The 144,179-nt window shown below is 40.5% G+C and overlaps 1 protein-coding gene across 3 annotated transcripts; it reads left to right on the forward strand.

The window, feature by feature from the left end:
* Positions 1 to 4,852: 4,852 nt before the first annotated feature.
* LOC121517381 (paired box protein Pax-7-like) lies at positions 4,853 to 111,921 on the forward strand. Of its 3 annotated transcripts, XM_041799089.1 has the most exons (10): positions 4,853 to 4,891; positions 9,213 to 9,281; positions 10,573 to 10,808; positions 11,052 to 11,196; positions 13,423 to 13,551; positions 62,749 to 62,948; positions 73,673 to 73,838; positions 76,830 to 77,029; positions 105,584 to 105,851; positions 110,929 to 111,921. In XM_041799089.1, the coding sequence occupies exons 2-10, from the start codon at positions 9,227 to 9,229 to the stop codon at positions 111,042 to 111,044; spliced, it is 1,515 nt and encodes a 504-aa protein (XP_041655023.1). In that variant the 5' UTR covers positions 4,853 to 4,891; positions 9,213 to 9,226; the 3' UTR covers positions 111,045 to 111,921. The 3 variants fall into 3 exon arrangements, with proteins under 3 accessions (XP_041655023.1, XP_041655021.1, XP_041655022.1); XM_041799087.1 differs by lacking the exon at positions 4,853 to 4,891 and having other exon boundaries at positions 9,102 to 9,281; XM_041799088.1 differs by lacking the exon at positions 4,853 to 4,891 and having other exon boundaries at positions 9,102 to 9,281; positions 11,052 to 11,181.
* Positions 111,922 to 144,179: the final 32,258 nt, after the last annotated feature.

Genomic DNA, 144,179 nt, shown 5'->3' on the forward strand with positions numbered 1-144,179 from the left:
TTTAAACTGATTCGAAGAAAAAACTTTCACTGTTATGAAATGTTAATCTTGATGCTCCTGAAGCATTTGAAAGGAGGTTAAAGTGATTTTGTTTGGAAAAGTCCTGCCTGGGACTTTCGCTCTCTGCTGAACTGGGGCGTTCACGGCTCGGTCACCAGCATCGATTAAGTGAAACCAATCGACACACTCCGTGGTAAATGGGGGACGCTACTTTCATGTGCCTCACACTGACTCTTTTCTCTTTTGGCATTTGTAAAGGCAAGCCTAATCCAACTGATTAAGAGAAAAAACAAGCAGGCAGCCCATCACATGATACGCAGGCTGCAGGACACAGCATGTCAGCGGAGGACATGTCGGACAGACGGGACTCTGCTGTCGCCACGAACCCATCAGCTGCTGTCCTGAGTATCTGAGATGATCAGCTGACGCCTTTTAAACCTGAGAGTCACACTGAGGAACATCTGAGGATGGTTTTACATCTGATTGCAGACAAAAACACTTTGATAGAGCTTTTATATCAGCAGCAGTAGTAGTAGTAGTAGTAGTTGTGGTAGTAGTGGTAGTAGTGGTAGTGGCAACCATGCCTCATCAGTATCTGTCTTTATCAGTGGTTCTCCAATTTTTGGCTCCTTAATTTAAAACAAAGTCTTCTTGTGAAAACACTTTGGTTCATTTAAGGAGTAAAACTACTGAGTAATTCACCAAAGAAAATCATAATTACAAGACAAATCTGATGCATAAGTAGTTCAAGGCTTAAGGTGTCTTTATAAGTGCTCAGAAAAATCAGCCTGTTGTACAGATGGGAGTTCAGCCTTGCAAATACTAACACAACAAGGAACCAATGTTAATTCACAGTTCAGGGCACATCCAGACAAAATGCATTAACAACAAACAGTATTTAGTCGATCAAGACATTATAAAGTGCTTTTAAAGAAGTCCATCCACAGAGTAAAGCATCCTGCAGATCATCATCTCCATGTAAAGTGGAGCTGCAGGAACAAAAGTGTTTCTCTAAGGCATGGGCCATCAGGTCCATTTGAAGAAGGGCCAGATTTAGTCTTGGCAGAGACTCTCGGGGCCGGACATTCAAATAAAGAAAAATTAGACAAATAATTTGGTCTGAATAACATATTATTGTATTTGTATTTGCCTTCAAAACAGGTCATTTTTAGACATTAACAGTGAAATGCAGCAGGCTGCAAAGAGCCAGGCCCGCCCACAGAACTGGCTGGGCCCCTGAAAATCCCAGAGAACGGGGCCATCCCAGTTGTGATTTAGCATCACAATTAACTCAGTTTTGACACTTTCTGCAACATTTTTTTTGCCACTCTTAACCAATTTTTGATCATTTTTGCAACTTTTTTCCCACTATGCCACCCTTTAACCCTTTTTCAATACTTTGCTGGGCTATTTTCGCTATATTTTTGCCACTTTTAACTCATTTTTGATACTTTTTCTCCTTTGTTCCTCTTTAAACCAATTTTTGCCATTCTTTAACTCCTTTAAATCACTTTTCCTGATAGAAATTGATTTGAATATATTAAACAGAGTAGAAAGTGGTCGTACAAAGAAAGAAAATAATGCTCCTAGACAAAATAAAAAAATGACAATTAAAAAATACAGTGCAATGCAAATGTCACATGTAACAATTTGATTTACATATCCTAAAAGGAGTGGGAGGATATACACACTTATTTAATCCCACCCCTTCTTCATCATTCACTAATTTACAATTATCCAAATTAGAAATTCATTACAGATTTTATTTCCTTAATCAAATATATATTTATATGAATTTATACTTATATACACATACCTATAAAAACTGAATTGCTTTTTCTAAAAATTAAATCTGAAATATTAAATATTTAATCCATACAATATTATAATCATAAACTTCATTTTTGATACTTTTTGCCCCTTTGTTTCTCTTTAAATATTTTTTTTTTTTTGCAATTTTTAACCCCTTTAAAACAACTTTTCTCTATATTTTGTCCCCCCCTTTTACCACTCTTTTATCCATTGTTGCCACCCTCTAACCCCTTTTCACCTCTTTCTCTGTACATTTTAAACCTTTCTGCCTGTCAAACCCATTTTTCAAGTATGCACTAATAATGAATGACAAGTGAATTTCTGTCAAATGTTAAAACTAAATCAATATTAACTGTTTTTGGGGTGGATTTAACAGCCACTTTAAGCCAAGAGATAAAACCACAACATCTCTTTTTCATCCTTTTCTGAATTAAATGATCTTCTGGGGGCCGGACAGGAAGCTTTGGGGGGCCTGATATGGCCCTCGGGCCGCCAGTTGATGATCAGTGCTCTAAAGTTTTTATTCTCCCATCAGCAGAAACAAACTTAAAGTTAGGACTGTCAGATGATCGAACTGGAGAAGAACTTGAGCTAGGACTAATTTCATACAGTTAATGGTTTCACCATGTGATGTAGACACCATGAAGAGAAAGTAGTTCTTGTGTTGCATGCACAAAATAAACCTTAGAATAAAATATTTGACCTGACCTGTGGCTCCACCGCCCCGTCTCTAGTATTATGAAAGTATTTCTTTCACTTAGAGTTCATTGTGGGCCTTGTTTGCACACGGCCCTGCAGTCTCATACCCTTTTATGGTCATAAGCAACTCCTGTTGTTTAGGGAACAACTTTATTAGACTGACTTCAGCTTGTGGCCGTTTATCGATGACTGATGAAGCTGAGACGCCCGGCACATCGGTCTAATAGAGTTGTTCTCTAAACTTAAAGAGTTGCTGGAACTTTCTGTTTCCTTCAGACTTTTTCATCCTCCGTGCACCTCGGATGTGAAGTTGTACCAGATGTACCCTACCTCAGCTCTCTGTGCAGCAGTCAGAGGAAATGAATGGCATCAATCCCCCCTACCCTCTTATGGGGAATTTTCCTAATCATTTCCTACTCATTTTCACATCCCATCTCTATGTGGAACAATTACAGTGGGGCTCAAACTTGCTGTAAAAATGCATATCCAGAAAAACACACCAATATAAACACAAATTCTCCTCAAATCATTGAAGAAGTTCTCTTTAAAGCTGCTTCTCTAGCAGATAGAAATAATCTAAAGGCCGTACAGACCTCCCTTTGTGCTTGGAACTGTTTACACCAGATCCTGAGGCACAGGGATGGAGCTGGTCTGATATTTAACTATGCACGAGTGCTTGGAAGTGCTGTTTAGCCCTCATTGTCTTTATTTTGTGGAAAGGATCATACCTGAACATTGCTGTATGATCTCTTTGACTGTAAACCAGGCCACAGTGAAAGTTTGAGGAACTGGAAATTTATCAGAAAGTCTTTAGATACAGGTGTGCCATCCCATCAGCACTCGTCCTGTGCAGCAGCATCAGAAATCCTCGTCTGTTGAAATGTCACACTTAGACTTGGTCGTGTGTGTTTTTCATTTTAGGTTGCACAAATATCATGCAGGACTGGTACAGGAGTGGCTTCTTCTATCGATGCACTGATGAACATGGAGACGTTCTTGTGTTGCAGACACAAACTTTGATTCAAAATCAAACATCTGAAGTTACTCCGTTGGTTATGACACTGCCAAATTAATATTAGAGCCTCTTTATGAGCGTCAAAGCAAACAGGACTATCAGCAATGAGAGCGATCATTTCTAGGCAGCGATTATTTACAGTATGTGTCAGTGAAAAGATGTTTTGCACATGCATTACTGAAACTTTTTGCAGACTTTTAGGTGGACTGAGGAGCCAGTGGCATGGTGGTGTGTTTATAGGTCCCATGTACAGACAACGCTGGCGTTGAAGTCGGTGTCCCTGGTGTGAGTCCTGACCTGGCCCTCTTATAAATGCATTTAAAAATGTATTCAAACATTATAAAAAAGACAGGAATTTCAGGTGTATAGTCCCTGAAATCTTAGGAGACCAGAAAAGCTTCAATTAATGACAAAGTCAGCTAAGTCGGGGGTTCTCAACCTTCAGGTTGGGACCCCATTGAGGGTCGTGGGACACTGAAAGGGCGTCTCTAGATGCCTTAAAAAAACTAAGAACATTTCTAAATTACACTGTAGCCACTTTACACCATTTGCCTAATGTTACCCATTTTAATCATTTTTTCCCACCAATTTTGCCATTTTTAACACATTTTTGCAACTTTAAACCCATTTTAAACCCTTTCCACTACTTTTTTCTGCCTGTTTTTGTCACTTCTAAACCAACTCTCTGCCTATTGTTGGCTCTGTTGACACATTATTGCCACTGTTAAGCCCTTTTACAACTTTGTAAGCCACATTTCAAAATTTGATATGCCAATTTTGGCCGTTTTTTGACTGTTTCTGCCTCAGCTAAGCCTTTTTTTTTACCAGTTTATATCAAAACAATGAGGGAAATAACCATTTAAGCTAATTAGTAAATCCTAGCCAATTAGAGACAGAGTGAGGTGGGTCAAACCTTCACCATCCCAGGACAAAAATGCAGCAGAGTTACTGAATGATGATCATCAGTAACAGTTGGCATTCTCTACTGCGGTGTTTCTCAACCTCTAAACTTCACATCTCTCTGACTGCCCGTGGATTTTATGCAGAAATAGATCTGGTGAGATAAATCTCTAAAGCACTCTTGTGAAACAATCTAAGTGCCATGGGTGAAATTTATTGTGTGTGCAGTCTGGAGTTCATCCTTCCTCTTAATATTTTATATTTATATACTATTTTAGCATGTTTCATTTATGATGAATTATAGGAAGACTACCCCAAAGACTAATTTGCCCACCTAAACTTTAAACTGATATTAATATCTTCCTCAAATCTTGCAGAGGCGGTAGCGGCACCCTGACTGTCTGCAGATCTTCTCGTGTCTGAACAAGAAGAGCCCAGGGGCCTCCACATTCCCCCATAATGTCTGTGAGTGTTTCATTATTACTGCTGCGATATCAGATCACAGCATCTATGGGTTTTTGATTTGTCTGACATACTTTACTTTTTCACTTTAACCCTTATTTTGTCCGAAACAATGTCCAAATGTTAGGCTGTCCACATTTGATAGATTCCTTCTGCTCTTGAGCGCACAGAGATAGGGCTGAAACCCTGAATGTTGCCCCAGAAGCCCAGAATCTCCTGGGTTAGTTAAAAAGTATATTACTGCTGAGTGTTATGATGGAGAAATGCAGGAAGAAATAGATAAGATTTCATTCTTGTAGCCAAACTGACCAAATACATTCATTATTATAATTTCTAAGACTTTATTCTCACACTGCAGTGCAGAATTGCTTTTTAACACTAAATGATATCCCCAGTTTCTGCTTTTTCACTAATGAATCTTTTTTGCACTAGATTCCTACCATACTTATGTGACTTAAAACATCAACATCAGACAGTTTCTGTCCTTTTTAGGAAGCAGAAGTGAAAGTAATTGTTTGGTTGTGTCAGGATGATTTTAACCTCAATTAGACGCTAAAAATGGTGACAGAGAGGAATTATTTTTTAAAGGTGTAACTGTTTAATTCTTGTTATAATAATAATCTCTAGATTTGTTGGTGTTCCCAGTCTAAATTTGTGTTCAAACTGTCTTGAAAACTATGATATAACTCCCTGATATAAAAAAAATCCAGCAGAGCATGACCCGGATCCCAAGTTTGGGCTAATCCTGGATAGTCCACTCTTCTGGCTCCACCCCTGCTCATACGGGGTCGTTTGCTTTGATTTGATTGGACAGCAGAGAAACAGGAAATATGGGGAGAGAGAGGGGGAATACTTGAACCAAACAGCACCAGGCAGGTCAGCCTAAAGAAACGGCAGGACCCCTGAGAGACCCAGTGATTGGTTCTGTAGTGCACTGGTTCTCAAAGGGGGAGTCACAGGATGCTTTCATGTTCTATCTATTATTGTAGAAATACAAAAAGGTTTCCAAGAATGAGTTTAATCTAAAAAGAAACAGGAGTTATGAAGTGAGAATTGTACCCTAGTGAGATGTGGATTAAAAATCTAAACACACACATATCAGACCAGCTGTTTGATGTTGCTCTTTTGGCTGAATTTGACCTTTTTGGCCTATTTTTGTTTGATTTTGCAGCCATTTTGTCCTGTTGTGGTCATGTGGTCGGATAATTGAGCCACCTGACTTTTTAAAAGCTTCTGGCGCCACAATACATGGCTAAAAATGATCCGTCTAACTGTTAAAACGTACAAAAACATGCTCATACTCGGGCTGTCAAACTATCAAAATGTTAAATCATAATTCATCTCTAAATTTCGGTCTTTTGACCAGTTCATTTTGTCACTTTTGATTCAATAATGACACTAAATGCTATGAAAAGTAAATAAAATCACAATTTCCATTGTGAGCTTCTCAAGGGACCCTTCCTACTGTGGGCCCAGGAATTAAGTACCCCCCCCCCCCCCCGTGCTACGCCCCTGGGCCCCGCTCCTTAATCAGTCAGTTTCAAATATCAGTAAAGTGTAAAAATAGAGAACTGGACAGATTCTGCCTCCAAAACAGTGAAAAAGAGAAAGTTCCATTAAAATATTTGATTGCTTGAATATTTTTGTTTTTTTGCAGGAAGTTGAAGATATAAATGGATGTGATTACTTTTGCAAAAACTTCCAAGATGTTATTAATTTTTTTTGTGAGAAATATACAAATATATGAAAATAATCCAAAGTAGCCAGTAAATAAAATATATTTTGCACTGAAAAAGTAGCCAAAACTGGCTTTAATAAACTGTTTAGCTTTTTAATGAAGCGTCCCTGTTTGTATTTGAGTTTTTAATATAAATGTTGCTTTAATAAATTCTGATGAAAGTGTTTCTTTGTCAGATTAGAAGTAATTATAAATTATTAATTGGGAGTGCCTTGAAAACTGCAAAAATGTTGCTCTCCAGCAGTGGGAATGAAATTATTTTGGCACTCTAAATCAGGGATTCTCAACCTTTTCAGCACGCAGCCCCCAAAATAAAGGTGCCAGAGACCAGGGACCCCCACTGCACCTGAAGGTGGTTCAACAGCCATCCCCTCTGTTTTATACAGTGCTTAACAAATGTATTAGACCACCTGTCATATTTGTCTCAGACCATCCAGCATCATGAAGTGCTTTAATGCGGCTCTCCATGTTTTACCATTTTGAACAGGAATGAGGAATTTCAAACTGAATTCACCCAAATTTGAGCCGGCTCACTGGGCTTCTCTGAGAAGTCAGAAATTAACCAAGCATAACATTCAACCACTAAAACTCATTTTTCTCTTTAGGAATGCAAGTCAATAACTATAATTTCACATATTAATCAAGAAATATTACTGTGCTTTACTATTTTTTAAGTTTTTTGTAAATCAGTACATTTGAAAATTCATGGATAACAATAATAATTATATTTTAGCATTAAAAATATCATTTGGGTTAAAGAGCTTCTACATATTGGTGTATTAACCATTGCAGGAACATCAAAATGATTTTGGTAATTACCACTGCTGTTAATTTAGGGCAGCTGTGGCATAAACCTTACTTTGAGTGATGGTCTAATAAATTTGTTAAGCACTGTATGTAGTAAATAGGCTTTTTAATGTAAATCCCTGTAGTAAAAAAAAATATTCAAAATGGTTTAAAATTTGAATAAATTGGTTAATAATGGGAAAAAATATTGGAAAAGTGGTGAAGTTGAATTTCATAAGTAGCAGAAATAGGTAACAAGTGGCAACAATGGGTTAAAGTGGCAAAAATGGACCTAAATAGTGGTAAAAGGGAGTTAAATATGACTGACATTCCTTTGAACTGGCAAATATGGGTGGAAATTTGGTGAAACTGGATGAAAAATTGATATAAACTGGCAAAAAAGGGTTAACTGAGAAAGAAAAAATCGGCAGATATTAGCAGAAACTGGTTAAACCACCGAATTGGGCATATTAAATGGTAAAATGTGGAAAATTGAGTGTGAAAAGGGGTTAATCATGGCAATAATGAGTCAACAGAGACATTAAGCTCAAGTGGCAAAAACAAGCAGAAAAAAGTGGTTGAAAGAGTTTAAAGCTGACTAAAATGGGTGTTCAATGGCAAAAAGGTGTTAAGGTGGTGGGAAGAAATGATGAAAAGGGGTCAAAATGTGGCAAACTTGGTGTGAAGTGGCAACAGTGTAATTTAAAAAATATTCTTAGTTTTTCAGGGCATCTGGAGACCCCCTCTTAGTGTCTCGCAACCCCAAAGGGGGTCCTGACCCCGAGGTTGAGAACCACTGCTCTAAATGACCAAAGTTGCCTTCCCTGCTCTAAAACTTCTCTTTTTTTCATCCTGCAAAGCCAAAGTTTTGTTTCATCTTCTTGTTTCCACAATTAAAGGGATACTGCAGCATTTTCCAAGAGGCGAAACTAAGGAAAAATAAATATTTTTCTCTCTTCTTAGAAATCCTATTGATGCAGGAAGCTTTTCAAACTTTATTCACATCAGTTCTTAATTCCTCCATTTGAATTTTTGACACCTTTCGGGGCTGAATGGAGGTAAAAGTGTGAAGACTGTGCTGCATTCGTGATTGGCCTTATTTAAGCGTGTTTTGTTTGTCTCCAGCTGCAGACAATAAGTGAAGAAAAAGCCGCACATTCTGGAACAAACGCCGATCTGCAGCCTGCAGCTCTCTGTTGCAGACTTATTGCATTGGATTGCATTATATTTGACAGGTGTTTTTGTTTGTGTGTCCACTCGGTGTGATGTGCAGGCGGATGTGATGTTTCTCCGTGTGCGTAATTTGTGTGTTTGTGTGTGTGTGCGCGCCTCCATCCCTTCGCTCCCATTGGCTGCTAAAACTTGTTGGAGCTTTTCCCTCTCGAATAAGAGAAAACCCCAAGAACCTATCGGTGCCTGTGACCCGTCCCCCCCCCAACTCCTCCCTCCTCCCTCCGTTCTGCTGGAGCCCGCCTGGTCCAGACTTGTCCGTGAACACAGACAGTCAGAGTAGTCCCTCACTGACACGGGTTAAATAGGCTCTCATGTCACAGACTGAGGAGTGGTGTCATTGTGAACACATTAACAGCGTGAGGAGCGGCACATCCAGCCTCTTTTGGCTCTTCTTATTCTTATTTAATCTGTTTTTTCTGCTCCGAGACCTTCACTAAAGCGTGGACCAACAACAGACCTCCTTAGACCAACAACTTCAGCTGGACAAATAGAAACGTCTCCTTCCTTTTTTGCTTTTATTTTTATTTTCTTTATTTTTTTTTAATGGTACAATGTCATCTCTGCCAGGAACGGTACCGCGGATGATGCGCCCGGCTCCAGGACAGAACTACCCGCGTACTGGATTCCCTCTGGAAGGTAGGAGCAGCCAGCCTGATGGGCCTGGAGCTTAATGAGGAGGCTGGAAATAACAGGAAAATCAAAACACTTTAATAACCAAGAGTGGCCTGGAGTAGGGGCCTACATCGGTCTACTTTAGCTGGATTTATCTCAAAGAAAGACTCGCTTTATTTTGTCAGATTGAGGCTGACTTTGTTTGCTTTTTCAAATTCTAAATGTTGCATTAATTCCCCAGCTCACCTGGCAAAATATTTGAAGTCTTAGATGCTCTTCATGTATCTATAATCAAGTGACAATTTTGCAAATTCAAATTGAGTGTAAATCCTTACAAAAGAGTCTTTAATGACACGTGTGGGATTTCTTCAAGTGTCCTGGAAGCGTCTGGAAATTCAAATCAAACACATAAAAACACACCGTGGAGAGACGGAGGATTACACCAATATTTGGACATCGTGATGGTGAATAATGAAGACGAACAGAAGGGGCTCTTCAGCCCCTCTCCAGGCGCGGATGGAGCTGTGAAGTGCCACTCGTGTCCTTAATGGAAATCTGTAAACGAAATTGTCTTTACGCGTAAATTACGCACGGGATAAAATGTGTTTTTTATGCGTTTTACGCGTAAATTACGCACGGGATAAAATGTGTTTTTTTATGCGTTTTACGCATAAATTACGCACAGAAATTGAAAGCAAGGCCAGTGTATTAGCAGTGCAACTGCTCTAAGGAGGTACAAACAGAATTTAAGAGCATTTAAAGACCAGGAGGAGTAACAAGTATGGAATGTTTTAAAATAGAAGATAATGAGATAATGAGAGTTAGTGCAGGGAAGGCCTTGAAGTAAACAAAAAACATGGCTGCCGTTGATGTGAAAAGTCTTGTTGAATTGTCAGAAAACATCTGAGCACTCTCACTTTTGAATCATTGGCTGGTGGAGCTGCTTTTTCTCTCAGCTCCACGACAGAGACACAATTAAAACACAAATGTTAAAGAAATCCGAATAAATATTTTAGTATTTGGCATCTTGACAGAAAACACATCTCTGCATGTTTCATCCATGTGGATGCTTTCAGCTTTTTCCCCTTTAAATTTTTATTTTCCAAATCTGTGCGCACCAACAGTTATGTACATTTTGTTCAGCTGGAGGCAGATGTGGAAAATAAAAAATGAACATTTCCACGGTAATGTCAGTGTTGCGGGAATTTAAGGACTATAAATAAAGTAGAATAAAAAGCGTTTAGGCCTTTCTCCTTTTGAAACAAATTTAAATCCAGGATCTTAAATCTGACCTCCCCTGTGTCTCCCCTCTCAGTGTCCACCCCTCTGGGTCAGGGGAGGGTGAACCAGCTCGGAGGGGTCTTCATTAACGGCCGGCCGCTGCCCAACCACATCCGGCACAAAATAGTGGAGATGGCCCACCACGGGATCCGTCCGTGCGTCATCTCCAGACAACTGAGGGTCTCTCACGGCTGCGTGTCCAAAATCCTGTGCCGATACCAGGAGACCGGCTCCATCCGGCCGGGAGCGATCGGAGGCAGCAAACCCAGGGTGAGACGAAAAAAAGAATCTACAGAATAATTATAAGAACTAAAGATTCAAATCTGAGTACAGAATTATTTCAACAAAAGATTCAAATCTGAGTGATGTGTTTTTATTTAGTCTGTTCCATTACTTTTACGCATAATTAGAATTATTTTACGCATGATGTGACTCATTTTACGCGTTGAGGCCTTTGATGTTAAAGCAGCGCGCGCTCACTCTCCACGTGTCCTCGCGCTGTCCCACCTGCAGCAGGTAGCCACGCCGGACGTGGAGAAGAGGATAGAGGAGTACAAGCGGGACAACCCCGGCATGTTCAGCTGGGAGATCCGGGACAAGCTGCTGAAGGACGGCGTGTGTGACAGAAGCACAGTCCCTTCAGGTGAGGCCTCCTCTGGTAAGCCACGTTTACTTCAATCCACTCATTCACTGCCGCCTTTTCATTACAATCTGAAATATGCAAGTGTGGAATACCATTTACGCCTGTAAGAAAAGAAATAAAACACAATTAAGCTGGCCAATAATTAAAAATAAACATCTTTAGTCATTATAATGAGGAAAAAGTCAAAATCATGAAACTGGAGTTGAAATTATGAGACAAAATATTATGAATATATGAACATATTAATTTATTTGATTTAAAAAATAATGATAATGAAACAACACAATAAAATTAAAACAAAAAATATTAAGTAGCCTAAATCTAAGCTTGTTAGATTATTAACCTGAATGATGAGATATAAAGTCAAAGTTTTGAGATAAAAATCCAGAATTATGAGAGAGTATTTGAAATTATGATAATTAAAAAATGTAATGATAGTGCTATGAAATGAGTCACAGTAATGAGAGGAAACATCAACATTTTTAGGTCAAAGTCAAATTAACCAAATAGTTTCTGTGAATATTTGATATGAAGTAAAATTTTTTTTAGATAAAATCTCATAATTATGAAATAAAACAAAGATTTTGAAATTAAAATGTAAAATTAAGGGATTATAATTAAAATGTATAAAATAGTTTATTATAATTATTTTAAAAAATAACATAAGACAAAGTCAGAATTGTAATATCCAAAATACGAGACTAAAAATGTCAAATTTTTGCATTTTAAGTCCAAATTTTGAGTGAAAAAAATCCCATTTATGACATACTGATTCTTAATGTAATGAAAGTGTTTGGTATTATTTAATCATTTAGATCTAAATGATAAGATACAAATTTTAAGTATTGAGATATAAAAATCAAAATTTTGGTTTATAAACAGTTTTCATGATGTCATAAAAAGTTAAAAAATATAATTGTTAAATTTTATGGAAATTTGGATTTTTTAAAATTTCAGTAGAAAGTTGAATGAACATTTCATTTCCAAAACAATTACATTTTTCTGGCTATTATTTGTGTTTTCAGGCGTTAAGGGGTTAAAAAAATCTGAGATCAAAAAAATGAAAATCAATACTTTAGAGAGGTAAAAAGATAAGATTATAAGCATTTATTATATGCATTATATTTATAAGATGAAATGCATGCAAGGATACGTGGATCATTTTTGTAATTTTTTGTAGTTTTTGTTGTTGTTGTTTGCTTGGGATCCTTTGTTCTTTTACATTGAAAATGGACACCTAACACCCCCCACCCCCATCCCCCGTACCTGACCTTCTCCTTCAGTTGCTGGTACCTGACTTGGGGTGATCCAAGGGGTCCTCAAAGAGCAAGGGTCATTGTCCTGTCTGTATGTGTCTGCCTTTTGCTGTGTTTTGTTTGTTGTTATGTCTGTGTCTAGTATTGTAATTATTTAAAAGCAAAATAAAATGTATACAATGCTTAACAAATGTATTAGACCACCCTAACCCTAACCAAAGTAAGGTTTATGCCACAGCTGCCCTAAATTAACAGCATTGGTAATTACAAAACCATTTTTGATGTTTCTGCAATGGTTAATACACCAATATGTAGAAGCTCTTTAACCCAAATGATATTTTTAATGCTAAAATATAATTCTTATTGTTATCCATGAATTTTCAAATTTACTCATTTACAAAAAAACTGAAAAAAATAGTAAAGCACGTCATTATTTCTTGATTAATATGTGAAATTATAGTTATTTACTTGCATTCCTGAAGAGAAAAATGAGTTTTAGTGGTTGAATGTTATGCTTGATTAATTTCTGACTTCTCAGAGAAGCCCAGTGAGCCGGCTCAAATTTGGGTGAATTTAGTTTGAAATTCCTCATTCCTGTTCAAAATGGTAAAACGTGGAGAGCTGACTGAAAATGAAAGAGTCCGCATTAAAGCACTTCATCATGCTGGATGGTCTCTGAGACAAATATGACAGGTGGTCTAATACATTTGTTAAGCACTGTACATTAAAAAAGAAAACAACTTTAGAGAAGTATAATCATAATTAATTTTGAATAAATATCTTATTTTAGTTTTTATCTCACATTTGCACTTTTAATCTCATTATGACAGCACAAGGCTGGTTTCCCTCATAGATGATCAGCTGTTTAATCTCTACTGGCATAAATGGGCTTCCGTAGAATCAACCTAAAACTGAAGGACACATTTTTAATTGTTATTATATTTAAATGATCATTTTCATCACTGAGGCTGCCTCTGTTCCACAGTGAGCTCCATCAGCCGCGTGCTTCGAGCTCGTTTTGGGAAAAAAGATGACGAGGATGAGTGTGACAAAAAGGATGAAGACGGAGAAAAGAAGACCAAACACAGCATCGACGGCATCCTGGGCGACAAAGGTAGGCCAACACACCCTGAGGTTTGGAGCAGTGAGCTCTGACAGCTGCTGCTCGCTTCCTTGGACTCTGCTGCCGATGATTTGTCTACAAATTGGCCCTAAACGGCCGCTCGGTCTCTCTGGGTTTCCTCGGTAAGCTGCTGTCCCTGCGGACGCGGAGCTGCTTCATTATTAATGGCAGAGAGCTGCAGAGGAGTGCGGCGCTCCTGCAGAGATGCTCAAACGGCGCTGACAGATGAGCGATGTGCCAGTCAATATCAATTACTGAGGGGGGGCTGACGGGGGCCTCACGGGGGCCACGATCACACGCTGGGGGCCAGCGGCCTCAAGTGCACCAGAGAATAGACTTCATGAGTGGAGGAAGAAGATAGCTCAACAGATTAGGAAAATAAAACAGGATAAATTATTAAAAATGCAAACAAGATGAGTAGGATTTATTTAAGTAAATTCTGCACAGAATTTATTTTTTTATGTTTGTAGGATTTTCATAAAATCTGCACAAAATTCTGAAATATTTTAAAGTTAGAAATGCTTTAATGGTGTGACTTGAATGTTAACAAAGTTTTATTTAATGCAAAAATAATCAAAATAATCACCTTATATTGTAATACCTATATTTATTAATATGCATGTAAATAAATGTTTAAATATCAGCTTAAATGAGATAAAATCAAATTCAATAATAACATCTAAAATAAAAAATGGTAGGAACTATGTGCTTATTTAAATTGCATGCTAAATTTATGGTAATGCATGATTTTTTTTTATCATTTCTTGGAAACACTTAAGGGTCTTTTCTCCCAGATCACAAATGTTATCATGGGCTTTATTATAAGAGTGGGAGGCTGCATTAAGTCAGAGTTATTCTACATAAGAGCGCTGTGATTATGGTGTGAATAAAGGCATAAAGTGAATAAAAATAAGGTTAGACATCTGCTGGATTAAACATCAAAAACACCATGCAAACACCAGCCGTTTAACTGATATTTTTAGAGGGAGAAACCTGGCTTTAATGTTTAAAAAATTAAGGAATATATTCAGAATTTTATGGCTTATAAAATAAAGAAACATATTGAATTGATTGATTCTTAAAATTAGCCAAACCACATAGGTTTTAAAAGCTGCACACACTGCTGAAAATCTTGGAATAGATGCATTAGCAAATTAAACATGAAGTGCTGCCCTGTGGTGTGTGCAGGGTATGAGGAGTATGCACGCGTATTTCTCAGTCTCTGTAGAGGACTCTTTCATCTAAATCCTCTCTTCAGAGCTGGAAAAGGCAACAGGAGTAATCTGAGTACACTAGTGCAGTGTATGGTAAAACATAGCTATTAGTCTTCTAGTCTATGTTAATGTCAGATCTGTTCTTCTATAATTGTTGATTTCATACTTGAAGTTAAGTGATAATCTCCAAGTCCTAAAGATCTATTTTCAGGTGAACTCCATGCACAATGATCTTCCATGTCTCTGTTACAGCACAGGGATGTTTTTCCTTTTCTGGATTTAAAAATCTGTAGTCAAAGAGTATAACCTTCTCTGCACAGCTAGTTCTTCAACCTTCCCTCTGAAGTTTAGCTTCTGAAATCTGCAGAAATATCCCCTTACCGGAAAACACCTCTGTTTAAATCATTCTAACATTTTTCTCTTATTATCTGAATTGAATGGCCTTAAGAGAACTAGTGAATGGTTTTATTTGTGTAATTCAAAAATGCATAGATCACAATCCTGCACAAAAGTTTCTCCAACATCATACTTTTATGGAAGGCCAAGTGTGCACCATCAAAATGCACACCTTTATTTTCTTGCCAGAGTGCATATAAGCCAGAAACATATTAAACAAAATCAAAAACAGGCCATAAGACATGTTCCAGCTGCCTCATGTCAGTTTAAAACACCTTGCATTTTTTTAAATGAAATTAAGAGCTAATCTTTTATTGAGGAAGTTTAAGTGTTGCAGCAACACTAAACAAAGCAGCAGATAGAGAAGAAAAAGATGAAATAAAGAAATAAAGATTAGAGTTCAGTGTCGGTACAAGACAGTTAAAGACTTTCTATGAGGTTAAATGGTGACATAAATGTTTTTAACAGGCTGAGCTAGAGGGAGGCTCACAGGGAACAGGGCTAAAGCACCAAGTGTTTTCCAAAAAGCCTCGATCTTTTAGGCTCCAATCAACGTTCTAACTGGGACTGTAAGAGAAATCAAAGGTGCTAAAACATAATTACAGATATTACATAGAAAGGGCGAGGACACTATGGGCTGGTGGATTTTGTTAAAATAAATGCTGAATCTCCTGACTGCACTTAAAATGTACTGATTAAATAAAAGATAAAACTTTCTGATGCAATAATACAACATCCTATCTAAGGCTGTCAGCATTAATACCCTAACTGTGATCTATTTTAACTGGTGCATTGTTTTTTAAAGTTCTCATCTTTTATTGTCCCTTTTAACACACTAAAGTTAATCCATTTCAGCGTCTCCCTGCAGCCACAGTGCTGTAGAATAAGTCCTCCACTGCTCCTTAAAGGTTCATTTCACTTTAAAAAAGCTCAGTAAATGAGTCAAAACTCATCTGCAGCTTGTGCTGTCAATCTTTTACTTTTTAATTTTTCTTATTTCCTTTTCAGTCCACAGCAAGTCATGGGGGTTTCTACCGTCTTACTCAGGCTTTTATTCTGAAATGTTTACATTTACTTCCAGGCTACGTGACCGTCCCTTTTCGCTTCATTTACTGCCTTATGATAGACAACAAAACGTAAAGACATGAAATGAAACACTACTCTTTTTTAAAAAAAAGTTTATCGTTTTATCATTTAAATTCAAAAAACAAAAAAAGGAAAATTATCGCCCTTTATTTGTTTTATGGTTTCTGGCCAAACCCCCAAAACAAGTGAAGCTGGTGGTTTTCTCGATTTCCATACGGTCAAATGCTCTTTCAAAATAAACCATACTTTAGTAGCCTGACTCTTTCTGGGGCCCGATCACATGTGGAAGTAAAAACGCAAAATTCATTCTGTTTCATAGTGTAACCCCACTTTTCTTTAAATGTCTTGATATCTTATGGAAGTATTAAAATGTGTGCTGAGCAAATAAACTGCAATGTCTTAATTCAAAGTTGCTTACCTTTAGAAAAGGGGAACAAACCGAAACTAGGCAGCTTTTTAGCCCAAAAATAGCCTGTAAAGATATTTTTCGGCACCATGAGGTGATGAAAGTTATCCAGGATGCTCGCACTAACGTGCTGATAGTCATTAATTGCATGGGACAGGCCCGCTCACTGGGACGTCCAGGGGCGCTGCAGTGTCCTTAGGCAGGCCTGCTGAAGATGAACTTTAGTTGTAAACTAGTGAGCACTATTAGAGAGTTAGCCAACAAGCATAAATCTGTATATGAAACTACACGTTCTGTTTTCTTTTCCTATTATAAAATTTGTAATGGCGACCACAACTTCACACTAATGCACTACACTTCCTGCCTTATTTATAATGCAAGAGCGGATTATTCATCTTCTATGTGTAGTTTTAGGGTTCAAGAAACAAGAAAATATTCAGAGAAGGCTTAGACATAGAGAATAGAGATCAAATTTACAGGGTAGCATGCTTACAGAGCCTCCTTGGGTTGTGCTAAGCCCCCGATTTTTGGCCCTCGTCGCTCCGCCCCTGGCTGTTAATGTCATTGGACTCTGACTTTTTTTGGCTTTTTCTCATGCTGTGTTTAATTTTGACCTGGTCGTTGTTTGAGACCTGGAGGATTTTTGCCTTTGCAGGGAAAATGAAGAAAAGTTTGGACCTTAAGAGTGAGAAATGATGATATAAGGTGACATGCATACAGCGGTGTAACGGTCTGACATTTATCATGGTGTAGTTTAGAGCATCATATGAGGGCTAAGGTAGTCTAAATATAGCAGTATAAAAAAGCATTTAGCACCTCTGAGATGCATTATTTTGAAGTAGAAAGGATTAATATGGGGGATTTTTAATGTCATTGTTGCTGTTGAAGTCAGAGTGGGCATGCTGGGTCAGATGTTTCATCGTCTTGCTCTCACAGACAACAGAAGCTGCATCAGCTCTCCTGATTGGCTGATTTCTGTTTCACCTTTTAATTAATCTAAACGACTCTAGCGTCCCGGAGCTCCCCATGCGTCCTGACCACCGCTCTCTGCTGTGACACCCCTCTCTCCGACGCTCTCGTCTGTCGTCCTTTTCATGTTGTTGAGCAGATCAGCCTCTCTGTGTGTCTCTGTCATCCCGGCCTGCCGTTTAATAATTTGAAGACTTAGCCTATTACAGCTGGTAATGAAACCGGTGTCTTGTTGAATAGGCGTCTGTGTTGGAGAGGGGTGTAATAGCCTGGAGGCATGGTAAGAAATATATTTATCCCCTATCAGCCCTCACTCTCACAGTCCCCGGCTCATGCATTCTGTTGAAGGAGCTTTAAAGCAGATTAAATTGAGCCTTTTATTTCTTTTCACTTTCATCTCTCAGAGGCTCACTTCGTGGTGTGGAGCCCGCGGCGCAAATTCATGAGATTTTAAGGTTTTTCCTTCTCGTGTTGTTTAGATTGTATTTTTAAATATTCATTTCATTTGCTTTTATGGGATTGTTTTTTTTTTTTTTTTTTAAGAGGCAGGTTGGCAGAGAGTCAGGGCGAGCCGTGCAGAGTGTTTCTGCAGCTGAATGAAGGAGGTGTGACAGAAACAAACATACGCACAAACTGTCAGTTTTATCTGATAAGAGGGTGTTTGTGCACATGATGAGCTCTCAGTGATAAACAGCAGGGGGGAGACGACACAATGCATGCAAATACACATGCAAAATCAACCTTATGTCTGCAGAGACACTCCTAAATGTGCAGAAAATAAGCTTTAGACTAACTCTGGCTCAACGCATCAAATGTTTACACTCATACTTGGTTTATTTTCTAAATAGAATAAATAAAATGGCAAAAAACAAGAACAAAAAACCCCTAAAATACTCTTTTATTTAAAAAGGGCCAAAAGCATGCTATCTCACTCTTCAATGACATTTTCTTGCATTTTTAAAAACCTAAAACCATCGCACTTTGACAGCAGAGGTTCTCAACTGGTGGGTCAAGCCCTAAAAGTGGGTCTTGCAGCTGTTTAATCCAGGAAAATGTGGGCCTCGGAGAGAAAATTCTGTCAAAAACTCTATGATGTATGGCAGCCCTAAGTGGACATACTTACATATATTTACTTCTCAATTCTGCCTCAATATCATGTCAATTTTGATTGTTTTCTCAGGATCTTGACTCTTTTTCCCTTACTATGATGGGATAACAATGCTAATTTCCTAATGATGGTTTTTCTAGATTGCAGTTTGCACAACTTTGCATTTTCATAACTAGATATGGAGTAAAATAACATGCAAACAAGTCCTCCCAGGGTTCCTGTAATGATTTTCTTCTTAAACATGTTTTTTGATCCACATTCTTGTTAACTTGAATATTTTTCCTCGTCTAAGCTTCAGGCTTCAGCATACGTCCAGTGAATAATTTTTAGTGACTGATTTACTGTATTTGTTTTATGATTTATGCCTGGTAATCAGCTAGAACACAGGTGTCAAACTAAAGGCCCGGGGGCCAAATCTGGCCTGTGGAACGATTACATCCGGCCCGGAAGATCATAACATATTTGTATTATAACTGGCCCACCAGTATGAGGTCTGCAGATTTCCTCCAGTATCATAATGTAAACTTTAACTTGATTATTTCAAATATCCTTGTTAAGGCATAAAAATCTGACTACTATGTGTTTTTATTTCATATTTTCAATTTTGCATCTCAAAATTTAGTCAAATTTGTGGTTTGACTTTTCATTTCATACTTTGACCTTTTCAAATCATAATGTGGACTTTGTATGGACTTTGTTGTCTCTTAAATTACCAATTTTAAAATTTAAGTCATATTTTGACCATTTCAACACTTGACTTTGGCTTTTTAATCCCATATTTTAAGTTTTAAAATCACAATTTCAATTTTTTTTCTCATATTCTGACATTTTAAACAAATAATTTTTACTTTTTATCATATTTTGACCTTTTACACTCCCAATTTGGGATTCAAGTCATTTTTTTTTAACTTTTTTAGTCATCATTTTAAATTCTAGCTCATATTTTGACATTTTCAGCTCCTATTTTTTTGGCTTTTTAATCCTATATTTGGACGAATCAGACTCACAATTTAAAAATTTTAAAATTTTATAAATTTATTTATGCTTTTTTACTCTCCGGTTAGTTTTTTCTTGCATATTTTTATCTAAATTTGCATGCTTTTATTGCACTAGTTCTCCACTATTATATCAGGACCCAAAAGTGAGTTGCAGAGCTATTCTCATCGGCTCATACATGCATGCCTAGAAATGAAAATGTGGTAGAAGTCCCTGATGTACGGAGGCCCTAAGTGGACGTACATGCATGCATTTTATTTCTCTCGTTTTTGGCCCTGACAGCAAGTAAAATGTGGCTGTGTTCTGAAGATTTGGACTTATTTGTCATCATCTAGGGATAACAAAGCTGTTTTTTCCATGATAATAAATTACTCCAGATCTGTAGAAAACGACCAAATTTCGATTTTACCATGGGAAACGAATAAAATAAAATGTCTGCATGTCCTCGCAGGGTTTCTGTAATGATGAGCTTTCTGGACAGGTTAGTTTTGTCTTGTCTCTTTCTTCTTGAATATTTTTGCTAATCTAAGCTTGAATTCAGTTTTTCTCCTGCTATTGGATTAATGTGGTTGATGTACTGCATCTTGTTGTATTTATGAGTTTTGCCTTGCTTTAAGCTAGAAGCTTTTGCCTCCTCTGTCGGCGTTTTCATCCACATTTTTAACCTAAATGTGCATATATTTTGTAGCAGTGGTTCTCAGTTGGTGGGTTGGTGCCCAAAAGTTGGCTGCTTTGCTGTTTTTGTTGGTCCTGGAAAATAATGTTGTGAAACATCTGTGATGTATGGCAGCCATAACGGACACGTCCATATATTCTATCTTCCTCTGGTTTGCTGAGATTGAGAGCAAATTTTTGTTGTTTTCTTGAGAGCTTGACTCTTACTGTCTGAGGACAACATGGTTAGGTTTTCCAAGATAGTGGGATAATTTCCTGAGATCTCTTTAAAAAAACTTTTCCCCATCATCATGGGAAATTGGGTGAATAAAATTTCTGCATGCATGCCCTCCTTAGGCTTCTGTTTTTCAAACATGTTTGTTTTGTCCTGTTTCTTTTTGCTCATGTGAATAATTTTTCCAATCTAGGCTCCAAACTTCAGCATCAGTGTGGGTCTTGGAGTCATTTTATTCAGGCTAATGCTGGCCTTGAAAAGAAAATTCTTTCAAACATTAATGATGTATGGCAGACCTAAGTGGACACATGCATATCTTTTATTTGACCCCATTTTGCCTCAGTGATGAGTACATTTTTTTGTTACAATCTTGACTCATTTCTCTAGTTATTCTGAAAAAAGAAAGCTGCTTTTTCCATTATTATGTGTTAATTTCTTTAAATCGCTTCATAATAACCAAATTGAATAGATTCTCATCATTAAAACCATTAATGCAATCAATAAGAAAAACAATCAGAGCTTCTAGATTCACACATTAAACCAGATAGTATTAGACTAGTTAGTCCATGTGGGATATAACACTTCATAAATAGATTTTTAGTGGCTAAATTGACCCTGAAACACCTCTCTGAGCTCGGAGGTTCAACCTGGCAGAGGAGAGGAAGAGCTACTAGGATGCTCCTCACTTTTTTTCCTTTTCCTTTCAGCACAAAGCTGAGACAGAGATTTCTGTGGTTCAACCACCATTCTACCTCCTATTGATGTAATCTCAGAGAGATTATTAGTAGATCTAGAGCTCTATGACTGTAGCAGGCAGCAAGATGAAGAGTTAAGACAAGGAAGCAACTTTAAATGAAATGTTTGACTGCATTTCCTCCTGTGGTTTCTTTCTGAACTGGATTTATGTCCTGTCTCTTTGTTTGACTGAGATCCAAACTGCAACACTTTCATCAAGAGGTTAATATTTTTGTAAATTTGGGCCCTGATTTCACATGAAGGAGGCGTGAGTGCAGGGTTTATCATGTCTTTAACAAATGTAGGCCTTTAATGCATGCAGGTATGAGACCAAAGCTTTAACAGGATCATACTGCTGAGATTACAACAATGCAAACATGTCTGATTCTGCAGAATATGCCGTGAACATATTCTGAATTGTTCGTTAGTATAAAAATCCTCCATGTGAGTAAATGACTGTCATTGCATCGTTGCTAATACAGCCCAGGTGAGCTCCCTGATAAGCCGTCAGCATCAGTACCTGACGCACGTTTTCAGAAAGCATTCAGTCCTGTTCTCTCTCCTGCTCAGAGTCAGAAACAGCTTCAGTTTGGAGTCCACAATAATCTGTTAGAAAGAGAAAAAAAGGTCGGCAGTGAGGATGGAGCGAGCACTTCAAACAAATCCAGTGGAAGTGACGGGAAGCAGCTTTGCAGAGCGGCTGTGTGGGAAGTTCTGCTGCAGCTATTAATAACACTTTTTCCCCGGGCGTCCGCACTCGCACTCGTCTCCATCTGCACTTTCTCGCAGCTATTCTGCCGGGTTGAAATTGAGGGAGACCCAAATGTTGGCTGGAGATAACACAATCATCACAGCCTCGGTCCTGGGCTGAGCATCAGTGTATTAAACTGGGATTAACCTCCCCTCTCTCCCCCGCCGCCTCGCACCCAAAACTACTCACATTTAAGGGACGTGTCGAAAAAAGAGGAGAGGAGAGGAGAGGAGAGGAGAGGGGGCTTGAAGCCAGCGTGGAACACAAGGGAACATTATCAACAGTCAGAATTATAACGCTGATAATTATTGTGTAGAAATGCACTTATCTGCTTTGGCTATCGTCTCATCATAAAAGACATTTATTAATTTTAAATCCTTTTTACACCGGAGTGTCTGACGTGTTTGTCTCCTTAAACTAAACAGATGAAGGTTTTTCTGCTAAAATATCAGCCTGAGCACGATTTATTCTTTAGAAATTAAACAAGACACATGACAAATCTATTTTTAAAAAGGCTATAATGTCTTAAAACCAGGGGTTTACTAGATTTACCACAGCAAGGACCCTCTCTTGCAGTGATTTCCAACCTTTTTTTTTACTTAAGGCACCCCTTCTCATATCTCAGAAAAGCTGGGATGCCTCCACAACCCACCTGGAAAAAATTAAACATCAATTTTAATTGTTTTCTTTGAGAAAAATCCCACAATAAAAGGCCTACATATATTTGGTCTTGCAAAAACAAACAAAAAAATCTATAAAGTATCCTTTTAAACACAGCACGTTAAGGCTTCTCTAAAAATAAATAAATACATAAATAAATAGATAAATAAATAAACAAAAAACAACAAAAAAATATAAAAAACAAGGAACTGTTTATTAAAAAAAAACACCTTGAAATTCTTAAGTTTAAAATGTTGTTATTCACAAGAAATTTTCCTTCAGATTTTGAACTTTGAAAGTCACAAATTTACATCCTGAAAACTTAGAATTTTTTGAGATTATAAAGTCAACAATAGAATTTTGCATGGAAGAAAATCCAGACAGATAAAACTGTTTATCTTGCACAAGTCCTGCAGATGAGATCCTGATCAGATTTTATTTTTTACTGGGACTGATCAATAAGGAAGTACTGCTGAGTGTAAATGGCTTGGTAACTTCTGAACCGTAATCTGTAGACTCTCACCTTCTTCCTCTCTTTCCTCTCTGTTGTGTCTGTTATGATGTTCTCCATGCGTCCATAGCTCTTACAGAAAGTTTTCTGGTGAGACTGGAACTTTCCAGCAGACTTCCTGGTGTCTTTAAAGACTAAATCTACACCAAAAACTCATATTGGACGTGTTTTTATCCATTTATAATCCATTTTACGATCGCTTAGTCCACCACTATATCCTCCTGAGACCTGAGCTTTTATTTGGAATGCATTTTCAGTTTCACCCATTTCTGATTTATCAGTCAGATCATCTGGCTAGTGTTAAGTCTTCTCTTTGAACAGGATGGTTTTAACCAAAAAATTATGTCCGCAAATGAGGGTAACAGGCTTACCTTACAGTGTAACATACACAAAAAATAGATTTTTAAAATTGTGTATACATTTTGAGTGTGATTTGGCCAGTTGGTAGGAGGTTTTTTTAGTCAGTAAGAAATGGTATCAGTCATTCAGAGACATACAGTAAAATCCTTTTTCTGATAATGGACCTGATACCTGGCAGGAATAAACAAAATTTTGACTAAAAGTTCTGGAGATCCAGAAAAAAAAATTGCCTTTAAAATAATGAGGGATTCCCAAAACATTAAAAATATCCCCTAAAATACAAAAAACATTCAGTGAAATTTAAAAATTCTTTCAAAATTCCCCCAAATCTCCTCAAATGTTCCCCAAATGTTTGTTAGCTTTTCTGAAAAGGCCTAAAGATTTACATAAAGTTTTCACCTAAAATTGAAAGAACCTCTTCAAGTCCACAATTTGCAAATGACAACCATGAACACCCTGGGATCACTCAGGAGAAACCCCTGGAGTCGTTTCCAGGAGCAGAACCAGGCTCTGCAGCTGCGATCGAGAAGAACCAGTGCTGGTTCAAGAACCGCGATGCAGCCGCCACTTCACTCAGATTCCCTACCAGCTGAATGTACGGCTGTGGTTTCAGTCCTGCAGAGTTTGGTGATAACTAGGCAGCAAAGAGGGCCGAGAGGCTGCTGGCCTTGTTCACTTGCTACCTTTGATTGCATTGTGTTTCTAAATTCAAGCATCTTTTCAGAAGAATTTCCGACCCCATAACAAACAGGCTATCTTTAAAAACAACATCACCCAACTCTGATGTGTTTCTGCAGCTAGAATATCTCCCCTTAAATTAAAGAGATGCTTTTATCCACACTGTTATGTCACCAGAGATACTACTGGGGCTAATTCAGCCCGTTTACTCCTGGCTGCTGTTTCAAATATTCCACCACTGGAGGCCAAACTCCCTGCGTGAGGTCTCTCTCTCTCTTTGTATAAGCTGAAGGGGTTAATGTTTGGATGAGGCTGCAGAGGCTGGCAGCGACACCATTAAAGATCTCTGTGATCCCTGTGGGGAAACTGGGTCACTGTGACAGGAGCAGGAGGAAGAGAAACACAAGATGTAGACATGGAGGGAGGAAATAACAAAGGTCTCTAATGTTTCTACCAACAGCTGCTCAGTCGTAGAAATCCAAATGTTGATTTCAGGTTTTAAGGAGGCTCATATGGGAAGTAAAAACCACATTTTCCCATTTAACTTTCACATGAGAACAGTTTTAACTGCAAGAGATTCTGACTTACATTACAAGGTTTAGGCTTTATTGAGCATAACTGAATTAATGATTGCATTTCTGCAAATTCACAGTTTCCTCCCAAAATTAAATGTCATCAGAAAGCTTAATAATTCTCTACATAATGCTCTGGTAGTCTGGTGGTTCTGTCTGATTGTTCTTTGGCGAAGACCATTGTTCTTTAAGAGAGACCGAGTTCAAGTCCACCCTGTGGCTCATTTCCTTCATGCATCCTCCGCTCTCTCTTTCTGGTTTCTGACTGCACCCTCTACTCCACTGATCATCAGCTGGTGGCCCGGGGGCCACATCAGGCCCCCAAAGCTTCCTGTCTGGCCCCAAAAGATCATTAAATTCAGAAAAGGAGGAAAAGAGGATTTTAAGAGTATCCTTTAGCTTTAAATGTCTGAAGCTGTTAAATCCATCCCAGTTAACATTGAAATAGTTTTAGAATGACTAACCATTTGATCTGGTTTTATAGAAATTTACTATCAAAATTAGTCCATATTTAAAAAAATGGTTAAGGTTGGCAGAAGTGTTGCAAAAATTGGCAGAAAAAAAGTTGCGAAAAGAGGTTAAAATGTGTCACAAAATGGTAAAGGAGGAAAAAGGGGCAAAAGGTATCAAAAATTGGTTACAAATGACAAAAAACAGTGCAAGAAAGTAAAGAAAAGGGGTTAAAAAGTGGCAAAAACTGATAATAGAGTGGCATAAAGGGGACAAAACATGCAGAAAAGTGGTTTAAAAGGGGGTTAAAATCTTTAAAAAATTGGGTTAATGAGGCAAAAAGGGGCAAAAAGTATCAAAATTTGGTTAAAAATGACAAAAAATAGAGCAAGAAAGTAAAGAAAAGGGCATAAAAAGTGGCAAAAATAGAAGAAAAGTGGCAAAAATTGATAATAGAGTGTCATAAAGGGGGTAAAACATGCAGAAAACGTGGTTTAAAGGGGGTTAAAATCTTTAAAAAATTGGGTTAATGAGGCAAAAAGGGGCAAAAAGTATCAACAATGGGTTAAAAGTGGGAAAATGGGTTTTAAAGTTGCAAAAATTGTTGAAAAAATTTAAAAAATGGGTTAAAAAGTGGCAAAAATAGAAGAAAAGTTGCAAAAATGGATAAAAGGGTGGCACACAGGGGATAAAACATGCAGGAAACGTGGTTTAAAAGGGGTTAAAATTATGCAACAATTGGGTTAAAGAGGCAAAAAGTATCAAAAAGGGGTTAAAAGTGTCAAAATGGGTTAATATTGGTGCTAAATGACAATTAGGGAGGGCCCATTCTCTTGGATTTTCAGGGGTCTGGCCAATCCTGTTGTCAGGTCTGTCTCCTTGTGGCCTGCTGTGTTATAGATAATAGGGATAGATCTCACTGGTAATGACTAAAAATGTCCTGTAGTTTAAAGGAAAATACAAATACTACTGCAATAATATTTCAATCAGACTAAAATGTTAATTTAATTTTTGTGAATTTGAAAATCCGGCCCGCAGAGTTTCTGTTGAGACTGAATCTGGCCCTTGTGCAGATGTACTTGTCGACCCCTGCTCTACTCTGTTACCTTAATCACAGCATCAAATGTTGAAGATAAAACCTTTAATATATCCGCATAAGGATTTCTCAAAATGAAATATATGTAAAAAGAATTAAAAAGCCCATGGTACGGTAAAATGCTGGAGAAATACTGAATGAAACTGAACCGGCCTTCCAGTGCCGGCTGCCGAGAAGCATCCCCACAGCATGATGCTGCCATCACTGTGCTCCAAGGTGATGATGGTGTGTTTGTGGTGATTTCAGTGTTTGGTGTCTTGTCTGATGGCCAAAAAGCTCCATTTTGGTCTCATCAGACCAAAGAACTTTCTTCCTCTTCACTATGGAGTCTACCAGCCACCAAAATACCCATGAAATATTTGAGCTGGCACAAAGAGTGCATTTGAAAACGCTGAAAAAGGCAAAGGTACAAGGCAAAGGTCAAATTCTTTAAAGCAGAGATGTCAAACCTAGTCACAGCAGGGGCCAAATTCTGAATTTGTGTCCAACCTGAGGGCTGAACAAGGTCAACATTTAACCACTAACTGTCAACCTCATTTTCACCAGCAATGAATTATGGGAGAAAAACCCCTTAGCACTGATGACAAATGACTTTGAGATTTAAAATAGTAAAAGTGGTAAGTTTAAAGGCTCAAAATCTGAGATAAAAAAATCAAACTTATTAGCTCAAAAGCCATTTTAAGTCAAAATCATGTTTTATAAAGGAAAATATACAAGAAAGAAATGTTAAATCATAGTTTTTAATAGTCAAAATGTGAAATAAAAATCTGAAATCATGAGTTATTAAGGTCAAAACCAGAGATAAACTTCCAAATCATCGGTAAAAAATGTTAAAAGCTGAGGAAAAAAAAAAAAAAAATAGAGTTTTACAGGTCAAAATATTACATGAAACTTAAAACTAAGGACACACAAGGCCCAATTATGAGATAAAAGTCAAAGTAAGGAGCTGAAAAGTTCAAAACGTGAGAAAAATATATCAAAATAGTGAGTTTAAAGTTTCAAAATATTATCTGAAAATTAAAAATTGAGGATCTAAAAAGGTAAGAAAAAAGATAAAAAGTAAAAAATGTGAATTAGAAATGTCAAAATATGAAATAAAATCCCAAAACCATAACTTTGCATGGTAACTGTGAGATGCAAAATCAAGAATATGAAATGGAAATATGAATGGTATTTTCCCATATTTCTGACTTTTTAACTAGTTATTCTATTTTTAACTTTTTCTTATTTTTATGACAGAACAAGGATATTTTAAATCATCAGGCTTGGGTTTACATTTTTAAACTGGAGGAAATCTGCAGCCCTCAAACCAGTGGGCCAGTTTTAATAAAAATATGATATGACCTGGCGGGCCAGGTATAACTGTACCACGGGCCAGATTTGGCCCCCGGGCCTTGAGTTTGACACCCCTGCTTTAAAGGGTAAAGTGACTACATTCCCACAATCCACTGCATGTGGTTTTCTTCATATTTAAGGATGATTCATCAAGCTTTCAAGCCATTTACAGTACCTATAAAAGTGTTGGATGTTTTGGCCTTTTTACCAAAAATGACAAAAACCCTCTATAATGTCAAAGTGAAACAAATTTCTACAAAGTAATGTAGCTATATTTTGTCTAGGGCTGTAGTCAACCAAAGAAAAACTTGGTTGACTAAAATCGCACCAGATTATCAATTAATCCATCGGTTGTGGGACGGACCAAGAAAAAACCTTCATGTTATTTCTACATCAGACTTATCACTGACAGTGTAGTCAGTGCATTTAGGTGGTAATTAAAACTCAAAATGAACCCAAAATGAACTTCAAAATCTTACAATTTTTGCAGTATAATCACCTTATGCTGTAATTAACTAATAATCCTTTTTAACAAAATGTTGCCACACCGCTGACTTTTTCAACATGTTGTCAATTAACGGGAAATGAAGTTATATTCATATTTTTTTTGTAAATTATATTTTTACACTAGATAACTGAAAAAATAAAAACACATGATGTCTCCCTTCTCACACCTGCAAAAAATGGATTCTTCCAATTAAAGTAGCACGTTCAATTGTTCAACCAATTGGATTTTGGTCGGACATGAGGTCATCGACCAGTTAATTGACCGATCGACTTGAGGCCTAATTTTGTCACATTCTTTACCCTCTACTTTTACAAGCCTGCCTGGGCCGGCTGCTGAGAAGCCTCCCCACATCATGATGCTGCCCCCACCATGCTCCACGGTGGGGATGGTGTGTTTTTGGTGATCTGCAGTGTTTGGCATCTCCATTTTGGTCTCATCAGACCAAAGAACTTTCTTCCTCTTGACCATGGAGTCTCCCACATGCCTTCTGGTGAACTCTAGTCCAGATTGAATCTGAGTTTTCTTCAACAATGTCTTTCTCTTCTCCACTCTCCCACAAAGCTCTGACTGGTGAAGAACCCGGCCAACAGTTGTTGTCTGCAGAGTCTCTCCATCTCAGCTGCTGAAGCTTGGGGCTCCTTCAGAGTAGTCATAGGTGTCTTGGTGGTCTCTCTCACTAGTCTCCTTCTTACACGGTCACTCAGTTTGTGAGGACGGCGGATTTGGCTGAACTCTGGGGGATGTTCAGAGCCTTGGAAATGTTTTTATATCATCCCCTGACTTAGACTCTTCCATAAGCTTTTCTTTGAGTTCCTAGGGGTGTGCCTTCGTCTTCATGGTGTAATGGTAGCCAGGAATACTGATTAACCCATGACTGGACCTTCCAGATACTGGTGTCTTTATACTACATTCACTCCACTCAGGAGATCCCCATTTCACTAATAGTGAGACTACTAGCACCAGGGCTGTTGAATTAGGTCAGTCACTTTAAGGGGGTGGATATTTATGCAGTCACTGACTTTACATTACAGAAAAACTCAGTAAAATGAGGGGTCAAATGCCTCTTTCAGGATTCACTTTTATAGATGGTAAAAACAAGCATTTAAGACCTCCCTCTGTCTGCTTTTCTCACTAAAAACCAAACTTTTACCACATATTTGGCCTTTTTGCCTTTATATTTAAAGGTAAATGAGTCATGTAATTACCTCTAATTAAATTCTCCTTAATGCAGCCCCATGTGAAGCCTCATTTTAAAGCTTCAAATAAAGAAATATCACAGTTTAATTGTGGTAAATAGAGCCTAGCATGCAGCTAATTGTCCGATTTATTCCCTCTCTGCTCCGTCCATTAGCATTTCTGTCGGGGCTGACCTACTTGTTGATTTTCCTTTATTTCATTGTAGCTCTCCGGACTTCTCAATGATGTCTTTGAGAAAACAAATATATATAAAGAGGGGGCTGCTGGACTGGGAGGGGGGCTTTGAATGGGAGAATAGCAGCCCACTTCTTTGCCATGGAGTGTTCAGTAGCCGTCCCTTAATCCTCCTTTCATTTCGCCGACAAATGCCAAGAATCTTGTCTGGCGACCCGATGGGAAGCTGATCAGCCAACAAAAGGGGAGCGGTGCACAAAGAGGGAACAGGCAGGACGGGCGGAGGGCAGGCAGGAGCCTCGGGCTGCACATTAGCACAACGTACTGCAGAGGAAAGACGCGGACAAACAGAGGAATCACAACAATACGGCAACAACAAATTAATTTAATGTCAGAGCTTTGGATGGTCTTTAATGAGGCCCCCGGTGAGACTGGAGGAGAGCTGGAGAGCCTCTGTGCCGGAGCAGGAGCTCTCGAATTACCCCTCCTGTCTTTATGTTGCTCTATTATGATTATAAAGTTTTAAACAAGGTTATAATTTAAGGTCATGCTTTATTTCAAATGTTATTCTTACTTGTGGTCTTAAATTCTAACAATGTATTATGCATGTTGAACCATGTCTATAGAAATCTAACTGTAGTTTGGTATAAAGACATTCTGAGGGGCTTAGCTGTTTGGACCAAGGGTCCTGCAGGAATCAAGGGATGCTCTTTCATTTAGTCCTGACTTGTTTTTTACTCTCCAGTACAAAACTTCATCCTTTGAAATATATAGACATGTAGATTAAAGTGGATGCACACCTATAATGAAGCTTAGCGTCTTCACATTTAAGCTCTGAGCCAATCCTATTCTGCCATGACCTCTCTCCATCCAATCACCCTGCTGCTGTCATATTTGAAAATCCTCTCCTCCACAGTCAGTATGTTGTTTTAGTGCATCCCCCTCCACCCCAGCCACCTCCATTACATCCCTAGCTGCCACAGACATTTCAGACTTCAAACATGAAAAATGAATTATTGTTAAACTTTTATTAAGTCTCTCCTGATTGAAATGACTCTATCCTGAGGCTCCTTGCAGAACAATCCCCCTGGCAGATGCCTAGGAGGATTGTGTTAACAATGTGCACGGGCAGATTAACTAAAATATTTAGAAAGTAATGTCAGACTTCTTAGCTAAGCCATGATCTGCACAAATGTCAGGATGCCAGAGGATAAAGTAGAGAGAACTGAAAGAACTTTAAGGGAAAACTAATGAAATAATTGGGAAAAAAGTTGAAAATGAGTTAAAAGAGGAAAAATGAGTCAGGATAGGTAAAAAAAAAATGGATGGGAAAATGGTAAAACGTGACAAAAACTGGTTAAAAGACACAAAATGGATTGAAAAAGGCAAACAGGACAAAAACTGGTGGTAAAATAGTGGAAAGTGGTTATAAAGTGGGCTAAAAGGGGATAAAAGTGGAAAAAATGGTTAAAGACAGGTAAAAAGGGTAAAAACAGTTTGGAATATGGGGGTAAGGGGTTAAAAAGTGGCTTAAAAGGGATAAAGTGGAAAAATTTGTAGAATAAGGCAAGAATAAGGGCAAAAGTAGGAGGGAAAGTGGAAAAAAAGTAGTGAAAAGTGGCAAAAAATCAAATAAAAGATGAAAAATGGGTCAAGAAAGGCAAAAATAGGGGCGAAAATGGGTGGGAAAATCATGGAAAGTGGTTAAAAAGTGCTTAAATGAGATTAACTTAAAACAAAAAGTAAGGCAATTGTGTTTGTTACATTATTTCTTTGTTTTAACAATGCTTCTTGTTAATAAATCTTATATCGTTGGAAAGCCTGTTTATTACCCTTTTAAATGATGACGTTTGTTTTAAGTTTAGAAGTGGAAAAATATTGTAAATTAATGTAAAAAAAGTTAAAAAGTTAAAAAGTGGCTTAAATGAGATAAAAGCTTAAAAAAATGTGTAGAGTAAGTCAAAATGGGGGCAAAAGTAGGGGGGAAATTGAAAAAAAGCAGTGCAAAGTGGCAAAAATGGGTTAAAGGATGAAAAATAGGACCAGAAAGGCAAAAAATAGTGGCAGAAATGTGTGGAAAAAGGTTAAATGTGGTTAAAAAGCAGCTTAAATGGATAGAAGTGGGAAAAAATGTGTAGAGTAAGGCAGAAAATTGGCCAAAAAGCTTTGGAAAAATGGAGAAAAGCTGTGAAAAATGTTGGAAAATTCCCCATGCAGAAGTAGGCAGGACGTTTTATATTCAGCTACCAGTAAACAATGCAAACTTTGTGCATATAGTACCTCTCTTTTTCTGCTTTCTTTTACATGCAGTTACACACTGAACAGGTCAAATCTGTCATGTACAATCAAACTGTTACTGCATCATGTTGAAGTTTTCCTGAATTTTCCTGAGATCTTGAAAGTTTCAGGAGTGCGTGAGTGAAAACAGCCCATTCTTAACATTTTAACAGCCTTTGTAGACATATTTTTCTACTTGTCTAATTGATATAAAATAGAATTTATATTTTAGATCTCACCAGTTAACCCAAGATGATATCCCTGATGTGTTTTCCTTGGTTTTAAACAAAGCCCGCTCCCCATCCCTCAGCCTTTTCAATATTTGGCTGAAATTATGTGAATGCAGTGACAGAGAAACGTCCATTAATCCACTTTCATACCTCTCAGCAGCATGAACATTTACTTCACCCCCCCAGAATGAGCCGGGTCTTTATGCCTCAGTAATCTCTGTATATTTAAGGTCATTTTCTAGCCAATTACAGCGGATGGATGCTTTCTGTGAATGTGATTTCCTCCTCGAATTGATGGACAAAACCATGAATAAGCCACCTAATAGATCCCAGCGCTCTCACACCTCTGTGTGAATATTTCTAAACGGATTTCTGGGGCTCCAAAAAAATTATTCCTACCACCATTTTCACCCAAACATGGGATCTTTCCGTCCACCGCTCATATGAATAATCAGTTATTTCCACCTCAGGTTGATTTTCACACTGTCTGCTGCATTTTATCTCCATCCATCAGATCCATAGATAGCACAGCTTTCATGTTCCTCTCCTTTTTGTTTAAATTTAGAGCTCGAGTTTTAATTCTACTGCTTAAACTGATGCAACATTCAGAATAAATCATCCGTATTTAGCCTCAGAGCAAAATTCATAACCTAAGTGCTCCAAAAACACAATATCCGGCTCTGATTTTCCTTTTTTGTCTGAATCATAATCAATATTTTGTTCTAATTTTCCTCCTCTCAGTGATCTCTGAAGGATCAAAGGCTCTAATGTGTTAAAAAGCAAGTGACAGAACGATAAAAGCACATTTAATCTACTCTCCATGAGGAGAATATGCAGATGATCTTATCCTGTTTTAATTTAAGAGACACATACTTTTGTTTCCGCTGTGTAAAAATAGATTCAGTTGTAGATGATGAAAGAAAAAGCTTCAAAGACATCAGTGAGTGCAGCGAAGAAGAGTGGTTTTCATAGACGAGGAGGAGGATGTGTCTGTTAAGGCTGGGACGTTTGATCCTGCGGCCAGAAGAAGAAGAAGAAGAAGAAGAACCCTGGGTTGTTTCTGCAGAACTCAAAGGGTCGTGTATTTGCCGGACTCTACATGAAGTCCATCCACTAGAAAACAATCAGTCAGGCTCACAACATCAAGTGAACCTCTGGAACCGCTCCCTTTGACTTTTCTACACATTTTTAAGATGCAAAAATAACCAAGCAAAGCAGATTTCTTTTAGGATACATAATGTAGTTTTAAAACTACATTGCATTTTAGCCTGCAACGGTTTCAGACTGTGCATTTCTGTACAAGGAGGAAGGAACTACGCATCCCACAATCCATTCTGATCCATTTTATCCAATATTTATGAAAGCTTTTCAAGCTTTGACTTGTAGTCAAAAGGCTTTGTCCACAAGCTTAATGGACATCTCCATGGTAACCAAAGATTCCCACAATCAGAGGCCTCACTATGCCACTGAAGGATTGTGGGTATTGTAGTATTTCTGACTGTGAGCCTGAATAAACTGTTTTCCTTAAAGCGAGGCTGATATGTAGTGAACTGTTGTCTTCTACAGGAGGATAAACCACCGTTTCACGTTAAGGCAGCTCTCGTTAAGTCTGACTGGGATCTTTCTGATAATATGGCTAATAATCAAATCCACTATGGAGAAAATGAGTGGGAGTTTTGCTTCCGGAACCACACCGCTGAGTTCTATTTAAAAAAACACGGAATGCTCCCTGATTGGTCGATGCCTGTTCTTGAAAGGCTTTGATGTCCATTATGACATCACAGACCATTCTCAGAACTCCCTATAAAAGCCCTCAGACAGCAGTCAACACTGTTACTCCTGTTAGTGACACCGAACTGTCTGACGGCGTTAATGTCCAGATTTCAGAGCGAGACATTCAAAGATTTCATGAACCAAGAATCTACAGTCGTGCAGAGGATTTCGCAGGAAACCGTAGAAATGAGTGAGTGGAGCGTGGTAAAAAACGCCAAAAAAGGCGTGAGAAGACAAAATGATTATTACGGCGCACCACACTGGGGACAACCCCAGAACGCCAGAAAAGGTGGGAGCAGACAAAATAATTACGCCACACCACACTGGGAACGGCCTCGCCAAGTTTGGAACCAGTATCCTCAAGGGACTGCAGCTGCAAGGAAGCCTGAACCAGCGCAACCACAGGAACCTGCAGAGACCCAGGAGGACTCGTGGTCCAACGATGAAGGCGAGTCATTTTGTTTGAAAGTGGACAAACCAGAGCCGGCAAAGAAAAAGAAGAAAAAGAAGAAGAAGACCAACAACTATGGGGAGGAGGAGCCGAGCCAACCCACCACAGCGTTCCCTGCAGGTTTGGAGGATGAAGATGGATGTGAAGACCCACAAGATATGGGATTCATATATTCAACCAAACGTAATGTAATACTGGACCTGAAACAGTGTCAGTCAGTGTACCAGTACTACCAGGAAGAGAACGTGACCCAAGACCAACCTGAAGCAGCGCCTGAAGAGAGACCACGGGCTGTAGAGAGACCGCCAGAGATCCGGTCTGTGGCTGCAGATGTTCAGTTAGATCAGGTCACTGAGGTGACAAAGGACCGGCCTGAGGTCTCACTTGAGGAAACCATTCAGGCCCAAGATCAAGTCCCAGAAGAGCAAGCAGCCAAAGTCTCCTTTGGTATGGGTCTGCTCCCTGCTGAGGTCTCAGACAAACAGGCCACAGCCGGGGCAGAGGTCATGGAAGTGGGGACGGAGGACTGCCTTGCTCAGCTGAGAGAGGAGAACTTGGGACTGAAGGCAGAACTGTCAAGGGTTCACATGGAACTTCCTGATCAGGGATGGATTTGGTCTCATGAAATGGCCACGATTGCTGCTGAACTCAGCCTGACCAAAAAAGAGCTGGTTCAAAAGAGCCGTGAATGGGCAGAAGAAAAGGAACTTCTCCTGGCTAGGATCGACGCTGCTGGTCCAAATGAAACACACCTGAAGGGGGGCGAGGTCTCTGAGGAGATCAGCACCCTGAAGGCGGCCCTCAGCCAGGCCCAGGAAGACCTGGTTCAAAAGAGCCGTGAGTGGGATGAGGAAAAGAAGCGTCTCCTGGCCAGAATCAACGTCACTGCTCCAAATCCACAAGACCTGAGGGGGGGTGAGGTCTCCAGGGAAATCAGCACCCTGAAGGCAGCCCTCAGCCAGGCCCAAGAAGACCTGGAGAACAAGGGCCACCAATCGGAGGAGGAGATCTCCAGGATTAAGGCCTCTATGGAGCAGGCGAAAGTGGACCAGAGGAAACAGAGACGGCTGTGGAAGGAGGAAAAATCCCGCCTCATCAATGAGCACGAAGAGGCCACCAAAAGGTTAGAGGGGGAACTGAGGGACGCCCAGAATGAGCTGATCAACAACAAGAGCTCATGGGAGAAAGAACATTTCCAGTTCCTCGTGTCTCAAATGGACGAAAGGGCCAAAGCAAAAGAAGCATTGGACCAGGCTCAGGGCACCATAGAGATCCTCACACGCCAGCTGGAGGAGAGATCCCGTCTCCCGGCAGAACAGCCAGAGGACTCTAGGATGGAGACGGCTCTGAGCGAGGCCAGAGAAGCCCAGGCAAGAGAGAGACAGCTGTGGGAGGCCGAAAAATCAAGGTTCCAGGCTCAAGAATCAAAACTGAAAGGGGAACTAGCACAGGCCCAAAAGGATCTGGCAGACAAGAAAATACTGTGGGAGGAGGAGAGATCAGCGCTCCTCAGAGAAAGTGCTGACCTGAGGGAGTCTCTGCAGCAGACCCAGAGGATGATGGAGCAACAGGCAGTGGACTGGCAGAAGGAGAAAGCCTCTTTCCTGGAGTCCATGAACGTCATCCAGCAGACTCTGGAGGTGAAGGACGTCCGAGCGACGGAAACTTCGGACAGTCTGAGTCAGAGACTGGACAATCTGGAGGTCAAGCTGGAGGAGGCTCAGAAGAAGAAAAAGAAGAAATCTTTGAAGGAGAGGTTTCTGAGTCTGTTTCGCAGAGATTCAGAGGCCTCCACTTCATCTTCTGACAGCCTCAACCACTGACTCCAAACCCTCCTCTCTGTCACCTGTCCTTCTTGTACAGCCGACATATTTCAATAAAAAATAAACAAAATAATTCACAGACTGAATGATCTTTTTTCAGCAATGTTGACTCATGTTTCACTGTTTTTAAATTACACACAGATGTCAGTGTAAAGATGCTCAATAAAGAACCATCTCAATATGAATCTGAGTTTAAGTTTGTGTAAAAATATGATGTGTGTGTTTTTAGAGGGGACACTGAGCTCTTAGAGAATTTATTAAAAAAATCTGGAAATGAGCTGAAACTTACTTTAGATGATTAAAACAGAATTAACTTTACTGACGTGACACCAAGGTACAATGTGAAATTGATATGGCTGCTTTCTTTTGGAATTAATTGAATTTTATAACAACAAATTGAACAATTATTAAAAATGATCACATTTATTAAGTGTTAAAAATAAAAGTGCTACAAAAATCACAGAAGTGACAACTTTTTCAAAATGTTTCTATGGGTCTTAAGAAATAAATTCACTATTATGGGACAACAAATAATGTTTTCCCATTATAATAAGGTGAATAAGTCAAGATCTCATTTAGCCCTTTAAAACCCACCGTTGTGCAAGTCCACCAGGACATATTCTTACATTTCTACATACTGTAGTGAAATTTTTGGGAGTATGTTTATTTGCTTTACATTAATATAACCCTTATATCCCAAGTTTTAATTATGTGTATTGACTTATGTCTTAACTCCTACAATAAATTGCTTAAAAATGCAAACCTAAAAAAAAAAAGAACATCGTTTTTGTTTTTTTTCACATATATTTCAAAATACAGAAATTGCACAGCTGTATCCCTCAAATTTGTAAATGCCTATCCCAGCTGTCATTGGGCGAGAGGCAGGGTACACCCTGGACTGGTAGCCAGTCAATCACAGGGCTGACAGATAGAGACAGACAACCAGACACACTCACACTCACACCTACAGCCAATTTAGAGTGGTCAATTGACCTAATGAGCATGAGCATGATGGTGGGAGGAAGCTATGGAGCTACAGTTGTTGCAAAACTATTTGCAAGTGCGTACAAAGATCTGTACTCAAATCCGCAAATCTGTACACGGAGTTGCAGATGCATGCACAAATCCACAAATGTGTTTACAGATCTGCAAATGCATGCAAAGATATGCAAATGTATAAATCAATTTGGAATTGTGGACAAGTTGAGAAAACTCACTCTTTTTTGGTTTGAAGTGTCAAAATACTGACATGCCATTAGTTACAACTGAAATCTGCGTCTCAATTGGCTGTCATACATGTGACTTTTGCAACACTTGTGCAAATGTGTACTCAGATCTGTAAGCGTAAAGACTGGGTTTGTTGCCCTCAGCGCAGGCTCACAGGCAAGGCTGCCTTACTCATAGCATAGGCATCACACCTATGGCAGCAGTTTGACCTAAAAGCTCTATATAACATCAAAATGAAGGGAGAAAGATTATCGTAATATACTGGTATTGATGTTCATATTTACATTTAAAATGTAAAGAAAATAATGACTTCTTTTCTCCAAAAAGAGTAAGCTTTCTTAACCAAAATAAACTAAGTCCACAATTACAAATCGGTCTACACATGTACAGATTTGTGCACGCATTTGTGGATTGGTGCATGCAATTGCAAATCTATCTATGCATTTTGAGATTTGTTCATAGATCGTTGTATGCATTTGCAAATACTTTTGCAACAATATTAGCTCCATATAAGTCGGAGTACCTGAAGAGAACCCACGCATGCACGGGGAGACCATGCAAACTCCACACAGAAAGGCCCTGACCAGGAAGCGAACCCTGGACTTTCTTTCCAGTGTTAATTTTGTTTTAGTTTTGTTTTAATTTTTAGTTTTAGTATCATTATTTAGATGAACTTTATTTTAGTTTTAGTCACATTTTAGTTATTTCTACCCTTTGGAGTTTTAGTCTAGTTTTAGGCGACGAAAACCCAAAAACATTTTAGTCTAATTTTAGTCTATAAAAAGTCCTCACATTCTCAACTTTACTTTTAGGCCAAGCATTTCATTTCTTGCTTAAATCTGGTGAATCCTGGAGTCCCCTCTTTCTACAGCTGAGAGGCAGAACAGCTGCTGATCCATTGTTTTTTAACAGATTTACCCACAGTGGAGAAATATCACTGGTCATGAATGTCCGACAAAAACTAGATTACATTTTAGTCTTGTTTTAGTCATGTTGCTTAAAGCTAAACTTAGTTTGTGTCAGTTTTAGTCATCACAGATCTATTTTTGTTAGTCTTAGTCTAGTTTTTGTCGTAGAAAAAAAGGCTGTCGACGAACATTTTTAGTCATAGTTTTAGGCAACGAAATTAACCCTGATTTGCTCATGCCTTTGGATGACGGTGTTTGTTTTTGCTGATGTTTGACACTTTTGCTAACCTGGCACACCAGATGGATGTGTTTCACCCATCCATCTGGGAAAGCTTCAACAGGAAACGTTTGAGAAAAGGCAGAGGCTTAGAAATATCCTTGGAGTGTGATTGGATGAACGTTCTGTCTGTCACATCTCTACGGACCAATCAGAGCAACAAAGCATGTGACATAGCCGCTAGCAAGCTGTGCATGCTCAGCTACTGAGGAATAATGCAAAACATGGCGACTATAGACATGTAAGTACTCGACTTTTGTGGTTTTTGAAAAGAAAACAACTCACTGCTGTTCTTTGTTCTTCTTTTAACAAAGAAATGTCGTCAAGTTCTGATAAAGCTGGCGCTTTAGCAGCATCCACGCTAATCTCTTCCTCCATAACTGCACCAGCCTCTTGCTGCTGCTTGTTTACGTCACGACTCTGCTGCGCCTGAAAGTACTGCCCCTCATCGCTGACTGGTCCTGTCACTTTCTAACCGGGCCCAAACGGTTCAGATGGGAGCTTTGAAAGATGGATTCACCAGCGAGAAACAAGGTATCCGTCTTCTTTGCAAGGTTACACTTTTGCAACATGAGGGAAGTTACTCACTGAGTTAGCCACTGCCCACCTGTGGAAGCTGGCGGTACTGACTTTAGTTAAATGTTCTGTTCTTTATTGACAAGTTTTTTTACTGTCACTGGAGTTCAAAAATGAGGGAAATATCAGCTAAGTATGCATGTGTTCATGGCGAGCTATAAATAAACGAAATTAACTCTGTAAGTGAAAGGGAATAACGCATTTTAGTGTGGTGAAGTAACACACGGGTAAAATGTTAAATTTAACACTATTGGAATTGCATTAACACTACAGAGACTTTGTGGATTACTTTAGTGCAATGCAGTAAATAATAATGATGAGGAAAGGCAGAAAAATAGACGCTGCTCCATTAGTGAGCTTCTATTCTATATTTTTAAAGTTTCCTCCGGCCTAGAGATGTTCAAACATTGGGATTTGCTGAGTTTGAGTTCTGATTCTCATCATTGGCTGTTAGAGTATTTGCAGTATTTGTTCTCTGACTCTGTTGCATGAAGAGATCTTTCTGAATACTTTGTTCTCTTGCTATGATTGCTTCCAGCTAAATGAGTAAGGACCTTATGTTGGCCGTTCCCTGGGGCTTTTGAAATTACTAGTACCAACTTGCATGCAGAAAGAAACTGGAAACTTCCGTAGTCTGACCTCTCTGCCAAAAAAATGGCTGCAACAGCTTTGCATCTGATGTCAAAACAAGGCACGAGGCTATCCAATCATGCCACCATTGATTTATATGGATCCATTTCGAAGATGCATGCATGCATGCCTAAAATCATGATTTTTTTCAGTACATTTTTTCCTTCAGAGGTAGGAAAATATTTATATTTTTTGCAGAAGAATGCACTGTTTGAACTGATGACCATAAACAGCATAGCCTTGGCTCCTTAAATGTTCCATTATAATAGTTTAAGTGTTTAAGTCACGCTATTTTTAAATATTTTGATGCAGGTAAAGTGGGATATATTATATGAGAATTGTTTTTTTTCTATTAACTGGATATTTGTCAATGCTCCAGTGTCTCTTCTATCCAGATTTAGCAGATCTTTATATATCAGCCTTGCAGCTTCCTTTAGGGATCATAATTTGATGATTAAAGGTGCACAAATTTTACATTTGTGAACTGAGAATATAAATGATCCTAAAGTATTTACCTTCTCTAAAAGTCTGGCCTTAAAGTCAGCACTGTTTTGCATTTTTAGCTCCTTTCAGGCCACTTCAGACGATGTGCATGTAGACAGAAAACAGCCAACCTCACTCACAAACAGTTGCAAATAAGAGGAAAGAAAAAGGAAGAGAAAAAGCCCGGACCATGAGGCCCGTCTGTTATTGAGCCCCGGCGTTTCCCACTGAAGCGGTTGATGAACTCCTCCAAGTTTATTAAAGAAAAGGAAACATGCAGCAAAGGCCGGAGGCAGGCAGGCTGACAGTTTATAAAGCGGCGGCCATTGTGGCCTGCAGGCAGATGCTTGAATACCTCTGAATAGACTCCCTCAAAGTGACACGATTGAGCGAGACAACAGCAAAACGGTGAAAGGGAAAGCTTCTCCACTGCTACGCCGAGCTGATCGGCATTTCTAATGTTCCTGCTCTGAATGAGCGTGCATCTGCAGAGAGCTGGGCTCCGCTCTGTTTCTGACTGCTGTTTGTGCTTCATATTCACCGCCACGTCAACACGCAGCTGTCTTTAGACTAGAGCCACAAAAAAGGCAACTACAGGCTATCTACTACCCCTCTGCTGCTCTTTTCATAACCGCAATGGGCTGTTTCCTCATGCTTTAAAATCATTTTATAGAAAATAAATGGTAGGGAAACACTCATCTGTATATAAGAGAACATTACACTGCAAAAGCACAGTCTCAGCGGGTCAAAAAATACCTTATCACACTTATTTAAGGCCACATTCACTTGGACAGTCCAGATCCTGATTTTAACACATCAAAAATAAAGAATAAGGCCTTTATTGCTTTGAGTATTTACCTTTTTTTGCCAGAAAAGCAAGCACATATTCTTTGCTAAGTATCTTGCTATAAAATCTGCTAAATAATTTAGACGGTTCGTCTAATTTCAAGAATTCAAACATGTGTTTTGATATATTTTTACTCCATTTTTACTGTGCAGGTATCCAGGTAACTACTTGGAAAAGTAACTTCAGCGTTTCTTCTTTATCTTCACATTAATGTTCCCGTTGCTTTGGGCAGTTTCATTTTAGGGGCCTTGGCAGGGGTGTAAACTAGAGTGCATTGTTTACTCTGCTGATGATGCTGTGGTCCTTGCAGAGACTGGAGAGGTCCTTGTGGAAGCTCTTAGCTTGCTGAGTGAGGAGGCTTTAGGGATGTGCATTCTCTGGGTCCAGCAAGGATCCAGGCATCTGGGGACGCCCCACCAAATCTGTGTCTGTGATGCTGAGAGCGCGGAGGTTGTAGAGCAGTTGGCAGTGTAATCCATGGATCTGCTGACTGGGAGGCTGAGATCAACCCTAGACTTAGCCTTTCACACAGAGGGAGGGGTTCGCTTGGCAAGGCGGTGCGAGACGGCCTGGCTGCAGACCGTTCATTTCTGACGGCCAATCTCACAGATCATTCATCGCAGACGCCGTGCATCTCAGATCGAAAATACATGCTAAAACTTTCAAAAATAAAATCAGATTAAACTTCCAGTGTAAATCTACCACCATCATGGCTGCAATGAACACAAACCTTTCGAAATAAAACCAGATTACACTTCTGATTAAAGGTTTATATTTGATTAGTGTTTACATACACAGTGTATTTTATTTACACTCGCTGTTGATTTATACAGTGAAGACAGGCGATGAACAGGAGACAGTGAAGGAGAAAGCCGGACTTTTAAAAAATATATAATTGACTTTACAAATGCAATGAGCTCAGTTTAATATTTCATACGGGGAAAAAAATCAGCATATATGCCTGAAAAAAGCTATTTTGATCTTAAGCATTGGTGGCATACATGCAAGAAAGCAACCTTGCAAAGCAGATGGATGTGCCAGTTTCCGTGTTTCTCATCTTGCAAAGCTCTCGTCTGAAGAGTTTGAAAGTGACAGGACCAATCAGGAATGAGAGGCAGGACTTTCGGCTGCAGCGGAGTCATGACGTATGCGAGCAGCGAGAAGAGGCCGGTGCAATTAGCGTGGATGCTGCTAAAGCGCCAGTTTTATCAGAACTGATGACATTTCTTCATTAAAAGAAAAACAAAGAACAGCAGTGAGTTGTTTTCTTACAAAAGTCATCTACTGACATGTCTACGGTCGCCATGGTTCCATGGAGTTTACACCTCGGTAGCAGCTATGACGTCATGTGTTTTGTTGCTCTGGTTGGCCAGTAAAGATGTGACTGACAGAACGTTCATCCAATCACCTTCCAAGTTTTTTTTCAAAGGATCTGCCCTCTCCCAAACACTGTCTATTGGAGGTTTACCAGATGGATGAGTGTCAGGTTAGCAAGAAATTAAATTAGTCACAATGTACCCTTCATACAGCAAGCCCTCTACTTTTATAACATCTTAATTTGTATTAAAGGCTGGCCTGTCATTTTACAACAGAGATACGGGTTCTGAGATGTGCAGCGTCTCGCATGAGCGGTCTGCTGGAGCGTCGTCTGAGATCGATGGTCTGCAGCCAGGTCCCTCTCTGGTGTTGTGGCTCTCACGGTATCTGAAGATGGGAATGAAAGTCAGAGCGTTTTGGTCATTGGTTCTCCTGGACTTACCACACTCTTGTACGGCCTAGATGTTGAGTGATGACTGGAGGAGCCAGCTGGACTCATTTGTGACGACTTGGGTTCATTTTTGGGTATTGTTGGCGAGACCGTGTGACTAGAGCACGGGGTAACCGCGCTTCTGCAGGCACCTGGCGTGCTTTCCCTGGCCTGATCCAGCTCACCACATGTTAGATACCCGGGACCCCAGATACAGGTCAGCACTGCAGAGCAAAGAACGTAACAAGAAGGACAGAAAAAACCTGCTCCATAGAGAGCGATTTTTCTGTTAGGTCTTGATCTTTCTTGTTGCTAGAGAAGTTAGAGATAATTTGGAACATTTAGAGACTCTCTTCATTCATTTGTGACGTGTATGTTTGGAGATAACTGAGGAGTTAGCGCCCATAATGTCTGACAGTGAAGGTCTAAAGTCTTAGTGCATGCTCTGGCTGTTGATATCAGGGTTGCTGGAGCCTGATCTGTCCATCTCTTTCTACCAGACATCATCAGGAGGAAGAGGTCAGCTCAATAAAACATTCCTCAGCCTCATCTGAGCTGTAAACTCCGTTTCTGCCTCCTAAACTCATGACTCACATTTCACTCTGCTCTGACATTTCTATAAAAACTGCTCGCTGTGAAGGTTTCAGGCTACGTTTAGGTTTCTGCTCGTGAAAGCTGTCACTTTGGCTTCACTGTGACTTATTTTGTAATTCTGGGTGCTCTGATTCTGCCGTTTTACCCATGAAAAGGGTGTAAACAGATAATTGAATATCAATGTTTTACCTTAATCAGTGAAGTCCTGATTCTGATGTTTAGTGCGATATCGCTCCTAAAACTTTCCTCCACTTCCTTGAGTCCTTAGCCGTGATTTTGACCTGCTTCTAGTTCATTATAATCTGAGCATGACATGAAAATGTAACGCCTGAATTTCAAGCCTAATTAGCAGACGCAGCTATGGCCGACAAACCTAAAAAACCTCCATCGACCCGTGCCGCTCACGGCCATAAAATCCCACATTTTCTGCTCCTTAGCCCCTTTATCCTGAATATTTCTCCCTGCCTTATTTGTGTGTTTTTGCCCACATGCACAAAGGCAATAAACATGTCCTTAGAGTGTTACGAATCAGAAATGCACCCCCCCCCTTTTTTCGCCAGCTGTCAGAGCGGTGGCCGGCGCTCCTGCAGCCATTTTGGGGCAGCCAGCTGTGAGGGGAGCACTCGGCTTCAAACAGGACGCTAGAAACTGGAGACTACAGCGAGGATTTAAGTATGCACTGTCTCTACAGCTACTATAGCAACACTTTGATACTTCAACCTAACAGTTAGTCTGGGAAACACCCCCCTAAATACAGAATTACAAGATCAAGGTTGGACTGCAGCTGTTATTCCAAATAAAAACTGGTTACTGTTGATTTTTGACACCGAAACAGCAGGGACGCTTTGTTAGGAGGTCTAAAATTGTTTTTAAGATGGTCAAAATTATCTCTAATTTTTGATATCACAGGTTTTAAATTAAAGGACATCTACTTTATGAGACAGGTGCATGAAACCATCCAAAGTTGCACACTCTTAGGACATCCGTAGCCTTGTGGTTTTGTCTGTACACCTGAGGCTGTTGGCCTCAAATTGGGCAGCTGTGTTTCCTGTCCAGCATGTCATTCCCTACTCTCTCTCTCCCCCCAGCTTTTGCCTAACCACAGTCCCATCTCTCTGCAGTCATAAAAGCTCAAAATGAAGCTCTGCAAACTCTAAATTAAACATAAACGTTGCTTCTGTACCTTAACAGTGCCAACACAACCTAGATTAGAGCAGTCTGCTCCAAAGCTGATTGGAACCAGGCCCAGGACGGGATCGTTAACCGGGGTGTTAGTGCTAACACTACAGATCCAGTGCGCATGCATTGGTATTATGAAAAGGCATGAGGGAGGAGGGGCTGCAAGGGTCTTTCTCCTTGGAGCTTGCATGTTCTCCCTGCGTGCTACCAAAGACATGCTCGTTAGGTTAATTGGTGGTCCTGAATTAGCTGTAGGTGTGAGCCTACCTGGTTGTGTCAGCTCTGTGGTTGACTGATGACCAGTTCAGGGTACCCAGCCTCCCAGTGACAGTTGGGATAGGCTCCAGCTCCTGTTAACCCTGAATGGGATAAGGGTGTAGATAAAGGAGGTTAAGGGGAGGAGCCTGTGTGTCAGCACTCTTAGTTGAAAAAAGGTGGCTCATTTATGCTCTGTTTTTCTGAGCTTTTGGAGTTTTCCATCCACTTTTTTTTAAGCTTCTACAAATTGGAACAAACATTGCAATACCACCAGTTATTGTGGGGGCGCTCTGATCAAGCCGGAGCAACAAAACACAACAAAGAAGAAGAAAAAATGGCAACAGTTAACTGGAACTTTCCAAAGAAATATTGCTAGTCTGAGTTGTTAGAACATGATGTTAAGTCACCTGTGCACAGAAACAGTTACAACAGAACAGCAGGGAGGAGGATGGATGGAGCAACCACCCCGTGTGGGACAGCGACCCCTAGAGGATTTTTTTTTTTTTTTTAAGATTTATATTTGGGCTTTTCATGCCTTTATTCTATAGTGGGGGACAGTGGATAGGGTCGTAAATGGTAGAGAGACATGCGGTAAAGGGCCACAGGCCCGAATTGATCCCTGGCCGCCTGCATACATGGGTAGCACCTTAGACCGCTAGGCTATCAGTGTGCCAAGTGGATTCATGTTTTTAGAATCAGGCCAGCTTTTATGGTAGCAGCTTTGTCAACAACAATGGTAACCTGCAAAGCAGATGGATTTCACAGACTCCATCTCTGTCTCCAGTCCACAGCGTTTGTCCTGAACCAAACACTGCTCAGACCAATCAGCTTCATTTGAGGAGAACGAGGCGGAGTGGCTGCTTCCTGTGCGGTGATACGCTAGGATGTAGCTCTCATTTAGTGCCAGTTTGACCTGAATTTGACCACGTTTCTGCATGGAATAAAGAATAAAAACAGCACTTGAAGCTTTGATTGAAGGGAAAGATGTTTTAGCTCAAATGCAGACCTGCTGCGGCATGAGTTTGTAACAGTTACGTTGGGAAGGGTGAGTTGTGGGAATGCCTACGTGCATGCAATGGCGTAGGGTTAGGGTTGGAGTGATTAGCACCAACTTAGCAACAGCAGCAGTTTGGTCAAAACTGGACATTTCTTTATTAAAACAAAGGCAGAGAGCAACACTGGAAGCTTTTAATGACAGAAAAGATGTTTTGGCTTTTCTCCCAGCCTGTTTTGGCATGGGTTTGTGAGCTGGGGCTAGCCGGTGCATCCAATCGCTGGTGCCGCAGTAGCCGTTAGCTCGTGTGTAGCTGTAGGAAGAAGGCAGTTTAAAAAAAAGGATATACAGCAGCGTATACATGTCAGCTCAACAGCGTCACTTTGTCTTGTCGCTCTGATTGGCCAGTCAGACAGAGTGTTCCTCCAATCACCTTCTGAGATTTTTTTGAAAAGCCCTGCCCTTCCCTAACACTTTCTATGGGAGCTTTCCCAGACGAATGTGAAATATATCCATGCAGTAGAGATATGAAACAGTTGATCTGACCTGTCAGGTTACAACAATGGTGGAGGAGACACTGGGTCGTCTCTTTAAGGGTACAATTTCTGGGTCTAGCTGCTGGTATTTTATGGCAGGATTCCTGTCATTATTTTTATGTTTTCTTGGTGACATTCAGCACACAGAGCTATTTGAAAACAGCCCTGAATATACAAACAAGAGCGGCAGAAGTTAATTTTCATTACCTAGCTAGAATAAAGGTGAGATAATCAGTACCCCTTCCCCCCCCGTGCTACGCCCCTGGGCACTCCCACCGCAACAAATGCCAGCTATGAACTCAAAGTCTTACACATTAAAAATGAAGCCTTTCACTGCTGGTTAATTGGTCTATCATTGGATGCCACTGAATGTCATGAAATGGAGCATTTCCATCTTTAATTCTCATTGTGATTCAGCTGCTAACTTCAGAATATTTTGTTGAAATAACCGTTGATTTCCAGCCTCCTCCTATGGTTTTTCCTCGCCCGGTTTATGACCACATATCACAGTTTATGTCACATATAAGAGCAGCTCTGCAGAGGCGTGGGCTGGCCTGGATTGTCATAAAAAATGACATCAGCAGGAGGATTTTCTCCCGTCCTCTGGAGTGACACTCAGCGGATAAAAAGCTCACCTATCCCTCCATCTCTTACAAACATATCAGAGTGCATTTCACCGCTCTTTAACCAGGATCTGTAAGAGAGAGTCAACAAGCACAGATCATTTTCTTTTTGTTAATCTACTTTCTTCCAAAATAAGATTATTCTATTTCCCTTTAAAACTTTCGGCGATTGCTTTCTCTAAGCCTGCAGCTGTCCACTGAGGGCTTTGCTGTGTCGAGTATATCTTAAGAGGGCCTCTTATTATTATATTTGCTCCCAGCTCTAATCTTTATCACTGTTTATATATTGACAGTCTGCAATTTTTTGTTTATGGCTATTTTTTATCTACTAAATAAAGACACATGCATGCCAGTGCCCGGGGAGGAAAGAAGATAAAGACTTTGCATTAATAGCAGTTTGCTAAGACATAATGCCCTGATAAAGGCAGCATCTTTGTGTGGGCTGGATTGAGTTCAGTGCCAGTTTTATGTTGCGTTTACGGAGAGAGTGCGCTGGAGCTGCTCCTGTGGCTTTCTGAGAGATGTTTGTGGCTCCTGTGAAGTTTTATTTTAGCGAAACAACAAAAGTTGGGATTTTTCATTGCCTCTTTTTCCTGCAGAGTTCCTAAATCTTCTGGCAAATATTTTACTCATCATTGTAAAAGTGCCGACGTTGCACACACTCCTGCTGCTTACTATACACTTTTGCAGCATTTGTTGTGTCTAAATACCATTGTGTTGGAGCTGTGTCGGAACAAAGGCGGGAACAATGCTGCGGCGTGTGAATGGGAGCGTGTTGCAGAGGCAGCGGCGGCGCGGCGCTGGTCTCGGCTGCGGCTCAGTTTTTGCCCACTTGGGTTTGAAAACGAGGCCTTTTGTTGGCGGAGAGGCTCCCCGTGCCAACTGGCAGATTTCATTTCACTTTCTTTTGTTTTCTTTGAATAATGTTTTAAAAACTTTTGGCTTTTGCCTCAATTAGTCGAGTGTTATTGTCGGTGCAGGCTTGGAAATCTGCAAGTCAAATGAAAATATGCAATTACAGCAAAAACTATAGAAACCTGCTGCTGATATTACGCTAAGCTGTGTTGAAAATCGGAGAGTTATTGAATAAAAACCTTCAGGAGAAACAGGGAGTTGTTTATCTGTAGCAAACATTTTGTGGAGTTGATATTTGCATTGGCAGGCGCGGTGTATCCCTGCTAATAAAGGCCCAAAAGTTTGGAGAAATTTAGCAGGTGCACAGATTTGCAGATTTACCTCCTAAAAAGCCAGTAGTTTGAGAGTTTCACCAACTCCTTTTCTCTAGCAAAACTTTGCAGTTCCTTCCCCCTCTGTCAGTCTGTAGAGCCTTGAGTTTGAGCTGATTCTTGTCCGTCATAATGTGGGCATGACATGAGAATGTAACGCCTGGATTTCAAGCCTAATTAGCAGCCACCACTATGGCTGACAGGCCTATAAACCATCATCCAACCATGCCACTCATGGCCCCTTCATGCTGGACTATTTCTCCATTTTGCCCACATGCACAAAGGAGAAAGTGTAAATTTACTCGTAAAGTCTGCAGGAATATGAAGTCCTGCCCCTGTTGCAGCTTCCTCCCCCATCTCTCGGCTCCGTGTCATGCCTCGGCACCATTTGACCCCTTTAATTCCTGAATATGCGAGCGGCACTTTGCCTGGCTGCTCAGCTTTAGTGACTCAGTCTGGAAGTGTTTACTGAAGTCCTGCAGAGTGCGGCTGGGCCGCTTGTGCTCTTTCATGCCCGCGGCCCCCCTGAGGAGCCGCTTCTATTGGCCCTGAAAGGCCCCGAGAGGCTCCGGGGGCCTCCGTTGTTTAAGGTGAGCCCATTTTGTCAAGCGAGGCAGCTGAGCAGAAAGAGGCTTCCAAAGAGCCAAGACGAGGCGGCGAAAAGAGCCGCGGGCAGTGGCACCTCTCTGCTGCTCTCTGCCCTCGGATATTCACACGGCTGAGGCTGGGACTCTTCAGCTGCTGAGGAGAGGAAGGGATGTGTGAGGGAAGTCCTGGAGCCTGGAGACTGTACCCTTTCTGTGTAATTGATATGTTTGATTCAGGCTCTCTAAAGGGGCTAAATTTAAGGGTCTTTCACCAGATTAAAAATAAAAGGTTGAAACTGATTCAGATTAGAGCTTAATGAAGCTCGTTTTCAGACTTTATTGTATTCTTTTCTTTGTTGTTTATGATGATAGAGCAGTGAGGATGAGGAGCAGACGCACAGACATCACTGTTCACTGAACACACTAAGCGTTTTGGCAATCACGGGTCTGTTAACAGAGACTACAGTCCACAGTGTTCTGCACTCACTTCATTGATAGAATAAATCTCATTACAGCAGACAATTAAAGTATTTGCTCAAGGCACTCCACATCCATTTCCATTCAAAATACACATTACAGTATTTTCAGTTCAGTCAGGCCCACTTAGTCAAGAAACACACACAGCTTGCAAATGTATTTCAAATGTATTGGCAGCTATTATTTTGTTTTTATGTCCTTTATTTTGGTGATATGGCCCCGGCCCTTCCCCGAGCCAGTGTGGAAAGCATCGAGCTTTAACAGCACACTTTCCTGTCTTCCCTGTGCCTACATGGAAAGCCTGAGAAGCAGTAAAACCCCCAAGCAGAGCAGGCGTCAGTGACAACATTTTGAAAGTCAGATGTACATAATGGAGTCGCTGGGGTGGAGGAGGGTTGCTTATAGAGGGAGCAGCATAGAGTAGGCAGCCAGAGCAGCTTAAAGATGGCGGCACGAGTGCAATTGCTAATAGGAAGCTTCACGTTAATCAGCTGATCATCAGCTGATGAGGGCTTGCGTGAGATAGTTTTAGTTATAACATGATTTTACAAATTCCTACGGCACATCTAGACTTGCCAGTGTGTCTGACCCCGCCATTTGAGAACCACTGTACTATATCATTGTGCGTCCACTGAGCAGAGCAAGCTACAGCACCAATTTTTAACAGCTTTTCTCCCTCATTATGTCAATAACATACATTTAAAAAAAACCCTGATATTATGTTTAGAGTGTAGTTTTTTAAAAATACACTTAAGAAACATAAGCAGCAGACCTGGGCAGTGCAGTGGCTCTGCACCAAAGGTTGCACTGAAGTTCTGATGCTACTAGAAAAACAGACCAAACACTAGCCGTTTTTACACAGAGATTCCACAACCATAAGTCATAGAGACTTACTCTTTTTTTCTTCTGAAAGCTGACTTCGCTGATGTCTGTTTGCTACTCTCGATGTCTCTGTAGCCCTAAAGGACGCCGCTCTAGCGAGCCCAGAACTTCGGTGACTTTTCGGGGTCTTTACAGATTGAATCCACATTGTTAGATCCAAAAAAAAGCGTGTTTTTATCCCTTTTTAATCCATTTTCGATCACTTACTTTGGCTTTTTGCCCAGAGCATCACCTTGTTGTTCACCGCAATGCACTGTGGGAGTTGCAGTCCACTAGTTGCGTCTGTACTGCTTTAAGGAACGGCACAAACAAGTCTAACTGAAAAAACAGCACACAGACTTTTCTTTGTATATATGTTGATATGTTGAAAACCGTTGGCCACAAAATGTTTATTTTTTCACTGTTTTGTGCCCAAGAGATGAGAGAACAGAGTTTCAAATACAATTTCTTTTGTCTTTAGAGTCCTATAACTTTTTAAAAATTCAACTGACATTACTATAGTAGATATATTCTTAAAGCCTAGGTTGTCCTGAAAAAAAAAGATGTACAGAGCTTGACTGTGCACCGCAGGGCTGGTGTTTTACAAGCTATTTAAGACAAAAAGTCTAGAGACATGATGGTGAAAGAAAATAGCTGTGAGCTCTAAGGGTTAAGCACATGTAACATTCACAAATGACCCATTTATTAGGTACAGAATCTTGATATTCTACTGTGCTGTATCAACAGTGGCTGAAGTGATTCGACAGATCAGGAGAGTTAATGTAGAGCGTGCAAACTCAGTCAGGGAGCAGGCAGGTGGGTCAAATCTGCCCTCAGCTGATTGGACACAAAGAGATTCCTATCAGAGGCAGAAACAGTGAAGACTTCCTCCCAAACACAGCAGCTGCAGATAAACAGGAGCATCAGCAGACCGTATTCTGAGGACGACACGGTTCTGCTCTAATAAATTCATCATTTGTTGAGCCAGTGTGTTCTGTTCGACTGGTCACAGCCCACTGAGACACACTGAAAGCAGATCCTGAGTGTAATTATACTGGAACTAATATGATTTTCAAAATGACCCATAATTAGTTTCATGCAGCTCTCCAGAGCTCTGTCACTCTTTGTCCTCATGTCTTCGTAAAAGCCGCAAACAGTATTGTTGCTTTTCTCCAGCAGAACGCACACTTTACCCTCAGCGGTGGACTGGTGTCGTCTGTTTGTGGAGCAGCAGGACGAATGAAGCGTTTCTGTCCTCACTGGAAGATAATAATACCATCAATCTGTACCTTTGAGTCAGTCAGGGGAAACTTCAGCAGTCTTTAGGACAGAAAAGGTGCTGGAGTAAATATATAAAACACTAAAGCGGGGGCCACACTCCAAGATGATTGCATCGATTCTGGGTCTGATCCCCCCTCTCTGACCAAAACCGGCAAAGAACTGATTATCAAACGGTTCTGAGGTTCTAGACGGATTTTCCTGTGGTGTTAAGAGTGATTTTATCCTCCCCATTCTCTTGAAAAGTTAACACAGCCAAGTTTGAAATCATAAACATATTAAAGGGGACAATTTAAGCAAAAATCACTTTTTCAGCTTTTCTAACAGAAATGTGTGCCCCTGGCCTGTCCACAATTCCCTTAAGTACCAGAAACCCCGGCTTAGTGTTAAAATAATTGGCAGGAAAAGTGGGGGAAAGAGGTCAGATGCTGCAAAATTGGTAAAGATGAAAATTTGGGCAAAATTGGGTCAAAAGTGGCAAAAAGGGTGCAACTAAAGTAATGAAAAGGGGTTAAATGTGGCAAAAATGGGTACATGAGTGGCACAAATGGGATAAAACGTTTAGGATAAGTGATTCAAAGAGGTTAAAGAAAAGCAAATACTGATTTTAAAAGGAACAAAGGGGTAAAAAGAATAAAAAAATGGGTTAAAAGTGGCAAAAATATAGAAAAAAAGGCCTGACAAAGTAGTAAAAAGGGGTTAAAGGGTGGTACATAGGGGCAATAATTGGCAAGAAAGTTGCAAAAAGGAGTATAAAAGGGCAAAAAGTGGCAAAAATGATCAAAAAATGGGTTACAAGTGGCAAAAAAGGTTGCAGGAATGGCCGAACGCAGTAGTGAAAAGTGATCAAAAAGTGTCAAAAATGAGTTAATTCTGGTGCTAAATCCCAGCTGGGGAGGGCCCATTCTCTGGGATTTTTAGGGGCCCAGCCAGTTCTGCTGGCGGGCCTGTCTCTTTGTGGCCTGATAATAGGGATAGATCTCACTGGCAATGCCTTAAAACGTCCTGTGTTTTGAAAGAAAATACTAATGCAATAATATGTTGATCAGACCTTTATTTGAAAGTCCGACCCCCAAAGTCTCTGTCAAGACTAAATCTGGCCCTCGTGTTCTAGGTGTCCTGTGCTCTAAAGTCATGCTTGACCATGTGAGAGTTGGAGTTTTGACCGTGGAGACTCTGGATGATGATAGGGGTGTAACAGTTCGCAGATATCACCGTTTGGTTCGTGCATCGGTTCTCAGGTCCTGGTTGGAAGAAGCAACCTTAAGTACAGGATTAATATTTCTAGGTTTTCCACATTAACTACTTTTGACTGCAGTAATGCACCTCCATCCAGCTTTTATAAGTCTGCACATAGTCTTTAGAATGTATTTCCTTTTTTTATTTCCCTGCTTTTGCTTACATCCAGAGGCTCTTTAAAACTGTGCTGAGATGCTGAGGAGAGGAAGAAGAAGCTAGTGGGTCGGGCCACTCATGTAGCTCTGCTGATAATGATTGCAACTTTTCTTCTTTGAGTGTTTTGTTGTGCCTTCTTCCTCTTCTTTGTTTGTTGTTAGCAAACAGTTTTAACGTTGCCCCCACCTAGATTGGCGTGCAAATACTGCCATGCACGATTGCCTTTTTCTCCATTCAGATGTACGTGCACCAAACCATGAAAGACAAAAAAATAACCTTTACACTCCCAGCTGATGGTGAAAGAATCATCATGTGGTCATCATGTTACACATCACACACGATGAAAACAAAAAGGTCAAATCTATCACCATGTGGGGCCTGTCCTGTTGACAAAATTAGTTCAGATTTTTAAAATCTTTTAGTATGTGACAAACTTAGGTCAGATTTGCTGAAGCTGAACTATGTGGTTGGAGATCAGTTATACTCTTGCATGCGTATACTCACCCAGACACGCCTTGGCAGTCTGAGCATGCTCTGCAGGCTCAACCATGCTGTAGTCAAACAGCATAAATGTGAGGAAGAAAGCCAGGAAGGAAATCATTACATCTTTGACACAGCTCAGGTTAACTGCATGCAAAAGAAACAAGAACAGATATGTTCTTTGCATTTTGAACAAACTTTAGAGAGAAAACCAAGACTTCTGCATGACTGGATTTCTTCTGAAGCCTGGGTAAAGATATGTTTTGCTCTTTATTTGTGATTGGTGATGTAATCTTTACAGATTCATTTATGCTCTGTGTCCAAGGGTCTGGACGGAGCCCTCTGTGTTCGTTTTTTCACTTTAAAGTCCAGTATTAGTCAGGAATACGTCTCATACTGCCTACAGTGCGGGTGTTGGTATTGGCGAGTAAATGCAAACTTTGTATTTTGCTTAATTTAGCCATGCTAAATTTTAGAGCTAAAGACTGGAAATCAATTTGTCCTCACTGCAGGAAAGCTCTGCATGCACCAGCTACTGTTTTTAGAGCAGCGAAGAAGAACCAAAGGAGCCACTGCAGCAGCAAAGAATGGAGGCTGTGTGACAGTTTTTCTCCCTTAAAATGTCTTTCAGACCGGTGCTGTCATACTCGACAGGAAGTGACACAGTTTATCAAAAGTTAAATAACTTGAGAACCATAAATGGTTGCCTCGTACATGTTTCTCTTGAAGCTAGCCGTTGTGTTTTCCCATTGATGCTACTGATACACAACCCTGGAGCTTGTGTGACTTTTGGAGGCGTCTTTTTATCCATTCTGATCCAATTACAATCATTTATTACTGCTTGAAGGCTAACTGCCATATTGTTTACCCTTTGTGAGGGTCTGTCAGCCAATGGCAGGCTGCTCTGTAATCACATGATGCTGCCTGAATAGAGCATAATGGAGAGAGATAGAGAGAGCCTGTGCTGCAGTCTCCTGTATTATTATTATTTTAATATTTAGCAGTAAAACTCAATAATCCACAGAAAAACAACTTTAGGGTCACAGAGATGCTGGACATTATAAATCTATGTGTTGAGCCATGTTCTGAGTCAAATATAGGTCTAAAATAATTTACTAGTCTGCACAGTCAGTCCAGAGAGTTCTCACTGGTATTGGGTCAGTACTTGGTATCGGCTGATACCTAACACCTTGGTATCAGAATTGGGAAGGAAAAAAATAGTACCAGACCATCCCTACTAAATAAAGGTAGGCAAATATTGCTGATCTTGGAAAGAAAAAAAATATTTAATCAGTATTTAGTGATTGGATGACAGTTACATTACTGAAAGTGCTAAATGTAGATTAAATGTTAAAGACAGCATCCTCTTTTCTGTGTCCCGTTGGAGTCGCTCTGATTGGCTGCAGCTTCAAGACTAATTTTAGTCTGATAAAACTCCTCAGACAATAAAATTGAGCTCAGAGGTATCAGACTGATTCTTACTGAATGTCTGCTGATGCCGGGCTAGATAACACCTTTAAAGTAGACAACAGAACATCTCAGTGATGACTTTAGGCCAAATTTGACAAAGAAATCACACTATCTCATATTAACATAATGGCTGCATTAAATACAAGCAAAGCAATCTCAGAATGGTGTTTAAATGTATTCTTATTTTGCAGACTTACATCAAATGATAGCAGAGAGTTGGATCCAAGTCAGTAAAGGTTAAAAACTGAAGTAATATTTAACATGACTCCAGTACTGCAGGACTTGCACACCATGTTCACACATTAGCACTTGTATTTCAGGAAAGCACTGATGCTAACCTTATTGGCTGAATCATCCCTTAGGGTGTTTTTGTAGTCTCTCCTTATAAACTCAATAAATCACTGATTTAATGTTGGATTGATTCTTAAGTGCAGGAAAAATAAAATAAAGCAGCATTTATATTTTTGGTCTCATAGGGATGCTGCACACTCTCTGTGATCTTTATGCTAGTTGTAAGTATCATAATTGGATTTTAATTCTGTGATAACTCAGTCTCCCTACAACAGGAAAATGCAATTACAGCTATCATTACTGAGTCATTGTAACGCCTCATTTTAATGCAACAATGGCACCCAAAGGTGGACTGTAAGTGTTAAATCAGATTTGTTTTATTAGAGGAGGAGAGAGTGAGGATGATTTTGTAAATGCTGCACAGGATGTCAAAATAAAAGCATGCATGTGTTTCTATTCTAATCGTATTCACCGTTAGACAACAAACGGGCTGTTCTGTGAAGTGCAGGGTTTATTTATACTGCAGCACATTTGCAAACCCTGCGAGTGTGAGTGAGGAGCTGCACTGTGCTCCTGATAAGACATAGCATGCCAATTGAGGGATCTGGTGGAGACAAAGATGAAGTCCAGGTTTAGCCCCTCTATCGGCTCTAGGCGTCTGTCTCATTAGCATAATCTCTGCTTTCCATTATCAGCTGGAGAGAGGAGCTGACCCTCCTGATCCACCGGCCTGTCAAACTTTATTCTCCTCCAGCCCGGGGATCCGTATTGTGCTGCCGTCCGCAGCGAGCGTGGAGCTGCTGCAAGCATGCAAAACCACACACACACACACACACATACACACACACATACACACAAAAAAAAAGCACCAGTGCTGTTGAGGTTGTCAGCGAGGTGGCGGCTGCAGCTCGGACACTCAGCGACACCATGCATGTGTGGCGTGCACTTTTCATTTACATGTCCAATCACTGTGAGCTCTGCTTCTCAGCTCTGCTTTTCAAATCCGCTCTCAGATGACCCACTTTTAGAAAGTCTGTGCTCTGCAAAGGAAAAACTTAAAGGCAGGACACATAAAATTCAAGTTTAAATGGAATTTCTCAGTCTGAACACAGAGGTACACGGTGTTTTCCATGCCTGTTTGTGGGGATACCCCATGAACTAACTTCTTAAAGTTGAACTGAAAGTGTTCTAGTTTCATCTTTCTGTCCTACTATCAGAGATAACCCCTTTTAATTGCATAACAAGCTGTCAGTTTGATTCCTTCATACTTACTGACACCTTTAAAACAGTCAGGATGCACTGATTTTCTTTTCTTTTGCTCGATGTAGCTGATTAAGTACTCCTCTAAAGCATCAGTTTATTGCTAACATCTCCCTGTTTGTTGCTATGGTGTTCTGTTCAAGTTAATAAATGTTGTATGAATATCATAAAAGTTCACCGAAGGTGGTGGTCAGCTGTAAGGGATGAGTCGGACATACTTTGGGCCTTTGCCAGGAGGCTACCTGGCACTAAAACAATGTCTTAACAGCATGAGTGACAACATCAGCTTGATGACACTGATCCTGTTGCAGTTTCTTCACAGATTGAGCAATGCATCATGACAGAACGCGCTATTTTTCCTTCCCCACTCTGTTCTGTTTTTCCTCTCTGTCACTCACATTGACACAGATGAGGAAAGGAGGGAGATGACGAGGCCCCAGGAGCTTCTGACAGGAAGATCGTCTTGATTTCTCCACTCTAGATTGGTTGTTTGATTTGTCAAAGGGCAGACCTTGCAAAGATGGATTTGCCAGATTAGGTGTCTGTCATCAGGCAGATCTCTCTATCAGTGGTTGAAGTGTCTGCAAACCTGTAAACAATGGCAGATGGCTCTGATTGGCCTATAATGAATGTGACAGAGGGTTCGTCCAATCCCCCTCAAAGGTTTTCTTTTTCAAAGGTTCTGCCCTCCCCAAACAGCATATATGGGATGCTGCAATATATTTCATGGATATGAAATGTATTGCATGCCATGAAGTCCATCTGCTGTGTCGGCTTAAAACAGTGGTGTATTGAAAATATCCATAATCATGATACACACCCTGCTCTCACTATTTTTTCTTCCCTGTCAAACTAAAATGTCAGATATTTGACAACAAGATCTGAAACTTTAAGAGTATAGAATTAAATATGTGACAGATACACAAGCGCACATGTTTGTTGTGCAACTGGATGTTTAAAGCTCCTGTGAAGCCTTCTTAGTTTGCTTTTGCTTTTGGTGACCTCTTTGGACTAAGTGTTAGCCACCCATGTTCTCCGTTGAGCTTAATCCCCCCTCACTCTCTTTTAACAGCAAAATGTTCCATTCATCCTGAGTCTCTGCAGTGAAATGGTTAACAATCTTTTTTAAGCTCACTCTGTCAAACATTGACTGGTGGCAGCATTCACAGACATTAAAACTATTAAATAATCATTTTATTTGCTGATACATCAGTTTCTTACTCAGCAAAAGACTTCATGTCAGACTTTCGCCCAAAATCATTTTTTTCACTGCACCAAACTCCTGTAAGAAGTTTTATCCAGTTAAAGCAAGTGAAACATTTAAAACCTGATGGAACATCAAGAACAGACATTTTTAACAAATGTGACTCCTGCCAGAGTCCATGAATCAGTGATTACATGATTGCATGAATTCATCAATAAATGCATCTGTGCATCCATCCATGCAACCATGCATCCATCCATCCAACCATGCAACCATGCATCCATCCATCCAGCCATCCATCCATCCATCCATCCATCCATGCAACCATGCATCCATCCATTTATCCATCCATGCATCCATCCATTTATCCATCCATCCATCCATCCATCCATTCATCCATCCATCTCATAATGCTCTGAAGAGTCCTGTATAATTTCCCCCTGTGGTTGTTGTCATATTGAGTTGATTTCTCCTGTCCCTTTCTTGTCTTGGATGCTAATTCTATCTTCCTTCTGTCCATTGAGTATGTTGACTGCTAACATCGCTCCTTTTACTCTTGAGGGAAAAATACGGCGACTTGTTTTGTTTGAGTTGTTTCAAAATTAAACAATAAATAGGCAAACAAAAACCAGCGAGCCTCACAGCCATTTTCCTCCATCTGAGGCCAAATCCATTCAGTGTGAGAGAAGACGAGTCAGAGAGAGAGAGAAAATACCGCGAGCAAAGAAGCTTCATTTTGTCCCCCATCCCTCCCTCTCCCCTCTCTCCCACCTCTGCCCCTCTCCTCCTTAAATCCAGCAGCATGTGGAGGGAAAACAAATAGAGTCCATCCCATCGCAGCAGCACCCGCAGGACTCGAGGTGCCTTTTGGAAAGTGATCCCAGCCCACTGCAGCGGCCTCAAGTGTTGTCACGCCGAGTTAGTGCCAAATTGCTTTGCAGCAACCCCCTCAAACCCTCCCTCCATCCCTCCCCCATCCCTCCCCCATCCTACCAACAAACATGTACTGTAAACCCAGGCTTTCTCTGAGGACGGCCGTGTGTAAAAATATATGTTTGCTACCTTGGTTTTTAGGAAAACAAATCTTTGCAGGGACTAAACGGTGAAAGAATTGATTTAATTAATGCAGCAGCATGTCCTGCGGCCACATGTAATCCTTTGAGAATTCTCTAGCGGGAGCTTTAAGGGAGGGGGCAGCCAGGGGGGAATACAAAAAGATATTCTCCCTGAGACTCTTCCAGTGGCCTGTAATGGGAGCCACGCACTAATCCCATAATTCCTTGTTTAATTAAACTACAGAGCCGACCCTGTAGTTGTCTAAGCCAGTTTGATGAGCCTTTTCTCTCTTACTTCTCTAAACATGACAAAGTTACAAACAATGAACACGCTCACACAAACAGACCAGTAAACGGAAGGAGAAATATGTCAGCCACAGTTTCATCCAGAATCAGACCTCAAATAGAGACATGAACACCTGCAGACCTCTGCTAGAAGACTCCTCTAGAGTCCAGACAGACCAGAGAAACCACAGCAGAGGCTGGGAGCTCTTTATATGAACTCTGAACTCTTTACTCAGTCTGCCAGGATTCAAGATACAGCCTGTTGGATTTACACTTACAATGTAAAAGACATGAAATCAGCTCCTTCATGTTTTAAGATTGGTATGCATCATGCATGAGTATTTGATGTGTCTGGCTGTTTAGTATTCTTAGATTAATCAGTCTGTCTGCGGACAGAAACATCCAATAACGGCCAGCAGCAACACTTTATTAGGACAGTGGGTTTTATTTTAAGTTAACAGCTCCTACAGGCTGTGGCAGCGATTACAATTAAAACAGAACAATGGAGCAGATGATGGTTTATCAGGGGCACGTAAATTAAATAGAGAGAATCCGTTCATTTGTAAAGAAGTGGTGAACACTTTCATCGAGTATCTGACTGAACTATGATAAACACATACGTGCTGGTGTTACTTGTGACAACTTTTAATTAGCTCAAACGGACATCTGCTTTGAAAAAGTCTTTTCTGAAAAGGCTCATGTGGTTTCTACGTCACAAACTCTGTATAAAAGGTAGAGCGTTACCGCCTCTAACCAACTCTCCTGTTCAGAGGCCACTCCCATCCTCTCCTGCACTGCCTCGGCTTTAGTAACACCGGTGCTGGAGCCCAGGACCTAACGGGTGTTGCTCAGGACCACCACGATCCACCACCACACCACAGCTTGCTTCAGGAATATGTCTTCCAAAACAAAAATGTTGAGTCTTTGCCTAATAGATTAATGACATAATCTTAAAAATTCAATTTTTATTTGATTATTAAATTACGACTATTAAAGTGTACACTGTTAACCCAAAAGTTGTTTGTGATCAAATAATTCAAGTAAATATTACTTAAAAAATGAAGTTTTTTTGCATTACTTAAGTCATTTTGGTGTATTCTACTATTATAATGAGATTGTAGAGTGTACTTGTTGTTTTGAGTTTAATAAACTTAAAATTTGTATTTTTTAACTTAAACTTTGGGTTTACTTATAAATGCTTCAAGGTGTTGAATTCTGATTCACTGGTTGAATTCAAACTTGTCTTGACTTGACTGAAACAAAATTGCAGAATTTCCTTGTTCAAGCATCTAAGAAGCTAAGAAGAGCGGTTTCTCCCTCACTTGGTTCTAAGCATCTTACACTGTAAAACGCAACATCATGTGACATATGTGCAGTTTTCCCAGAATGCTGCTGGGCACTAAACCTTTATGCACTCTGTTTGCTGCTGCTGTCTTGGCCAGAACACTTTTGAAAAAGAGATTTTTAATCTCAAAGAGGCTTTCTCCTGGTTAAATAAAGGTTAAATAAAATAAATAAATAAAATGCACCATGAGTGAAGTTGCTGTCTGAGCTACATAGGGGGCGATGTTAATAACATTAATGTCTATGAATGTTGGATGGCACACTGACATTAATATCACCTACTGGTCCAGTGGCTCACTAACAGCCATTTACAGTGTACACATTTTGAAAATCTTAAGTTGACTTATTTGATTTTCCAAATTATCTTCAATTAAATCAGCTTGTAATTTAGTGCAATGGACTTAAAATATTAAGTTTAAAAATTATGCAAAGCAATTGACTTAGCAAGAGATTTTAAGTTAAATCAACTTGGCATCTAGTTTGTTGTGCTTAAAAACTAAAGTTGAATTCACTGAAGTTTTCATTTTACATTACTTAAACTTTTTAGGGCAACCGGTGTCCTCAAATTTTTAAAGTACATTCAACTCATCTGGGCTTACAGTGCAGCTGTTCACTCTTCCTGACCCCCAAGACTTTGTGCATCATCAAAATCAGGGCTACAAGCACCAATATCAGGCTTCTCTATGTCATTATATCCTAGCTGCTAATGCTAATATTACAATGTTCAGTTTTGACCAAACAAGGTTATTATTGCTAATTCTTCACATATTTTTACCGTCATTACAGCTCGAATCTAGAAAAAGGAAGATGGATTTCTTTCTTTTTTTTTTTTTAAGATTTATTTTTGGACCTTTTCGTGCCTTCATTAGACAGAGGAGGACGGCGGATAGACTTGGAAACAGGGAAGAGAGCGGGGAGAGACATGCGGGAAATCGTGCCATAGGCCGAATTCGAACCCGGGCCGCCCACTTACATGGTGCCCGCCCTAACCACTCGACTACTGGCGCGCCCCAGGAAGATGGTTTTCTGACCTGGACACTCATAGGCTTAGGTTTAGTTTGTTTTCTCTCTCTGTGCATATATATATATATATATATATATATATATATATATATATATATATATATATATTAATTTAAAGTTAGTTTATAAAAGCAAAGGTTTCATTTTGACCAATCATACTGTGAATTATCGTCAGCTATCTCTCTGCAGCCTTAAAGGCATAGTCAGTGTAACACAGCCAGTTAAACACTAATAGATTTCATGTATTTACAGACTTTCAGTTGCACACTTTATAAAAAACTGTTGTTTTTCTGCAGACTTCTGCAGCCATATTGAACTATTTCTCGCTTCCAACCTGTATATGGGGACTTAAGCTTTTGAGCTGCATATTTTAATTTTTATTTTGCATATTTATTTGTTTCTGAATTACAATTTTCTCTAAAGCGAAAGAAGAAGAACAAAAAAGACCCTGGACCTAATATGTTTTTATGTTACCTTGGCTTATGTTTCTGAGCCCTGGGCACCAGGCTGGGTTTATTCACCTCAAATATTTAAGGAACAGCGGTGTTTTCTATTGACAGTTTTCTCTTTAAGTTTTTATTCTTTGTTTTCAATGCAAATAAATATAAAACTTTCCAGCAGGTTATTTAAAATCTACAGAAAAGTCTGCAGAAGTTGCACGTATGTGCTTGGACAATGCAAGGTGGAATCATCATTATTAAACATTCATTGATTATAAACATTAGTCTGGGTTTGTCACTGTACAATTTTGGTTTTTAAAGTTGAAAAGCTGAAAGCAAAACCTTAGAAACCATTAAATGCACCCGTTTGACATCTGGAGTATCAGCCATGTTTGAAGCAGATATCTGCCTCCATCAGATAATCCCCCTGTCTCTCTCTGAGCAGCAGTGTGGACACTCTCAGCGTGAGTGAAATCAGCTGCACAATAAATATTTTGGGACTATTTTCAGCCCGCTGTTGTGTTTGTCTGCACTGCCCCGAGGCCTGCGGAGAGAGAATGGTGCTACACACATCACCAAGGTGGTCTGGAGAGATTAGCACCCCTCGTTCCACTCAAACTCCCAGAACCCTGCCCCAGGGGATGCTGGGATATGCAGATTTATAATATAGAACTGTAGTTATGGAAAGCTGGAGAGTATTGTTTTGTCATATAAATAACCACAGAAATCATGGGAGGGCGAGGTATTTGAGGCATCGATTGTCCCTCTGTACTCTGCATCTCTGGATCAGCCGGAAGCTGAGCTGCAGCTCAGTTAATGATGACATTCAGCTCTTTAAAATTATGATTCAGGGGGTTTTGATTGATAAGAAATTGGCTTCACAGTCTTTTAAAAAAGGCCCTCGTAGTTCCTAAGAGTCCACATAAAAACAGGAGCACAGTATGACATATGTCTAACCCGTCATGTTCCCCCTCTGTGTGTCGTCCAGGCAGCCGGATGGACGAAGTATCAGACGTGGAGTCAGAGCCGGACCTCCCCTTAAAGAGGAAGCAGCGTAGGAGTCGGACCACGTTCACGGCGGAGCAGCTGGAGGAGCTGGAGAAGGCGTTTGAGAGAACCCACTACCCCGACATCTACACCCGAGAGGAGCTCGCCCAGAGGACCAAACTCACCGAGGCCAGGGTCCAGGTAATAAAGACAAGGACATCCAGCTGTCCACTCCATTTAACAAACATCAGATCAGTTTCTTCACTCTGTCACTTCCACAGCATGTACTTCAGGAAGCACAGCAGGACTGCATTTCTATCTAACATCTTCTCCATATTTTTGCTGTTTTCCAAGTATTTGGAGTTTTTTCCTCTCTCATAAACTTCTGTGCAGTGCTTTAGTGTCTGATTAAATTGAAACCATCTTCCCTCTGGTATGAGCCAAAGTTGGAGGCATCATGTTTTTGGGTGTTTGTCCCATCAGTCACAATCATTACTGTGACCATAATATCTTTACGAGTTTGGATGTATTTTCTTCAGATTTTGCACAGACTCAAGGATGAACTTACTAGATTTTAGAGGTCAAAGGTCGAAGTCCCTGTACTGCATGTGGCCCCTGAGCTGCCCTAGAAAAGTACATGATACAGAGATAATAAAAAAGCATTCACCACCTTGGATATTTCTGCCCTTTTATTGATTTTATAAATCAATTATGGTCAGTTTAATTCAGTTTTTTTTTTTTTGTTTGTTTTTTTTACAAAAAAAGACAAAAAAAAATCTCTTTAATGTCAAAGTGATAACAGATTTCTACAAAGTAATGTCAATTAAATAACAATATTTGATATAAAACAAATAAAGTCTGCATTTAGAATCTGCATTGCAAATTTGGCTACGATAGCAGCACTGAGTCTGTGTGGATAGGTCTCAGTCAGGCTAAAACATCTGGACTCAGACTCTAATTCTTCTTTGCTAAAATGCTCAAGCTCTGTCAGGTTGCACAGGGATCAGGTGTGAACAGCCCTTGTGAAGTCCAGCCACAAATCTTGTGCTCTCTCTGCATGCTTCGGCTCGTGTCCTGCTGGAGAATAAATCCCGTCCCAAGCTGTAGTTCTCTGACTAGTTAATGATACTGTCCTCCAGGATTTTCATTTATTTCGCCAGACTTATTTCCCACTCTACCTTTACAAGCCTTCCAGAGTCCGCTGCTAAGAAGCACCCCCACAGCATGATGCTGCCACCACTGTGCTCCGCAGTGGGAATGGTGTGTTTGCGGTCATGTGCAGTGTTTGGTCTCATCAGACCAAAGAACTTTCTTCCTCTTGACCATGGAGTCTCCCACATGCCTTCTGGTGAACTCTAGTCCAGACTGAATCTGAGTTTTCTTCAACAGCGTCTTTCTCTTTGCCACTCTCCCATAAAGCTCTGACTGGTGAAGAACCCGGCCAACAGTTGTTGTCTGCTCCTTCAGAGCAGTCATAGGTGTCTCGGTGACCTCTCTCACTAGTCTCCTTCTTGCACATGTGCCATATTCCTTCCATTTTTCCGGGGGATGTTCAGAGCCTTTGAATTGTTTTTGTATCCCTCCCCTGACTTATACTTTTTAAAAACTCTTTCTCTGAGTTGCTTGGAGTGTTCTTTTGTCTTCATAGTGTAATGGTAGCCAGGAATACTGATTAACCAGACACACTAATTGTGAGACGACAAGCACCAACTGGCTAGACTTCAGTCAGTCACTTTAAGGGGGTCTGATTATTTCTTATTGTAAAGTATCATCTTAAAATCATGCTAATTATGAAACTGCTTGTTATTGTGCATCCCCATTAGTTTTAACACACATTTTCCTTTGAAGGATCCACTTCAGAGGTCCACTGAGGGATTTATTTTTATGCATTTGCTGAGTTTCAAAGATCAGTATCTTGATTTAGATCTGTAAAAGTTCCTCTTTTATCGCCGCTGTAGAAGTTCCATGATACTCTGTTTGCCCTCTGGTAAAATGTTCAGTCACAGAGTGGAGTCCCGTCCACAAAGTGTGATAATAAACCTTTGAAAATCAATAGAGCAACAACAGTTTAACTGAAACAACTCCCTGTCCCGTACTGGGCCGTGCTCTCTCCACTGGTGCCAGGGTGCAGACAGATCTTTGGCCTCTGTCCTGTCATATTTCTTCATCACACTCACGCTGATCTCTTTGCACAACATTTCAATCCTCTATTGTGAGACTTTGAAGCCCATATTTACCCACTGAGTCTGAATCTTCCTCACACATACATTCAGTCAGACTCTGCCAGCTGTTCCCGTCTCAGCTGAGGAACCTGTCTGTGGTCCGCTCTGGTTTGACAGCCGAGCGAGAGGAAACAAGGCAGAGCTCTGACAACAGCTGTGAGGTGGTCGGGGGTGGGGGGCTGCATTCCTCCTGTATGTCTCACTCTCCAACATCTTGGCTGGAATCTGTGTTTCCCACCACTTTCAAGCCCTCCACTTGTTGTAAAACTCAGCGAAGATCACAGACGGGCCCGGCTGTCTCACGGGAGCGTTAATCCTCCGCAGACACGAGGGTCAATCAAGACTCAGGAGAGGGAGACCAGCATGGCGTGGACGCCAGTTCTTATACCTGCAGAGTCTGAGAAGTATGGACATTCAGCTCCTGGACGCTGGTCGTCTTTTATTCATAGACGAATGATTCATTTAGATTTTATTCTGGAGATCGTCACGTTCACTCAGCTGTCTTCAACGATCTGTCAGCACTTAGATTATAAAGTCTGAACATCTGTTCTTCTGCACAGGGGAGGAAGAGAAAGGCAGAATTTAATGTTTTCTGACTCACTGACAAATTATACAACAGAGCCACCATTACACTTATAATGCTGGTTATTAATCCCCCAAAATAAGGATGGTTAGGCTGAAATGTATGCATAATATGAAGAGCAGAAAATCTCTGCTTCAAAAATGATTATCATGATGGCAGTCAAATGTCCTAATATGATGTTTCTAAAACATGTTAATAGCACTTATGGCATCATCGCTGTGTGCTGTAATGTACATCTTCAGCTAAATTTAACTCTTTATTGATAGTCAGCTCTGGTTACTCCTGCAAACAATGGATCTGCCATCATACGCCCTTCTTTTGTGTTCAATCTACCAGAAGTTTGGGAGCGGCCTGCGTGCATAGAGCCCGTTGTTTGGTACTGTGGCTCTGTCACTCCTTTAAAATCCCTCTGGAACTTTTTAGTGCCCTTCAAAGATCTAAATCAGGGGTTTTCAAAGTGTGGAAGAGTGAGCCTCCCCTAAGAAGAAATCATTCATTCAGGGGACTCCCACCCACAAAAAGGATTATAATTGCAAAAAAAACAAATAAACAACAACATTTCAAACATTTATGTCTAATCTTTAAACATTTTTAACATTAATATATTTGGATATTTTGGTTGAAAATGTCCTTAAACATCTGCTTTTCCCTCTTATTCAGTCATTATGCCATTAAATACAACTTCTTTTTGCCTCTTTTTCCCCATTTTTTTCCACCTTTATCCCATTTTTTGCCCCTTTTCACCTTTTTGCCCATTTGAGCTACCTTTTTTTGTTTACAATTTTTTTTTCCACTTTTTGTCCATTAAAGCTACCCATTGCCATTAAATACCACTTGTTTCCTTTTTCCCAATTTTTGCCTCTTCTTTTTGCCATTTTTGCCCTTTTTCCTATTTTTTCCCACTTTTTGCCCATTTAAACTTCCCTTTGCCATTACGTATCAGTTGTTTCCTCTTTTTTTGCCCATTTTTGCCACTCTTGACTGCTTTTTGCCCATTTCAGTCACTTTCCACTGATGTTTTTTGTCACTTCTCACCCATTTCTGCTACTTTTTGACCATGTTTCCACTTTTTCTCCCCATTTTTGCCCCTTTTCATCCATTTTTTGCTGCTTTTTGACCATTTTGCCACCTTCAACCTATTTTTATTGCTAATTCAAGCTGTTTTTGTCACTTTTCACCGCTAAGAATGTGGCTCTTGCAAAGGTATTTTCAATAATTTGGCTCTTTGGTTGAGTAACACTGCTCTATAGCATAGTCCATATAGTAACTGTAAGTGTATCCATTTTGCTCGATGCACAGCAGAAGTTCCCAAAGCAAATCAACTTTTTTCTGGTTTATGGTTCTGGGCCTCCCCTGAAGCTCTGTGGCGCCCCCCATGGGAGGCCCGCCTCACACTTTGAAAACCACTGATCTAAATGGTTCCTGTAGCTGACTGTTACCTGTTGTTGCACTCACTCAGTGTGAAGTGTTAAAACTTTCTCCACATAATTATGACACCAGTGTTCAGTTCTTTAAACCTGCACTCGTGGACACGGAGGTTGCCCACAACTAGAGGCGGATCAGCTGTTATGTTAGGGTCAGGTTTCCTGTAACACTGATAACACCAGATAAGATGTGTAATAGTCCTACTGTTATATCCTGAGGGACATTTTTTGGAAGTCAGGGATAATGTTGAGCTGTAAACTGTTACCCTGATGTTAGAGGAGATTCTGATTAGAGGTGGAGGTGTGTGAGGCTGCAACAGGAAACAGAATGTCAGGATAAAAATAGAGAAGTATGATGGGAATATGTAAAAAAGAGTGAATGCATGTGATAAACACAAATGTTATTGCCTCAGTGATCTGTTGAAAGAGGTGTGTGTGTGTTCATGTGTTGTTTCTGACTATACCTGGGCATGTAGACTACAGCATGATCAGTGTGTTTTATCCCATCCAGGGTCATGGGGGGCTGGAGTCGATCCCAGCTGATACTGAACATCCAGTTGTTCTTAGACCACCTATGGCAAAGTTAGAGCCACCTACTGAGATGATGAGCATTTGGACTGTGGGAGCTGAGGTACCTGAAGATGCAGGGTCTGTTTGATGGCACAAACCACTGAACAGCTGTGAGGTCCTCAGTCAGTCTAGAGCAGAGGTTTTCTGGTAGGTTGGGACCCTAAAGTGGGTTGCAGAGCTCTTTTCAGTGGGTTGTGAATGTGCTCCTGGAAACAAAACTGTGCAAGAAGGTCAATGACGCTCTCTTCAAGCTTGCTTGTTTTCTTCTGCCTCTTTGATTTGTCATATTTAGCACAACTTAAGGTCCAAACTTTGCTGTTTTTATGAATAAATCCAAAACAAATCAGAAATCTGAGGCAGAATTTCTGATTGGCAAGCTGATGGTGCGTCCTCGAGCTGTTGAGAACCACTGGAAATAAAACAACAACCATCTTGATAACCTGTAACTCTTTATTTTTTCTGGAAAAAAGTCAGATTTATCCTGTTTAAACATTTTAATCAGACTTGTTGCGTCTTTTTTTTTTTTTTAATCAGTTATAGAAGTCAGTGATAAGCTCTACTGATGGGTCGTTTCTGAACGAGTCGGTTCAAAGAGCTGGCTCTTTTACATGAACGATAAGAGCCGGATCCTGTTTGAGAGCCATTTTATATTTTTATAGCTGCTATTCTAATTGTTATTATTAAATAACAATTCTTCTTAAATCTATATAGTATTATTACTATATAGACTGTGTGTGTGTGTGTGTTATTTGATTGATTAGTAGGGATGATCTTTCATCCTCTACCACAGGCACACCATGCATTAAGGACTGGTGTTTGATGGTGTAGCAGTAATGTTTTATGTCAGGTGGGTCATACAGCTCAGCCAGTGAGCAGATTTCATCTGACCTACAAAGGTGTTTTGGGGGGACAGGATATTTTGAAAAATAATTATTCATCAATTTTAGAAATTGAGCACAGTTGGAGTAAAACACCTGCTTGAATATCAATCTTTTGTTGTAACATTGCTAAAATGGTACCAAAATGAAGAGCTGTTTAGGAGCCGAGCCAAATGAGCCAGATCACGGAAAAGAGCCAAAATTCCCATCACTGATAAGCTCTTTGTTTGCTGCTGTTTTGAACCGACACAGGCGAAAGATCACAACCAACCAAAATGATCAACAGTAGGAAAACATGAAGGAACTGTTCCTCTGAGCGCCCCCTACAGGCCTGGGGCACTTATTCTGAGGACTTGGTGTGCCGTTTTTGTCTTCATGAAGTGGCGTCTCTGCAGCCATGTGTTGCACATTTTTCATAGTGTTAATCATTTTGGCAGCTAACTGTAGACAGATAAATGAGGAGAGACAATCTCTTTTTGCAGCTGGCTTTTCTTTAAATTAGAAATATTGTGAGAAAATGCATCAGACTGCTGGAATGTACAGATGAGTTTCTGCACCTTTGCCATAGACTGCAGACATCAGCCATCTGCTTACAATAGGCGGACTCAAACAGCTCTTGAAGCCAATCCGCGGCGGCTTCCATATTGTAATCACAGTCTCAACCAAACTCTGGATCAACCTAACAGCCCACTAAGCCTGACTTCCTGTCAGCTAGCTAGCAAGCATTCTGGTTGACAGAAACGTAGCTCCTGCCTGTCGAACTTTCTGTCAGTCAAATGAGTCTCACCAATCAGAGTGCAGTGAGGTTTTTCCTAAATATAATCTAAACCATCGTGGTATAAAAAAATTCACCAACATCACTGAAATTACCGACATCTCCTCTGGCTAATCTTGACAAAAACCCGTGCAATCACTTTTAAAAATGCTAACTATCCCTTTAAGCTTGGGTCCTCTGAAATTTGACATGCAAAACCAGTCATGTCAAACTAATAGTGTATAATATAAAATGTTGTTTCTTTTTATTTTTGAGGAATTTTTGAAAGTAAGAAACTGTGGCTGGCTGCTGTAACCCTACTGTACCTTTCTGGGAGTCTCAGGCATTTTTTATGAAAATAATTACATGTGGCATTCTTGCTTAAATGTCAGTCATCTCTCTGAAATTGAAGTATATGGTAATGTATTTGATTTGACAGCTCTTGGCACAAATATTTGCACATAAATGCACACATGCAGGCTGCTTTCTCTCTTTACAAAAGGACTAAAATATATGTCAGGACCTCTGCTGCACATGTGGTCAACTGGAGGTCTCACCTGTCCACTCTGCTCTGCAGGAGCTGGACCGTGCAGTGGATCAGTCTTCTTCTTCTCCTCTTGCAGTAGTCCCTCCAGGCGACAGCACCTGTTCTAATTATTTGAGTCTCCTCTTCAGAAATAGGAGTCCAAATGATCGGCTCCACTTGAAAGGCATGTTTTCATTTGCTCCAAATGAAAAAGGAGGATTCCTGGAGAAAGTGGGCGGGCGGGAGGCTGGAGGCGATACATGGATTCCTGCTGCAGCTCTGTGTGTGAGTGTGTGTCTGTGGAGAGTCTCTGCTGTATTAACTCATGTGAGTGGTATTGTGTGGTCTGGTTCAAGGGCCACAAATGATGGAAATACAGTTTACCAGTGGGTCCTGATGTGGGCTGGCGTGCATGTCTGTGTCCGTGTCTGTGTGAGGGTTTGGAGACGACACAGATTCACACTCTGGGAGTGTGTTTGGTGCAGAGCGACAGGCTCGTACTCGCTCTGAGCTTCTGTCTTTAAGTCGCTCCAATTAAGAACTTTGAAATTGGTGTCCCGCTGAGTTGAAAAAGACGAGCAGTTTAGCTTTTGGCAAAACGTCCCCCTTTGTCATTTCACAATCTGTCTGATTCTGCTCCCTCTAACAGAGCAGTATGGGGAGTTTTAGTGTCTGTCTGTGTTTGACATCCTTTTAACCCTAAAGAAACACCAATAAACCTCCTAAAAACACACAATTGTTAATATTAGACTATAAACACTTGGAGTTTACATCTCTTGCCTTAAATAACCGCTGGGGTTAGACTTCATTACAGCAGTTCTCAGCTGGTGGATTAGGACCCAAAAGTTCTTGTAGTGGATCTGCTGTCAGTGGGTCATGCATGTGTGCTTGGAAAAGAATCTGAGACAAAAAGTTCCAATTTTTATGGAAGCCTTAAGTGGACATACATGCATGTATCTTATTTTGCTCTGCAGATACAATTTTGGTTGTTTTCTGGAGACCTGGGTTTATTTAATTTATGGAAACAAAGCTGGCTTTCCCTTTTTAATGTGTTCATTGCTTGAAATCTCTCAAAAAACAACCACAATCTTAATGTTAGTGATGGAGGGAAATTATGTAAAATAAATTGCATGCATGGATGTCCTCCTATGATGCAGTCATTGAAATGCCATTCTGCATACATGCATTTTTGTTTTCGTGCAGCTGATTTGCACATAATTTCTTTTCTCAAGCTGTTCTGAGTCGATGCAAGCAACAAAAATATTGCAGATATTTTTTTTTTTACCATTTTTTATGATTTTTGCAAAGTGCTGCTTCCAAAAAGAACAAATCGAAACACTCCTTGTTGCCTTTGGTAGAAGAGTTTTGAGGCAGACAGACGAGCAAGATCGATCTCCTCACCATAACACAGCATGACGTTTTCACCCCTCTTCCTGTGACTAAACTCAGATCAAAAAGTAAGGAAATTTGTGTTTGGGGGATTATTTTTTGTTGCATCATCAACATCTTACATCGTTGGAAAGCCTGTTTATTTCACTTTTAAATGGTGCCACGTTTGTAAGGAGCATGCCTTTGTGGGATGAGTAGCAGAGCTGAGGATGTGGGTTGCGCCCATGAAAAATGCCCAACAGCTTATTCTGCCATTGACTCTTGCTTGGCCGATTGGACAATTGAAGTCTGAACTAAGAAATATTGTCAGTTTGACAATATCATTATTTAACAAACAGGAGCCTCAGTAGCGTGTAGAAGAACCACACAGCCACAAGTGCTGAGTTATTTTAGTCTTCATATGATGTTATGTCAATAATACAATAAAGTCTCCTTTGACTTCAGACATAAAGCAAATCACAGTCCTGCACGGGTCCAGTTTTGCAGACCCACATTTGCCAGCACCCAAACCTGACCCCTTACCTGCAATACAGTTTTCTCCACTTCTTCAAACTACCTAACAAGTGCTTATGAGGAGGAGTCAAAGAAAATGAAGGGTGCAATAAATGTCTCATATACTCCTGGTACCTTGTCATCTTCCTTTTTCCTTGTTCCTTGTCTATTTCAACGTCAGCAACAGAGATGAAAATAGCAACGGGATCATCTTAGAACCATCTCACTGCATTTTGCTGCATCAGCCACATGCTATCAGGATGCTACAACAGGAATCAGTTTAATCAGGCTGATTTTGTTGCTGATGCTCGTTTGCATTGCATGCAGTCAGGACTCGGTTTTGCACTCTTCAGGCACTGAGAGACAAGGATAAGAGAATGCATGAGCAATATTTTTAGATGTGGCAAGTAGGTTTGACTGATTGCATCCTCATCTAGAGCTTAGATGAACACAATATGCCAGAGACCTGCAGTCACCAGTGCTAAATAGCGGACCAATCACAGGGCTTGCAGTCTGTGCCATTTTGACATATGGTGCAGGTTGGCTGCATGTGAAAGGTTAAGTGCTACACTGAGCTACGACACAGCTTTGATGCAGAAGCATGAATCAGGTTGAAATTTTACCTGAGCATCTGGGTAAACCTCTGAGACTCGTGTTGTATATGACAGGAAGTGATGCAGTTTATAAAAAAACTTTAATAACTTTTGACCTATAAATTGAAGCCTCTTACTTTTTCCCTCTTGGAGCCAGCCGTTTATGCTCTCCATGCTTTCAAATTCCTTACAGAAGCTTTTCTAGTGAGCCTGGAACCTACCTGACTTTGGTGTTTTGAAAATTAAATCCACCCAGTAAATCTGATATTGAACCGTTTTTAAATCAGTTTCTTTCATTTACTTTCAATCATCCAACACTAACGCTCATATTATATCCCACAATGCTTTGTGACGGGCTGTGACGACCAATGACAGGCTGCTCCATCGTCACATCATGCTTGGTCAAACTACAATCATGCAGGAGACGGCTTGAGAAGCTCATTCAGGAGAGAAAGAGACACAGAAAGTCTGTGATGTGGCCCTCTGCATCTCTGCAGACAGGAGCTGTCTGAATAAAGGCACAAATAAAGCCACTAAATAAAAGTGCAAAGAATTCTTTTGAAAATATGTGAATATTTTGAAGGTTTTTTTTGTCACAGGATGATTTTTTTCACGTTTTGGTCTCCAAGAGATGGGAGAACAAGTCTTTGCAAAAAAAAAGTCTGGGTCATTATTGTTTACTGCGTGTCACATAAAAATCTTTGAGGATTAATTTCCGTTTAGTTTTGTCCTTTGTCTGTCCAGGTTGTCCTGAAAAAAAAAGGATGCTTAGAGCTTGACCGTGCACTCCAGAGCTGATGTTGAACAGTCCTGGAGAGACAAAATGATTAAAAAAAAAATAGCAAAGGTCTTGAAGGGTTAATGGGTACCTGAAATATTTTACTTGTAAAACTTTTTTTTGCCATTCCCTGTTTTATTTTTTTGTGTATTTGTAGATGAAACAATTGCAAAAGTATTTAATAAGATAATCTTGCAGGAAATCCTTCAAGAATTTAAGCAAATCTTTCACACTGACAACTCCTTGAGTATCTGACCCTACAGACCTGTAGTCATTATTTGTATATTTGCAGGTCACACAGTGTTCAGGAGTCAGTAGGTTTGTAGAATCTGATCTAGATTCTCCATAAAATGAAACAGAACTATTGTGCCTTCAGATCTAAATCCTCCAAACAGGGTGTAACACCTCCAGGCCGTCTGTGTGTTCTCTGCTTTGATCGGTCATGAGTGCAGCGCTTAGCTGAAGGACGTCGACGCCTCCTCTCCCTCCTCTTTTGGCCTCCATTCATCTCATTGAAGCCGCTTTCAGTCAGTGAGGAAGAACGCATGATTAAGCACACACACTCTCTCCATTTACACATAATGAAGTGAACACACACTCCACTGACGTAGCGTCGACTTTCTCTTCCACTCCAGAGATCAATCAGCTCTTCTTTTTTTTCTGCCGAATCACTGGTGAATTTAAAGATACTGATGTGTGCTCCTTTATTTTTGTAGGTGTGGTTCAGCAATCGGAGAGCACGGTGGCGAAAACAAGCAGGGGCCAATCAGCTAGCAGCATTCAACCACCTGTTGCCGGGTGGGTTTCCTCCTACGGGGATGCCGACTCTTCCTACGTACCAGCTGCCAGAGTCGAGCTACACGACCAACACTCTGCAGCAAGGTAGAGCTCACAACAGTAACAGTCATTCATGATGCATGTATGTGACGTGTTCCTTCTCCTCTAACAGGCTGCAAGTTTCACCACTCTGACTCTATCTAACCAAATGGTTTATCCATTTCTTTTATTGAAGATTGCCTCTAAACCCTTCATACAAAGACATATCGACCTTTTAGATTGACATAAGTGTATTTTAAAGGTACAGCATGTTACTATGTATTACCAACTAGTCACATGTTTTCAGTTGTTTGTAAACTCTAAGAGGGCTTTCCTGTGTTTTGCACTGAGGAGAGGCTTCTGCCGTAAGGCCCAGATCAGTGGAGGGGTTGTCCTTGTAGAACTTTGTCCCATCTCCTCACAGGATCTCTGGAGCTCAGTCAGAGGAACCATCAGGTTCTTGGTCTCCTCTCTTACTGAGGCCCTTCTCGCCTGATCTCTCAGTTTGGTGACCAGCTCTAAGAAGAGTCCAGGTTGTGCCGGACTTCCTCCATGTGAGAATCCTGGAGGCCTCTGTTCTGTTGGGAACCTTCAGTGCAGCAGAAATGTTTTTGCAGCCTTCCCCAGATCTGTGCATTGCAACAATCCTGTCTCTGCAGCTCCTTTGGCCTCATGACATGATAAGCATTGTTTACAGCAGTGGTTCTAAACCTTGGGGTCGGGAACCCATTAGGGGTCACGAGACAATTAGAGGAGGTCACTAGATGCCTAAAAAAACTAAGAATATTTTTGAAATTACACTGTTGCCACTTTACACCAATTCTACCAAATTTTAACCCCTTTTTCATCACTTTTTAACACCAATTTTGCCAAATTTTGCCATTTAATACCCATTTGTTTCAATTTTTTACCCTTTCTAACACTTTTTTTCTGCCTGTTTTTGTCACTTCTAAACCAAATCTTTCCACTTTCTGCCCCATTATTGCCACTATTACCCACTTTTGGCATCCCTTTCTGTCCATTTTAACCACAGTTTTGCCAGTTCATATCAATTTTTCATCCCAGTCCAACCATTCTCTCCCAATTTTTTTGCCCTTTAAAGCCATTTCAGCCACTTTATAATCCCCTTTTACCACTTTTTGTGCCCATTTTTGCAAATTTATTTCATTTTTTTTTGCCATTTGTAACCTATTTATGTTCTTTAAAAATCCAATTTCAAAACTTTTTCCACCATTTTTTTCCAGTATTAACTAATTTAAGCAACCTTTTTACCCATTTTAAATACAGTGCCTAAAAAATTTATTAGACCACCTGACATATTTGTCTCAGTGATCATCCAGCATCATGAAGTGCTTTAATGCGGACTTTTCATTTCCAGTGAGCTCTCCACGTTTTACCATTTTGAACAGGAATGAGGAATTTCAAACTGAATTCACCTTTTGATACCCAAATTTGAGCCGGCTCACTGGGCTTCTCTGAGAAGTCAGAAATGAATCAAGCATAACATTCAACCACTAAAACTCATTTTTCTGTTCAGGGGTGCAAGTAAATAACTATGATTTGACATATTAATCAAGAAATTATAATGTGCTTTTCTATTTTTTCAGTTTTTTTGTAAATCAGTAAATTTGAAAATTCATGGATAACAATAATAATTCTATTTTAGCATTAAAAATATCATTTGGGTTAAAGAGCTTCTACATATTGGTGTATTAACCATTGCAGAAACATAGAAACTGATTTTGGTAATAACCAATGCTGTTAATTTAGGGCAGCTGTGGCATAAACCTTACTTTGGTTAGGGTTATGGTTGTCTAATAAATCTGTTAAATACTGTATGTTTTTAACAAAAGTTATTTTCATTTTAAGAAGGCTATTTACTACATAAATGAATAGATAGAGATATTTGTTTCTTTGATAAGAGTGGTCAAATATAAAGTATGGTTTTCACAGCTTAACTTCACAATGGACCATGATTTTGCTGACCTCCATGGGCCCCCAGTTTGTCTGGGTCCCAGAAACCTTCCCCTTTATCCCTCCTTATGGACGGCCTTGTCTGCACATGACTGTTTTTGATGTGTATGGCTGTTCAACCACCTTCAGGTACAGTGGGGGTCTCTGGTCTCTGGCACCTTTATTCTGGGGGTCGCAGGCTGAAAAGGTTGAGAACCATTGGTCTATAGAGAGGTCTGTGCTTTTCCAAATCATACCCAATCAATTTGATTTAGCACGGGTGGACTCCAGTCAAGGAGTAGAAACATCCAGAACCTGAGCTACATTTACAGTGTTGTTGCAGCGGATCTGAATACTTAGTTCAGTTTTTTTTTTTTTTTTTTGTTAATGAAGTTGGAAAAAATTCTCACATTTTCTTTTCACTTTGCCACGATGAGGTACTGTGTGTAGATTAATGAGAGTACAAAAAATATAATGGACTGTACCAAAAAAGTAAAGGGTCTGGTTTACTCTCTGAATTCACTTTTGTTTCAGGATGATTGTTTATAACTAGGGCTGTCAGAAGATTAAAATGTTGATTTGCATAAATCCCAGGATTTTTGTAGTTAATCGTGATTAATTGCAGCCTTTTTATCCCATTCCAAAATTCCACTATTTTGCATTTAAAGCAGTTTTTGGGTCATTTTTGGATCTTTCTACTGCCTTAAACTAACGCTAACTGCTTTACAGACTACAGACCTGCATGAGTAGATTGAAGACTTAACAATGGAAAACAGGAACTTGTTATGGATTTAAAAACAGTAATAAAGGTGAATGTATTTTAACCTGTAGTACAGGTGACTCTTGGCGTGTCTACCGAGCTTTTTGTGAGGTTTTCCAAGTAAAATGAGATATTAGGAGCAGTGGTGGAATTATTGTGTATCACAGGGAGACCCTGCAGTCTGTTGAAAAGGCCAATAAAGCATGTGATTAATCGCGATTAAAAAGATTAGTGCACTTACTGTAGATTGTAATTAGTCGCGATTCATCTTGACAGCCCTACTTATAACCTGATCCATGTTCTTTAAATTAACAGAACACCTTTTGTCGCATGTTCCTCCTCAGACGGCGGTGCCACAGTTCACCGTCCTCAGCCGTTACCTCCGTCCACCATGCACCAGAGCAGTCTGTCCAGCACCGACAGCAGCTCCGCCTACGGCCTGTCATCCAACCGCCACGGCTTCTCCAGCTACTCCGACACCTTCATGAGCTCCACGGCACCCAGCAACCACGTCAACCCCGTCAGCAACGGGCTCTCTCCACAGGTAGGACCTGCTGGAAGCATTTACCCCTGCTGTAAAGCAGACAGAGCGGACTTAAGACCTCACTATGGAGCTGTATGCATCCCAGAAACTCACGGTCACTCTGACACAGTGTTAGCTGGCCTCTTTGGTGTGTTGGGAGGAAAAGGACAGAGTCATCAGTGTCAGGGTCAGTGGCTGCACCAAATAAGTGAGGAGCTGGTAGATCCCATAACATCAGGAGCTTCCTGAAGAGTAGGAAGCAATGTGAAGTTTGCCGAGTTCATAGGATGCTCTTGTGTGAGCTTGTTTTGGTGCATGTCCATTCCTGGAGCTGGCTCCAGTCTGCTTGACTCTACCTGGTTTGGCACTTCATTTCCCTTTACCATATACAATTAGATCATACCTTCTCAGTGTAGACGGGCTCGACATAGCCACTGAAGAAGAAGAGTTCTGCTTTTGGTGTTTCTGCAACTGTCAAATGGAATCTTATGGCATTTTTAAAGAGGTTGTGTCTGAACTTTATTGAAGGAAGGTTAATGCAACTGCTTTAAAATGTGACTTATTAACCAGTGCATGAGTTTGCAATATGTTTACGGATGCAGTGTGACTATTTTTACCATGTTTTATGTGATTTTCTTATTCTGCTGCAGAGCACCCCCAAAGTGACTGTAGTGGTTATAATACACATTTATGCATCAAAGCTGGGTTGGTTTTTTTGATTTAAAAAACATGCAATGTTTTTCATTAAAAACAGCATTATTGCACAGATTTTGAACTAATGTATTATAATTCAAATTGCATTGCATTGCACTGATCACCTGTCATGCAAAAGACTGAAGGTGATGTAGTATCAGCAGCTCGTGTTTGGTTTTTGTCGACAGAACCAGTAAAGCAGTCGTAGCTCGCTGTGAAAGCAGTGATTCTGTTTGTGTGTCCACTCTGACAGAGGCGAGGGAGAGAGGGAGGGATTCCCCGTGTCCCTGTCTCTTAAACAATAACCATTTCAAATCAGACTTTGTGTTCAGGAGGGATTGTTCTTTGGCTCATATCAACACATCGCTCACAAATTTGATGCAATTAGTCACAAACGCCGGGCAGTGCAAGCCCATGGGAAACAGGATCGTCCTAACAGGCAGAAAACACGATTGAAACGGTGTTAACAAGAGTTTTAGAATCAATGCACTTGTCTACAATTACAGTGAAATTATCCGTACTGAATGTCACTGACAGAATCTTTAAGAGCTGCTTGGATGGACTTCTGTTTATTCATTAAATATGAACAAGGACAAACATGAGGATTTACTGACAATGAGGAGATTTGTAGAGGAGAGTGAGGGGATAAGAAAGGCAGCACATGCATTTATCAGTTATGTTACTGTTAATGTTAATGCTACACTAAATAAAGCTGCATTAATGTGGAGAATCATTGATACTTCCATCTGTGTTTGAGGGGAAAAAGACAACAAAGGTTTGCATTGGGGATTATAAAGCTGCAGGAGAAAAAAAGTCTACATGGTTGGACAAAAATATAACTATGTAGAGCACAATCAGTGAAGCTGCAAGATTTTTAACTGTTTTCTAAATCAGTTTTAGGTCGGATGATTCTCTGATTTCAGCCTCCTGCACACGACAGCAAAGCTAAATCCTAAAGGTCGCCCTCTTTTGGACTGGGATGCAATTTTTCCACATTTTTGACATCATTTCAACCAAACAGCTAATAAGAAAGTAATGAGCAGCAATAACTGATAGATGCAGCTGTAGTTTTGTAGCTTTGCTGCATGAAAAAAACCCATTAAGTAAGATTTTTCCTGTTGTAATTCTTCATTTTGTAGTTTGTACTTTATGAGTGTAATATCAGCTATCCATCCATCTTCTATACCGCTTACCCCATGGGGGCCACAGGGGGGCAAGAGGCGGGGTACACCCTGGACGGGTCTGCAGTCAATCGCAGGCTGACATATAAAGACAGACATGGCATGCTCACATTCACACCTACAGCCAATTTTAGAATCACCCTTAACCTAGCGAGCACGTCTCTGGTGGTGGGAGGACACCGGACCACCGGAGAGAACCCACACATGCACTGGGAGAACATGCAAACTCCACACAGAAACGCCCTGACCGGGAAGCAAACCAACAACCTTTTTGCTGTGAGGCAGCAGCGCTAACCACTGCACCACTGTGCAGCCTAATATAAGGTAGTTACTGCAAAAATTCTCATATAGGACATTTTTGATCTTTAAAGTGTCATTTCTAAAAAAACACACACATTCTTCATATTTTTACACAAACTTAAACTCAGATTCATATTGAGATGGTTCTTTATTGAGCATCTTTACACTGACATCTGTGTGAATCAACATTGCTGAAAAAAGATCATTCAGTCTGTGAATTATTTTGTTTATTTTTTATTGAAATATGTCGGCTGTACAAGAAGGACAGGTGACAGAGAGGAGGGTTTGGAGTCAGTGGTTGAGGCTGTCAGAAGATGAAGTGGAGGCCTCTGAATCTCTGCGAAACAGGCTCAGAAACCTCTCCTTCAAAGATTTCTTCTTTTTCTTCTTCTGAGCCTCCTCCAGCTTGACCTCCAGATTGTCCAGTCTCTGACTCAGACTGTCTGAAGTTTCCGTCGCTCGGACGTCCTTCATCTCCAGAGTCTGCTGGATGACGTTCATGGACTCCAGGAAAGAGGCTTTCTCCTTCTGCCAGTCCACTGCCTGTTGCTCCATCATCCTCTGGGTCTGCTGCAGAGACTCCCTCAGGTCAGCACTTTCTCTGAGGAGCACTGATCTCTCCTCCTCCCACAGTATTTTCTTGTCTGCCAGATCCTTTTGGGCCTGTGCTAGTTCCCCTTTCAGTTTTGATTCTTGAGCCTGGAACCTTGATTTTTCGGCCTCCCACAGCTGTCTCTCTCTTGCCTGGGCTTCTCTGGCCTCGCTCAGAGCCGTCTCCATCCTAGAGTCCTCTGGCTGTTCTGCCGGGAGACGGGATCTCTCCTCCAGCTGGCGTGTGAGGATCTCTATGGTGCCCTGAGCCTGGTCCAATGCTTCTTTTGCTTTGGCCCTTTCGTCCATTTGAGACACGAGGAACTGGAAATGTTCTTTCTCCCGTGAGCTCTTGTTGTTGATCAGCTCATTCTGGGCGTCCCTCAGTTCCCCCTCTAACCTTTTGGTGGCCTCTTCGTGCTCATTGATGAGGCGGGATTTTTCCTCCTTCCACAGCCGTCTCTGTTTCCTCTGGTCCACTTTCGCCTGCTCCATAGAGGCCTTAATCCTGGAGATCTCCTCCTCCGATTGGTGGCCCTTGTTCTCCAGGTCTTCTTGGGCCTGGCTGAGGGCCGCCTTCAGGGTGCTGATTTCCCTGGAGACCTCGCCCCCCCTCAGGTCTTGTGGATTTGGAGCAGTGACGTTGATTCTGGCCAGGAGACGCTTCTTTTCCTCATCCCACTCACGGCTCTTTTGAACCAGGTCTTCCTGGGCCTGGCTGAGGGCCTTCAGGGTGCTGATCTCCTCAGAGACCTCGCCCCCCTTCAGGTGTGTTTCATTTGGACCAGCAGCGTCGATCCTAGCCAGGAGAAGTTCCTTTTCTTCTGCCCATTCACGGCTCTTTTGAACCAGCTCTTTTTTGGTCAGGCTGAGTTCAGCAGCAATCGTGGCCATTTCATGAGACCAAATCCATCCCTGATCAGGAAGTTCCATGTGAACCCTTGACAGTTCTGCCTTCAGTCCCAAGTTCTCCTCTCTCAGCTGGGCAAGGCAGTCCTCCGTCCCCACTTCCATGACCTCTGCCCCGGCTGTGGCCTGTTTGTCTGAGACCTCAGCAGGGAGCAGATCCATACCAAAGGAGACTTTGGCTGCTTGCTCTTCTGGGACTTGATCTTGGGCCTGAATGGTTTCCTCAAGTGAGACCTCAGGCCGGTCCTTTGTTACCTCAGTGACCTGATCTAACTGAACATCTGCAGCCACAGACCGGATCTCTGACGGACTCTCTTCAGCCCGTGGTCTCTCTTCAGGCGCTGCTTCAGGTTGGTCTTGGGTCACGTTCTCTTCCTGGTAGTACTGGTACACTGACTGACACTGTTTCAGGTCCAGTATTACATTACGTTTGGTTGAATATATGAATCCCATATCTTGTGGGTCTTCACATCCATCTTCATCCTCCAAACCTGCAGGGAACGCTGTGGTGGGTTGGCTCGGCTCCTCCTCCCCATAGTTGTTGGTCTTCTTCTTCTTTTTCTTCTTTTTCTTTGCCGGCTCTGGTTTGTCCACTTTCAAACAAAATGACTCGCCTTCATCGTTGGACCACGAGTCCTCCTGGGTCTCTGCAGGTTCCTGTGGTTGCACTGGTTCAGGCTTCCTTGCAGCTGCAGTCCCTTGAGGATACTGGTTCCAAACTTGGCGAGGCCGTTCCCAGTGTGGTGTGGCGTAATTATTTTGTCTGCTCACACCTTTTCTGGCGTTCTGGGGTTGTCCCCAGTGTGGTGCGCCATAATAATCATTTTGTCTTCTCACGCCTTTTTTGGCGTTTTACGCTCCACTCACTCATTTCTACGGTTTCCTGCGAAATCCTCTGCACGACTGTAGATTCTTGGTTCATGAAATCTTTGAATGTCTCGCTCTGAAATCTGGACATTAACGCCGTCGGACAGTTCGGTGTCACTAACAGGAGTAACAGTGTTGACTGCTGTCTGAGGGCTTTTATAGGGAGTTCTGAGAATGGTCTGTGATGTCATAATGGACATCAAAGCCTTTCAAGAACAGGCATCGACCAATCAGGGAGCATTCCGTGTTTTTTTAAATAGAACTCAGCGGTGTGGTTCCGGAAGCAAAAGTCCCACTCATTTTCTCCATAGTGGATTTGATTATTAGCCATATTATCAGAAAGATCCCAGTCAGACTTAACGAGAGCTGCCTTAACGTGAAACGGTGGTTTATGCTCCTGTAGAAGACAACAGTTCACTACATATCAACCTCGCTTTAAGGAAAACAGTTTATTCAGGCTCACAGTCAGAAATACTACAATACCCACAATCCTTCAGTGGCACAGTGAGGCCTCTGATTGTTGGAATCTTTGGTTACCATGGAGATGTCATTAAGCTTATGAACAAAGCATAACCTTGCAAAGCAGATGAATACGCCTGTTTCTTTGTTTCTCACTGGCAAATCCATCTTGCAAAGCTCCCGTCTGATCCGTTTGGGCCCGGTTTACCAAAAGTTTCCTATTGAAGCTTTTTGGCGTGTCAGGTTAGACAAAGCATAGAGTGTAGAAAGAACTGGACAAACCCCGTGTAATGTCAGTCGTCTGCTTACAATAGGTGGACTCAAACTGCGTTTAAAGCCAATCCGTGGAGGCTTCCATATTGAAATCGCGGTCTCAACTGAACTTTGGATCAACCTAACGGCCCGCCCACTAAGCGCGACTTCCTGTCAGCCTGCTAGCTAGCATTCCAGTTGACTGAAATGGAGCCTCTGCCTGCCGAGCTATCTGTCAATCAAATGACACGCGCCAATCAGCTTTCATCCTAAATATAATCCAAACGATCGTGGTATAAAAAAATTCACCCCCCGTACAGTGGGAGCACAATAAAACCCTAGCTAATGAGACATGTTTGGTGTTTTGAACTAGGCTGTAAACCAGTTTATTTCCAGTGTCAAAACTGTCTGTTTAACAGGTGTCCAGACGGGACTTCTGGACACTCACGGTATAGCAATTTTTTGCACTTCTGCATTGGTTTCATTTTTCAGGACCGAAGATTGCCGCTTGGTTTTACCTCTCAGTATTCCACCAATTTATTGTTGTAATAAGTCCGTAGTAGTTATGCACAATATGCATCTATACTGATAAACTATCAGCCCTTTCTGCAGTATTTTGTATAATTTTATCATAAGATGCTAGCCGATACAATCCACTGGTCAGTATTTGCACATAGAAATACTTAACATGCTTCACTAGCCCAGAGAGATCTACTTAACTTTGATTTTGTTGTATTATTTTTTTGTCCTTTTTGCCTTTATTTGTAGAGGACAGGACAGTGGATGAAGCAGAAAATCAGGGCGAGAGAGCAGGGGATGAAATTCAGGAAAGGAGTTGCATGTTGGATTTAAACCTGTGCTGCCTATGAAGACTTTCTGGGACCTTTTGAGGGACCAGGACCTTGTTGTTGGGGTCAGGGGTCCTCTCCAGGGACTGTTATCGATGATGCAAATCTTTTCTGATGCTATTTTATTCACTTTTGGCTCCTTATAAGTAATGTCAGGCATGCATCTTGTATTTATTGCAGCCCTTTGGTGCACAATGCCGCTGGTAAATGCATACCTTTGCAGGAAGGTAAAACTGCCTATTCTGTTTTTATGAATATCAGTTTAATCTTTGCACTTAAACTGTTGATATATGTTTTTTTTTTTTTTTTAACAAATTGCAGGTTAATTTTTCGCATCAATCTTTCTGTGCAAACTCAAATGAGACATCTTACTTGGATCTTAAACCCTTCAGCAGATTGAAGTCTGCAGAATATCAGAATTGAGTGCGGTGATATTAAAATTCTTGCAGATAAAAGTCCATAAAAGTGCAGTTATATGAACGCAGCTGTCCAAACTTGTTGGTAAATAGGACAGGAGAAGCAGCTGATGTGACGAGATTAAGAAAGAGCCTTTCTAAGTGCAGCTAATGCTTTACACTACCTTCATAAACCATATGTGTATTTTCTTACTTTATGCATCTTTATTTGCTTTAAATCTGAATTTTGCATCATCCTGGACAGCTTTCAGGTGTATTTATGAGCTTAAGGCATGACTGCTTTTACCACCAACTGTTCCTGTTCTATGTGAAAACCAACATACGAGTCGACTCCGGAGAGAAAATCCCATCAAATTTAAAGCCAAACGGCTCGGGTAAATTCATTTGATTGAAACATGAAATGCATCTGCCACTGCTTTCTGTGTTTATTGTCCTCTCGGTCTCATCGAGTCCCAGCTGAAGCTTTTCCATTATGGGTTCACTGTGTTTGACCCTTTCATCATGTTCCCAGGCATTTACATGAGATAACAATGTAGGGAGAATTTCCTAAGATCCCACTTCAAAATTGCAGAGAGACCATATGCTGCACGTCTGACAGGCAATAATTCAATTTGAAGCAGCTATATTGCATTTGGAATGTAATTCACGCGAGCCATTTCAGCGCCTCCTCCTCTGCGATTGAATGGGAAAGAATTAGAGGCCGACTTTCATGTGGAGACGGAGCGTGTGCAGCCAATTCCAAGTCTTATTGACAGGAAGACAAAATGACAGTATGAAACGGCGTCCCTGTGATGGCACTGCATGTGTAAATAGAAACCTCTTTTCACAGCCTTACCATCTGAGTTATAACACCCCCCCCCCCCGTGCAAAAATAAACCTTTTTTAAACACACTTTTTGACAAATTCCCATAAATCTATTCTGCTTTAAGTGGTGTGAGGAGTTTTTCCTTCTGCTGGACCACTAATCCGTTTCTGTCAGGTCAGACAACTTAGTGACCTGCCACTGGAGATGAAACTATTACTTCCCACAGTGACCCCGACACTTCAACACATCACAGTGTAAAGAAGAAGAACATTTCTCCCCCTCTCTCTCTCTCTTTCTCTCTCTCTCTCTTTCTCGCCCGCGCTCTCATTTCCTCCCCGGTTTGTTGCGAGCGAGGGAAGATTTAGCCTGCTTTGGAATGGTGGAGCTCTCTGGCTCGCTATTTGATGTCGGGGTGAGGGATAGAGAGAGAGAGCGGGCGAGCGAGGATAGAATAGAGTGGGTTTCAGCGTTGGGGGATCAGAGCTGCTTTGGTTCTCCAGCTCTGTCTCTTTGATCCATATCCCCAGGCCTGCCTGCCTGCCTCGCTAACTCAGGCCTCTGCTCGTGATTCCTGACAACTGTCGGCCTGAGATAAGGAGGTGGGGTGGGGGTGGGGATGGAGGGGGGGCTCTCCTACCCCCCACCACCGCGCTTCTCGCCCCCCATCCTTCACACTGCACCAATACCTCAGACTCCTGCATTTATGTGGAAAAAAAAAATATTTAAAACAACTAAGAGGAGGCAAATAGAAAAATAATCAATGCAAAGACCACTTAAGATGAAAGAAAATGCAAAAATACAACAATATATGTGTGCAAATATGCGGATAAAATGGAGATATAACCATAAAATATGACAAAACCTGCAAAAGATGTTGCATTTTCTGCCTAAAAGAATGGAAAAATGGAAGAACAGGCAGGCAATCAAATAAAAGTCTGCTCACAAATGACTCCAAACAATATGATATATATAGAGTGAGAAATGCTGTTAAATTATAGGCACTACCAGCCTATAGTTTATGTGTAGTGAAACAACTGGCAGTACATTTTGAGACCTACGTTCTGCTTTTCTGGCAGCTGTCTGACTACATAGAGATCTGAGATCTCCTTTTTCAAGACCTGACCAAGAATGGCAGCAATCTGCAGTTTCAGCAACTAATACACCTGAGCACGAGCACACAAGGCTCATTCAGAGTCACCAGGTTTTGTAGTTAAAAATAAGGATGCAGGTACGCATATTTTTACCGTACAGGCTTCTCAGCAGGTAAAGGTGTGTAATACATTTGGGGTGAAGCAACCCACACCGTCAGGGCAAACAGCAAACAGCCCAAATATTCCCAGATTAAACGTCTCCAGTTTGAGAACATTTAGGGTGTTTTGGTAGTGTGAATGCAAACGAACCGCGCCTGGGCACCGGGCCCGGGCCCACTCGGGCAGGTGGTCTCGGGCATGATTCAAGTGGACTCTGGCACAGTTCGGATGAGATGTGAATGCAACCGTGCCCGGATATGGGACAGAGCGCCATATCAGCTTTATGACGATTTATGTAAAAGCTAAACTTCTTTCCACTGGTTCGGCTGGTTGTTTGCATTTTCCTCAATAAAGGACGAAAATCATCAGAATCCAGTCAATAAACGGTCTGTTGTGACTCACCTTACAGATGAACACAAGCTGGAGTCAGTGAGAGGAGGTGCAAAGGCAATAAAAGTCTCCTGTCACCTGAAAAACCGCTGTATCTGTGCAGCGCGGGCCCATTTAATCCTCTGAGCTGTAGTAGATGTGCAGATATGAAGAGCGAAGTTACTGGCATCTTAAAAGGTGATTTGAAAGCATCCATGGCTGCAGGATGGACTTTTTGCCGGGTCAAAATAAAAACAAATCTTTGCTCAGGTCATGACCCCAGTGGTTGCCATGGTAGCCTCTTCTTCTTTCTCCTTCTTTGCAGGGTTGTAAACCAGCTACGTGCATACCGCCACCTGCTGTTTTAGACCGAGTAAATATGCATGTGCGCCCGAGTACGGTTGGATGTTGCTAGTGTGAAAGCAAGCCAGCGGGGGAAGGGGGAGGGGGGCACGGTTCAAAACAACAGGGCCTAATGTGAAAGCACCCTTAGTTTCCCAGACAGTGGAAGACAAGGCAGAGGTAGTCAGGACGTTAATCAGCAGGTTTTATGGAAGCCCATTTCTGCCACTTACAAAAGAAAAATGTGAAAGTTAGGCAGTCAAAAATAAATAGAACACTAAGTCATAATCTTGAGATAATAAGTCAAACTTTTAAGAAGAAGGTCAAAATTAATAGAAAAAAGTCAAAATCATGAAAAAAGGGGAAAATTCTGATCATAATTATGATTTAGGATTTCAAAAAGAATTGCCTAACTTTCAATTTTTTCTTTTTTAAGTGGCAGAAATGGGCTTCCATACCCTTTAGATAACAGGTTGCAGCATTATTCCTAATTTAAATATAACTGATTTATTTTAAGATTTTTTTTTGTGTTGCATTTGTTTCAGTTACCAGTGTACCAAAAATGTACCATTCTATGAACTAAAAACCGAGATACTGAACCAAAATTTTGTGCCCAATTTCACCTGTAGTTTAAAATCAGTCTGCAGATTTTTCCAAGCAAAAGGTGCTGAAACCTTAAAGCTGTTTCTCCCAGCTCACTTCAAATTTTAGGAAGAACAAATCTCACAAAATTCAATGATCACAGGCTGCGTACCCCAAAGAAGTCCGCCTGACTTTAGAGTATAAAGTACTATGAAAGAAATCCACAGTTTGTGATGAATCTCAGAGCGCTGTGATTCATGCTGTCCAACATATACAGACATCACCAGAGTCAATGACAGGTGACAGAGTGGACTCAGCCTGTCTGGTTTTGACGTAGGAGGAGAAACAGGGCTTGTTTCTGTAATAAAGAACAAGCAATGCCATCTGCCTTTTATTAACATACAGAATATGTTCTTTAAAAGACACGCTTTGGCATGAAAAAACTCCTGGAATCGGGTGAGGAGTGGCCGGAGTCAAGCTCGAAACATATCAACATACGTACGTATGTGTTGCTCAGCAGCAAAGGCCAAGCTCAGTGGCATTTCTTTTGTCTGGGCCTTTTCTGCCGGACATCCACAGCATGACCAGGGACTCGTGGCAACCTTACTACCCCCTCAGATTCTACCCGTGCTTAAGCTTGATTTATGTTTCTGTGTCGTGTCAACAGTGTACATATTCGAAGTTCTGCATCAAGGGAACGCATCGCTCTGCAATTCACCACCATGCTGCTAGGGAGGTGTGGCTGAGTGCGTGGTTTCAGAGGGGTCACATCTGAATCCTTGTTTATCCTCCGGTCATGGCGACCAAGATGGGGCGGGTGTGTTTGGAGCAGGAGCTCAGCGATATCGATGAACAAATTCTTTTGTTGCAAATGTTGAAGCAGAAAGCCTGAGAGCCTGAGCTCAGGGCAACAAAACCCTCTCTCTAGTTTCTGCTGCACACATGTGGCTCTATTACCTTGCAAAGCAGACGGATACGCCTGTTTCCTTGTTTCTCATTGGCGAATCCATCTTGCAAAGCTCCCACTTGAACCGTTTGGGCCCGGTTAGAAAGTAACAGGACCAATCAGCGATGAGGGGCAGTACTTTCGGGCGCAGCAGAGTCGTGATGTAAACAAGCAGCAGCAAGAGGCCGGTGCAATTATGGCACAAGACATTAGCGTGGATGCTGCTAAGGCGCCAGTTTTAGCTGAATTTGGCGACATTTCTTCGTTAAAAGAAGAAGAACAGCAGTGAGTTGTTTTCTTTTCAAAAACAACAAAAGTCGAGTACTGACATGTCTACAGTCGCCATGTTTCGCGTTATTCCTCCGTAGCACTATAGCGGCTCTGTCATGTGTTTTGTTGCTCTGATTGGCCCGTAGAGAATGACAGACAGAACGTTCATCCAATCACACTCTGAGTTTTTTCAAACCCCTCTGCCTTTTCCCAGAGGTTTCCTATTGAAGCCTTTCCAGATGGATGTGTGAAACCGATCCATCTGGCGTGTCAGGTTAGTGGCTCTATGGAAATTATGCAAAAGTCACTTGTGGACAGGCAGCCGATTGCGAAGCTTTGGTTGTAGCTGGTGACGTGTTTTTTTTTTTTTTAGCTTTTGGCTGACTTTTTGGTCATTAATGACCATGCACACTATTAAAATTGTTCTAGCTGCAGATCATGGTCCACATTTGTTGCACCTGTTCTTGTGCAACAATGATGGCTCAACATGAAAATGCACAAATGTGGCAGGATGAATGAACTACTTGATGAATTCTGAAACCTTCACCTCTAAGAGCTGGAATAAAATCAGGACCCCCCTCCTGTAAATAAAACACAAATAACCCCCCTCCCATCCTTTCTCCCATCCTCCTGAGGTTCATAATGTGTCGACACGGCTGCATGCACCTGAATGTCAATGAGTGCACTGCCTAATATTAGTCTCAGCTGCTATTAAAATTTGCAGTACTAAGCCCTTTGACTGGGCACGCTGTCAACTGGCACGCTCCCATGTCAACAAATCAAAAAGGATGAGCACATATATTTACATCATTCCCATAATGAGGAGCAGGGAAGGGTTGGGGGGTAAAGGGGGGGTGGATGTTAATTAGAAATCGCCTGAAAAACAGATGCAGCTTCAGTTTGGCACCAAGCAAAGCAAGGAGCTTTATGGCAAATAAATAAATAATAAGACAAGACCTACTCAAGAAAGCTGCCAGAAAAGCAGAGGAATTTAAATCATACCCACTGATGGAATGTTTGTAGGATATATTTTTCTTTATTTATCACTCAGAGTCTTCTCCTCTCCTCCTCCTCCTCCCTCTGTGGAAACTAAACAGAGCCCAGGGTGCTGTCTGACTGACTGAGTGGGTAGAAAAGTGTTAAGCCCCTCCAGTTCCTGCACTTCAGATGAAATGTAGGCGTCGGCTGGCTGCACGAACCAACAACTACAACCCTCAAACTCTCCGCTGCTCTTTCAAGCACTTTGTACCATGACCACAGCCGGTGCTTGATGCTGATTGGCTAGAGGGCGTGCATTATCCAAGGATAACTTCTCATCTCTGACGTAATGCATGTTGATGCAATCACTGGAAAACCTATAGAGTAAAGGGCTTCTCTATCGGCTGTACTGCATGTTATAATGATATTAACACAGAAACACTCAGAATGTTCTTCTGCACTGTATACCCTACAGTTGACCTTTAGTCAAGCCTTGGTTACTCCTGCTATCAACAAAATCTCTAATCAGCGAGCTCTTTCTCATTTGGAAGGGTTAGGGTTGGAGCAGAGGTGTCAAACTCAAGGCCCGGGGGCCATATCCGGCCCATGGTGCCGTTAAACCCGGCCCACCAGATCATATGATATTTTTATTAGAACTGGCCCACCAGTATGAGGTCTGCAGATTTCCTTCAGTGTAAAAATGCAAACTTAACCTTGATGATTTATAATTTCCTTGCTCAGTCATACAAATTAGAAAAAGGACACAATAAATATAATTTGATACAAAGTAAGAAACGTAGTAGAATTAGTGTTTTCTCTATATTTTCAATTTTGCCTCTCACAGTTCTGACTAAAAGTTATGGTTTTGACATTTTATTTCGTATTTAAACTCTTTAAGCGCTAAAGTCGCAACATTGCTGAATTAAACAGCCTATAGCTGCAAATATGGTGATTGATGTTGTTGCCACTTTACACCAGGAGATGGCGGACATGAGTAACTTCAATCCCAGCAGCATTTGTGGGCGTGTTTCTATTCAAAGTTTTGGAGGGAGAGTGAGTTTTGAATGATTCACCCCTGGTCGAGGAGACGAAGAAGCGGTGGTTGTAGTCGGAGTGTAACAGAGAGAAAGAGAGCGAATTATAGCCAGGAGCAAGAGGAATATTCACCCTCTGACATGACGTTCAGTCGTCTGGTGAAACCATGGGTGAGACTGTGAGCAGCGACAGGGAGTTTGTGCGCCATGACAGTCAACAAGCAGCATATACCGAAGCCGATACTTTGCCTCACTGTGGCCAGGGTGGAAGTAATCGGAGAATGCCGAGGAGGGGACGTGGTGGGGGTATTAGGGGTCAAAACAACGTGAATGTTGATGAAGGCAGCGGGAATAAAAATCACCGCGGAGGTAGGAGCAGACATGTCAGAAGCTGTGGGAGAAAACACACATCCAAAGGAGGTGGAGGCCGCCTGGTGTTGTCAGAATATGCAAATTAGATGAGTGAATTTACTCCCATCATTAACTTTGGGTCATACTGAAGATTTTTTCTTATTTACTGTATGCCTTTATCTCTAACCACTTTCAAGCCACAGCTTTTTGAAATCTTGATATCAAAATTGAATATTTTCTTGAAAAAACTGTTTTTCCTATTCAAAGGGTCAACTATGACCTTTGACCTTTCAAAGTCATGATTTTGACTTTTATCTCATGTTTTGACCTTTTTCAGCTCCTAACTTAGACTTTTATCTCATTTTTTTTACCTTAAAAACTCATGATATTTAATTTTATTTCATATTTTGACATTTTAAACTCACGATTTCGATGTTTATCTCATATCTTGATTGACAAATATCATGATTTGGAATTTGATATCAGTTTTGCTTACTATTTCAACTCATATCTTTCACTTTTATCTCATATTTTGACCTTTAAAACTCATGATTTTTAATTTTATCTAATTTTTTGACTGTTAAAAATCATGGTTTCAGTCTTCTATTTCATATTTTGCCTATTAAAAGCATTATTTTGAATTTAAATGCCATGTTTTTACCTTTAAAACTTTTAAGTTTGACTTTTTATCTCATATTTTGAGTTTTTTATCATGTTGACTTTTTAATCCTAAAATCATTTAGGTCTAATACTTAATGGTTAAATATGGACCCTGTTAGGCCCTCAGGTTAGACCCAAATGCTGTGATTGGGTTTGACACCCCTGGGTTTGAGTTAGAGCTCATGATATTCATATCCATGCAAAATAGCGTCTTTAACATGCTACACTGTGTCCAGACTGCAATCAAACATCAGATGTTAGGTTGCATTGCTCAGCATTGCATGCTTGCTGTCCACACTGCATCTATTACAAATTTAACTCGCTGCTCTGTGAATTTAACTTCCCTTTGTAAAAAAAAAACCATCATCCAGATTCTCAGTTGGAAATGGAAATGTGCAGATTTGCATAGATGAGCCTCTGACAGCTGTGAGCTGCGGTTTAGTCAGAATACAACATGCAAAACATGGATATGGATAGCGACATGAATACAAAACTGTCCCCACTTTAAGCTAACTAGCTAAAAAGCTCTGTTGTGGAAGAGAAGTGTAAGAAAACCAAAAAAATCTTCCAGTGGATGATCCTGGTACCTTGTCATCTCCCTCATTTCGGTGTGAGCGACAGAGAGGACATTAGGAATAGGGTGATGGGGGTAAAACAGCGTTACAGGGGTAACAACACTGATGTTTAGGGTGGCTGGATACCTCAGTGGTTTACTGAGATTGAGAGTTTGAATCCCGGGCAGAGTGAGTATCCAGTGTGGGCCTTATGGACAAGGCTCGTAATGCTAGTAACACCTGCCTTTGTTACTTTCAATAAAAAGTGTCTCTAAAATGACATTTTACTGCTGATGCTTGCTCACATTGCAAACAGAAAAAGACACGGTGTGAGAGGATCTTTGATTAATGTATAGCTGTAGTAACAGAGTATGGTTGTGTGAATTACCACAGCATGCTTAGACTACATAAGGAAACCCCTGCTCTAACAGCAGTGTGAATTTCGTCGGCTAAAACTGACTAAACGGGACTGCATTCAAGAATAGTCATGTGCAGACAACGTAAGGGGGGATAGGGGGAGGTTTCTGGGGACCCAGCCAAACATGAGGGCCCATGGAGGTCAAAAAATCACTGTGGGGTTAAGCTGTAAAAACCATATTTTATATTTAACCTAAATAAAAAACCATAATAACCAGAAACATGTATCTCTATCTTTTCATTTATGTAGTAGATAGCCTTCTTAAAATGAAAATAACTTTTTTTTAAAACATATTTAAAAGGGGTGAAAAACTGCTTAAATTAGTTAATAATGGCAAAACATGGTGGAAAAGGTGTTGAAATTGTATTTTTAAAGAACATAAATGGGTTAAAAGTGGCAAAACACAGATAAAAGTGGCAAAATATAACCAAAAATGAATTAAATTGACAAAAATTGGTACAAAAAGTTATTTAAAAGTGGCTGAAATGGCTTTAAATGCAAAAAATGGGGGAAATAAGGTTGACTGGGATGAAAAATTGATATAAACTGGCAAAAATGGGATAACTTTTGTTAAAATGGGCAAAAAGGGGTGTAAACAGTGGTTAATAGTGGCAATAATGAGGCAACAATCGGCAGAAAGTGGCAAAAATTAGTTGAGAAGTGACACAAACAGGCAGAAAAATGTGGCGAAAAGGGTTTAAATTGGACACAGATGGGTTTTAAGTGGCAGAAATATGATAAAGTTGGCAAAATTGTTGTTAAAAAGGGATGAAAAGGGGTTAAAATCTGGTATTTGATGTAAAGTGGCAACAGTGTAATTTAAAAAATATTCTTAGTTTTTTTAGGGCATCTGGTGACCCCCTCTCAGTGTCTCGTGACCCCCAATGAGGTCCCAACCCCAAGGTTGAGAGCCACTGGCCAAAATGACGCCTACATTGATAGTTAATAGCTGGGAGAAATGACTCCACAGACTCTGTGCTGGACTTGAACAACATGAATGCTAAGTGTCAACGTGTAGTGTGGTATTGTCTTCTGCCTGAAAATATTCTCACAAGTTGGAGGTATGAAATTCATTTCATTTGCACCCAGGGGCGTAGCGAGGGATTTTGGGCCTCCATAAAGAATATTACCAAGTGCAAATGGGCAGAGCAATGCAGACACAGAATGGCCTAGTACATCGTGATTATGGCACTATAGGTCTTTATGGTGACGCTACGGTGTAGACTGGATGCAGAAGTACAAACCATGTTTGACCAAGAAGGGTGAGATGCCTCTGATTGGTGGGCCAGCAGGTCAGTCAGAAGGCAAACAAATACCCATCAAGATCATTGATGAAAAACTTTATTTTCATAAACTGAAGACTCATTGTGAGGGGCATTAGCAGTGCTTATAGGATATTAATGTTACGATAAAGCAGGTTCAAATTCAATCACATGTCAGACTGAGTGATTGCAATGGATAGTCAAATTTCACAAACTAATTAATATACCTGTTTCAGTTTTGAATAAGCCCGCCAGTTCAACATTTATCATCTTGAACTGGACAGATACCCCGACTCTCTCTACTTCCTGTGCAGCAGATTGTATAAAACACATTTCCTCTTCTCATCAAACTGACACTTCTCCCTCTCCGTCTGTCTGTGAGCTGTCCGTCTCTCTGCGATGCATTCAGGGCCCAGCTGCCTGCTGTTAGCAGCGGCGCTCAGCCTGTCAGCCTCCAGCTGAGAGCCGTCGCTCTGTTTATTTACATGTCATTATGGAGAGGAGGAGCAGATATTAGAGCTGTCAGCTGCTGTTTGACCTGACATCCCTCAGTAGTCCGGCGTCCTGCTGTTTGAGCAAACAGCTCCAGTCTACTGCCATCCTCTGCTTCGACCCCAGCATGCTCCGTAAAGAGCCTCTGCACCTGAAATTATTAAAGGTTACCGGTTAGTTTAGAGGAGTCGTAAGAGGTGGTGCAGGAGGGGAAGAAGTGGTTGATGCTGGTTTAAGGAGGCTTAATGTGAGACCTTAGAGGGTTGAACAAATGGAGCTACTCACACAGGAATGTGGAGGATAGAGTGGAAAATTATTATCTTTATAGGGGGTGTTTCAAACCTTTATTTATTTATTCTCGAAAGGACATTGAGGTTTCCCTCATTTTCAATGCCGTCGAGATTACAGACACATTAAAACCACAGCACAATAAAACAAGTACAGTATATAGAACAATCACTGTGAACAACAATCTCATCAGTGACAAGGTAGATAAAATGAAATCAGGTAAAACAGTTGCAGCGAGAAACACAATGGCTAGAAATCAAAGTCCTGAACTCTGAAAGAGAGGGAAGAACATCAGTTTTTAGAGAGTGTTGGAGGATGCTCCATGAGCTTGGAGCATCAAAGGAAAAAGCTGTTTTACCAAGTTCAGTACGAGCTCGAGGAACTTTAAGAAGTAACAGATCAGTAGAGAGGGTTGTATAGTTACCAGCATTCCACTCTAACAGGGTTGAGATATAAGGTGGTAATTTTCCAATGAGGGCCTTAAAGATAAACTAAAACCAATGTTTGTTGCGCCTCTCTTCCAGAGAAGGCCAACCAACCTTCTCATACAGAACATAATGATGAGTTCTGTACCCATCACCAGTAATAAATCGAAGAGCAGAGTGATATATACTGTCCAAAGGCTTTAAAACTGAAGCTGCAGCATGTCTGTAAATCACATCACCATAATCAATGACAGATAACAACACAGCTTCAACAACTCTTTTTCTACAGAATAAAGGAAAGCTGGATTTTTTTCTGTACAAAAAACCAATCTTTTGTCGCATTTTAGTGACAAGGTTGTTTACGTGGTGTTTGAACGTTAAATCCTCGTCAATCCATACGCCAAGATATTTATATTCAGTGACTCTTTCAATTCTAGAGCCTTCTATAGTAAACAAATTCAAACTTTCATGGTCAATGTTTCTGGCTCTGGAGAACAGCATGTACTTTGTTTTTATTACGTTTAAAAGAAGTTTATGATTTAAGAGAGATTCTTGAAGCTCATTAAAAGCAAGTTGCACATTGTTGATAGCAAGCTGTACCGAGTCTGCAATACAATAAACAATGGTGTCATCGGCGTACAAATGGGCATGGCAACCACTTAAAGGGGACACAATATCATTAATATAAATAGAAAAGAGTACAGGGCCCAAAATGGAACCTTGTGGCACACCCCTATTGATAAACAAGAAGTCTGATTTGGTGTCACCTGATTTAATACACTGACGCCTCTCAGACAAATAGTCATGAAACCAGGCACATGCACTTTCAATTAGTTTCAGTGTGCAGTGTGTGCTTTAGCTACAGCTAACATAGCTATGTAGTTAATGTTAACAAATAAACCAGTGTAGCTAAGTTAGCATTAGCAAACTTACCTAGATGTAGCTACACAGATGATGTAGCAGCTTTGTGAGCTTAGCTTTAGCTACAACTAATATAGCTATGTAATTAATGTTAACAAATAAACCAGTGTAGCTAAGTTAGCATCAGCAAACCTACCTAAATGTAGCTACCCAGATAATGTAGCAGTTTTAGGAGCTTAGCTTTAGCTACAACTAACATAGCTATGCAAGCTATGTAGTTAATGTTAACAAATAAACCAGTGTAGCTAAGTTAGCATTAGCAAACTTACCAAGATGTAGCTACATAGATGATGTAGCAGCTTTGTGAGCTTAGCTTTAGCTACAACTAACATAGCTATGCAAGCTACATAGTTAATGTTAAGAAAAAAGCCAGTGTAGCTAAGTTAGTATTAGCAAACTTACTTAAACCTTGTTACCCAGATGATGTAGCAGCTTTGTGAGCTCAGCTTTAGCTACATTATCTATGCCTAAAACTGTGTAGCTACATACGTCCTGTAGAAGACTGTTTACTTGGCTTTATTAAACATTTTGAAGTAAGATTTTGCAGGTCAGGCTTTTAGCTTTTGGTCTCCATCGTTATGTTAACCCTGAAAATGAAGTTTAAACTACTTTATTTTGAAACTTTAGTATCCTGTGTATTTCTGCTCTAAAACAGATGGTGTCTCACAGTTTAGACTAGTGTTGGTGCATCTTTACTCTCTTATTAAAAACTATGGACAATACTGCATCTTCCCATAACAGCCAAGCTAGAACTAGCATTATTTATCTGCAGTTATTCTGGGTGCATTCATGAGTCAGAGTTTAGACTTGCAGAAGAAGAAACTTCTCTGTTTTCTGGAGCTGGTAGATGTGTTGAATTTCATTGAACTTCCTTTTCCCTGGAAATGATCAGAACGACCTGCAGAAACTTTCAAAGACTTCGTCAAACTTCCCATGTTTCATGGTGTTGTTTGATGCTCAGGTTACATCACCAGACACGCTGGGGTCGATGTTATTTGTCCCTGGATGAAGTTTATTTCATCATAAAAAGATAACACAAGAATCGACTTTACTTCACTCAGGTTCTGGGAGCTTTTGTTTGTTGTTGCAGCTCTGTTTTTTTAACATCTCTTCCTTGTGACATTGAATTTGATTTCTTTTTCATCACTGATGGGGGAGTTGGGATTTTCAGGATTACGTCCTCTGACAAAAACCACATCTGCTTATAGAAAAATAGCATAAGCTGATTGCATAATTACCTCTGATTGCATCAGATACTCTGCATTCAACAGTGACGTTCTCAAAGCGCTTTGCAATTACTGTTTGACTGATGATTCAATAGAAGATAGTGATAGATCGTGTCTGACACCAGCTACATGTCAACATCAGCCTTAATCCCAGTCTCTGTATCCGCCCACATCGGCAGCTCAACATGACACTGTGAGGTGAATCAGAATGAAGCAACATATTATTGAAATGCAAATATTATACAGTTTTATAGTGTAGTGGAAGTTAACATCAAGAATGTGTTAATCCTCGATTGTCAGACGCCGTACTATCTATCCAGCCACAGCACAGCCTGGTCTCAGAGATCGCTCTGCAGCGTGGAGTTTGCAGAGCAGAGAGCAGAGCCTGATTCTGGTTTTTAAAGGAGTGGGAACATGACATGTATGAGTGGGACGCTCACTGCTTGAAAAGTTGTCAGCGCTGTTTAGTGGGAAATTTATGCAGCGAAGACTCGTTTTCTAAATTATCTTTAAAAACATATTTCAGCACTGACGTTTCTTATTTCTCTACAGCTGACACATACTGTATAGTTATTGTATAGCTGCTTTCAGCTTCAAGAAAATACCCTATTTTAAAATCTCTTTTTTAAACATATCTTGGGTCCTTCATGTGTAATGGTACATTTCCATATGTGGTACCAGCTTGAGTCATCTCACCTCGGTTCTAGAATCAGGCATTTCTTTTAAAGTACATCCTTTTTTTAAATAAAGTTGTGTGCATACGATTTCCTGGATAGTCCGATTCATTTGGAGTGGTGTAAAAGCTCACACAAACTCTGGTGCAGACCATACAAATGAACCATGGTGCGGTTCGTTTGAGGTGTGAAAGCAAAGCGGACCAACTTGTGAACCAAAGACAATATACGGATTTATATGTGATTTAATGCACTCAAATACACGTTGCTACCTCCCTTGGTGTCTATGTAGCCATAGCAACACTACGTAGTTGGTGCTGATTTATTCGTCTCATGTAAAGAACGACATGTTGGACAGCTCACCGCCTCGCCGGCTTCTCGTAAAGCCCTAATGCAAAAGCAGAAACCCTAACACAATATAAATTCTGTTTTTTCATGATTATGTTGATAAAAGACTGGTGGAAGGAGATTGAGTTCCAGTTTCGTCTTCTTCTACTCCTTCTTTTCTTCTTGGTCGCCGTTTGTTTGACGACACCACCCCTAACAGGCAGAGGTTGTAGGTGTTCAGACGGTTTGATCCGTTTGACCAAGAGCAGTGTGAATGTGAACCAAGCCAAAGGAAAGTGCAACAATGTTGAAATTTCCATTCCAAAACAGGCCAAGTCTCCGAGACTATCAGGTATGAAAACGACCTAAGTGTGCATGTTAGAGTGCTAAGCAATTTTCACGTGGCCCAATGTGGATGGTGTTGCTCAGTAGCCAAGGTCAATGTTGCTGGCATCTCTTTTGTCCGGGCCTTTTCACCCCTGGTGATATGCTCCAACACCACTGGTGGTTTTTGGGCTCTTGCGGCATCCACAGCACAACCAGGAGCTCACCGCAACCCCACTACCTGCCCTGGCGGTACCCTAGGCCATGCTTGCTTGCCACATCCAACCCTTACTCGATCCTAAAGGTGTGGACTTCGTTATTTTTTCATTAGATTATTTCCCATGCCCCTGGTAATATGCGAAGACATCCAGAGCATGACTGGGGTTTTGTCAATCCTCCATTCTGTTTAAGCTTGAGGCAATAGTGCAACAAATTGGTCCATGATTTGTACCAGGACAAGTAAATATTGCTGAGAAGAAGCATTCAAAGTGGTTTGATGCTTGCGCCATCAAAAAAGGGGGCAAAACCCTTCTGTAGAAAACGGGCAAGATGTGAATCCTACAGGTGTCTCAGGATGCTTTCAGTCTTTTTACACTTACAAGCTCATTAAAATAAACATCCAGATATTTAAAAAGTGCATCTTTAAACACTGCTTGCTTCTACACCTCACCAAACCTGCGTAAAGAGGGCATGATTGATGAAAGCTTCACATTTCCAACCAGTTCCAACACGGGACAGGCGTGAAGGGAGTCAGCTTCAGGTGGTTTTGTTTAATCCAATAAGTACTTCCTTTGAAGCACACTGTCACCTTTAGCCTTTCACATTCACCACCTGAGTCTGTTTTAGTGCCCTGAAATCCCTGATTATCTCTCAGCTCACTATTTTAAACTCCGTTTGGTACCGTGCGGCAAGCTGAGCTGGAGAAATAAATAAATGAGACGAGGCTGGGGACAGCTTTCAGAGCGGAGGAGTGAGAGGCTGAAGGAGGGACCTGAGTGTGGAGATGGTAATGTGTGGTTCAGAGATATCGCCGTCTTCCTCTCATCTCTTCATCTGTTTGACTCCTCACATGGTTTCAGAGGAAGGCTTAGCCACTGCCTATGTCTCTGTATGTGATATATATGTCTGCCTTCCAGTGACCTTGACTTCCATACACTAGAACTCTAGTGCAGTATTTATCAGCATATATATGTGCATGCAGCTCCAGTTAGTGCACAAGTCAAGTTTAAACTTAACACTTAAAACATTTTTGAATATTAGAGGCTGAAAAAATGCTCTGACATGTTGATATCTTGTTTCTTGCTGTTATTGACATCATGATTGCTACTGTTGACCGTACAGGTAGTTTGCAGTTGTGATTTTGATAAAGCATGAAAGAATGAAAACAACTGTTGAATGACAGGAAGTTGAATGGACCTACATGTCGCCTTCATGAAATGACCACACTACAAACAAGGTCTAATGTCTAACCCAGGATTAAACTATGCATAGAAGTAGTTACGCAAAGGTGGCTGGCTTTAGCTACATTAGCTTTAGCTAAAGCTAAAACAACTTAACTAGCTATGTATTTAACGTTACTACCTAAGCTAATTTTACTATGTTAGCTAAAGCTAAAGCTAACAAAGCTAAAGTAAGCCACTGTTCATATAACTACTTCAAAAAGGGTTAAGCTGTAGCAAATGTAGTATAAGCTAACATAGCTAAAGTAGCTTTGTTTATTTTAGTTTCAGCTATGTTAGTTATGTGGCTATTTTACCTACATAACTTAAGTAGCTTCATTGGCTTTACGTTAAGCTACATAGCTGTGCACCCTCCATAGCTAACATAGCTTTAGTTTTAACTACATTAGCTATGTTAGCAATGGACCTAAAATAACTTCATTAGCTTTAGCTAAAGCTAACTTAACTTCACTAGCTACGTATTTAAATTTATTATGTCAACTAATGTAACTATATTAGCTTTAGCTAAAGCGAGCTAGTGTTCATATAACTATTTCAAAAAGGGTCTAGCTTTAGCAAATGTCGAAAAATCTAACATAGCTAAAGTAGCTTTGTTTGCTTTTGCTTTAGCTATGTTAGGTATGTAGCTATTATACCTATATAACTTAAGTAGCTTCACTGGCGTTATTACCTCCGCCAAGGAGGTTATTTGATCGGGTGGGTTTGTTTGTTTGGTTGTTTGTTTGTTAGCAACATAACTCAAAAAGTGGTGGACAGATTTTCAGGAAACTGATTAGATTTTGGGAGTTATCCAGATCGCCGTCTGGATCCAGGAATTTTTTGAAGGATTCTGTACTATTGGGAGATATGGCTAATGGTGGAGGTCTAAGCTGTTACCACTTTACATCACGAGACGGCGGACATGATTAACTTCAATCCCAGCAGCATTTTGGGTGTGTTTTTATTCAAAGTTTTGGACTTTATAGAGTTTGAAAGACGCACGCCCTTTCAAGGAGATGAGTCGGAGCGTAACAGAGAGAAAGACAGCAAATTGTAGCAAGAATACTCACAATGCTGGGAGGAATAGAGGAATATTCACCCTCTGCCATGACTTCCAGTCGTCTGGTGAGACCATGGGTGAGACTGTCAGTGCATCTGTTGGCACTGGCAGGCAATGCTTCTGCTATGACAGTCCATCCATAACGAAGCCAATGCTTTTCCTCACCGTGTTTCCACACCACCGGGGAGGGAGTACTGGCGAATGCCGTGGGGGGGCACATGGGGATGGATCCAGGAATTTTTTAAAGGATTCTACATTATTGGGAGATAGGGCTAATGGCTCTCTGAGTGCTTTTCTAGTTTATAGCTACGTAGCTATGCATCCTATATAGCTACCATAGCTTTAGATTTAACTATTGAAGCTATGTTTGCTATGGAGCTAACGTAGCTTCATTAGTTTTAGCTAAAGCTAAGATAACTTCACTAGCTTACATAGTTAATGTTACTACATAAACTAATGTAACTATGTAAGCTTTAGCTAAAGGTAAGATAACTTTACTAGCTGATGTAGTTAACGTTACTATGTAGACTAATTTAACTATGTTAGCTTAAGCTAAAACTAACAAAGCTAAAGTGAGCCACTGTTTGTACAGTTGTTTCAAAAAGGGTCTAGCATTAGCAAATGCAGCAAAATCTAAAAAAAATAAAGTAGCTTGTTTGCTTTAGCTTTAGCTATGTTAGGTATGTAGCTATTTTACCAAACTTACCCTACATAGCTACCATAACTTTAGATTTAGCTACATTAGCTAGCTAGTTAGCTATTTTACTTTTGTAACTTAAGTAGTTTCACTAGCTTTATATTTATCTTAGTAGCTTGCTAGCTAATGAAATATAGCACACATAGTTCTGATAGGTTTATATTTAGCTACATTAGCTACATTAACAATGGAGCTAACATAGCTGCATTAGCCTAAGCTTTAGATATGTTCACTGCTTTTGAGTGTTCTCATGGAAGACACGTTTTTTTCCTCATTACTGAGCACGTACACTTGATTGGTTTACTAACTTTAGTAAACTAAAGGTGAGGTTTATTGACGTGGCCCTGCCATCCTTTATGTATGTGTCCCTCTGTCATAAAAGTTGGGACACCCCTGGCTTAATCCAAAAGAATGTCCTGAATTCTTGTCTGCATGCCACAACGTCCTCAGGAACTTGGGTTCCCTGGATCAGGGTTTACCATTTCTAATTGTACTCAACCAAACTGGACCCCTTGATGGAAAAGGGCTACATGTGAGTCTTGTCTGGCTCTTTTCCTCCAGACTTTAGACGGAGGCTTTTAATCGTTGTTAGCCATCATTTCTCTGTACAATTTTCAAACTTTTACTTTAATGTGTCACTACCTTTGGGACTGCAAAGTTGCTCAGTTTTCCTCTATTTGTATTGTTAGAAGAGCAAGATAAGGACAAACCTTTTGCATTTTAGCACTTCTCTATGCAGAAATCACTTCCTGCCCCCCATCTGGAGTTCCTCGCTTGATTTTACATCATCTGCAAATAACCTACTAGAATATACTCTAGAAATCCTTTGTCCATACAGATTTTGAGTTGCAGACTGCTGCTGTATTCAGGGATTGTAAATGAATTGCTCGAAGTTTCACTCCTGGTAGATTTTAGTGCTGCTCTCTGAAATATTAAAGAAATGGAGAATCAAACCTCAGGCTTATTAACCTGGCTGTTAATAAACCTGAATAAATCACCAGAGGAGCGTCACACCCCCAGTAATCTTTGCTCATTACTGTTCACAAACTGCATGCCTCAGTGAACGAATGGTGACACCACTGGTCACCTCCTGTCTACCGTCTCAGAGAAGTGCATGCTGGGAATGTCTAAGGAGTCCAACATTAGCTCCTGGCTGCATCGTGTGTAAGAAGTGCTGCTATCAGTGAGCTGCAGCTGCAGAAACAGACGGAGCTCAGACACCAACAAAGAAGAGGGTTTCCTCTGACATGAGCACAAACAAAACAAGGCGTCATTAGAACAGCTGAGGACATTTGAATAATAAAAACGGAGGAAACTCTTTGTCTGGAACTATAATTTATCTGAAAGGGTGCATATTGTCTTCATTTACACTTCACACTCCCTCCTTTCTTTTTCTTTAGAGGTTGAAAGAATGTCTCATTTTGCTGCTGCAGACAGTTCTGCACTGATGGAAAACTGAGAGTTTTGTTGGAGTTGTGGACCAACAGTTATCTTGTTTGTTTGGTGTTACTGATGGAAAAACTCAATCTTATAGCCATTAAACAAGCAGAAGCTGGGTGAAGCTTACTGGCTCCACCTCTGACCTCTTCCCAGTTAATTCTGGGGTGAAGCAGGGGTGCATCTTAGCTCCTACACTCTTCAGTACCTGTATGGACTGGATAAAGGGGCGGGTAGTGGGAGCAGCGAACTGTGGAGTGCCATTTGATCACTGATGTGGATTTTGCTGATGATGCTGTGATGATTACAGAGACTGTTGATGTACTATGGTGGCTCTTAACCTACTGAGTCGCTGAAACATTAATGCACATCTCCTTGGCTTGGACTCACTCATACCCCATGAGCGAGTCCAAGTCTGTGGGCAAGGCGATGTAGTGCTCACGATATCTAAGCATGCAGATGAGAATCAGAGCATGCAGTCTTACTAATCTTTTGTGAGACCAGGATGCTGACTGATGACCAACTGCACCGGCTTTATGAGAACTTCTCATCAGTGCATTTTTGGGCATCATTTGCATGACCATGTGTCTAATGCTGACATGCTCTGGAGAGCAAGGATGGGAACGTTGAACTGCTGGATACAGGAACAGCAGCTACACTTCTATAGGCACCTGGTGCCCTCCTGGGCCTGATCCAGCTCTCTGGGTGACTGAGGTGCCCCTGGGGTTAGACCAGTACTTGTGGGTGAATGTGCTCATTGTGGAGGGGCCAGCTGGGAAGATACCTGAGAAATGGGGCATGGGCCTGGTGTTGGCCTGGACAAAGGCCATCACGGGGCCAGAGCAGTAAAGGACATACACTATATTGCCAAAAGTATTCGCTCACCTGCCTTGACTTGCATATGAACTTAAGTGACATCCCATTCTTAATCCATAGGGTTTAATATGATGTCTGTCCACCCTTTGCAGCTATAACAGCTTCAACTCTTCTGGGAAGGCTTTCCACAAGGTTTAGGAGTGTGTTCTCCTGGCAACCGCCAAACCCAGACTGTAACATCAGATTGCCAGATGGAGAAGCATGATTCGTCACTCTAGAGAACGCATCTCTACGACCTCTGCACGCTATGTTCCTCAGCATCCGCTGACCCCGCTCCGTCATTTTACGTGGCCTACCACTTTGTGGCTGAGTTGCTGTCGTTCCCAATGGCTTCCACTTTGTTATAATACCACTGACAGTTGACTGTGGAATATTTTAGGAAATTTCACCACTGGACTTGTTGCACAGTTGGCATCCTATCACAGTACCACGCTGGAATTCACTGAGCTCCTGAGAGCGACCCATTCTTTCACAAATGTTTATAGAAACAGTCTGCATGCCTAGGTGCTTGATTTTATACACCTGTGGACATGGAAGTGACTGGAACACCTGATTTCAATTACTTGGATGGGCGAGTGAATACTTTTGGCAATATAGTGTATTATGGTGTGGTGAAGTGCTTAACTGGCATTTTTTCCATACCTGACCTGATTCAGACCAAAATAATTATTTAAACCAGGATGCTTACATGTTTTCCTCTGCAGTCAAAGTGTACATCAGCCCCATGTGCTTATTTATGTATTTATTTACCCATGTTCCAACTGAATAAGATGTGAGGACAAATTTTCTCCATGGGACAGTAAAGTTTTCCTGCCTTTTGGAGCTAGTCTTCAGGGAACAAGGAACTCCAAGTCGTTGTACATCCACACAGCCTTTATCTTTATATCAGTTGAATAACTGTGGTGCTAACTTTATGATGCTTAAACTCTAAATTAAATACTGCAAGGCTGACAAAAAGCTAAATACCAAACACTCTGCAGACTTGTGGAGAGGCAGACAGTTTGACCTTAAATGAGCAATTTTCACCAAAGAACTTAAACTACTTATTTTCCATGTAACTCTTGAGTTATGACTAAATAATTGCAATAATATGGGCCATGCATGGGTCAGCATCAAGCAGGAACCCTGTAACACTGTGACATGCACAATGAATGTGGCAAATGAATCTCTCTTGTGTATGAAGGAACTTTAATTTCAATGTTATAAAACTTCAAGAAATTGCTTTATGTTATTAGGTTTATCCTTGTTATTAAGTTCTTGCATTGGTCTGCAAATGTAGGTATGTACTTTAATAGAATTCACATAAATTTGAAGAATAATTCAAGCCATGCAGGGAAAATATAAAAGTATGGATATGAGTGAAGTGGAAACCTGAACATGTATCTAAAGCAATGCAAAGCTAATAAAGATAAACCAAAACAACCAAAACAGACCACTGACTTTGACAGATTTAAACATCTGTCCTAATATTTTTGGTTATCCATTGAAACTAGGTTGCAGAAGTGAAACTGTTCCAGCTTGTAACCTTTTTGTTACCCAGGCTCCTCGGTGAAGTTGGCTAAGCTGCAGAGAGAAAAGTGAGGGATGGGGGAGGAGAGGAAGGTTTTCAGAGGTTGAGTTTTAGAGCCTCCGGGACCCCAGGAGACGTCAAAGCTCGGCTCCATCCAGGAGGCGAGGGGTTTCTAACAGCCTGACACTCCCATTCAGGGCAACAAGGAGGTGGCCTGTCACCGCAGAGCCGCCCTTTGTGCAACTTGAAAGTGGAAAATTATCCAAATCTTCATATTTAGCATAAACTCAGTGACTTCAATTAAAGGTGCCTGGATTACTGGGGGGCAACCATACTGCAAAGAAGATTCCTTCTAGTAGCAGAGAAGAGCTGAAGTATAGTCAGCTGAACTTTAATAAACTACAGGCTTTGATTTTTACAGCTGAGGGAACTGACTGATGGGAGATTAAAACGTCCTGTTCAAAAGATGCACTAAACTAAACAATCAATAAATTCTAACAATGCATAAAATATTAAACACACTTCCTCTGTCTGTGTTTCAGGTGATGAGCATCCTGAGTAACCCCAGCGGCGTCTCCTCGCAGCCACAACATGACTTCTCCATCTCGCCGCTCCACAGCGCCCTGGACTCCTCTCCATCCAGCTCCATCTCAGCCAGCTGCAGCCAGCGCTCAGCTGAGGCCTCCATCAAGACGGTGGACAGCCTCCCGTCGTCCCAGTCCTACTGCCCCCCCACATACAGCACCACCAGCTACAGCATGGACCCCGCCGTGGCTGCAGCAGGATACCAGTACAGTCAGTACGGCCAGAGTGAGTTTTTACTGGTTTAGACTACGGCAAAACTGTTGCATCTGAATGAACCGTGTTTGTTACGCTCAACATTTTTACCTCCAAAAAGCAATTCAGTGATGAGACATAAATGCTCAAGAATCTCCCATAAGGATGCTAGTGTGCACTGTAGATTCTAGTGGTAAATAAGCAGTCAACAAACAGCAAACAAAAGAGTTAAAGTTAAAAAGTGGTTGATTAATGGTTAAATACTCACTGATTATCACATTTAAGTACTTTTTTCCATTAAAAGTTAATAGAGGACCATTGTGTAATGGGTTCTGAAGACCCGTGGATGCAACATATCTGGTGTTTTGGAAGTGGATTTTTAATGCAGCTTCGACTTCATTTGTATGTGTGAGTTTTGTGTTGCAAGCATGCAAACATAAAAAAGTAATACTGATCTTTGCCTCACTGAAGAGTCACAGCTGTGCTACCTCCAGCCTGTACCCACTTCTTGCATTTGCTCACATTAACAGTGTGAGCTGATGGCATTTCCAGCGTGGGTGAATGAAAGTGTATATGCAAAACGCAGCACATTGAAACGGATTTAACTCTAAGGTCATGTTTAGTAAATACTGACTTCCCTTCAGCCCTTACTGGCATATATACTGACATACCGGTGTTGAAAACATCCACGGTGTGATGCTTTAGAGGAGCTTCTTCTACTGCAGGTAGAATTTCAACCAACTGAGACAGAGCAATAATTCTTTCTGCATGTAAAACCAGAAGAGCAACACGAACACATTCAATGAGCCCCAGAGTACTGTTTCCTTCCAGAAATATCCTTCCTTCTTTTGCAGAAATGTAGTAAAAAGTGCACGCATCAAAAACAGTTTACTATGATATAATCTGGACCGCTGCCCTTCACAGCACTTCCTACTTTTCATGTACATGATGACGTTTTGTCTGCACGAACCTATCGCGTTGTTTTCTTGCAGGTCGCAAGTCGCACTTGTTATTGTTTCAACAGGGTCTTCTGCAAACATTACCGTTTCTGTGTTTCTCACTGGCGAATCCATCTTGCAAAGCTCCTGTCTGAACGGTTTGGGCCTGGTTAGACAGTGACAGGACCAATCAGCGTCAAGGGGCAGTACTTTCAGGCACGGCAGAGTCAAGACGTAAACAAGCAGCAGCAAGACACCAGTGCTATTATGGTGGAAGAGCTTAGCGTGAATGCTGCTAAACTGCCAGTTTTATCAGAACTTGACGACATTTCTTCATTAAAAGAAGAACAAAGAACAGCAGTGAGTTGTTTTCTTTTCAAAAACAAAAAAAGTCAAGTACTGACATGTCTACAGTCGCCATTTTTCGCGTTATTCCTCAGTAGCTGCGCACGCGCAGCTCGATGGCTGCTATGTTACGTGTTTTGTTGCTCTGATTGGCCCGTAGAGATGTGACAGACAGAGCGTTCATCCAATCACACTCCGAGTTTTTCAAATCCTGTGCCTTTTCCCAAAAGTTTCCTATTGAAGCTTTCCCAGTGCCGTGTCAGGTTAACACAAAACTGTATTCAAGAAGATGCACACAGGTGTAGTATTTCTCTAAGCTAGCGTGTTAAACACACACATATCTGTCTATTCTTGATTAAAGCTGCGTTTTTGCACATCAAAATTCCACCCAAGGCTCTTTGAGAGTGCGATTTCCCTTTCTGAGAATCTGAACTAAAAGATCTGTTTCCTGCATGTGTCCATGGCCAATCACAGCACAGTATATTAAAACAACACTGTGACAGTCATTATGAGAGCTCCTGAACATGCAGCTAAAATATCTCAATCGCCCTCTAGTGGCTGGCTGCAGAATAGGTGTTAGGGGCTGATATCACTGTAAAAGACTGAATGTTCCATTCATTTCCATTTAACCAAAATGTTGATATTATTTTAGTTTATTTGAATCTCTGGCCCTCACATCATCTATTAAAGCTAGCTTCTAAACGGCGTCGATGACCCCTGCTTTAGGCCCATCCACGACTTAATCAATGAGCACAGTGCCTCCAGATCTGCCACTTTAATTTGGCATTTAATTTTAGTCATGATGTTGAATCATTGAAATTTGTAAAGGAGGCTGTCACACATTTTAATTTTGCCTTTTTTGGCCAACATTTTGAGACATAATTTTCCTTAAACTGTTAATTCTCTGATGCACAATCGTTGCTAATATCTCAGTGTAAGCTTGAGGTTGTAAACCATTTAACTATGAATCTCTGAGAGCGATCCTGGGCGATGTGACGCGGTCGGCCCTCCGCCTCCACCTCTCCCTCCTGCAGACAGATTTAAACGTTCTCTTCAGACATTTGACTCTTCTCTTGTTCTATTGCAGGAAGCTCCTGACAGATTAAAGTGCATACTGTCAGAGTAGCTGAGGTGTGTGAGCGTGCGTGTGCCGTACCTGTGTTTGTGTTATCAGATTGGCTCTATCTAGGAGGCAGAGGACTCTCAGTGTGACTGCTCAACACGGATTTAGGGTATAAACCTGGTTGACAGGAAAAACAGCTTCCTTTAGAGGGCCTCACTAAACCCTGGTGAAACACAAACACGCTGCTCCCCCACGAGCTGTCTGGGTGACTGGCATGTTGGCAGACAGACCTGCCCACCCATAGGTGCTCTTCTTTCTCTCATTCCTCAGCGCGGAGTGACAGCCTCCTTTCTGTGCACGCTAGCATCCTAACTGACATGCTTTACTTATCTCCCCCCTCGATAGCCACCGCACACACCCAAACACACCGTGTCACATCACATCTGCTGTCAGCCCTCCTCTCTCCTGCCCCATAAAAGAGAAGTTATCAGCAGCTGAACCGGGGAGGGGCGACATCCAGCGCGGCGAGAGGGAAATGTGCTGAGCGTTAATGCCAGCTTTCCAAGAGGAGCGGTTATCCTGCAGACTACCTGTCTGTCTGTCTGTCTGTCTGTGAAGCCAAACTGTTGTCTGCTTTTGTCTGTCTGTCACAGACGCTTTTCAGCCGTCACCGTCTTTGATCGGACGTACAACAAACTGTCCTGCAACATCACAATGCATGTTCCAGGATAAGGCTGCTTATTATTTTCACTCTTGTCAACGAATTCAATGAGCAGAGCCAAAACCAACAAACCAGCAGTGAACATTTCTACTTACAAGTTTTATGTGTTAGTGAAAGAATGCTACATTTTTGTTTTCTCTGCTCCTTTTTATAAAAACCAAATAAGCCACGCTGTCGCCCAAGGTGGCGACACACGAGACGGTTTTAGGCCCAGTTTTAGGCCTGATTTTCCCCAACATCAATCAGGGTGTGTGGCCTGATTTAAGGCTTTCAGTTACTGATTATTTTCCCAATTAATAAGATCCATCAAGGTGCTGTGCGTTAACGCCTGCCCCTCATTGGATGAAAACATAAATCTAAATCAAGGGTTCCCACACATTTCTGAGTGTGACCCCCAAATTAACAGAGCAAGAGACTGGGACCCCCAACATTCCTGGAGGTGGTTAAAGGGAATCATGTACAAATTTACATTTTAAGGGGTTTCTGTACACATTAAGCCATTCAAATTATTCAATATTCTTTAATTTTAAACTGAACTAATTTCAGGCTTTAATTTTTACTACAATGGATACCACTTAAAGTTCTTTTAAATTTGTCTGCTTTTAGAAAAGTGAAACCACCGATGTAAACGAATGGGGGTAAATTGGAAAGACTAGTTCTTCAGTGATTTATAGGGATATTTTTGAAGTTGGGTTGTACAATCCCAGATCCAAAAAACTTGGGGTGCTGTGTAAAAAGAAATAAAAACAGTGCTATGATTGTCAAATCTCATAAACCCATATTTTATTCACAATAGAACATAATAGTTTGATAGATTTAGCTGGAATGGAGGTGATTGATAAAAAGATTCACTCATTCTTACAGACCTTGCACCTTGCCCCCTCCCCTACTGGTATCTAAGGAAAGTCGAGCCCCACTGGAGCCCATACAAATAATAAAAATTAATATTAGTTTTTTTAATTGCTAAAACTCTAACAGAAAAGTTCTACACATGTTTTTCTTACAAATATGCATTTTTATAACCTTTAACATCATAGTTTTATCATATTCTTTATTTTTTATTTGAATATTTGCAAATCTAATGTTGACAACCTCAAAGCAGATAAAGCCTCACCCTGAGATCTGAGGGTCCTGGACCCCAGGCTTTTTAAATTCCTGCCTGCTGCTGTTTCTCTGTTTGTTTGTTTGTTTTTTCTACTTTTTTTTGCCTGAATATTTTAGTACTTTTGGACACAAAGATAGTTTAAGAATGAGGAAAGTTTTTATTTTCTCTGAATGTTTGATGTAGTTGTAAACACCTCCAAACATGGCCTTTCTGGCAGCATTTTTGCAGACACCCTCCAAGGGGAGTTCTCTGCTGCTGTGTGCATCATCTGCAAAGAACCTACAAAAGGAGCATTTTAGAGAGGCAGAGTCTCTCAGAAGTAAAGATGAGCAGAGGTTCACCAATCTGCAAAAGAAATGCATCTAAAAACTATGGAACAACCACAGAAAAATTTTCCTAAACGTAAGATTGCAAAGACTTTGAATATGACACCATCTACAGTCCATAATATCATCAAAAGATTCAGAGAATCTGGAGAAATCTTTGTGTGCAACAGACAAGGCCAAAGGTCAATATTGGATGCTCATGATCTTTTGGCCCTCAGGGGCCAGTGGATTACAAACAGGCCTGATTCTGAACCTGAATCACTGCATGGGCTCAGGAACACCTCCTGAAATCATTGTCTGTCAACATGCAAAAGAAGAAGTCATATGTAAACACAGAATGCAATGGTATATTTTGGTTGGAAAGAGTTTAAACGCGGTGAATTTAGTTCAGTACAGCATTTAAAAGATCCAGTCTGCATCTTTACAGAATAAAACAACCAACAACTCTGGTTGACAGTTGCCAGAATTTGCACTGAGAGTGCAGCTGTTCAGTGATAGGCAAGTGGGTCTACTTTAACTATAAGGAAACTAGTTCTTTGTGCTTTTCTTTCTTCTCTTTTTTTTTTTGCTTTCCATCACTAACTCTTCCTCCCCGTCTCTCCTCCTCCCCAGCTGCAGTTGACTACCTGGCCAAGAACGTCAGCCTGTCCAGCCAGCGCCGGATGAAGCTGGCCGACCACTCGGCTGTACTGGGACTGCTGCAGGTCGAGACGGGCCAAGCCTACTAGTACTCACCTAACATATCAGAACAACACGACACCTGGTCACCAGCACAACCCACACCTCCTGCTACCATCCGTACAAGTCTCCCAGAGAGTGTGAGAGAGTGTGAGTGAGTGCCATAGTCATACTGTGTTTTATACCGCTGTTCCTCCTGGGTTAGAGGACAGAACCATGCAGCTGTTCAAGCTTTAAACATTCCCCATGGGACCAACCAAATCCACAACCACCAATCCCTCTTCATATGTTCATTCTCACACTGGGCGTCTGTTGGATGAAATAACTACATTCATGAATAGACCGGAATAGATCGACAATTTATACCTGGCCACTTAATTATAGCGTGCACAGCCTGGAATAGAAGTGATAGCGCCATTTTAATGCAGGTTATGGGACAGTCAAAAATGTTTACGTATGTGGATACAAAATTCTCTTTGTCATTTTGCAAAAAATTCCCAAATAGTATTTTATTCTAATTTGCAAAAAGTTTTCAGGTAGATAAGGAGGAAGAAGGTCTGCTGAGTCGGTGGTTCAGGGTGAATAACGGCTCAAAGAAACTTTCCTATTAAGCACTAAAGTTTGACTTCAGTCCTGAGCAGAGCCAGAGAGAATACGTAATATTTTAAACTGATATAAAATATCAAATCTGACTTTAGGCTGGCTGCACACGAGACAATATAAAGCTCTGTTTTCGGACTGATTTGGGTCCCAAGCTGAAGCTTCACAACTGATTATTTGCCTAAATAATTCCCCTAATAGTCAACAAGAGTGAGCCATGCAGGAAGCATCACCAACTGGGTGTCAGTTTTTCCTCTAAAGGACAGGTGTCAAACTCAAGGCCCAGGGGCCAAATCTGGCCCATGGAACGATTATATCCGGCCCACGAGATCATATCATATTTGTATTATAACTGGCCCACCAGTATGAGGTCTGCAGATTTCCTCCAGTATAATAATGTAAACTTCAACTTGATTATTTAAAATATCTTTGTTAAGCTAAAAATCTGAAAAAGTAAAGAGAAAGAAAGATTTCATAAAAAGTCAAGTATGTGGGGGGAAAAAAATTTATTTGTGTTTTATTTCGTATTTTCAATTTTGCATCTCAAGATTACGACTCAAACTTGTGATTTTGACTTTTCATTTCATATTTTGACATTTTCCACTCATAATTTGGACTTTATATGTCAAATTTGTATCTTTTACATCCCCAATTTTAAATTTTAAGTCCTATTTGACCTTTTTGGCCCATAATTTGGACTTCATAGTTTACATTTTTATCACTTAGATCCCCAATTTGAAATTTTAAGTCATATTTTGACCTTTTCAACTCCTTACTTTGGCTTTTTAGCCCCACATTTTGACTTGTAAACACCTGATTTCAATCTTTTCTCATGTTTTGACATTTTAAATTAATTATTTTTATATTTTATATCATATTTTTACCTTTTAAACTCCCATGTTAGAATTTAAATCATATTTGTAACTTTTTAAGTCATCATTTTTAATTCTAGCTCATATTTTTACATTTTCAAGACTCACAATTTCAAATTTTAAGTCATATTTTGACTTTTAAACTCATAATTTCAAATTTTATCTCATATTTTGACCTTTCAAACATATGATTTCAACTTTGTCCTCGTATATTTGCTCTTTAAAAACATTATTTTTCTATTTTTAGTATCATTTTCTGATGTTTTGAACTAATGAATTGGAATTTTTACCTCAGAGTTAAGCCTTTAAACTCATCATTTTTACTTTTTTGAATTTCCAAATGATTTATCGTCAGTGTTTTTTTTTTCATATTTTATTACTGGTGAAAATGAGGTTGACATTTCTGGTTAAATATTGACTCTGTTTGGCCCTCAGGTCAGTCCTAAATCCAGAATCCGGCCCCTGCTGTGACTGAGTTTGACACCCCTGCTCTAAAGTAATGTTTCATCATCACAATAACTAGAATTAGCACCAAGCGGTTGCATGCCTCTGCAACCCTGCAAACTCTTGCATTCCTTTTTTAAGTTGATATTAGTCCAGAGCAATGAAAAAGCAGACTGGAATTTCTTGTGGTCGCATGCATAAAGAACGAAAGCTCCTGAGAGACTAACACATGGAGACGAATTCAGGAGTATATGCAAATATTTTTGTCGTATTGGCGTTTCATCCACGTGGAAATGATGTTTTGGCAACTTGGAGAAAGTTTGTGGCAGTTTTCTGTAATCTTCTCTCTTTTGGTGCATGTCCGCTGCAGCGTTACAGCGCCGCTTACAGGCTTGGCCTATATACTACAGCGTTTTCAGCCGTTTTCAGGGGTTCTGTGCTTATGCACAGAACCACTTTACGGAAAACTTTTTCAAAACAAGTGGCAATACATCGCTTTTGTCTCCGTGTGGACAAGTCCTAAGATAAGGTACAAGGTCACCCCATGCCTCACAGCATGTGACCTTTAACCCCAAAATGTAATCAGTTCGTCTTCAAGGCCAAGAGTAGGATTGAGCCAAATTTGGCAAAAATCCCATAAAATATAATCTGTTCATCCTGGAGTCTGAGTGGATGTTTCTGCAAAGTTTTAAGAATATCACTCAGATGACCTTGACCTCTGACCGAATCTGTTCATCCTCAGGTCAGACTGGATGCTTGTGCAATGTTTTAAGAATATTCCCCAAAGCATTTTTAAGCAAGATATATTGTCCACAAGAATGACCCGGGCATGCAGACAACCCATAGTGTAGCCAGCATAACTCTGATTTTTATGCAAGCATCATTTTTGGTTAGGATAAATATCTCAAATTATCATCTGGTAGAATGGAGGAGAAGTGAAAATGTACACTTCTTGTGACACAGTCAGCCTTCATTATTGCAGAAAGCATTTCAACTCAAGGCTGATGCACCAGGGATTTCAGATCTATGTGAGATTGTAGATTGCACATTCTGTTAAGGATTAGGGTGAGAATCTGAACTGAGCAAATAAGCTTTAATCATGGAGGTATTAACACTGAAACACTAATCCTAGTGGTCCAAGTTTTACTATTCTGAGATATTTTTTCACCTTGAGACAAATCAAGCATCAGGGCGACTGTCTATACTTCCTATTTGTACACTTGTAAACTTTATAGATCGTAAATCTCAGCACAAATATTGGCAGCTTAAACTTGAAGGTTACAGGTACCCATGTGTGGATGTGAGTGCGAGTTTGTGAGGGAGATAAAAACACCTCTGCAGCAGACTGATACGGACCCGTTCATTCCTGAAGAGACATCTGTGTTCTGACGGTGCAGTCCGTCTTATCAACAACAAGACCTCCTGAAGAGCTTTGGACAGAGTTGGAGGTCAGACAAGCTCCTGACTGAGCAGCTGACATTCAGCGGGACGGTCGCTCCCAGCGCGGTGGAGACAGACATTTCTCCAGGCAGCTTAGGACCAAGATTTTTCCAGCTGGTTTCATATCTGCTTTTCTCCATTTATCAGTTTAAAACAAGCATTACATCAATACACCATGATCATTCCTTTACAAACATGGACATTCCTGTTATTGTTTCTCTCAGACATAGCAAAGAGTTTTTATATGGGCCAGACCTCAGAAATATTGAAGTATTCTTAAACTCTCCATGGTGTAAGAAAGCCTAAGCTTCCTGCAAGGTCAGTGTTAAGGAGCAGGAACCAGGTAACCACAGTTTTCTGTATTAAATGGTGATAATTTAAATGTTAAAGTATTTTATTCTATAGCGCCTGATGCAAAGAAGCTCAGGCCTTTAAATGAACCAGTGACTGTCCATGTTTTATATTTTAGTTAATCTGCAAATGCAGTTTTCAAAAGAACAACATAGGCTCTCCTTTAATCTGTTGAGACTGTCTTATGGTTGAGGCATGCCACTGAATACAGCTGATGTAGCACGACTAAACACCAGACTTCCATCCTGTGCCAACTGTGCTGACTAATCTGTACACGTTATGCTGTTTTTCTGTTGCTTTGGCTCCTTAGGTTGCCAATTTATGCCATTCAGATAGCATAGCTCCATAGGCTTCCTGGTAGTCCTTTGTTGGTATCACTCCTACCCTCAAATTCCACATACTCTGCAAAGTGTTTCAAATGCACCACACTCTCCAAGCTGAATCATTCCCTTTCTAGTCCGTCTTTGCAATTCCACAACATGCATGCAATCTCCAAAAGAACCACTCTGCTCTTCTCCACTCAAGATCCCTGCTAAGTTTATTTTTTTTTATTTGCTGCAAAAAGGCATCAGAAAACAGAGCAGGTCAACCCATACGGGAACAATATTGCACAAAGAATCAGTCAGTTTTAAAATGCAACACAATGCGTGATTCCTGAATGCAAATCTCATCATCTGTCTCCCTTGTGCGGGTGGCCCGGGTTGAGTCCAGCCTGTGGCTCCTTTCCCTCATGGCTTTTCCTACTCTCTCATCTCTGTTTCAATCTCTATCCACTGTCCTCCTCAATAAACAGCAGCATAAAAGCCTAGAAATAAATCTTTAAAAAACATATTTGTGGTGAAATATTGGGGCATAAAGGGGAGAACTTTGCCCAGCCACATGGTGGGCCTGTTGCAATAAGCAAAAACAGTCAAGCTATGAAAATTTTATTTTAAACCCATATTATAACCATCCATTTTCTATACCACTTATCCCGTATAGTAATGTATAATTATGTAACATTACGACACATGCTTTAGCTGTGCAGCTGGTATATCGGCCCCCCCAGATCTAGAAACAGCTTGCACCGACAACTAAAGGAAACAAACCTATTACTAAGACTATAGGAATTATGGCAATGGGTGAATTTGCCAAAATGTTGAAGTATCCCTTTAATGTGGACCAGCCCAATAAACTAAACCATATCACTACTAATGTCAGCTTTATCATGAAGCCATGACTGACACAAACATCAGGACGCCAGACAGGAGAAGACTAGAAATGAGGCAACGTTCTAGGAAATATTTTAGGACAGCAATATTTTATAATTCTCAACCCTAAAAGGATGCAAATGTTAGCCAGGAGGCACCAACTCAACAGATGCACCACGTATACATCTTTAAAAAGGTTAAAAACATTATTTTAGCCATACAGGAATGAAGTCCGGACCCTTAGAGCAGACCCAAAATAAAGATGCCAGAGACTGGGGACCCCCACTGTAGCTGAAGGTGGTTGAAGTTTAGTTAAACACAGCCATTCACATTCAAGATTAGTCTCATGCAAACTCACATTTTAGGAATTTCTCTAAACATTACTTTGATTAGAGCATAAATCTCAGCAAATGGCCATCTTATTTCAAGTTTTACTGATTTTATGCATGTTTTAAATGGGTCAAAAATACCATTTGAAATACTTCAAAAATATTCCTTATTTTTGGGGGCTCCCGACCCCCAGGTTGAGAACCACTCCCTTAGAGGAAGTCTGGTGTAAACGTTCATCTTTGTCATGCTACTCCATTTGATTTCAGAGGCATATAAAGGAGAAAAATGTCCACAAACGGCTCCAGAGGAGGACTTCTGCTGTCATGCTGTGAAGAACAGGGCAGTGGAGCTGTGTGTTCAGGTTCTAAGTTTGATGTGTGGCCTTTTTTGTTTGCTGTTTGATCAATACTCATTCATCTTTACTGTCTTAATATATCATTTCATCCCAGGCCTTTATTGTAATACTGTTTTTTTCTTAACTTCAGAGTATACTGTGGTTAAATGTTGTGAATCAGAGCGTAAAATGTGTCCTAAAACATGCGCCTCTTTGAGCATATTTAAAGATAAATTTGTTCTTTATTTCTGTTCTGTCAAAAATGACCGGGGGTTGTCTTCCACTTCTGCAAACACAATCAGCTCAGTCAAGCTAACTTGCAGGATTTGTTGCACTGCCTGAGAAACTAAATCTTCCTCATTAACCCTTTTTTGACCAAAGGGAAGTGTCTGTTATTCCTCCATGTGCTCAGCAGGAATACTGAAGGATGCTACAGTTCTGATATTAACAGGAGGATTCCACCTTAAACTCAACGTGCTGGAGACGACCACACAGAGAATCATTCCTTTATCGTATCATTCCTCTCATAAAAAAGTACTTAAACAATCAAATATACTTCTGCATTTTAAGTTATCGTTGTTACTTTGATGATTTTTCTGTATTTAATGTCCTTTTTAGAGAATCATGAACTGGACTTTAGCGTGTTACCTTTCTCTTCATTCCCACTGGATGCTGGTGTCCACGTGAACCTTCGATCTGACTCAGAGGCTTTTATTATTCCTCTGCACCTCCACGAGAGCCATGTTAACTCTTTAAACGCTGGCTGTGTTAACCTTCTACCTTGTGTAAATATATTTTTTCAATGACTGCGAACCAAGGAGAGCATTAAGGATCAAATGTACAGAGATGCTCACTAAGCCCCGCCCCCTTCCCGTTTACCTCTTGGTCCTTTTCTCTGCTTGTTTTGTTCTGCTTTCTGTTGGGCATGTGTGTATGTTGCCATAGTATAATTTATTCTACCTGTAGGACGTATTAGATTAGTGACAAATTTGTATTGGCATTTATTCCCCTCAGCCTCTTGGTGTCTAATGTAACACTGGCGTAACTGTCTGTTCATTAAAGCTCTACTGGACCAAGAACTCCGACTACGGCTCTCTTCATTCTCTTTATGTTAAAATCAAAATGTCTGGTTTAATGCAGGGGTGTCAAACTCAAGGCCCGGGGCCCAAATCTGGCCGATGGAAGGATTATATCCAGCCCACTAGATCATGTCATATTTCTATTATTACTGGCCCACCAGTGTGAGGTCTACAGATTTCCTCCAGTATAATAATGTAAACTTCAACTTTATTTAAAATATCCTTGTTAAGCTAAAAATCTGAAAAAGTAAAGAGAAAGAAAAATTAGATAAAAAGTCAAGAATGTGGGGGAAAAAATAATTTGTGTTTTATTTCATATTTTGAATTTTGCATCTCAAGATTATTGATTTTGACTTTGCATTTCATGCTTTGACCTTTCAACTCATAATTTGGACTTTATATATCATATTCTTGTCTTTCAGATTCCCAATTTTAAATTTCAAGTCCTACTTTTTCGACTCCTTACCTTGGCTTTTTAATACCATATTTTGACTTTCAAACACATGATTTCAATTTTTTTCACATATTTTGACATTTTAAATTCATAACTTTTACTTTTTATATCATATTTTGACCCTTACACTCCCAATTTTGAATTTAACTTACATTTTTTAACTTTTTAAGTCATCACTTTGAATTCTAGCTCATATTTAGACATTTTCAACTCCTAATTTTGGCTTTTTAATCCCATATTTTGACCTATCAGAGTCACAATTTAAAATTTTAAGACATAATTGACTTTTGAACTCATGATTTCAAATTTGATCTCATATTTTGTCCTTTCCAATCATAATTTCAACTTTCTTCTTGTATATTTGCTCTCTAAAACATGTTTCTATTTTTAATATCGTGTTCTGATCTTTTGAACTAATAAATTGAATTTTTATCTCAGATTTGAGCCTTTAAACTTATCTTTTTCTTTTTTTTTTTTTAACTGTTTTGAATTTCCAAATAATTAATCGTCAGTGCTGTTTTTTTCATATTTTATGACTGGTGAAAATGAGGTCTACAGTTTAAGGTTGTGTTGACCCTGTTTGGTCCTCAGGTTAGACCTAAATCCAGAATCCGGCCTGTTGTGGTTGAGTTTGACGCCTCTGCTTTAAAATATCCTCAGTAATTCATCAGAATCTGAAAAAGACTGAAAATCAATAGATAAAAAACCAGGAATGTTGGAAAAGAAAAATTGTGTTTTCATTTCATGTTTTCAATTTTGCGTCTCAATATTATGACTCAGACTTTTGATTTTGACTTTATGACATTCTTTGACCTTTACAACTGATATTTTTTAAACTTTTTATAATATATGTTGATCTTTAGATTCACAGTTTCAAACTCTAAGTCTTATTTTACATTTTTAACTCGTTATTTCAAACTGTCCTTATATTTTGACCATTTCAACCCCTAATTCTGGCTGTTATTCATATCTTCACCCTTCAGACTCTCAATTTAAAATTTTAACTCGTATCTTGACTTTTTAACAAACGACTCTGAATTTTATCTCACATTTTGACTTTCAAAACTCATGAATTTGACTTTTGCCTTTTAAAACACATTTTTTTTCATTTTTATTTTATGTTTTGACCTTTAATCTAACAGTTTTAAATTATTTTCTTGAGCTGTAAACTTGTTGATTTGACTTTTTTACATTCAGAATGATTTATTATCAGTGTTTTTTTTTTTTCATATTCAATTACTGGTGAAGATGAGGTTTAGGATTAAATGTTGGCCCTGTTAGGCCTTCAGATTAGACCTAAATCTAGAATCCGGCCCCTGCTGTGACTGAGTTTGACACCCCTGGTTTAAAGAGTTTAAAAAGGGGTTTGAAAAGGACTGAGGTAAACTGGAAAACTGTTCTGTGGCTAGAAAAATTAAATTTTGATATTCTTTTTGGAAACCATAAACATCGTGTCCTGCGGACTAAAGAGTTTGTTCTCCTGGCTCAGTCTAAAGCCTGCATCTCTGATGGTCTGGGGTTGCATTAGTTCCTATGCTGTGGGCAGCTCTAACATCTGGAAAGGAACTATCAATGCTGGAAAGTAGAGAGAGGTTTAGAGCAACATATGCTCCCATCCAGACAACGTCTCCATCACAACAACATGGCTTCACAGGAGAAGAGACCTTGTGCTGAACTGGCCTACCTGCAGTCCAGATCTTTAGAATTATTTACCAAACAAGAATGGGACAACATTCCTCTCCCAAATCTCCAGCAACTGGTCTCCTCACTCCCCAGATGTTTGCAGACTGTTGTTAAAAGATGAGGGGATGCTACACAGTGGTGAACTCGACCCTGTCCCTACTTTTTTGAGACTCGCTGCTGCAATCAAGCTCAAAATGAGCAAATATTTTTCATGAAATGGTAAAATGTCTGTTTCAACATCTGATATGTTGCAGAGCACTCCAACTTTTTTTGGAACTTGAGTTGTCATGACGATGGAGTCGTTGACAGGAAGCATTTCCATCTCAGGAGTCTGAAAAGGATTCTAACCACAGGATGTGAACTAATAACACTTTCTATAACAGATCAGTTAAAAAGAAAATCTTCAGATCTGCAACAGAAGCTTCTGAAAACGAGGAAGTCAGAACGATCAGGTGTTTGGGCAGAAACAAACTAGAACATGTCACTGATCATCTGGCTGTGTATTTAACCATAGAGCTGATCTATGCTGGGATGATGGCATGGAGCATCCTGATATAACATAATCCAGTGGAGGAGTTCTCTTCCTTTGTATCAGTGACATAAAGCCTAATCATGATCTTCGCCGTCTCTGATAACTCCTCAGGCCGGGACGCTTCGTCGACAGCTCCAGTGATTGAAGATAGGAGGAGTTCTTTGTAAGAGCGGAGCCAAAGGACGGGCGGTAATGAAGAAGGCGGTCTGAGCCCACAGTGTTGGCTGCAGCCTGAAGGCCCGTGACCCGGACCTGACCACAGCACGCTATTTTTAGGACGGAGCGATGAGCGGCTCAGGCCCGCCGGCTGGACGGTCTGAGCGGAGCAGAGGGAGAAGATTTAGGAGGCAGCTATAATGAAAACAGACTTAACGGCTGAGAGTTTATATTTTTACACCAGGAACCAGAGAAGAAGACAGACATAATCAGTTCACAATATTCACACATGATGTTAAATGGCTTTGATCCAGATTTTTAAAATTGAATAAATGTGAGAAAGTACTTTCACAGCTTCTTCATTGATCCAAAATAATAAAAAACAATAGATGAAGAAAATCTGAAACAACATAGTGACTTATTTTAAGGCGAGCCCTAATCTTTGGGAACCACTAATGAACCACGATGTGGGTCTTTACTATGAGCTTCAAAATTCACAAGATTTCAACTGAAAATGTAAAAACATTCAACAGTATTAGCTTGCATAGCTTATTACTAGATGTAGCTGGTGTTTAATGTTTGCTGACAACCATCAAATATGTCATTTTACTTAACAAAGTGCCCCTTTGTCCCACTGACCACTGGTGAAACCATAAAGATTTGCTCTATTCCCTGCAGAACCTCTGACTTTCTCACTGGAGAAAACTTTACCGTCTGTGGCTCAGTCATCGTCCAATCACAGCAGCTATGTCGAGATCCTCTAAACTTTGTAGTAAGTCCCTTTAGTTTAACGTGTTTATGTTGAAATCAAACAGGCAGTATAAGAGCTACATAGCTAGCTAAATGAGCTCATGTTTCACCACATCAGGAAGTATTTAAGGGTGTTTAATAGAACTTATAGGCCAACATAAGTGAGACATCATCATGATGTCTGACACATCAAAGCTGACAGGGTTAGTTCATGCAGGACACGGATTCAACTCACTCAAATGGGTTTTAACAATCATTGCCTCCCGGCTCACACAGCCAATCACAGCTCTTTCTCTCAACATGCAGGCCCATTTAAAAAAGACTGATGCACCATGCTGCTGCTGCTAGCGAAGCTTTGACTCCTCCACCCCAGCCTCCTCCTTTATAGCATAAAGCTTATAGCAACCTCATATTTAGATTCATTCTACTATGGATTGATTAATTTTGATTTTATTGTATTCAGTATGCATTGTGGTAAATGTAGCTATCTGCATGGGAGTTTCTAGCTATGTGCTCCATGAGAAGTCAAAGCATGCTGCTTGATGAACCCAGGTAGCATCTTTTGAGCAGATCATTCTCTGCCAAGTAAATCAGCATATTCATTTTGTAAAAAATGGTTAAAAGTATGACGGCGCGGTGACCTGTAGCATTGATATAGCTTTGATTTACTACAGTCTGTGCAGCATGTTGTTTTTGAAGTTGACCGTATGCTGTGCACGCTTTTCTTTCTGTTTGGATTGATCTGGTCCTCGATGGGAAGGCCTCATCCTCTGCAGAAATAGACCTGGTGGGTATCTTGAGCGGAGAGGAGTGGCGCTTCTGGCAGGTGCCAGAGATGGAACTGAGCATGTGCAGTGGATCTGCAAAGACTGACTAGGAAGGGGGCAGATTAGTCTGCAGTGAGCTTTGCTAGTAGATCGCTCCACAGATGTAGCATGTGAGTTTAGGGCAGGGGTGTCAAACTCAAGGCCCGGGGGACAGATCTGGCCTGTGGAATGGTTAAACCCGGCCCGCAAGATCATCTCATATTTCCATTATAGGTGGCCCACCAGTATGAGGTCTGCAGATTTACTCCAGTATGAAAATGTAAACTTAACCTTGATTATTTAAAATATCCTTGTTATGCCATAATAATCCGAAAACGTAAAGAGTAAGAAAAATTAGATAACAAATCAAAATTTTTGCATCTCAAGTTCATGACTCAAACTTATGATTTTGGATTTTATTTCAAACTTTGACCATAAACTGATAATTTGGACTTTATATGTCATATTTTTATCTTTTAGAATCATGATTTTAAATTTTATGTCATATTTTTACATTTCAACTCATTATTTTGGTTTTTTTATGTCCATATTTTGTCCTTTGAAACTCATAATTTAATTTTTTCTCATATTTTGACACTTTCAAGCCATAATTTTGACTTTTTATATCATATTTTGACCTTTTACATTCATAATTTTAAATTTGAGTCATATTTTTAACTTTTTATGTCATTATTTTGAATTAAAGTTCATATTTTGACATTTTAAATTCATAATTTTGACTTTTTATACCATATTTTGACCTTTTACAACCATAATTCTACATTTAAGTCATTTTTTTTTACTTTTTTAGTCATTATTTTGAATTTTAGCTCATATTTTGACCTTTTACACTCCCAATTTTGAATTTAACATATAATTTTAACTTTTTAAGTTATCATTTTGAATTCTAGCTCATATTTTGACATTTTCAACGCCTACCTTTGGCTTTTTAATCCCATATTTTGACCTATCAGACTCATATTTTAACATTTTTAGTCATATTTTGACTTTTAAGCTCATGATTTCTAATTTTGTCTCATATTTTGACCTTCCAAACTTATGATTTCAACTTTCTACTCATATATTTGCTTTTTAAAAAATTATTTTTCTATTTTTAATATCGTGCTCTGACCTTTAGAACTAATAAGTTGGAGTTTTTATCTCAGGTTTTGAGCTTTTAAACTTGTTTTAAAAGCTGTTTTTTCATATTTTATTACTGGTGAAGATTAGGTTGATGGTTTTTGGTTAGTGTTGACCCTAGTAGGCTCTCAGGTTAGACCTAAATCCAGAATCCGGCCCCTGCAGTGACTGAGTTTGACACCCCTGGTTTCGGGGTTAAACCTTCAGAATTTAGGTGTTGTGCTGCTGCACATCACTGTTTCATTAAGGACCCCTGGAGGAGCTGTGGCCATGTGCCAAAGCTTACAGGGATCCAAATAACAATAAAGAATCATCTGAAAATTAACAGACAGCCCTATAGTTATTGAAGCTATGTCTGCAACGAGCGCAGCCTTTACTCTGCCACTAATTTAATCAGAAGAAATGAAAGTTATTTGTATTTTGTGGAAGTTTCTGTCCTCTGCTTTGAGCAGAAGTGGAAATATTCTCTCTTAAATGAGGTAAAATAACCTTTAAATGGCTCACCTACAGACATGCCATCAAAAGAAGAAACACTGACATTTCTAAGTGAGGATACGAGACGTGGAAGTGGTTAAAAATAATGAAAAAATGTAATTTAATAAGCAATTAACCTCTGTGGTGAGATCAGAGGAGCAGCTCTGCTCTGACAGCGCTGATTATTCTGCAGTCAGCACTAATGTTATCACTCTGACTCAAAGTGTGAGGAGGAATGCAGTGATTAGAGGACATGTCTGTAGAAGTCCGACCCCCCCGCCGCTGCAGGCCCTGGGGTATTGTGCACCGGGAGTACCGCTGTGTCAAACACCCAACACTGTCACAATGAAAGCACTTACAAAGCCTAACATCTCTGTAAATCCCATAATTATTCCTGGATACATTATGTACCTGGGCCCCGGCTGTCTGATCACCACAGTGAGGGGATTGCACCTTCTACAATCAGCTTACACGAGACAGATTGTTATGATTGGCTAATAATATCAGCTTGTAAGTAGTGCGCTTAAGCAGTGTGAGACAGACGCAGGAAATAAATTGTTAGATCCCTCTCTCCCTCCGCCTCGGCTGCTGTTGTTGGCCGCCGTTGTTCCATCTTTTATTTACCAGATTTAATTTCCTCAGACAACAAAAGAAAGTCAGCCGTAGTTTTCTGCTATCGCCCTCCTCGTCTTTCAGGGTTTTCCTCCAGTCTCATGTCTTTTATGTCTTATCGCAGTCGTCCTCCTGAATTACCGGGCCCCGTAGAAACCTCTGTCGCTCTCACACCCTGCCCCCTCACTCCCTGCACCCCTGCTCACTCTAATCTCCTCACTACAGTAGCACTTTGAAATTAAGCCGGGAGGAAGCCGGGTGTCTTACTAACCTCTCTGCTCCGACACCGGGCCCTCAATCAGCCTCATTGTGGTAAAAGAGACTTCAGCACGTCTGAGTCAACACGTCTGAGCTGACAGACGCTTCAAAACCTCGCGCTTAAAAAGGCTACATGACTTACTGATGCTAAACTGGTGCACAAAGGGAAAAAAAGTGCAGGTAAATCGCTGAGGAACGTTTCTGTTGACTTAAGACCAGAATCTGGCATGAATTACGGTAAAGGAATACTGGGAATATCTCTGGAAGCTTGCACATGCAAGGATTAGTCCGGGTGTTTCTGTGCGAAAACAATGACCAGAGAAGTAGGAGGCTTTAACAGCAGGAGGAACCGAGGAACTCAAATATAACAAGTAGAAATAGTGCACAACATTTCCAATACAGTCATGGTCGAAAGTATTGGCACCCCTGGAATTTTTCCAGGAAATACTACATTTCTCTCAGAAATTGTAAAGAGTACCTTGATGCAGACAAGGTGGCCGACATACATCCAATCCATACCGGAAGTCTCAACCGGAAGTCCGTAGTCTAAGGTTAGGCTTAGGCATTAAAACCCGAGTGCTTAGGTTCAGAGTAGGGCAGTGGGGAAGGTGATATATTTGAGATCCAGCACCAAGGGTTAGGCTTGGGCCTGAAAAAGACTGACAAACACTGGCAGCTGAGTCCAACACGAAGGACAAACTTCCGCTTGGGACTTCCGGCATGGATTGGATGTATAGCGACGCCCATGTCGGCCATCTTGACTGCAGTTGGGTCCCTCTTGAAATTGTTGCAATTACAAATGTTTTTGGTATACACATGTTTATTTCCTTTATGTGCATTGGAACAACACACACACAAAAAAAAACACACAAGAAAAAAGACAAAATTGACACAATTTTACACAAAACTCAAAAATGGGCCAGACGGGATGATTGTCACCTTTTAAAACTGTGGGTGAATCATTTTATTTCAAGCATGTGATGCTCATTTAACCTCGCCTGTGCCAGTAACAGGTGCTGGCAATCTAGAAATCACACCTGAAGCCAGTTAGAAAGTCTAAAGTCAAACGTGTCAGCTGGGACCATACCTGGTCATCTGAATGAGATGAAGCGCTATGGCAGGAGACCGAGGAGAACCGCACTGCTGACAGAGAGACATAAAGAAGCCAGACTGGAGTTTGCAAAAATGTACCTGAGTCTAAATTTGAAACATATTTTTGACACTTCTATCCAGCTTTTTGCAACGTTTTGCCCCTATTTTGCCCTTTTTGCCCATTTAAGCTGCCTTTTGCAATTAAATGCCACCTATTTACCATTTTGCCTCTCTTTGATGCGTTTTGCCCATTTTCCCACCTTGTTGCTGATTTTTTCTTATCTAAGTCACTTTCAACTCTTTTTTGTACCACTTCTCACACATTATTGTCACTTTCTCTCCATTTTTGCCACTTTTCTCCCAGTGTTTGCTGCTTCTTGCCCATTTTTGTCACTTTTCTCCCAGTGTTTGCTGCTTCTTGCCCATTTTTGCCACTTTTCTCCCAGTGTTTGCTGCTTCTTGCCCGTTGTAAAGACCCTGGGTCATGCGTCGTGGTTGTGTTTATTGTGAAGCAGCTTTGCGTCCTCTCCTGCTGTGTGTGAGTGGGTGTGGCTGTCAGTGAATGTGTCTGTGCGAGGTGTGAATGGGTGAGCGTGATTAGGTCCTGGTGCTGAGGCTGACTGGCTGCTGCAGGGATTGCTGCCGCCTGAGAGACTCCAGCAAGTGTAGAAGTACCTGCTGCTGCGGCCTGCTCTTTCTCTTCTGCTCCAGCCACTCTTAACAGAGCAGCTTGCATGTTGTAGCCTTGTGTTAGTTGTGTGTTAATCAGTTTGCTGTTAAACCAAACCTTGACAATTTTGCTACCGTCTGGATTTCAGACCCTCATTCAGTTATTTTTGAGACCATTAAATTATAATGGGGGTAAGCAGCCTAACCTGTGAGTCAAAATCAAACTTTTGTGTTAGTCTGAGATTCTAGGAACCCCAGTTTAGTATTTAGGTTTGGGAATTAGAAATTTTGTGTCACTGGGTGATTTTATGTTGTATGGTTTTTGTTCTGTGCCAAGCCAATAAACCTGCGTTTAACTTTTGAGGAGTTTTTCCGGCTTTCTTGAGAGTGGATGGAGTCCGAACAATCATGTTGTGACTAAGTTCCTCTAGACCGGGGACAGAACGACATTTTTGCCACTTTTCTCCCCGTGTTTCTTCCACTTCTCAACCATTAAGCTGCCATTTCTGCTTAATTCCAATTTTTCCACCTTTTTTCCCGATTTTTTCCCCCATTTTAGTCACTTTTCACTCATTTTTTCCACATTTTTGCCACTTTAGGACCAAATATTTTCCACCTGTACATTATTTTTGCCATTTCTCTCCCATTTTGATCACTATCTGCCCTTGTTGCCACTTTTCCCCTAGTGTTTGCCCCTTCTTGTCCATTTTTCCCACCTTTTTGTTTCAGATTTTTGCCTCTTGTTGACATTTTTTTGCAGGCTTTAACTTATTTGTTGGTCACTTTCCACCCATTTTTGCTACATTCTGCCCTTTTTTGCCACTTTTCTACCAGTGTTTGCTGCTTTTCGACCAATTTTGCCACCTTTAACTTATTTTAATTGCTCTTTTTCACCTCTTAGATTGTGGCTCTTGCAAAGGTATTTTTTTTTTTTACTATTTGGCCCTCTGGTTGAGTAACACTGGACTAAAGCATGATTCTTACCTCCTGCTCAGACTGTAGCAGGAATCTTCTCCTCCTGGACAGAAAGAAAATGAAACTTTTCTGAAACGTCAGGCTACACCTCCAACTCCTCTACTGCAGACAGCAGGGATGTTGATAAATATGACGTGTGTTGGTGATACTCCTCCTAAGCTTGTGTCTTTATAAAAGTAATTACAGACAGAAATGTCAGGATGAAGTTAACATGAGCGTTCTCTTCTGCTGCTGAGCTGGTGGTTGCAGACGTTGGTATTTTCTGTCTAATCTCCCTAAAGACTAAAGAGAATATTTATTTCACGCCAGTATCCGTCCACTGTTGTGGCTCCTGCAGGTTTTCTTACATTTTGAATATCTCCAGATTTCACTTCATATTTCTCAAAGCTATGAATGCTGATGCTCACCCCCCCACCGCCCCCTCCCTCTGCATCATGTATTAGCAGACACAGCTGGAGACCGCCTCTTTATGCATTCATGAGCCATTTACCAGTGTGGCTAAATAAAACAGCCTGATTATTTCGCTAAAGTGTTACTAATGAGATGTACCTGTCAGCCGGCACCTGCACAAATCAAATGTGACACACCCAAATGAAAAATTTGCACTGCAGCCAACCTCTGCCCCTTCAGTTCTGACTTTTCTGTCACTACGATGTTGAACCAAACCCTTAACCATGTCTGTCATGACCCTGATGTTCACCGTGAATCAACCCTCTCTGAGTTCAGGGGGAGGGGAGTCAGGTCAGCGTGTCCTCAGAGGAAAATGTCCCACTGAACCTCAGAGCAACAATATCTGCAGCGTAACATGTGGATAACACTTCTTTAAAATCCGACTCGTACTTCTCAGATCATGTTTTTATTTAACAATTAGTGTGTTAACGAAATCTGAAAGTCACACTTGAAGAAACTGCAGTCAGAGTAGTTGTTCATCCCTCGGTTCAGTCCATCACCAAGGGGGGAAAAGGGGAGAGCTTTCTGGGGCCCGTGAAGGTCAGCAAAATCATGATCCATTATAAAGTTCAGCTGTGATTACCATATTTTATTTTAAACCTGAATTAAAACCTCTTTTTTCAGAGCAACAACACAATTTAAAATCATTTCTGATTTCTGAACAATAAATTATTTTCAAAATATCAAACCATTTTCTTAAAACATCATTATATATATTTTTGTAATGTTAACAGTGTGAACGGGCACACTGAACGAACCATTAGGAAACAATGTCGAATGAAATAGCCAAGCCATGATGAACACAAACGTCAGCATGCCAGAAAATAAAGCAGGAGGAAAAATAGGAAAAGTGGTAAAAATGGGTAAAAATGACCCAAAATATGGTTAAAAGAGCCAAAAATTGCTGAAATTGACAAAAACTTGTTAAAGTGACAACATTTGGCATAATGAGCAGAAATAAAGTGGTGAAAATGGGTTTTAAAAAACAATGAAAATGGATTAAAATGGGTTTAAAAGGCCAAAAGAGGCAGAAAACAAGAGTAAAAAGTAGTCAAAATGGGTTGTATGTGTGAAAAATTGATTAAAAGAGGCAAAACATGCAAAATAGGGCAAAAAATGCAGTGAAAAGGAGTTAAAAAGTGTCTAAGATTGGTTAAATCAAGCAAAAGGGAGAAAAACAGGCAGAAAAATTCAGTGAAAGGGGTTAAAAAGTGCCTAAAATTGGTTAAATGAAGCAAAAGAGCAAAAACATGCAAAAAAATTGGTGAAAAGGGGGTAAAACATGTCAAAATTGGCAAAATAAGCAGAGAAAAGTGGTGACGATGGGTATAAAAAAACAATGTAAGGGGTCAAAATTGGGTATAAAGGCCAAAAAAATTCAAAAATATGGGAAAAAGGGGTGAAAATGGGTTACATGTGTCAAAAATTGGTTAAAAGAGGCCCAATGTGCAAAAACGGGCAGTAAAAAATGCAGTGAAAAGGGGTTAAAAAATGTGTCAAAAATTGCATAATGAGCAGGAAAAAGTGGTGACAATGGGTTAAAAAAATTAGAAGGGGTCACAATTGGGTTAAAAAGGACAAAAAAGGCAAAAATTAGAAAAAAGTGGTGAAAATTGGTTACATGTTTCAAAAACTGGTTAAAAGAGGCACATAGTGCAAAAACTGGCGTGAAAATGTGGTGAAAAGGGGTTAAAAAGTGTCAAAAATTGGTTGAAAGAGGCAAAAAAGGGAGAGGTGTGGAAACATGGGTTCAAAGATGAAAATATGTAAGAAAACAGGCTAAAAACTAACGAAACAAACAAAATGAAAAAGTGGTTTAAAGACATCAGACATATCTTTAATGATTTTAACAATATTTCCAACAGTAGAACCCAATAAAAACATCATTCAGCTCCAAAATGAAGAAAGTGTGAGAGTGGAGGCCAGCACTATTGCTTCTGATCCAACAGATCTGATACATTCATTAATGACCACTCAGGACGTCCCGTTTACTGAGTTGTTCGGGGGCCCAGTCACCCTGTGGGCCGGCCTGTCCATGTCTGTCTGCACTGACACTAAAAGATTCACTTTGTCAAAATTTAAGATTTATCTTCCCAATGCAAACCCTCTCTCACATTTCTGATACCTTGCATTTTACACCTGGACATTTTTTAGATCTCAAATTCACAAACAATTCACCCTCCAATCAGAGTGGACATTCATCACAGCTTCCCTAGAAATATTTCACATTTGCAAAAATGTCTGGGATTAAATTAAAGGCGTTTGGACAGACGACCAGTAAACCTGATACCTGATGGTGCAGAGACAGAAAAGCCATTCAAGTGGACAAGAGTAAACAAATGGAAGATTTTAGTTTACCAAACAGACTGTTGTTAAGATATTTCAAGTGAATAAGCCCTTGGTGCTCTCTTCTAATCATTGCTAAAATGCTGCTTAACCGTGATCAGCCTCATTGGGAATAATGACGGCTGCAGCGTCCACATTTCCTTCATGTTTAAGACTAAATGTTGACTGATATCTGAGGTTTGACTGACCTTTTTTCTGCATGTTTTCCCCTAAGACTCGTCTGTGCAGTGAGAACAACATTGACTGTGTGAGCTGTTTGACGGTCTTTTATTTCTGAGGCTGAAGAGGCCTAACAGTGAACCTCTCCTGAGCAGAACGTGGTGATGAAGACGTCTTTAGTCGAGGATTTAGGAGCGTAGTTGAATCTGTGAACCATCTCCCCAGTGTCTTGTAAGCTGCAGAAAGAAACAAAGCTACATCCTTCTATCTCTGCTAATTCAATTTCATGTCTGTGTCTTTTTACGTTCACTCGTCGTCTTCCCCTGACTGCGGATCAGCTGAGCATTTTCACTCTTTTGTTTTTACAGCAGGAAGTGATTTAGGAGCGAGTCAGAGACACAGAGAGATTGGTGTTGAAGCCGGTGCCCTGGAGAGTGTTGGTTTCTTGAGTGGACTTGTTGGATTTTCTTATTTCCTTTCCTTGAGACTGCAGGGATCTCAGAGACTGGAGTTCTTACAGAGACGGCCCTGTGCTCTTTGTGCTCCCTGCCTTTGTCCCTAAGTCCTCCCTGCATTCTGAATAAGCGGTGGGTTTGAGACTCCGGCTGCTTTCTTGGCAGATCAGCAGAGGTCTGTCGGTGACGTACATGTGTAAACACTCTCAGTGAATGCACGGTTCAGACATCAGGGACCGGATTTTGGATGCTCCAGATTAAACCTTGACAATAACGGGGCAATAAGAGCAGGATTGTTGGTTTGCAACTCTGCAACATGCATCCAGAATGTGGAGGATGTGAAAGCAGCAGCAGCAGTGATGTGGGTCAGATTTATAAAGCTCTCTCTCTCTAAAGTCAGCCATCACACAAACGTTTGCAGGTTAACGTCTCAACTCCAGTCATTTCCTGTGAATGCAGACACACACATTCATTATTTGGAGTCAGCAGCCCTGCTGCGCCGGCTATGAGGAAGTTCAGTCTGAAGGATGACGTAAAGTCTGCTGTTAATCCTTAAAGTGTTGAAAATGCATGAAAATATGACAAAGCGTTTTGATCAGATTACCAAAGACTACACCTTAAATCAGAGATGTCAAACTTAATCCAAATTCTGAATTTGGGTCCAACCTGAGGGCCGAACAAGGTCAACATTGAACCATGAACTGTCAACCTCATTTTCACCAGCAATGAATTATGGGAGAAAAAAACTTAGCACTGAGATAAATAATTTTGAGATTTAGAACAGTAAAAATGGTGAGTTTGAAAGCTCAAAATCCGAGAAAAAATTCAAACATATTAGCTCAAAAGGCATTTAAAGTCAAATCATGTTTTTAAAAGGCAAATATACAAGAAAGAAAGTTTAAATCATATTTCTTAATGGTCAAAACGTGAGATAAAAATGTGAAATCATGAGTTTTAAAAGTCAAAATATGAGATAAACCAGGCTGGCTGGTAGGTCAAATTTTTTACCAGCCAACCAAATAAAAATAGCTTTCAGGTGTTATTTGCTATCAGTATTATGTAACATGTCATTTGGGTCTTGTATGCGATTCTCCATCAATATTTTAATAGTATGCACTAATACTAGCAATAATGCATGCTAAAATATCAATCACTGTTTCAAAAGTTAAGTGTAATATTTGGGTTAATAAATTCTGTAGTATTGTTATTACAGTGCAAAGAGAATCTTTCAATAAGGAATTTCACCTGAATCACTGACTTCAGGTCAGTGCAGCACATGGGAAAAATCCTTAAAATGCAAGATGATACAAGACTACATTTTTTAAAAAATAGCTTAATTCTGTTTTTTTATATTCCATATTAACTCAAAATTACACAATAGGTAGTGATGTAAAGATAATCCGATATGGATCAGTTAACTGATCTTGATGTCAGCGGTCCGAGTGCTTCGGTCCACGGAGCCCTGGTTGGTAAAAATGCATCATGAACCGGTCTTTGGACCGGTTTTAACGTTATAGATCAGTTGATTGAGGTTTTGATGCTTTTCATAGCCCGGTCCACCGTGCTCTGGCACAGCGTCTGTAATCTCACGCGACCTGCGGTGACCTTTTACCTTTAAACTAGAGTTCTGTTCGCCATAGGTGCTACTTTTTCGCTGTATTGCCATGAAATTCAAAATTTGCTAACTTTCCCATGAAATGGTAAAATGTCTCAGTTTCAACATCTGATATGTTGTTTGTGTTCTATTGTGAATAAAATATGAGTTTATGAGATTTGCAAAACATTGCATTCTGTTTTTATTTACATTTAACACAGCGCCCCAACTTTTTTGGAACTAGGGTTGTATTTCTCTGCTAACAGCTATGATCACTTTGGGAGAAGAATGGCGTCATACTTCTTTACGTGGGGGCTTCATGTCACCAAAACTGCCCTCACCTGAAGACCAAAAATGATATAAAAATGTGTAAAAGTCCAACAAAAATAAGTTTTGGGTTTATGTCTGAATGGTTAATGTGATCTGCTCCTCTCAGTGAAAGGACTTTTTACATATGGAAGTGTAAAATCAAACCCAGCATCTCCAAATGTTGAATTCTAAGAGGATATTGCAGAAATCACGACTGAAAATCCCCCAAATCAGACACCAGCTTCATTTAAACTTGACTGCCTTTTTAAACTTTTCCCTCTGCCACAGCCTGGTTCAGTGTTTTCACTGTGAGAACAGAGACTTTCTACCGCAGCAGCTCGAACTAAAAATATTCAGCACGTGTGAGGATCTGCATAGGAGCTAAATCCCCTCCATTGTCCTTGTGAGCTGTCTTGAGAATGGTGAATATCTTAGCTCTAACCGACCTGCCTTTGGGAAGGGAGGCAATTACAGTGGGATTTCATGTACACCGGAGCTCAGGATTACAAAAGCCTTGTATCAGGACGCTGCGACCCCACCCTCCATTGTGGCTCCTTAGGAGGCATCCGCTGTCTCCAGCTGGGATGAGAAAAGTCCGGACCTGGGAGGTAAATTTAATTTTTGAAGATCACAGGCCTTTATGATAATCACTGCCATTCCTGCAGTGGACTGTGAGAGATTTCAAGAGACAGGATTACCAGGGTTTGGTGACTCAATTTCACAAAAAGGAACAGATTAATTTAGGGGTGATGGTACATGAGGAGGCTGTGCAGAAAACAATGGCTATGCTAATTTTCCTCACCTCTATCTGTGGGGATGACCCCGTCCTCACGCTGGACTGTGTTTCTAAAACGTACCAAGAAAAATTACATCCACAGACGGGTGCCAGATTTCAGAGGAAGCTTTCACTTCACTCTGGGAATCTTTGAATACAGAGCGAGCGGGTGGATGTGGAGCCTCTGATACAGTGACGGTGCATGTTAATGCTGCTGTGGAGGCCGTGCAGAAACACATGGAGGTGAGGAAATTACCTCTGTGAGCTGCATTATAATGTCCACGTTAACTGAAACACAAAAACAGAGTAGACACAGAGGAAATATGTCATAGAAATAAAACAAATCAAAGCTTAAACAGTGGAGGTTTATAATCAATAAGATTAGGAAATCCCATAATATCCTGAGAGAGTTTGGGGAGTAAATCACCAGTTTCATCACTCTTAGGACAGCAATAATATTTTAGAACAGTGATACTCAACATGTGGCTCTTTTACGTCTTAATTTGAAATAATATTTCCATTTTGACTCTTCTATCCAGCTTTTTGCAATTTCTTGCCCCATTTTTTTTGCCAGTTTTCACCCATTTAAGCTTCCTTTTGCAATTAAATGCCACCTATTTCCCATTTTGCCACTCTTTGATGCGTTTTGCCCATTTAGGTCACTTTCATTCTTTTTTTTTTTAACCGCTTCAACTTTTTTTTGCCACTTCTTGCCCATTTTTACCACTTTTTCTCCCCATTTCCATGTTTCTCTCAGTGTTTGCTGCTTTTAGCCCATTTTTGCCACTTTTCTCCCAATATTAGCCACTTTTGGTCATTTTTGCCACTCTTCTCTCAGTGTTAGCCACTTTTAGCCCATTTTTGCCGTTCTTTTCTTAGTATTTGCCACTTTTTGCCCATTTTTGCCACTTTTCTCCCAGCGTTTGCTGCTTTTAGCCCATTTTTTCTACTTCCTTTTGTCACTTTTTTCCTGCTTTTTGCAATTTTGTCCCCTTATGCCTATTTTTCCCACTTCTCAACCATTAATTCCCATTTTTAACCTTTTTTCTGATTTTTCCCCATTTTAGTCACTTTTCACTCATTTTTTTTTTCACCACATTTTTGCCACTTTTCTCCCAGTATTTGCTGCTTTTAGCCCATTTTTGCCACTTTTCTTTTTTCTTTTTGGACCAAATATTTTCAGCCTGTTCTTCTGTTGCCATTTCTCACCCTTTTTGCCACTTTCTGCCCTTGTTTTGCCACGTTTCCCCTAGTGTTTGCCCCTTTTTGCCTATTTTTACAACTTCTTGCCCATTTTTCCACCTTTTGCAATTAAGTGCCACTTTTTGCCCATTTTTCCCTCCTTTTTTCAGATTTTTGCCTCCTGTTGACAATTTTTTTTCCAGCTTTAACTTACTTTTGGTCATCTACCACCCATTGTTGCTACATTCTGCCATTTTTCGCCACTTTTCTTCCAGTGTTTCCAGCTTTTTGACCAATTTTGCCACCTTTAACTAATTTTTATTGCCACTTTTCACCACTTAGATTGTGGCTCTTGCAAAGGTATTTTTCAACTATTTGGCTCTCTGGCTGAGTATCACTGTTTTAGGATATTTACACATATGCCACAGTGCAATTTTGAATTTGACTCTCAGGAGCGACAATAATTATCCAGTTAAAGAAAGAAAGCAGTTTTGGCAATTAAAGACCCTGTAAAGTGAAAATTAATCTGTATTCAGGCTTTTTGAATGATTGGCCGCTGTGTTATGAACCCCCAGGTCAAATTTCAGTCAAATAAAACATCTTTAAGTTTATAGAATTAAGCTTCAAAATCATGAAAAATGAGGCGGTAAAATCTGTGGGCGTGTCTGTTGAATGAGCCGAAGCCACGCCCACTCAGGAGAAATATAATCCTCTCAGAAACATTTATATGGTAGTATTAAAGGGGCGGAGTCATTCCCTTTGTGGGCTCATGACATCACCAGCCCACATATTGGCCCCGCCCACTTTAAAACCCAGACAGGAAAGAGGTGAAAAACTTACAAACTGTCTAAACCCAGAATTCAGTCACTTGTAGATTTCAGTGTTTTCACGTTTACAGCAACCATATTCCAATATTTCTAAAGTGTTAAGACAAAAACTTTGGATTTGACTTTAGAGGATCTTTAAGGAAATAAATGCACAAAGGCCACCGGACTGGTGTTAATAGAGAGGGTGTCAGAGGAGTGTCAGGAAGTGCTTTGCTTGACTAATATTTAAGGAAACTATGAGAAAATGCAGAGATGCTCTCACTACCTCTGCCGGTGAGATAATGAGTCAGCACAGAGCTCTGGAGCTGCAGAGTAGAAGTAAACTTCCCACACCTGGTCCTGATCCAGACCAATCAGCCACACACACCTGACTCTGCTCTGAGCTGATTCCCTCACCTGCCTCTGCGAGCAGTAACCCCTCAATTCCACCAGATACGTGTTCGGTCCGTCTCCGCTCCAGCACGGCAACGAAGGCTACGTTCACACCGCGGGCCTTAACGCTCAATTCTGATCTTTTCTCAGATCAGATTTTTGTGTTTGCCTGTTCACACTGCAGTCAACTTCCTAAAGATCAGATACATATCTGATTTAGAACCACATACGTGGCCTGATTCTGATTCAAAACAGTCAGATTCAATCTGACTTGTGCAGTTCACACTGTCAAAAAAAAACATCAGATACGAGTCACATGTGAGCAAAAAAATCAGATTCAGGTCACTTTCAACTGTGGTGTGAACGTAGCCGGAGAGGGCTTCCACCAGCTCCGCTGCACTGCACCCCTGCTCCGACAGAGCTCCAGCAGTAACCCTGGAACCCTCCTGACCAATCAGCATCATTAGAGACTAGAGGAGACATTTAGGGATGTTGCTCTTACATGATTGACACAGTTAAAATGTTTTAAAGCAGAATAATGAAGTTGTTTGCACACATATGTGATTACAAGCACAGTGCAGTACCATGATAAATATTTAGTTTGTAGATCAGTTTAATGAGTTTCCTCCTTGACAGCTGATCAGCACAGAGCTGTCTGATTTCAGGACGACCCCAGGCTTTGACTCTGTACTTAAACCACTCTCTCACAACTTCCCATGAATTACTGGCAAATAAAAGCTCTCATGTTTGGTCCAAATGGCAGTTTAAGCCCCCCGGTGCTGCTCTGCTGTCCCAGCGTGCAGTCATCTCCTAAAAATGATCAGAATCAGAGCTTCAGGTTTCACTCAGACATGAGTCAGGGATGAAGAGGAAGAGTGAGCGGGCTGGACCCGAGGGGGGGACACGCCACTTTCCCAGGCTTTTGACAAGCCCAACAGCTGAGACGCCCCCACCCATCCACAGCTCCCACACACAGATGCATGCGTGTAGTGTATGAGTGTGTTTGTGCTGTGATGTTGTGCCAACCAGGGAGAGTTGTGTAATGAGAAAGAGGCAGAGAGCGGAGAGACCATGATGTTTTTCTTCCCATCAGCGGAGGGATGATGAGAGTGGAACAGCAGCTGTGCTCTCTCTCTGTTCACATCAGCCAGAGGATTCTAATATGGTTTCTGCCACAAAGACTCAGTTAAAATGTTAAAAAGCAAAGATTTATATCTTTTATTCCTATGAAAAAAAACAAGTTTATTCTTTATATTCAAATAAAAGATCAAAAGTAAAAAACTTTCACTTTGACATCTCTGTGAAACTCGTGAAAATGTACATTCTACATATCGTTGCGTTTTAAAGGAATACTACTCCCTTTGGTTTGAGGCCTTTGTTCACAGGTCACGACCTGTAAGACAGTACAGGCCTCCATTCCAAAAAAGTTGGGACATTACATTCCACTTCAGATCAGTCCATCTCAAATAAGCTCAGGCCCTGAGAAATGTCCAGCCCTTTCTGGATTCTGTTGATATATGCATTTGCCTGGAAGTGTCTAGATTTACAAACAATTCCAAAAAAGTTGGGACATTGCATAAAATGTGCATTAAACAGAAAACACTGATTTGCTAATCAGTTTCGACCTAAGTTCGACTGAATACAGCCCAAAGTCAAAATAATGTTCGAAATGATCAACTTTATTGTGAAATAAACACACATTCTGAATATGATGCATGCAAAATGTTCCAGTTAAGTTGGGACAGGAGCGTGTCTACCTTTGTGTCCCATAACCTTTTCTTCTTCCAGCACCCTGTAATGGGCGAGGACTAAAGCTTGCTACATCTCTGATGGTAGACAGGTCTGGACTGCATGCACGCCAGTCTAGGTCCTAACCTATTTTACTGTGAAGCCATGGTGTTGTAACTCGTGCAGGATGTGTCTTAGCATTGTCTCGATGACATGAACAGGGAAGTCCCTGAATAAGACATCATTAGGATGGAAGCGTGTTGCTCTAAAACCTGTATGCACCTTCCAGTGTTAACCCTCCGAGATCCACGTTGTCGTATAAGACAAGCAGCAACACAGGTTATAAAAAGTTACATAACTTTTAAAGAGCCTGTAAAGTCAAATCCAAAGTTTTTGTCTTAACACACTACATATGTTGGATTCTTGTTGCTGTAAACATGTGAAAAAACTGAGATTTACATGTGACTGACTTAGTGCTGCAGACTACCCTGCCTGTATGTCTTTATCTGTGGTTCTAAATAAAAGACAGCTGCTCATGCTAACTGTGTGAGGGCTTATTAAACTCATTCAACTTATCTTTGAGCCACTCCTCATCACAGTTTGCCACAATCTAAAATCACAGAGCAGTTCAAACCAGGACAGTCTGTTGGACTGTACTGAGCCACAGTGGTCTATGGATCATTGAAAGCATCATAGCAGAGATTTGAACAGACTTTGTCTCTTCCTCTAAGGTCAACAAAAGGTCAAGAGACAGGCTAATGGCATGAGTGCCTTCCTCCATTCAGATTGTAACATTTTTAAAACCTGAGAGGATCATATTCCTCCTGAGTGGGCGTGGCTTCAGTTCATTCAACAGACACGCCCACACCATCCTGGAGCAGATTTTACTGCCGCACTTTTCATGGTTTGAAGCTTCATTTTATAAACTTGGAGATGCTTTATTTGACTGAAATTTGACCTGTGGGTTCATAAAACAGTGATCTATCATATGACAAACGTAAATACAGATTTATTTTTATTTTACAGGGTCTTTAAATCCACACCAGTAAATTTGACATTTAATGTCTTTTTTAATCACATTTTCAATCCTTTTTCAATCATTTCTGTTGCTAGCAGGTAATGCAGGCTGCCATTTTGTATCCCACAATGCTTTGAGATGGGTCTGGGCAACCAATGGCAGGCTGTTCCGTTATAGCGCCATCATTTGTCAAACTGTGAAAGTCATAATTGTGCAGATCCTGATGGAGATGGCCTGAATATCTCATAATGGAGAGAAATAGAGACAGAGAGTCTGTGACGTGCCCCTCTGTGTTACTGCAGATGAGAGCTGCTTTGAATGATGGCATAAATCGAGCCAATACAAAGGAGCACAACTTTTTTTAAAATATGTTAATATTTTAAAGATTTTTAATCTCAGAATGATTATTTTTCATCCTGTGGTCCCCTTTGAGATGGGAGGACAAGTTTGTGCAAAAAAGACGCACGTAAAAACCTTTGAATTTCAATTTCCTTTTAGTTTTTCTTTTGTTTTTATGGTCATATAACTTCTAAAATTTAAGTGACACCATACAACACACGTATTCTTAAATCCCAGGTTGTCCGGGGTTGATGTTTGTGTCTTCATAGATGTGCGAGTGACCCCTGCCATGGGCACTAATACACCCTCACACCATCACACAGGCTGGCTTTTGAACTCAGATAACAATCTGGATGGTCCTGTTGCTCTTTAGCTCTGAGGATTCGATGTTCATCTTCTCAGTCAGGAATGTAGAGTTGGCAGACCACAGCACACTTTTCCACTGTAGGAAAGTCCATCTCAGACGAGCTCAGGTCCAGAGAAGTGGGCGGAGCTTGTGGATGTATGGCTTTGGCTTTGCATGGTAGAGCCTTAACTTCCATCTGTAGATGCAGTAATGCACCATGTAAACTGACATTAGTTTCCTGAAGTTCCCGAGTCCATGCTATAATATCGATCAAAGGATCAAGCCAGTTTTTCATACAGTGGTGCCTAAGAGGTCAAAGGCCATGGGCATTCAGTGTTAAGTTTTGGCTTTACCTCTTATGAACAGAGATTTCTCCAGATTCTCTGAATTTGTAGATTATTTAATGAACTGTAGAGGGTCAAATCTCTAAAGTCCTTGCAGTTGCATGATGAGGAATGATGTTAGATATCCAATCACACTATAATTTGATTTTTTCCCAGCTACTTATAAGAAATAAGAATATTTCTGCACCTTTGAACTATCTATTACTTAATCAACACTAGAGGGCAGCAGAGACTGGGAACACGATATAAAGACGATTACACTGGACAGCTCACTGCAGGAATTCTCAACTGGTGGGTGGGGACTGTCAGGTAGCTCTTTATGATGTACGCCAGGAAAAAAAACCCTGTAAAAAGGCAATGTATGGAAGCCCTAAGTGGACATAAAATAAATTCAGACATGCATTTCTTCAAGTTTTCTTATGATGACGAGTAAATTTCAGAATTTTCCCCAAGATTTCTGCTAATTTTCTCCTTTTCTTTGGATAACAAAGCTGGTTTTCCTAAGATAACCGGGAAATTCCTGAAGAAATTTCCATATTTCCATGCTGTCTTGGAAAAATTTAGTAGAATAAGACGAATGCATGCATGCTCTTTGGTAATGTGCTTTTGAAACCCATTTGTTTGTCCTCACCCTTTACTCTGAAACATTTTTATTTAGTAATTTGAGTGGTTGAAAGTCTTTAAAATGTGGATGCTAAGTAGGGCTGAACGATTTGTGAAAATAATCTCAGTCTAAACTATAACCAACACAACATTAGTTTATACTAGGACTGGAAAATTTTGAAAAAAAAAAATCAAATTTTGATGATCTTGACTCACTTTTCAAATTGGATATGAACTGTTGTATTAAAGGGAATGATAATCTTATATTATTCTCATATTTAACAAGAAAAACATTTTAAAAAATGAAGAAAGTAGGATTTTTTTGTGTACTATTTTAAAAATATACCACTAGAATGATTGCATGAAATGTAACACATAACATTTCTGCTGCAAAAAAAGATTTGAACTGGTGTTTTGACACAGATTTCAAGTTAAAGAAATATTGCACCTTCTGCGATTTGAAAATTGCAGCAGGCCATGTTGCAATTTAATCTAATTTGCGATTAATTGCCCGGCCCTAATGCTAATATTTCTCAGGAGGTGGTGTTGGGTCCTGATACTGACCAGTTGAGAACCAGTGTTTTACTGGATGCATGTACAGTTTTCCTAAAAGAAAAAAAAAGGGAAACAAGTGCATCAAGACTTAGCCTCTCTAACGGAAAGGGGTCAAAGCATGGCGTCCCGGTAGCTCTATGCTTTAATAAAACTTACTGCTGTTTGATGATTGCAGAAAACTTGAATTGGCCTCTCACAGCCCAGTTCCATCTGCTCCTGCATGTATAATGGAGTGAAGTCTTAGCAGAGCAGCACAAAGACTGATTAAGAGCAGAGAGGATGATGATTTTATCCTCGGGTCCTTAGATTTGAACACAAAGCTGTCAAAACCTGCTGGTGTGATCTACATCTGAAATTCAAAAGCACCAGGCCATTGTTCTCAGTCTTTGTAAAAGAAGGAAATGCTGTTTGAATTCTTGCAGAGATCTGATCTGACATGCGTGTTTATAATCATCTATGATCATGCAAATTCTTTAAGAAACTGAAAGACAATGAAACACCATCAGAATAATCTTTCTGGAGAAATTAAAACAGACAGAAGGTTTCTCTTTGGACTAGATATACATGGAGCACTTTGTTATTGATTTGCAAATTCTCTAAAGACAGAGTCACTTGCATCAGATTGGAATTGAAGCAAATTTTCTTACACAAACTTGATGGATTGCTTTAGGCATCCAGATTTTCCTTCATAAACAGAAATCCTAATCTCTGGAAGATCTCTGTAAGAGAAATGATGCAAAGATCTGGATCTGATAGAGATGTCAACTTTAAGACTATGCTGAAACATTAAGAAAAGGGCAGAAGGCCAAACATGACAATGAAGAGCTTCTAAGAGAATCTAAGAACGCTGCTTTTGCATGCAGAATAAGACCCTGCAGAGGAGGATGTATTGTGTGAGATAACACTGAATAAATAACAGAGATTGATAAAAGAGCATCACTTTAAAGGCTTCTAGGAGAAAGCGAGCCGCCTCGCTGAGTGGTCTCACTGAGCTTAATTTTGTTTTTTCTGGTCATGTAGATCAGAGAAAAATTAACTAAAGGAGGAAAGCTTTTAATGTTATGTTTATACAGAATGTAGAGCTGATGGCATCAAACTTTGAATCCTATCTGATACTTTAGCTCCTGCATAAAACTCTCAAAGGCATCAGCATCAACAGTTTCAACTGCTGAATGGACCTACAGTTCAAGCTGTCCTTCTCTTGGAGCTTGTCGCAGTAGTACGGTCAAATCTGTGGTCACCATCCTCACCAAAACCTCAACTATTCTCAGTCCACTGACGTAGACCCAAAAGAAGGATGGCAGCGATCTCTGAACCTGACACATCCCATAGCATGGGGTGAAGTTTACATCTATCTGAGAAGCAGCATATAGACAGTGTTTGGGAAGGCTAGAACTGGAAGAACGGTCTGTCTGTCAGATTCATCACGGGTCAATCAGAGCAACAAAACATATGACATAGCAGTTGTCATGTCAACACATGGTTCTTCACGATCACTCAGTTAGTAATAAAACTCTTGAGAAGCCAGTCTGAAGAAGTTCTGATTGCTATACCTGCATGCATGCTAATCTCCTCACTAACCACCATTGTTTACCTGTTTGCAGTCACTTTAACTAAACCGTGCCTGTAGCTATCGCCTCTTTCTCTTCAGCACTGACTGATCCGCTCATTTTCTGACTGGGAACAAGTCTATCAGCTTGAAGCTTTGCAAGATGGATCCTTCTGATGACAGACATGGAATCTGTACAGGACATTGACTTTGCAAGGTTACCTTTGCAACCCTAGACGTCGCTGCTGGGTAAGGCCTGCCACAAACTAGAGGATTTTAAAGAGCCTGTAAAGTGAAATCCTAAGTTTTTGTCTTAACACTCTACATATGTTGGATTCTTGTTGCTGTAAACATGTGAAAAACTGAGATTTACATGTGACTGAATTTTGTATTTAGATTGACACCTCTTTCCTGGCTGGGTTTCATGTGGGCGGGGCAAGTATGTGGGCTGACGATGTCATGAGCCCACAGTAGAGAATGACCCCGCCCCTCTAACACTACAGTATTGTGGAAGGAAGCAGTCACCTGGAGCAGGGACTTCTGGGTCATTTTGTGCAAAGGAATTCAGTCTTGTACTCTTGTACCGTTCTATAATTTTCATGTTTCATTGCAAAGTTTTAGTTCTGCATATTTTGTTTATTGGTTCATGTTTTTAGGGGAAAATATTTTTCCAAGTATGACACCATGAGTGAGGGGTTAATGCTGCAAACTACCCCTGTCCTGAGTGGGCGTGGTTTCAGCTCATTCAACAGACACGCCCACACCATCCTGGAGCAGATTCTTCTGCCTCATTTTTCATGATTTGAAGCTTCATTTTATAAACTTGGAGATGCTTTATGTGACTGAAATTTGACCTGGGGGTTCATAACACAGTGATCTATCATATGACAAACCTAAATACAAATTTATTTTTACTTTACAGGGTCTTTAAGCCCGATTTTAGCCAAGATTTGACTCCCCCAACGATTGTGGGGGCGTATACCGACTGGAGCCTCGTCACGAACCATTATTTGTCTGAATAATCCTTGTGTGTGTGGTGTCAACACGATTCATTTACTGCTCCAAATCGCGTCATAGCCTCCCAGACCCTGAATCGTAATTATCAAACATGTTTGATATTTACGATTCTAGGTCGTAGTGCTGCTGATGGAGTACCCACAACAACCAATGAGATCGAGCACACCGGGTAGCACCACCAGACGAATCATACGTACTTTCACCGCTCACAACCATAAAAACAACTGTAACTTAATTCCAGCCAGGATTTCATCCTGAGTCTTTCCTTTGTTTTATGATTGTTGCTGCACCTGTAACGCAAGCCAGGACAGCCTGTTGTGGAGAGACAGCAACACGGTATCGACAGACATCCGTGTTTTTTTTTTTTTCTCGTCTCTGTCTCTGTCACGTGATCATGTGAGGTCATAGGCAGGTCGGCAGGTGTGTGGTCTCCAGTGTTCTGACAGTCTGGCTGAGTTGTCTAGTGTGTGCATTCAGAGGATTAAAGATGAAAAATCTTTGGAAACTGTCCTGAAGTCTGTGGTCTCCCACGGTTTTAAAATCATTTCAGATTAAGAAATCATCTTGTGTGTGGCTGGCCTAACCTGACACACCATGTAGACTGTTTCATATCCACTGCATGGATATATTTCACATTCATCTGAGATACCGCCAATACAGAATGTTTGGTAAGGGCCGGACTTTTCAAAAAACTCAAAAAGGTGATTAAATGCACGTTTTGTCTGTCACATTTGCGGGCTAATCAGAAAGACAAGGTTAAGGTTGTAGACATGCACAGCTCCAATGCTAACCTGAGCTACACAGGCTAACGCTTTGTCAGTCAAGTTGTGTGAGCTCTAGGGCCCAAAAACAAGCAGATTAAGGTTCCAATAGATTTATTTTAACAAGTGAAAATGAATCATGAAGAGGCTATTGGAAGTTGAAGGGCTCAGCAGGAACCAAAGGCTTGGCAGGGTGAGGAAAATAGTCTTGATTG

This window comes from Cheilinus undulatus, linkage group 11, assembly GCF_018320785.1.
Source record: "Cheilinus undulatus linkage group 11, ASM1832078v1, whole genome shotgun sequence".
NCBI lineage: Eukaryota > Metazoa > Chordata > Actinopteri > Labriformes > Labridae > Cheilinus > Cheilinus undulatus.

What these genes read in the sequence shown, in the direction of transcription:
- LOC121517381 (XM_041799087.1), top strand. Translation starts at nt 9,197, where the DNA reads ATGTCATCTCTGCCAGGAACGGTACCGCGGATGATGCGCCCGGCTCCA. An exon ending in GCAACGGGCTCTCTCCACAG is followed by an intron (nt 77,030 to 105,583) that starts GTAGGACCTGCT and finishes TCTGTGTTTCAG; the next exon opens with GTGATGAGCATCCTGAGTAA. An exon ending in GTACAGTCAGTACGGCCAGA is followed by an intron (nt 105,852 to 110,928) that starts GTGAGTTTTTAC and finishes CCTCCTCCCCAG; the next exon opens with CTGCAGTTGACTACCTGGCC.